The following is a 142,356-nucleotide window of genomic DNA, read 5'->3' as shown; positions in this document are numbered from 1 at the left end:
ACAGAATACTTAACTCACATTACGATTATATTTGACCGTACAAAGAGTTTTAAAATACACGGTGAATGTAGGCTACTCATTTACAAACAAACTACAGGTACACCAGCAGTAAACACGGATCTGGTGTAAATGAGCGTACAGCATTACTGAGTGCAGGGTGTGAACGTATGTGTAAGAAAGTGTTGAGGCAGGGCGAGGGCACAAGTTGGGATTTTTAACGGTCTAAATTTAAACTCTCTGGTCTCCAGTTTCTGCAGCTGTCGCCAAGTTTAAGTTCAGCACCTTGAACCTTTCTCAGTCATGCTCCTGGGTCACAGTTATAAACCTGCCAAACTGTGAGACAGAGAGAGTGAAGCAGAGACCCTCGTCTGCCCTTCATGGGATCTCATGGAGCTCAGAAAGTCCAAAAAGTCCCAGTGTCATTGAACTGAAATACCTGCACAATTATCAGCTCATCCTCATGTTACACACCGCCTCTCCTCAGAATACACTTCTACTACACTGCACCTCTTCTGAAATGGTTAACAGACTCTTATTGTTAAACATTTTCTGTGAGGGCAAGCAGCGGAAATTATCTGTTTTGGTTTGCTCCTATTTCCCCCTGCTTCCTAATCATTTATCATAGAATCAAATTAGTATTTTAATAGAATAAGAATGTGTGAGTTCCCCTAAAGGTTTAACAGGGGCATGCATTTATTTGTGTTTTGTCAAAACTGGTTATGACAAGTAGAACAAAATACTGGATACACCTGAAATCATCATATTTATTCCAACAATACATGTTAGTTAAAACTTCACTGGGACATTTATCCTTTAGATATTAAATAGATAAAGACAGAGGAATCTCATTTGTCATAATTTGGGACAGATCATTGTGGAAATACACTTAATTTAAGGTGGTTTCTAAATACTAGTGTTCTATCCTCCATGTGTCATGCAATGTTATGCAAAACACTGAACCATCTTTTATGCTGTTTGTATTTTTCTTTTTGTGTGTGCATGTTGTGTGTCTACATGATCTTGTCTTTGTTTGTCCTTTTTTCCCTATTCTTTTTATGAGTATTTGTAAAAGTGTGTATGGTGTTTTTGACAGTGGTGATAATTGTGCTAACTGTAATGTTTTGCACTTGAAATATTTGTTTGATATTTGAAAAGCAACACAAAAGTAATTCACTGAGAAATTGAGCTACATTTGACAATTTCACACAGTTTTGAGAATGATGATTTCCATTTGACATTTAAACCAAAGCAACTAGAAAAAAACATTTAAATTGAACCTAAACTGATTGAAATGTGGCTTTTTGAAAATGTTTTTCACTACTATTCCACATTATTTATTAATTCAACATGACATTGCTTAATCACGATTGTTTGCTTTCTTTCTAATCTTCAAAATATCTATGAGTGATTGTTTGAAATCTTCTTTGTGTGTGTTACTTAGAAAATCACATACTTAAAATGAAGTATAACAAAGGTATTCATTGGATGTAACTTTTAAAACGTCTACTCTAAGTATCTCACTAACTGATTTTCTTCTTCTCTCCAGGTTGCTCTAAAAAACAAGTCTGCATGCAGCAGCAGGAGGATGATGAGAAGGCTTCTTCATCTCTGCTGCGTCTTTGATGGGTGAGTGAATTTACATAAATGTTTTTCCAAAGTGCAGCCTTAATAAAGACGACTCAGTCATTGTGGTGGAGTGAGATGACAGCTCTGTTGTGCGTAATTATAGCTGCCACATATGATAAACATGTTTCCCACATGACAACAAATATCCTACTAATTTAGCACTCCAGCCCGTACTGCATAAACAATCATCACCTCTGCAGAAACACAAGACAGATGGATGCATAGATGCAGTAGGTAGATGTATACAGAGACTGACTCTGCTGCATTGAGCCTACTGTCCAGTGGCAGCTCTGGGCCTAATAACAGAGCTTAGCTGGCATACCAGAGCCGGTGGCACATTGGTGTAGCGGTAACTCAGAGAGAGCCTGGTAATTACCACCGGCCGCTGACACCATGCTGCAAATGCACCAGCCAGCACTGAGGGGACCAGCATTTCCTCCCCCCCTCCCTGCCACCCTCACGCTGCCAGGGTGCCCCACTGACCAACCATGGCACAAGACTTATTAGTGGGAATAAAGTGCTTGCCAAACAGCAGACAGACAAAGAAGTATTCTCTCTTTCTGCTCCATTAATACCAATCTGGAGCAGTTAGAATTTGTTATTTTACCCCGGTCTTTCTCTCTGTTTTTGTCTTGGACACACTCGACTTGGCCATGAGTGCTGAATGAGCCGCCCTGGAGGATTCCTCTCAGGAGAGGCCCGCTGGAAAACATACTGCAGTGCCGGAATGGGAAGTTTATTTTGCTTGGTGCATGAATATCTGTGGGATGTGGGGCTCTGAGCACAGAGGGCTGCACGAGCAATCCAGTTTCATCACTGCAGCAGCCTCCTGCTCTTTCACTGTCTGAGGAAATAACTTCAGTACATCCCCCACTGCATCTCAAATGATTCATAATTTCATGTCTTAATTGCATGCCTTCTCTTCTCCACGTTCCCTCCCTGTTCTTCTATCATCTGCAGGCTAAAATGGGCCCAGCAGCAGCTTTTCTCTGGGCCTTTTGTCCCTGCTCAGGGAGACGTTTGGCACTCAGAGGATCGTGTTACAACTTTCATTTCCTGAATATTTTTCTTTCCTTTTTTTTTTTTCTGCGTGGAAACCTAGAAGGGTATTTTATCCTCCTGCTCTGCAGCCTGGAGATGAAGGTCGAGGGGAGCGAGATGGCAGCTCAGATTCGGGCTGCTGTCACTCCAACGTCGGCAAACAAATAAAGTACAAACTGCTCATAGCTGCAGGGTCCTGGCGGAGGGGAGCTGTGGTGTAGTTTTGGCACAGCGGGGTGTGGATCATGTCTGTGAAGTAGGTGGCTTGGTTACTTGAGCTATTTGTGAGCCCCAGGATAGGTGAGGTGATGCCCTTTGGGAGTGTGAGGTGTATTTCATTATCCCATATCCCATACCACTTCCTCTTGTTGTGTCTGCCACCCCAGCCCCTCCCAAAATGCCCTTGAGCCTGATCACTGCTGTGTCTGTGTTTAGACTCGTGGGTCTTTCTTGGCTGAATATCGAAGCAGAACATCAAGCCGTATCGTGCTAACAGTCTGCAGAAGTATCAATTATTAATCTTGTTGCAAAAAAGAATGCCCATGATATGATACCAAACCCGGTCATTATGGCTCTAGTTATGTCTGGCTCCTTAAAAGACTCCATCACGGCTGTTTTATGTTCGGTTCATACCGCCTGTGCATAACAAATCTCTGGATACAGTAGAAGAGATGTTCAAGGCAGAAAGAGAAACTTTTAACAAATTCCTCTTTTTTTTTTTGGGATATCACATGTTTATTCAAAGTACATTTCCTTGTAGTGTTAAGGCGGTTTTCATCTACATTTCTTTCCTAATAAAAGACAATTTCCCCCTTTGTAATTGTGAGGCTCAAGGATGTATTTTAATAGTTTATTGTCAATTACGCTATATGGCATGTATATGTACGGTATATGGTTCTGAGTACACCGTGAAATTCATCCTTAGATCAAACAACACACCTCTCTAAATCAGCTATCTGTTTTCTGAGTTGAGTTCAAATAAACAAAAGTTTTTAAACCTATGCTTTTAAAACAAAATATTTTAAATAAACTATCAATACTTCAATTTATGTAGGACATAGCACTCTGTTTCGGCCTCCTGCTACACTTTTCTGTCACCAAAAATACTCACTAATCAACAAATGTGTATTAATCCACATAATACAAGTCCTTGTAAATGCACTATTTATTCTTCTTTTGGTAGCTTTTGCTAAGAACTACAATGACTTTCTGTTTAGGGAAATGAAAGTGCCTGAAGGAATAAACAACACATTGTTGGTTTTGTTCTTATCATTGTATTTTTTTTAACAATAACAACTGTATAGACTAACACCAGCTTTAATGATTAAAGACAGGATCATTTGAGGACAATTGAAAAAAGTTGTACTTGTATGTTTTACTTACATATTTGCATTTTTGATACACATATGAGAGTAAACTAACGATAATCTATTAAATCATTACATACGGCTCCTGCCCCGAGTGTCTACCTCTAAATACGTCTTTTTTTGCCTCATTTATTGGCCACTTTCATATCTCTTTATAATTTGGCTTTGAAAACTGCAACTCACTGAGAAAATCTGTTTAGTCCTCACAAAAGTATCCCTAAAAAACTTCCCAGACTGAAGTCACTTTCCTGATCAAGCCTAGCAGACTAATGCCACTATCGTCTTTCTCTCCGAGCTCCAAAAATATACATATCTGATTCTCAGCAACCAGAGCCGGGTTTTGTCTCTGGAAGAGTTTGTTATGTGAGCTGAGCCTTCTGGCAATTTCTTTTTTCTTTCGTAGACATTACACACACGTCTTATCTTGTCCTTTTGTCTTTTCCTCCTGTAACATATTAAAAAACTCCCCCCTTTCATCAGGTAATATATGATGCTGTCCTTCATTTGACATACAACATGCTACTTAACACCCTAATAGTTAGGAATCCTCCTCCTCCTCCTCCTCCTCCTCCTCCTCCTCCTCCTCCTCCTCCTCCTCCTCCTCCTCCTCCTCCTCCTCCTCCTCCTCCTCCTCCTCCTCCTCCTCCTCCTCCTCCTCCTCCTCCTCCTCGTGTCTGAACCCAGGGTCATGCATCACTCATCCCACTGGAAGAAAGAGATAAATATTTCTTTCAGCTCTGTCACATAAGAGCTTCCTGTTGGACGAAAGGCTTCCTACTTTTTGGCTCGCAGCTCCCACATCAGCATAATTAACATTTCTTAGTGCGGAGTAGCATAATCTCTCTGATCTCTGTACACTTATGTCATAGAAACATAGCAGTGCCATCCAGATAATGTTTTACTTTAATCAGTTATATATTCTAAGACACACACACACACACACACACACACACACACACACACACACACACACACACACACACACACACACACACACACACACACACACACACACACACACACACACACACACACACACACACACACACACACACACACACACACACACACACACACACACACACACACACACACACACACACACACACACACACACACACACACACACACACACACTCTGCCTCTGGCTACGTCCAGGCAGGAACATTGTCAGATCCATGCATCATTGGTAAGAAAATCTCTCTACCCCACCGCCACCCCCGCCCCTCTGAGGCAGACCTGAAAAGATCCTTTTGTCCCTCATCACCCGCCTGCCCCCCGCTCCCTTCTCTCCCTCGTCTCCCCCCTTCTCTGACACACACCCCTCATACAGCCTGTGGTTATGGATACCTGGCTCACACCCTCCTCCCATGTGGGGCAACGCTACCTGCATGCATCAGACCATGAAAGGCAACTCGAGCAAAAGTTCCTCATCTTCTGATGTTGTCCTTAGACAAGATGCACACTCACTCTGATGCCAGAGAAAACATGAAGTCAGCTGAGGCTCATGCAGGCTACTCTCCATGTTTATTTGCACACGTCAGGGCCCTTCCTGCTGTTGATTTAGAGCCACTGCCACTTTACGACTGTGAGAAATGAAATGCCCTTTTGATGACTCGGACTCTGTTTGCCATCAGCAGCTGTTGTTGCTGGCCTGCTTTTTATACTGACGTTACCTCCAGCTTTTGTCATGTAGTCTTTAGGCCGCAGCACACCTACCACATCTCTGAGAGGCTGATGCAGCAGACAGTTTGTGGCTGCAGACGCTGTCCCTCCGGATTCGGAAGCAAGGGATTCAAACGTGATTAAAGGCAATGTCAGAGTTTCCGTGTTGGATTGATTTGAGTCTCTTGCACATCCTGAAGGTGACTCTATAGCCTCCCTCTGTCGTGTGGCACAGAGCCGGTTTAATCCTCGCTGTGTGTGTACCCTGCCGGACATGTTGTCATTAGATTAACAGGTATGAGGAGTCGCTCCGGTGGCTTTGTGATCACCTGTTTGTTAATTTGTGAATATTTAGCCACACAGTGTGCCAGGGACATGTGCTGTGATTGGTCAGAATGATATCTCATCTGCGGGACATTTTGCTCTCTGCTGACCTCTGCTCTATGGGTATTACTGAAAGCTTTTATAATACACATTTATATCTTAATATACTACAACAAAGACCATTAGTGTTTTGAATTAATCCACTTTTCTGTGACTGCTTTTAAAGTAAAGTTGAATATAAATTGTTATTTTTATCTATATAGTTTGTTTTATTATCTTTTCTTTACCCAGGAATCATTTTGTAAGAACACACATCACATTGAAGTTGACATTTTAAAATTAAATTCTAGATATTGTCAGTGAAGTTTAAATATAATCGAATGAAGTAACTACGCACATCTCTTAGTAGCAAACCTAAAAGCCCTAAAAACACCAGCTTCGCACTGTGAGTGATGATGAGAAAACTATTTGTTGCTTTAGTTGAATTTTTTTGTTCTCATGACTCAGGATTTTTTTAGTTTTTGTCTCAAGGTTTGAAGTGGCTGGGATTGTGTGGAAAAAAAAGGATCTCACATATTTCTTTTTCCAATCAAGATTCAGCAACATTTAGTTGTTTACTTCGGTTTGCAGGTCTCTGTCATTCACATCTGATCAAACCACACGTTCCTGGTGATGCAAATAAGGAGCTTTTGAGTTTGAAATGCTTTATAAATAATACCAACTGAAATGTTCGTAACTTTAATTTATTTTGGTAAGACACATATTTGTGACTTTCCATACATTTAAAAAAAATAACTGCTTTAAAAACACATTTTCAGGGGCTTCCAGTGAAATGTTCAGATTATGGTGTTTTTTTTGTTGTTTTAGTATTTTCATTTTACACTTGCGCTACAGTTTTGAGGGAAATCTGACCATACTGCACTACATAGCCTACATCTTACTCTTTTCAGACCATAATTAAAGGATTGCTCAATATGAACATAAATAAGCTTACATTTGCTTTAATTTACCTTAATGGTCCACTAGCATGATAATAAATAAAGACAGATTTTCTGTGTAATACTGTAAATGTATTTGGCTGAGAATACATCTGTACTATTTTAAGGTAAAATGTTGAAGGCAGAACTTTTTCTTATTGACAAGAATATGTGGCATTTCTAATTGTACTCAAGTAAATTAACTCCATGCTTTTCTCATCACATATTAGAATACAAATGTAAAAAGGAGAAACACTGACCAAAGAGCCTGATGATGGAAGGTCTGCTGAGGACATTCAGACAGACACATCGCTCAAGCACAACCATATGGATCTCTGTAGGTGATATATGGGGAGCACAGCCCCGGTGTTGTTAGTAGACCTGAGGGGATCAGAGGGGGAGAGACAGGCAGAGGGAGGGAGGCCTCCGGGATGCAGAATACCTCAAGGTCCCTCCATGAAGCCGGGCGTTGCAGCCCTGCAGCCCTGCAATCTTCGCAATCAGGCAGTAATGCTAGCAGCGACTGTTTCAGATTATGCTCAGGAAATCCTCTGTGCTCTCTGCTCAAAACAATTTACCCTGACATGAGCCCAAAGAGGAGTGGGGGGTGGGGGGGGGGGGGGGTGACAGGAGAGCTGCCCTCACCAGTCCAGACCTCTCAGGCCAACATATTCTCATATTGCTACAAATATAGTCCCTTTTATTTATTATTATGAGTAGAACATTGTTGTTGTTTATTATGGAAATTATTATTATGACCCCTATATGAGTGGGAGTGTCTGCTAATAGTCTTATTTTATTTAAGAAATTAAATGTCTCTTATTTGAGCCACTAATATTTGTTTTTGTTTGTAGGGTATCTATATTGATTTCATCAGGCAATTACGTTTTTCATATAGGATGTTTGAATATCCAGAGTTTGTATAAGAGGTTGAGTGGTGGCTCTTTCCCATGGCCCGGAACCGACAGAGCAAACTCTCGTAGAGTGTAAAGAAAACACGGCAACAAAAAGCCAATGATCCGCAGCACTCGGGCTAGAAATGACGAAAAAGGAAAAAAAAAAAAATCCTTTCTCCTTCAGTCATCATATTACAGAGCAGACAATCAAAGGGACCAACGCTGGTTCCTGCGCACAACAGCCTCCTGACAGCCGCTCATGTTGACTCACGTTTGTATAATTACATTTCCCTTTATGACTCTGTGTTTGAAATATATGATTTGAATTAGCATTATTATTGTTAAAAGCCCAAAGAACCCGTGGAGCAGGTTTTAATATTTGACACAAAATTACTCACATTATGTTTGATATCTCTCCAGCGTATTATATATTGTTGATTGTTTGTCATTTTCCATGTATTTACTCATTCTAAGCAGCAGGCATAAATAAAGTCTAATTTTACAGGTTAACAACAATTGTGAAACAAATATTTAACCTGATTTTCACCACTTCCCAAATAGTAACAATAAAGATAGTCCAGATTAATTAGTTTTGCATATGCTGAAACATTATAATATAGAATTAAATTAATGTCTATTTTTTCTCTAAATACACAAATAACACAGAGACAATTGTATTACTTTTGTTTTATTGGAAACTAATTACCACGACTAATGAAAACGTTACCTCTTAGTTTCCATCGCAGGATGTTGCTATAATCCTTTTATATCAACAAAATATCATAAATTAAGCAAATGGGCAGTCCAGTTAAGTGTCTCGTCGAGTTAAGAGTTTCAGACAGGTCCTGTTTGTATGTTTTCGTGTGCAGGAGACGAAAATGCTCCTGTCAGTGGGGATATACAGTTTAAGCGCATAAAAGGAATTTTGTCCTAACCAAATTGAACGACAGACAAGTCAGTCTATATTATAAGGTAGCTACTATAGTGTTATTTCATACATCAATCTGATACACTTATCAGTCCTCTTTCTTTCTGTTGTTGTAAAATAAAATAATCTGGCAGCCTCTTTAAGAGCCCAAATCCACAAGGCTGGAGGTTAGAGGTCCCAACAAGGAGTCCTGCAGTTGGTGCGGGTGTCCGTGCATGCTGTGCACCGGCTGTGGGGGCCCCAGGCCGGACATGGGGTACGCGGAGGCCCCGGGGTGGTTCATGTTGCCCTGAAGCATAAGCGCTGAGTTCGGGTCGGGGCTCTGGGGTGGAGAAAACTCGTCCTCCGAACTGGACATGAGAGACTTTCCTCCGTCCAGCGGGGACAGCTGGTTCTGTTTGTTGCCGCCTGCGTTGCTGTTTTCACTGTTCTCCCTGAATATGACAACAAGGAGAAATTAGAAAAAAATAGCATTAAATCCGTTGATGACAACAAAACAAAAAAATATTTATAATTGTTGTTGTATTCACACCAAAACATAGTAGGCGTAACCATTGCAGTTCAACTAATAAAGGAGGAAGTTTAGTTATTGAACTTCTCTGTAAATGTGTTTTGAACATGTTTATTTCTCTTCCTGTTGATGTTCCCGGCAACTTTAAATCACGTGTTGTGTGCCTTAATTTACTCCACTGTAACCTAGTTTAACCTTTCAAACGTGAAAAGTTCACAAAATGTCACGTAGCTTTTTGTATTTTTCAAACATTACCACACACAATGTTATCCCCTTTCCTAATGTTTTAAAAGGTTTATGTTATAATTCAGACTGAAATCAGGAGAAAGCCAAACATTTGTCAACAACAAGCTTCTGTTTACTCACAATTATTGTCATCAGGAAAAATCAAATTTAAGCAATATATAGGCGTAACAACCACATTTAAAAAAAGTTAAAAGATGTTATTATCAGAAATACAATCGTTTGCCTTTCTTGCGTCAGAAATATGAACACTGCGATTCCTGCACTTTCTGAACCTTTTGCTGCTTTAAGCCACATTTTGTAAATATTTAATTCCAACTCAAACATTATTTTTTGTCTTAAAACATGCAAACATTGATAATATATGTGTCTATTTATTCCATGCAGCACGGAGGCTGTATCACGTACCTCTCCTTCGCCTCTGCGGCTCTGTCTCGCTGCCGTCTGTTTTTGAACCAGTTGCTGACCTGCGTGGTGGTCAGTCCTGTGGCCTCGGCCAGCTCTCTCTTTTCCCGCGGGGAAGGGTAGGGGTTGTGCGTGTACCACTCTCTCAGGACTCCCCGGGACTTCTCTTTAAAGCAGTAGCTGGTCTCCTCGCCGTCCCATATCGTGCGGGGAAGCGGGAATTTCCTCCGCACCCGGTACTTCCCTACAGCTCCGAGCGGCCGTCCGCGCAGCTTCTCCGCCTCCACGTAGTGCGCCTTGAGCCAGAGCTGCTGCAGCTTTGGGTGGTTGTGCGGAGAAAACTGGTGGCTTTCTAGGAGCTTGTAAAGCTCTCTGAAGTTCCCCCGATGAAAAGCCACCACTGCCTTGGCTTTGAGGACGCTTTCGTTCTTGTGGAGGTGATCACAAGCCGGCAGGGACCACAGGAAGCGGCCGAGCCTCTCCAGGTTCCCTCCCTGCTGCAACACCTCGCAAACGCACGCCACTTGCTCCTGCGTAAACCCGAATGACGGCAATATAGACATGATGTCCGAGCTTGCGCCTCCGCCCAAAACGTTGGTATCCAACACGATAGCTGACGTTTATTTCTCAGTGTTTATAGTTTCTGGTCGCGATGCAATCCAGCGCGATCCGTCCGCGCAGCTCAGGCCTATAGGCGATCCTCTCCACTACAGCCCCTGATGCGCGCAGCAGATTGGGATGTTGATTGTTGGGACAATTTGTTCCTGTTGGAGATATGTCAGGCTTAAAGGGAGCTTGTGCGTTTCGGTGATTGGCTCTCCCTCTGCCCTGCACCGTGTACAGCAGAGCAGGACTGAGTTTGCAGCTCCGTTTCCTCCCCAGAGGCAGTGCGTCAGGGGCTGAAATAGGAGCGCTCCCACCTCCCGCCCCCACAGTCCCTCTGCCGCTGCAGCTCAGGGAGCACAGCACCTAAACACTAATCAATTATTACAGACCTCTCAAAAAGCCTTATTAACATGTTCTGAATATACATCCTCTGTAATGCTGGCAACTATATAGGCTTCCAGATTTCCCTGGTGGTTCAAAACCACACACTGCATCTCCAAACGTTATCAGTAATCACAGCCAGTGGAGGGTGAAGCCACAACAACACAACGCTTTTTATCTGTAAAGGAAAGTGTATCCAGTTTATGGGCTGAAACACTTACAATCAATTACATAATCAATCAATGATTGTTGTCTGCAGAATTCTTTAATTTCAACATAACAAAAATATAAATCTTGATTTATTTTTTCTTCTTTAAACTGGAGGTTTATTTACCGTCACAGCTGATCAGGGTTGACGCCCCCCACCTTAATTACATGCACATTGAACACTTTTGTTGTATCCTCACCTTTCATACTGTATTAATTACCGAGGCCGTTTATTTTATGAGGTGATATAATCTAATAAGTGCCCATGTTTGTTGGGTCCATTTGTGCCATTACGCACGCCTTTTTATACGAGAAAATCTAAACTACCTGCCAAACGTGCTACGGGACATATAGACCACCAGTAGGAAACGGAAATCAGCACTTAAAGTGTGTGTGCTTGTGTGCGCGTGTGAGTGCGTGCTTTTGTGTGTTTAAGATTGTAAATAACAGACAAGCATGCACATATTCAGCACCATTCACACTCGTTTTAATGCGTAAAATAAAAAAAATTGAGATATGTCAAGCTGGAATTTAATAAGTGAGAGTTTTGATTTTATACAGACACTTTTCTTTATTTTTGTTTGTAGATTTTTAAATGAATATTAAATACTGGACATATTTCACAGACCTCCCTCCTTCTTTAATTTGTTGTTGTGGTTTATTATTAGTATTTTATTATTTTATTATGTCACGTGTTTTTGAAGATCTCCTTCCAGCCTGTAGTCAACATTTATATTTCAGGGATTAGACGGGCACCGCACTGGCTCCAGTGTTTTCTGTGGGGTGAAACACTAAACCAATCCATTAGTAAATGAGTTCTCTGCCACACTGGTTCTTGGTGGTGCAGTTGTTGGTTCGAGCCGTATAGATCACATTTCTTTATCTGCAGCGTCTGAAACTAGACTCCCTTAGTTTATGGAACACGATTTGACCTAGAAAATATGATTTAACTTAAACAAACTCACTTAAAACGTTTTGAGAAGATGACCTCCTTTTCAAATGTTTTTTTATTATAATGCCAAAATGCTTTGAACTTGTTTTTGTGGCGACAGACAGCTGAAATAACAGAGATCAGTTGTAAACAGCTCCACTCTGGAAAACCTTTTATTCCCTACATTGTCTTGCGAAAAAACAGGAATGGTTTCCCAAGTAGGCTATAACATAATCACAACATATTATCCCATATTAGAGAATGTTGGCATATGTTACTGAAAAATAAGGTTTAATTAATAATGACTGAATCAGGTTGGGTCAGGCCGTTGAGTATGCTTATTTTTGTAAGTGTAAATTAAAACAACACTGCAGTTTAACGTTATCACCACCATCATTTTTTGCATGGTTTATTTGAGTATTTATCAGATAGACTGCAAGCTATTTTTCACCTCAATTAATGCACTGTTTGTCTGGAGGAAATATCACATTATTGGATCCATCACACTTAAAGCTATAGTTGCATCCTACAATGCCTGAAGTTTTAGAGTTATTTTAATGATTTTCAGCAATATCTTTAACAGTGTCATCAGCCTGCAATAAACGCAATAAATAGATTTTTTTTGTATAATACTGAATACAAATATAATTTATGTTTGATGAAAAAAATATATAATTTAAAATGAATGAAAGTAGATTTGAAAACAGCTAATTCTCATGTTATTGTGCGGCAAGGCCATCGTGCCATATTGCCTAAACATGACGAATCGGCTGTGATTGACTGCTGGACTGTCTTCAGTGGACACACAGGCTCTCAGGCCACTTGAGGCCGGGGTCCAGCAGCACTCGGCTGTGTGTAAAACCTCAGAGCTTCAGTAAATGAGCTGTCTGATGAGCGGCTCTCGGGTTTCTCTAATATCTCTACCACATTGCGCCGCGCCTCCTCCTTTAACCCGAGCAGCCCGGGGGGCGAGATTATTTCAAGATGTGGACTCTCCGCCTCTTACACGGCCAGGGCTGCATGGGCTCCTCAAACCCCGAGAAGTAATGCAATACTTAGGTAGGCTATCACTCGTTCCTCCTCTCATAGTGGGCCAGGGAGTCTTTATTCTCGTTATTTTCTTTACGTGAAACTCGTCTTTTACCCTATAAAACGCATTGAATCTGCCTGCCTCTCCTGGACGCTCGGGGCTGTTAAATATCACGGATGGATGCTCCAAGTTTTAGTCAATGCCTTTCCGGAAAACCAAAATGAGTCACGCTGTATTCACCAGGAGAAAATAAACTTTTTGCCATTTCTCAATAAACTGATTTAATCGAGGTAGCCTCAGAGAAATGTGGCCCTCTGCTTGTTAAGTTATCCTACCTCATGATGATAGCAGTTTTGAGGTGAAAACGTTTTATTGATTACTGATTTATGGAAATAGCTGTATTATAGGAATTTGTTACACCCTGGGAAAACGAATGAAAAGTCACGGTGACTCCGGTCCTGTGGGACAAAACGAGAGAAAAGAAAAGTCCCAACTCAAAAACACCAGAAAACACTTCATAAAAATGTCATCATCAGAAAAGCCAGTGTTTCCTATTGGAGAGAGTTTATTTTTTTGAGAAGTGAACCGACCACTGGCTCAATGAACAGATGGTTTTCACTCTATCTAAATCCAAAGTGCTATTTCAGCTGTATCGACTGGAACAAAGCTGATACTGTTTAAATTAAGTGAAAAATGTCTGATTTGGTGCACAGGGTTTTTTTCCGGGAGGGATTTTGGTGACATCTTAAGGGTGTCCTCTTACTGCACTGAAACAACATAGCCTACAGTGAACATTTATTTATTTATCCAATCAACAAAATGAACAACGCAGCGTCTTCCTTTAAGTCAAGATTGTTTAAAGCATTCGTACACAAGAGGTACATTTATTTTATTTTTGTTTCCTTATAGACATAGCCTAATTAAATCACAAAAATAATAATTGGACTAACTGCACATTTATTGACAGATTGTAAAATCGTATCAATAGTAAACGATTGGTGTTAGGTTTCTGGTTATTCCAAGATGTCCTAAATGTGTGCATTTAATTAAGAACTAAAGCGCTTTATTCTGTGAGGTGAAAGGCAGTGAGAAGAAAAGCAGCTCCTTCTCTCAAAACAAAACACAACTGTTGACATGAGTGAGTTAAATGAAATTGGAGCTGCAATTATCAGCTTAACAGAGTTTCCTGTCATGTTGGAAAATTAGACCTGGTACAAGTGCACTGGGGTTAGCCCCCCATCAAAATCATTACGCATTTCCTCAGAGGACCACCTTCACAAATATGCAATTACGGCCTCGGCTTTTACAGTGCTCTGCTCGGTAAACACGCCCCGGGCATACAGATGATTAGGACAATTCTCTCTTTTTTTAAGCTGCAGGGCTGTAGTAAGTAAACAAATAAGGCGGTAAAACAAACACATAAACAAACAAAAGGAAGGATTACAATGGGATGTGTCGCGACTCGCTATACCATGTGAGCCTTCTGGCAGGGAGGGGGCGCCATGACAGTGCTATCATACAAGGATGTTACTCCTCGGAGGTGCATGTGTTTTAGCAAATGACAAAGTTATAGCAGGCCGTTGAGCAGCAGGTGTGTGTGCGTGATCTCCACTGATCATGGCAGGCCTCATCTGCTGCTGCTCCTGTTACAAAGTGCTGTTTTTCTCTTTGGGAAATGCTGTGGTGTGGACCTGATGCTGCCCCAGCTGCTGCCTCTGTGTGAGTGTCACATTCACCAATGCACTCTCAAAACTGACTTGTGCTTTCTTTCCTTGCAGTCCTGAAGAAACCAGTGAATCATGCTGGTTGCATCTTTCCCACACCGGGTGATGAAGTGCACATACCTTTTACCCTGCCAAGCAACAACCCAATTATTTTAAGTGGAGGTAAGAGAAAAAGCAACAAGGCTTGAGGACATGTATTCCTACTAGTTCATAAACACCACCTACTTTCCACAACCCAACAAGAGCCAGGGGCAGATTTAGTTTCTGCCAGGAGGGAGAAGTCCTCTCATGCCTTGGCCAGTAGTGGTGGGTCTTTGCAGCAGGCTGGTACCCGCTGACCCCTGCCCTCTCATTAGTGGGACGTGGAGCAGTGGAGTACCGTGCTCCCCAGGTCATGTTACATATGGCTTGCAGTCTGCTGCGCCGCATTAAATGTCAGCTTTGAAACCATATGAAAGATCATAGGTCAGTGTTTTTAATAAGGCCAGAGTTCTGGGGGAGTTCCCCCATTTTTTTACTGCACACCCAAGTAAGTTTTACATTGCATATTTGAAATTGTGGACAAAATGATCCACTACTATTTAGATACGGGGATCCTGATATTCCCACATGAAGGGGAGCAGTTAAAATGTAAAATTCAACAACCAGCAGTCCTCATGAAAAATGCACAACACATCTTCTGTGAGGGAACAATTGCGCTCCTTTCCTATCTAATTTATAGGCACAATACAAAAGGTGGAATTTTGAGTTTTCTGTGGCCCCCTCCCCGTGAGACCCACGGACCATGCTGCGAATGGGATATTGTTCTGGGCTCCAACAAAGCTGTTTTCACCCTCTTCAATATTACAGGAGGAGTTACCTGATACCTAACAATCAGCTAATCCACTGCCCATGGCGACGAGGTCACCTGTGCACAGGTAACTTTATCCCGGGTAGCTACCTCTCCCTCCCTTTCCCGCTAGACTCTCCCATTTTTCTTCTCTCTCTCTGTGCCTCAACAGTGAGCACAGACAAACAGCCTCTGTTTATTTAGGTCATCACTTAGATCATATATAACTTCTCCAGCCAGGATCCGCTGAGAGGACAACTCCTATAATCCACCACAGACACGCTGTGAATAAAATAAAATCCCCTGCTGTTCAGCCATTTGTCAAACCATGTCTCCATCTTATCTCTCGTTGCTGGTTTGGTCGGGTGCCCACTGAGTGAACAAGCATAGGGTTGAAAATTCATGAATTTAGGGAGAATCCCCTCAAGCCTTGAGAGGAGTTCAGGCTCTTTTTTTTTTGGATAGAGGCTCAGTGTCTGTGAGTGACAGCTACTTAGATTAATTCTTCCACATGTTGAAGTTGTGGGGGGGTTGTTCGGCCTTCGCTCGGGGAAAAGGCCATTGGACTGAGCTGTGGGGAGCTGCAGACCCCCCACCCAAAAGGAGCTTTACCTCTGGAAATCTCATTGCTGTTTATTTGAATTACAGGGGCTGAGATGAGAAAAGGAGGGCTAATGAACTCCAGGTTGCCAGGCATGTGCAAACGATCACCGCAGGTTTGCAGAGAGCAGCACCAGGCCCGCTGGATTACTGCATGCCACTTCCCCCCCCCCCCCCCCCCCCCCCCCCCCCCCGATCCGCAGTTTGGCTGCATAGGACTCCTAAACGTTGGGAGGACATATGCTTTCTGTCTGGCGTGAACTTACATTTATTACAGACATATTGTGAGCCTAAAATATTCAAAACTCTCAGAGATTATTCCTTAATTTTAACATCTTGAAGATACATCTGTAAAAAAAAAAATCTGTTTTACGTTTTTATAAATATAAACTTTTATTGCAGTATGTAGATTTAGAAAAATACATTCACATAATTTCAGATAACAAACATATAATTCAAACTAGGATTAAAAAAAACAAATGACCATCAGTTGAACTATTTGCCCACAACTCATTTTTGGTATATGACATTAAAGCACTGAGGATACTTTCATTGAAAAGTCCATTCAAATTGATGGGATTGTGTCATAGATCTTGACGGAGAAAAGGTATTTCTAGTCCACTTGTATAAAGATGTGTGACGCACTGATAGATGTGCATGGTGTGAGTTGGCTATGAGGCTGACATGTGCTGTTATGGTCACGTATGACAGCGAGGAATTAGGCCCCTGTTGTGAAAAGCACTGGACACACTTGACAAATGGGCTCCACATTCTCTTGTCTTTCCCGAGACTGACACCCAACAAATGTGCCAGTGACAGCGGCGGCGGTGGTAAATCTCTGAGGCTGCAATGTCACTGCCGGCACGCCAACGCAAGAGCTACGACCGAGCTCACTTTCAGTGTTTTTCAGGAAACAAAAGTAAAAGGCACTAGTGTCCAAAACATTATGACGCCATGCAAAGAGAGATTATTACAATCCCTTTATAGAAAAATATCATTAATGATTACTGACATTTGGAGAGACACATCAAATGAAACAGGATATAGTATAGCATCATCACATCTAGTTAACATACAATGAGTTGCAGCATTATAAACATACGATGAACAACCTCAAGATCATAATTCACGTCATGGTCTCACAGGTTGATGACGAGGCTTGACATATGAGTCATTACTGAAATAGTGTGCATTTGTTGAGGTGTTCAAACCCTCCAACATGAAGGCTGTTTGAAACGTGTTACATTGTAATGCCATCATGGTAGTGCAAATGCCAAAACAGACCTATGCCATTGTTTATATTTAAGTAGCAGAAAGGCACATGTGTTTTAACTCCAAGACTCCTAGTTCATTTGGTATGGTATGAAGCACAAAAACAAGGTTTTGAAGGGGACATAAGAGGCATTAAGAGAAGTGATAATTGAAGGACACTTTTTTCCTTAATCAGTAGCTTTATGTGTTTATTGACCTATTCTCTGTATGTGTGCAGTCCTTAAGTGAAGCTGTTTGACTGAGCGTTTTCACAGAGGCTCTCTCCCTCTTCCCCCTACTGAATGACCTTTTTGGTTTGACCCATATGACGCATTTAGTTTGGAGGAGCATCCCGGTCACATGACTCGAGGCATTCCAGCACCTGCTTCTGCAGATCAAATCCACTCAACAGGAAGTAGCAGGTGTTGTCTATAAAAAATGAACATTTAAACACGGCTCCAAAACATACAACCACTTCTTCTTCTGTTAGCACGTAACAGTCGTTTCATCTTATGAACGGGGCTTTTAATGTCCTAGACTTTTTTTTAATTTTAATGATCAACTCAAAAAGCCCACCCACAGGGATAAGCTCTCACTAGAGTGCATTGTAAAAGTTCAATGAACACAAATAATTTAACATTTAAAGGAAATGAATGGTAAAAAAAAATAAAAGGAACTCACACACTCACTCGCACACAAAAGTAAAAAGTTTCACCATATCACTGTTTGGGCAGAGTGCTCCTGCGAGAGGTCAAAGGTCAGCCATGTCCTCCTCCATCTGCACTGTCTGTAGTTTGGCTAGCTCCTTCCCTTCCACAGCCTCCATCTCCCCACACATCGCCCGCACCATCTCACTCACACCTCCCGAGCCCACCTTGTTATCGGAAAGGTTCATGTAGTTGTTGTTCATGCCGGAGCCCATCAGGTGGCCCCGGATCTCGTGGCCCCCGAGGTACTCTGAGGGGTGGAGGTGGTGGCTGCTGTGGTCCGTTTGGTGGGCCATCAGCGGCGTGCTGACGGTGAGGGTGGTGTAGACCTCTGGCTCAGGGCTGGACGAGCTGACTGCGGAGACGTTGGTGCTGGAGGCGGGACCTCGGCTGGACGGAACCTCCTCTGAATTTGGGGTGGTGTAGCTGAGCTGACCGCTGGCGTCCAGGTGGAGGCCGTGGTGATAGGAGGAGTATACGCCTCCCTCCAGAGGCTCCTTCTTGATGGACGTCTGGCCGGCGTTGCCCATGCTGTAGAGGACTGTGCTGTGGTGCAGGGACGTCATAGCCAGCTTGTCCTGCTGCTGGAAGGAGTCGTTACTGGGGGAACGCACCGCTACATTGTTCAGAGACATGGTACCTGTGGAAATACAACACTGTATCAATACATGCAGTTCCTCCGTTTGGATCCCATTCCCAATCCCCTCCCCATTCCTCACAGAATTATACGTTTCATTTACAGCAGGCCTTGGCCCCAAAATTGCTGTTGTGTGTCTCACACACTTTGTGCTCCTTAAGCTCGACCCCGCGGTGCCCCAGGGAACGAGTGCAAAAGCCTGCCAGGGCTCAACAGCAAGCTGCAATTTTCCTTATTATTCATCCTGCTGTAGATTCTCTGCTTTTTGTCAAACTAAGTGCTGTAATGGCATATTCCCTGTTAGCGCGTTTCATGGCCTCTGATTGTGTGAAACATATTTCCCCTCCTCCCTGCTCTGCAGATCAAGAGTGCAATGATGATGAGTGATGGCGACTTCAGAGCTTGTTTTTATTCATCTCTTGGGTTTTCAAAGGACCACCTTCTTCTATGTGTGTGTGTGTGTGTGTGTGTGTGTGTGTGTGTGTGTGTGGCCCTGCCCTGTTTCTTCTGCTCTGTGTTATGTGTAGTATCGGCCCTTCGGGCTACAGTCCAAAAACAGACAAGCCAAGAATAAAACAGCTCAGATATATTGGGTGGACGTAGTGGAAACCTGTTGACAAACTACCAGGGACGTACAGCATGCACTGGAACATTTAAGGAGGTCAAATCGCCCCACATATCGGCTATCAAGCTGCAAAATATAAGTGTATAACATCTACTGTATATTTGATATAATAGTTAAGGAGACTATGGATGGATTTTGGTTTTATAGATCTCAATTCTGTCTTTTCCTGGTGCTCAACACTTCTACATACCGGCATTACATTATAGCAAAGAATGAATTAACTTAACTTAAAAAAGGGGAAACACAATGAAAGCCTCTGATTCATTAAATGGTAAGACTCCATTTCAGACCATAAAATGATTTCCAATTGAATGCCATTTCAGTTCAGAACCCACCTTGTGTGATTGCTGAGGAAGATGAGCCGGAAGAGAGCTGCAGTGGAGGAAGACCTATGTCGCTGTTGAGTAATGAGCTGCCATCGCTGTCAGAGACTCCACTTGGTACCTGGATCAGGCTGTAGCCCCCCAGCTGGAGCGCCCCTGACGAGGAGCTGTACGTAAGCACGGAGGAGCCCCCGTTCTGAGCAGCCATGGTGTGGACCCCCTCCAGCTTCACCTCTGATCCGTTCACACAGCCCGAGTAGGAGGCGTACTGCAGGGCCGAGTCCTCCGCAGAGCTGCCCAGTCCCTTCTCCTGCCCAGTCTGCATCTGCATGTCCATACCCGAGCCTCCCAGCAGCACCCCCCCAGATGACCTCAGAGGGTTGAAGGCCAGCGGCTGGATGCCCAGATTGAGCCCGTTGAAGAGGATGTTTCCAGGCGTGTGAAGGTAAGACGAGCCACCGTTGTGAAACACGCCGTTGTTACTGGTGACCAGACTTCCGTTGTAGAGACTGCCACCGTTTGATCCAGCAGGCAGCTTGATGTCCCCGATCTGTTGGATGACCACCCCACTGTCCATAGGCCCTGATTGAATGGGCAGGGTCCCATGGGTGATTACCCCATCTGAGGAGTTAGAGAGGGGCCGGGGAGACAACTCATCCTGGCCTTTGCTTGACTCATCCTCTGTGCTGTGGTTTCCATCGGATTCACTGGAAACAAAAGGACAAATGGAGTGTCAGAAAACAAAGGAAACAAATAAGGAATGGTGGTACACTATTGGTATAATGTGACTTTATGATGACATTTTCAGAATACCTTTTTTCATCAGATTGGAAAATATACATGTTCATAAAATTAATATAAATAGTTTTTCTCCGATGTGTGCATTTAGTTTTTAAGCAAAGAGTTCACATTCTTAAGAACTTAATTTAATAAGATGTAAAGGCATATTGGGATTTATTTCCATCCCACCCAGTCACATTTGTTGCCGTGTTACAGCTTTGAAGACCAGGCTGTGTTTGTGAATATGTAGTCCTCTCTTACCTCATGGAGAGCTGCACTGACAACAACCCACCAACGTCAACAACTGTGCAACCATTTGGCACAATAAATTCTGGCGTGACAAACTGCCAGCACTGGTGACGTGACAAAACAAATGGCATGGAGGATTTATTTCAATTTCTTTCCCAATCTAAAAAATGGTGCTCTGATTGACCATCCATATTATTGCTGTTTCCATGAAGTCTTAAACTATACAGAAGGAGTTGGTAACACTTGTTATTGAAGGACTGTTTAAAAAAGAAAAAAAGAAAGAAGATTGATTCAAACAGCTGCACCCCTACCATCACACACACACACACACACACACACACACACACACACACACACACACACACACACACACACACACACACACACACACACACACACACACACACACACACACACACACACACACACACACACACACACACACACACACACACACACACACACACACACACACACACACACACACACACTCCTTTCATGGAAAGATAATATCTAAATATCCACAGGTTGTTAATTTATAGAATAATAAAATGTTGTTTGTATTTTAGTAGCTACTAAAAAGGAATCTATAATAGTGTAGTTGTGTGTGTGTCGTGCGTGTGCGTGTGCACGAGAGAGGGGTCACCTCCACCAGGTGTGCGTCAGCTTTGTTCACAGAGAAAGAGAAACATGAAAGAACTACGTATCTGCCTGTTTGTGTGAAGGATTATAAAATGAAACGCAGGAGCTGAGGAAGGCTCTGAGATCTGCTTTGGTCTGAGAGGGAAACAAGTGAAAAATTATTTATGTGCTGGGACGTGTACGTACTGTGTTTGTGTGTATTAATCTCTGACACACACAAATACTAAAAATACATTAAAACAAATTATAAAAGTAACTTGTTAATTGTTTCCTCCAAGTCAGCAGCTGCGTCTCGTGTCTGTCCATGTCAGTGTGGAGGTTACTATGCTATTTAGTCGCTTATGGTTTCCATGCCCCTTAGCACCAACACACTGGAAACCGGATCTGAATGGCAACCGCTTCATATTTCAAAACACTAAAAGCGTGCTCCAAAACCTTTTACGCACATTTTGTGGTTTATTATCCATTATTATTTGTGGTAATGTCTCACATTTTCAAGTCCTTGAAATATGTGCGACGCGAAATTATTAAATACTATGGTCAGTCAATGTATGTGAAGAGTGGTGGTACACTGGGCGCCATTCCCCCCAAAAGATTTCCTATAATTATTAAAATACTGTTGAAATTAAACTTGTATTAATGCGTACTTTACGCACACTCGGAACCCATTTTAATAATTTCCTTTCTGTAAAGTTTGGGAATGAAATGTGTTCCTTTTGTTTCCTCACCTTTTTGACTGTGCCTCGGACGGGTTTCTGTCTCTCTGTCTCCTGTTTTTGAACCAGTTGCTGACCTGGGTCAAGGAGAGTCCTGTAATCTTGGCGAGATTTCTTTTCTCGGCGGGCGAGGGGTACCTATTCTGGGTATACAGATCCTTCAGCGCGTTCCGGGACCTCTCCTTGAAACAATACACAGTCTCCTCGCCGTCCCAGATAGTCCTGGGGAGAGGGTATTTTCTCCGGATCCTGTACTTGTCCACGGCACCCAGGGGTCTCCCCCTCGCCTTCTCCGCCTCGGTGTACCGGGCTTTGTACCACAGATCTTGCAGAAAGGTGTGGTTGGACGGACTGAAACTGTGGTTCTCCAGAATACTGTACAGCTCCTGGTACCGAGCCTGGTGGTACGCAACGAGGGCTTGGGCTTTCAGGATGCTTTCGTTGCCGCGGAGCAGGTCACTTTGCGGCAGGGACCACAAGAACCTGGCCAGCCGGTCCACATTGCCTCCCTGCTGCAGAGCCTCGCAGACACACGCCACTTGCTCCGGGGAGAAAGCCAGAGAGGAAGCCGCGCTCACCAACAGCTCCGTGCGCACGGCGTCCGTGTTGCGCTCCATGGACAAATCCGCCGCGTCCAGCGCCACAAGCTTGATGCACTCCCGCTTCTCCGACTCCTTCACATTTTCCCTCTTGATGTCATTAGCTGTTGTGACTTCTCCAGCAGAAGAAGAAGACATTTTTTTTGTTCAAGCCTTCCCTGGTAAAGTCACTCCTCCCAGCTCGATCAGGTTACCTCCTCGCCATGCGAATGCGATCGGATATCTGACAGCAGCTGTAAGTAGATATCTCTCTCCCCTTTTCCTTCCAACGTGACTTTTACTCTGCGGGGACTGGAGCTGGAAAGAGACGCACTCGGATCTATCTGCAGGAGAGCTACGCTATTGGCCGTCGAGGGCCTCATAGGGGAGGAGCGAGCGGGATTCAGGCACGAATGTTAGGTTTCTAGCTGTCAGTCATATAATGCAGCGTATTCCCGTGGCTCACCTGTGCAAGGTGAGTGCTATTGGGATCGTGGGAACGGGATATCCTTGTTGTCTCTTTTGTCAGGAGCTGACTTGGCTGAATGCGGACACATCAACACATGTGTATTCTCATATATCGAGGAAATCAAAGGGAAAGAAATCCCGGGACTATTGTTAGTCATTGTATCACACTAAAATGATTTTGACAATTTAAAATGACTCACAATAACATAAAACAGACTTTGACACTGGGGCTGGATTTGTTGGATATCAATAGTTGAAGGTGCTGATTGTAAATGAGATAAAGTGTATACTGCCAGTTTGTCTGTCAGAAGCCCCTCAAACATCATCATAATGATTTTAATAGAAAAGTCCTGTGAAATTACATGAACATAGAATAACCCTAACCCTAACCCTAACCCTAAACCAACATCTCTGCAATAATGCAAATTAAGAGCATTTTCTGAATTACCCATTTTGTTGTTTACCCCAAATACAAGTTTGAATCACAGTTATTTGAACACCAAAGAAAACCTCACTAACTTCCATGAATGTAATTTGAAATAAAAGGATTTTAATTTCTCCTTTTTCTTTAATTAGAGGTGTTTTTTTTTTTAAATCTCACTTTCAGTTTACTGTAATAATAAGACTTTTATCACTTGGCTAATGCCTGAATCACGATTCTGCTATCTTTTATGTCGATAGAGACTCAACAGAAATGTATTCAAAAATAATTACATTAATTCGAAAGCTGGAATATTGGCAATTTATGTATTCTACAAATTATAAACTCCAGTCTTGTATGGCACTGGAGCCTAATTTGGTGATCAATAACTGACATTTAGACATAGGCAATAAATCAATATAGCACATGGCTTTTAATGATTGTAATATAATATAAGTGTTCAGAGCTATAACCTTTGAAAAAACCGCCTGTTAGTGTTACTCTTTTATCACTATAATTTGAATTTTGCAGTCTCCATCATGCATTGTTTATTTAAGATAATAAATCATGGTAGGCTATAGTTATCCACCATTCTTGTTGACTTATTTCCCCAAACCGTTACACATACACCCAGAAACGACATGATGTCAGAAGCCCTGGGGAGCAACATCTGGAGAGATTTTTGGTTTTAATTATGTGTCAATCAAGGCTTACATTAGATCATGGAATATATGGGAGTGTAGGAAACTGCACAGAGAAGGCGGTGAGACCTTTAATCAAAACATCCACTTTTTTTTACACTTTCTCTCTCTAAATACAAGTGAAAATAAACCACTCAGCTTTTTACCTCAGAACCCCTGTGAGTCCTTAGGGACCCCTGGGTGGGCCGGCACCACAGTGTGACCACTGCTGATGTAGAGGTTATCATTAAAGAGGAACTTCTCTTCTTAATGGCGTTTCTCGTCGGACCGCATTCTGTGTAACACAGCGGTTCGCCGCCGAGAAACTGACAGGAGATATTCTAATTGTAGACACTTTTTGCTCAATCTTTTTATCTACATTTGTGTTGAAGTAACAGAAATGGACGACCAGGGGTGTCCGAGATGCAAAACAACCAAGTACAGGAACCCGTCGCTGAAGCTGATGGTGAATGTCTGCGGCCACACGCTGTGAGTATTTACATCTGACAGCTAGAGGAAGGCACAGAGTGAAGCTAAAACCCCCAGTGTTTGCCTCAAACTGTGCGAAAACACATGCACTAACACAAGAAAGTTCTAAAGCAAGCGGTAAAGTCTTATTTATTCAAACTATTCAAGCTTTATAACCTCTCTTAAATCTTAATGGTTGGCTGTTAACTTGCAAAATACTTTGAGCTAACAGCTAACGCTTTGTTTTGCTCTTTTATAATTGGACTGATTAAGATGGGGGGGGGGGGGGGGAAGAAGTGTTGAAGAAGTACTCATATCCTTTACCCAAGTAAAAGTACAATCATTATTTTCTTAAAATACTCTATTACAAGTAAAAGCCCTGATTTCAAAAATGTTACTTAAGTAAAAGTACAAAAGTATTGGCATCAAAATATATTTAGAATACAGAAAGTAAAAGTACTCATTCTGCACAATGACCCATTTCAGAATATTATAAAGAAGTATTATCAGCCAAATGTATGTTAAGTATCAAAATCAAAAGTACACGTTATGCAGAATGGATCTTTTCAAAGTATTATATTATTATTATAGTTATTATTTCATCCTGTTTTTAAACATGCAAAAGCATTGTTGTATTGTAGTTGGTCAATGTGGTCACAATGTAGTTACTAGAAAAACTGTGTAGATTACTTGTACATCACTGCATTATATCCTCTTTTATAATTGGACTGATTAAGGTGGGACGAAGGAGTTAACTCAGATACTTAACTTCAGTAAAAGTACAATTATTATTGTCTTAAAATACTCCATTACAAGTAAAAGTCCTAATTTCAAAATGTTACTTAAAAGTACAAAAGTTTTAGCATCAACATATAGAGTATATAAAGTAAAAGTACTCATTCTGCACATTGACCCATTTCAGAATATTCTAAAATAAGTATTATCAGCTTAAGTATCAAAAGCAAAAGCACACGTTATGCAGAATGGATCTTTTCAAAGTATTATATTATTATGGTTTTTATTTTCAACCTATTTTTAAACAGGCAAAAACATTTCAGTTACTTGAAATACTGTGTAGATTAGTACAGTACTGCATTATGCCAGATCAGCATATCATGTGTTTATATGTGTACAGAGTAACTGTAAGCATCAAATAAATGTAGTGGAGTAGAAGTATAAAGTACAAATACCAGCTTTAAAAGGCAAGATGACACAGTGTAGATGTTGGATTGTGACCTCTTCCATACTCCATAGTGCTGCATGACAACTGTCAATCTAGTTAGTCATCAGTAGGCTAATACACCTATAACACTGTATTGGTACATGTTTACACCTGTCCTGCACTGCTTATTCCAACCCCTCAGAGGTCTTCAAAAAGATACTGGTGATTGAATCATACATGTTGAGTTTCACTTGAAAGAGATGTCAGTCCTTTGAAATATCCCCTTTTATAGAAAGTACACTGAGCTCAAGATGGCAGAGAGAAGAGTAGAGGATGAGTTTTAATCCACATACGGAGCACACAATTATACAGAGGTCTATCTTAAAGGGACAAACACAATCTCATTATCTGCACTAGTACTGAACCGCACAATCATATTGTGACTCATTTTAGTTTTGTGCTAAACTGATTACTCATCTTAGATGTTTAGGCTGGTTCTAATGGATCCTATCATCGTCACAAGCAGAGACACAAGTCAGTCCAAGAGCATACTCTGATGCCCAAGCCATTCAAATGCAACGTAAACATAATCGTTTCAACCTCCATACATAAACTTAAACGTAACCAAAAGAAATGCCCATCAAAAGTTTCCAGAGGCCAACATTTTAAACTTGTATTGATTGTCTTCTTCTTTTTTAATCTGATTTACAAAACTTAAAAGACACCCTCCTCTCAGTACTCTGTTAACTTGTCTGCTGTGCATTTTCCAATATTTAAGCTTGTCATCTGTTTCTAAACCTGGTCATTAAAACGAAGGGGACATGTTCTCTATGAGCCCCATGCAGCCAGTGACGCTGGTTTCCTGATGAGAGCATCTTTTTGACCCTGTCTGTTTATTGACCGTAAATCAGGAAGTGGTCGTGCTTTGTCATCAGGTCAGCGAGCTCATAGCTCAGCCCTCTGTCTAGATGCGGGGCTATACACAGAAAATTAAAAATGATTCTGCAATGAAGCAATTTGGAGAGATGTCCTCCTAGCCCGGGTCACCTTGGATTTGTTCCTCAGAGCCGGTGCAACGGTGAATTAATGCACTGCTTGGAAACTGCTGTTCTCTCAAACTGTATCAATATTTCCATCACTGATGTCATTTGGCGGGTTTCTTGAGAGGTTGATAGAATGGGAACCTGTACTGTAGCTTGAGCGCTGCGTTTCAATTTCACAGTTACTGATTTCCAATTTTTGGTTTCATCAACAATTCTATCAGAAAAAAGTAAATAAGAAAGAAAGGGAAGCCGGCAAATCTGAGATTATGAAGGGAAATATATAGATGCACATACATCACAGTACCAACTGCAGGGCTTGGTTTCTGACTAACTAGTGTGAGTTTCTATTTCCAATGTAATACTATTTCATATTTACAGTTGTTTATTAGGCAGACAGATCTCATACATTATGTCCCTATAGATTCTTCTCACTACATATTATTACCATCTCTTGAGTACATATAAAGACACACATCTTTAATGGTTGAGGATGTGAATGCCAGCCATCCTTTCTATTCACTTTGAGGTTGTTGGTTAATGTCGAACTTTGTGCTGAAGCGACACCATTTTTTACAATGTAATCAAAAATGCCCACATCGGATCCGTCCTAAATGTTGTTGTATTATAATCATAACATTTGTATTCCTTTACGTTTCTGGCTGGCTTTGACAGAACAATACATTTGTCACCTTGGGCTCTGGTAAACTGAGATGGGAATTATTCTCTATATCCTCTAAAATAATAAACTAACCCTTAATTAGATTTATTAATAATGCCATTAATTAGAAATCAATAGAATAATGAAAGCTGAATGTAATCGTTAGCTCCCCAACTCACTCTACCTTGGCCTGGTTGAGCGGCTGTTGCGATGCAGTGTTGAGCTTCTCCACCTTTAGCATGCATCTATATTTAAACCCCACCACAGCACATTTTGTATCGCTGTCACTGGGGGCATTTGATGTGTGTTATTTATTACTTTTGCACAATGACACCATATCCATGTCCTTTGGCATTTGACACTGAGCTCGGGCACAGACGATAGTAGCTTGGTCATCCAGTGGGGGTTTAGAGGGGTCCACCATCTGCAGAGAGGATAGACACACCTCATTAAGTAGAAGCTGGTTCCTGTAGCCTGGTTCATGTTTATTGTAAAATGATCAAACGTTATACAGGTTTTTCTTATATTTCTCCATAGTTACTTTTAAGACACAGAAGGGCATAGGATGGCTGGGTAAACAGCATACACAGCTGTGTACTTGAAACATTTATAAAAATGAATAACAAATTGGGAAATAACCTTCGATTGGTTTTTCAATGCTGAGATCTAAATGAGAAGGAGGATACCACCTTAGCTAAAGCCAGGCTAGTTAGCATAGAGACTGGAAGAAGGCGTATACGGCTAGTCTGGCTTTAGCTAAAGGTCTAACCTTCTGCCTATCAGCACCTCTAACTCTCTGTAACTCACTGCTTGTTTGTTTTCAATTTGGTTTGCTACACAAATAAAAAAGGTATACAATATATAAATTAATGAACTTTAGGGCTGCTATGAGGCACACTTCTTTACCCATTTGACAGAACAGGCTAGCTGTTTCCAGTTTTTTTTGCTAAACTGGCTGTAGCTTTATATCTTAAAGACAGACACCAGAAAGTGGTATTGATCTTCTCTTCTTAGTCTGGGAAAAAAAATGCTTATGTACAGCTTTTTATTTGAGAGAGAAGTCAAGTACAAGTTCTTTGGGGCATTGCTGTAAAAGACATCCAAATATCGCGCTTTACATCGTGTTGCAATGGCTGCCTACAAAGCTTCACATCGTCCCCACCTCAGCTTCTGGTCTACTAACTTGTGGTTCCTATTAGGCAGTTTTGGTCCCTGGTTACATTTTTCAGACCCATATTTTTTCTGCGAGACATTGTAAATGATTATTTTATCTACGAAGCTGTTTAATTCAAATTGACTCAGGGAAAAACGTTCTGAAACATGGGTCCCTGCCCACTATGCTTTCTCTATAAAGTACTCCAAATCTAAGCTTTATTTGTACAAGATCACACAGGCCTTTGCTAGCTTCCTGTGTAAGCAATCAGACTCCTGGGCCTCAGCATTTTCTGACTGTGCTGCTGCAGGTACTGTAGGTCACAGGGCAGGACGGAGTGTCGGAGCAGGTTTGAATTTGACACAAAGCTAGCTCTGTCCAGCCGTTTCTCTGCGAAGATCATAAGGCTTCGTGGTGAATCCAGATCCTTTTTGTTCATAGTCCTGCATTGCTTTTGCTCTGCCTTGCATAAGAAGGAGGCAGAGATGCAGGCAGCGTCACCAAGGGGCAGTGGGGGTGGTGGTGGTTGAGAGGTCTATTTGCTGAGCCAGGGCCCTGTTCACCCTCCTCTAACTACCCCCCTTCTTTGACCTGCTGACAGCTGCAGATGGGAAAGATATAGGAGCCTGGAGCTGTGAGCAGGACAGGTGAGAGAGGGAGGAGTCAGGAGCACTCAGTCAGCGACTACAGCCCTGGGACACAGAAAAGGCAAGCTGCTGGAGATCTGTCGGCTCACTTAAACGCCTGTTCAGTTTGCCCAGCGAGCAGCGTAGCCTTGGCAATAAATGTTCTTTTTAAAATACAAATTGCAACAGGCAAAAAAATCCAGAAGCTGTCACTAAGAGAAGGCACATTTCAGAAGAAAGATGGCAAATTGACTCTTAAATCTCCTCCCTCCCTCTTAGCTGTTCACCTCTTTGCTCTATAGTTACACAGGATTTCCCCTTTGGAGAGCTCTGTTGTGTGGTCCATTTATGGGGCAGGGGGCAAGCTACGCCCCACTCCTCGCCCCGTGTTGATGAATGGGTTCTTTGTGGGCCTGTGGAAACAAGCTGAACCCCTCCATCCACCTCCATATGGCCAGGCCTATAGATCTCTTGTAGCCCGGGGCCCCAGCGAACATCTGCCTCTTCCAGGGTGCACTTGAGCTCCTCATGCTCCGAAACACCAACTGGACAACGCAGATGTTTCTGTCTGTCGTCCAGCTTTCATTTTCATTTTGAGGCTTGATCTGGAGCCAAGCTACACTGGCAATGCTTGTAAGAAAGTCCCCTGCGATGCACGTTTGATCTGTTTGTTGCTTGGCTGTGAAAGCATGGTGTCACACTTGGCAGGTTGGGCTTGTTTGACCCATATCTGAGATGCTAGATGTAAACAACCAAACTCCATGGCTCTGCAGTTTCTCTTCAACTGCTTTTGCCTTGTATGATGAGTCGGTCATGATTGTTCTAATAGGCTTCACCCCCAGAGAGTTTTTCACTAGGCACCAGTTTCTCCTTGACTTTGGAAAGAAATGACTCGACCATACCATCAATGACGTATGGTGAGAAATCTGACTTTTCCCATCAACTTTTATATACTTTAATATGAAAACTATCTGCGCCTAAAAGCAGATAGTGACATTGGGAAACCAGATGTTGTCCATTTTCCCGAAGGTGGTCACTAGCAGGAAGGTACATTCCTGGGGTTATAAAGCTCCGCAGAGACTTAATTAAGAGAGCGCACTGTGCAAACGTTTATCCAGGCCCTCCACCCATCAGAGGAGACTTAGGAACATTCCCATTGTCTTCAGTGTCCACTCCTCACTTGAGTGTGACTGATAGGTAAACGCCTACCTGCATAAAGGTGTGATTGACGGCTCAGCTCAGTTGTGCCCTTAGCTAGCTCTGACAGCTGCCATGGAGCGCATGAAGTAAACCTTCCTGTTTGAACCTGGGCTTCACTTCTCATCTGAAAAGTGTTTCTGTTTTTTAGCTCAGAATTGGTCACAGGTGAAGATACTTGCTCTTTACTGAATAGATTTAAATGAGGAAACGAAGCCTGCCTGAGAAACTCATCATGACCGCGCTGTGCAGCTACATAGTTTGTCTTGAAAAGTAATTGTATCCATTAAAACGATTTAAAGTATATGCTGTAATCAATAACTGTCTATATTTCCACAGTATTTAATAATGTGGCTTAAAGCTTTCCATTATACAGCTTCCTTTCATTCAGGCATTGTCAGGATTAATAAGGACATTTTATGGCAGAAAGGTTGGAATTGCATGATAAAATACTGATCTTCCATTTAGATATTAAAGTAAAATTTTTAAATAAATGAAAGCCTTAAGCATATATGACAATTACAACACTATAAGTTACCAAAGAAGTAAGGAACACACAAAACACTGCAATTGTCCAGCTGGACTTTTCTGCCCAAAATGATGTATTCCATTCTTATAATGATAGACTACACTGAGAGCTGGGTTTGATCATATTATGCAACGTGGCATGACTGAGGTCTGTTGAAATAACAATAAAGCAAATGTGTTTTCCAGTGCAGACAGACACGCCACTGATGGGTGTCAGACTAATTTCCTCTTGTCTGAGAGTAGGAGGCAGCCTAATCGACATTCCAATAATAATCCCGGCCATCTTTGAGCACTCAGAGGAAATATTCATATGCCCCATTATCACCCTACCGCCTGATCATTTACAGACATGAAAAAAACAACACAATTTAGCTTTTCTGTGAGGAAAATGGTACTTCAGCAGCCACACACGCTTACAACTGTAACTCTGGGAGAGTCACCTCTGGAAACGTTAAACCCAGGCTGGTTTTATTTTCTGTTTTGCTGTCCCCTCCCCCCCCCCCCCCCACCCCCCAGATGCGAGAACTGCGTGGAGATGCTGTTTGTCCGCGGCTCGGGTAACTGCGTCCAGTGCGACACGCCCCTGAGGAAGAGCAACTTCCGCGTGCAGCTCTTCGAAGACCCGGCTGTCGATAAAGAGGTGGAGATTCGCAAGAAGGTGCTGAAGATGTGAGTGGGGGGGAACCAGGAGGGTGTGGCCCTGCGTGTTTATGTGTCACCTCGTGCCTCCACCCACTTCTTAAGCCACCTTTGTCTTTCTCATTACACTGTTTGTTTTGTAGACAATGAGTCTCCCCTGGGGGACTCCAACGAGAAGGCTCTTTCCCTGCCAGGTTTTTACTTCTCAGCCCCTCCCCGCCTCCCTCTCTCCCTCATCTGCTCTTTAATAGCCCCTTAATTGACATCTAATGTGTGTCTATTAGGCAGTATGCAGACATGGTATTTTACAATGGTTGATTTAATGGAGGCTATTAATGTCGAAGCATATTTGCTTTCATCAGGTTTTACTATTTGTCTCATCAGTTCTGTTCTTTGTCTGCAGATACAACAAGAGAGATTTTGACTTCCCCGGCCTGAGAGAATATAATGACTTCCTGGAGCAAGTGGAAGACATAGGTAGGCTCTCTCCTGCTGAAACAGAGATTTAAGGGGATGCCTAATAGTAACTTGACTGTTAACCTAACATGGGCTATGCATCTGGGAAACAGGGGATTACTGAAACAAATGGGGATGACCGTGCACATTTCAAGACAGTTTGTCCTGAAAGAAGTTGCACTAGATTTTTACATGAAAAGTGAGCTGAGAGAAAAAGTTTAAATCTTGTCTCCTTTCTCACCTGCACACAGCTGGCCGATGTGAATGTCCGATAGTCATTTTTACCGTATGTTACAGAAAATTAGGGACATACCCGCCCTGATCCGATGTTAAAAAAAATGTAGGGCTCTGAAGCAGTGACACACTGACAAGCACTTCTATATATATTCAAATGTTTTTATTGGGTTTTACACATTTTACAGTATGCCAACATCTGCATCACACCCACCACTGTCCAACAAACCCAGAGTGAAAACAACTTTTTAAATAATACTACTTAAAAATATAATACAAATAAAGTAAGAAAAAACCCCTCATGCTAAATTAATAACATTAACTCAAATGAATCTACGGTGACTGTAGGATGTTATCACTGACAGCTCTTGTAGTGGAGACATTATTATATATTTCCAGTAAGGGTTGACATACGTTTTGGCTAGCTAAAATACCTTCTTATCAACAAGCACTTCTGATAGATTACACCTTCCCCTGAAATCAGTTTTTTGTTCCCTCGGTGCAGTGTTTAACCTGACAAACAACATAGATGTGGAGAACACTAAGCTGCGGATGGAGCAGTACCAGAAGGAGAACAGAGACCTCATTCAGAGGAATAAAGTGAAACTGGTAAGTATTTTAACTCACATTATTTTTTCCTTGCTCCCCACCTCGGAGAAGTCAGATTGTCGGATCAAGTTCAAATTGGCATGGTGAGAATTCAGCCTTTTGGTAAAAGATGTTTTTTTGCATCATCCCTGTTGTCCTCAGTCGCGAGAGCACGAGGATCTGGAGGAGCTGCTGTTACAGGAGCAGCAGGGCAACGAGCAGCGGCGCCTGGACCTGCTGCAGGAGGAGCAGAGGCAGCTGCAGGCCAAGAGGAAGAACAAGCAGGCTCTGCTGGATGAACTGGTGAGAAACACACACGACGCACATTCATGCAGCCGCTGCAGTCAGGTGGAGCGAAAAGCAGTCGCATCATGATGGATGTTTCATATCTGACTCTCACACATAAGTACACACACACCTCAGCCCCAGGGTTCCTGACAGTGAGATCATTAAGAGATTATTACCAGTCATTGTGCCGCGGGCTGCATTGTTCTCATTCTGTGATTCCGAAGCCTCCTGGCTCCATTGTGTTGAGCGGCCGGCTTTGGAAGTGATTGTTCCTGCAGAGCGGCTGCTGAAGGACCATCGCAGATAGCAGGCTAAGCTGTGTGTTTGTTTGTTTAAGGCACGGGGCCTGTTGACTGTAGGCAGATGAGATCAGCTCCGACCCCCCCCAGGGGGAACCATCCTGAGCTTTGACATCTGTACATCCCTGTGGTCTGAGAGCTCACAGTTCTCCCACATACACTAACATTGAGATTCTTCCTTACTGTTTGGGAAGCTGTGGTTCACTTATCAATATTACACATCTCTGTGAGCTTCTTACTCATCCTTGAATCTTCTTTTCTAATGCAAATAAGGCTGTGCCAATCTGATCCTCACTACGCCATTATCACGGCCAAAGTATTCATGATCACGCCGTTATCACATTATCTAAAAGAAAATGGTTCTAACTAAATCTATATTGTTATTACTCAAATTAGTTTGTGTGTTTCTCTCTTTAGACAAAATTATACCACTTATTTGTGTTTTTTTATTTATTTACACAATATCATTATATGTGTATTATTAATGATAACAATATTTCAATATATATTAAAGTCACAGTTAATGTCAATACCCATATGTAGCAACAACTTGACCTTGATTTTACATCATTTGACTTATTATTTCCTGGAGTGCATTATCTTTTTTTTCTTAAAATGATTGCGAAATAGGCAACTTCTTAACCAGTCAGACCAGGACTGATAACAGTTTGAAGACACTTGGTTTACCGTTTAATGCTAAGACACCTCCAGACTGTCCTACCGTTGCTGTCCATCCCATCAAAAAGATGTCCTACGTCTTCAGTGAACAAAGTGTCCAGGCTTGTGTCCTCAGACCTCTGTGCTTGGCAACACTCCACTGGAGAAATTGAAATGTCCGACCTTGCATTTAATGGAGGTGAAGGCGGCGCAGTGCACTTGAGGCAGCGTCCTCTGCACTGTCACAGTTTGCTTGATATGGCTTGCATCAATATTGTGGCCTGAAAGGACCCTATGCTGCTGATAGGGGAGGGGGCTGCTGTTTATTTATCTCTTCTCAACATGCAACAGTTACAAACGGAGCTGTCCTCAACATTTATAAGTGTCAGCTGCATGAGCAGTTCCTCATTAAGCACTTTGCTAAACATCCTCATACATCTTTAATCCCATCTGTTTCTGCAGGAGAAGTCTCAACTTCCTGCCACCATCTTGCTCGCTCAACACAAAGTCCGTGCTGCCAAGCTGGAGACGCAGATCGAGCAGCAGAAACTGGCCGTCAAACCGACAAACCTATTTTCAACTGGAATTCATATGGTGAGTGTGACACTTTAGACTCATTATCTCTTTAACCCCATTTCATACGTGCAAACTCAAAGTGACAGACGCTTGCCTGCACTCAAAACCTGTGTGTGTGTGTGTGTGTGTGTGTGTGTGTGTGTGTGTGTGTGTGTGTGTGTGTGTGTGTGTGTGTGTGTGTGTGTGTGTATATAAATTACCTTCCAGCATGTGTTTGAAGGCTTATCAGATGCACAATAACGAGGAAGTATTTCACCACTCTTTGAAGTTATCAAGACATAAATCTTTTTTTCACTTTGTTAATAAAGAGGTTAACAGTCGAAATACAGATGTAACTCTACAAAGACATACTTCAACACCTTGTCATGAACACCGGGTCTATGGATCCAAAATAATCTCTTGCCATGATGATTTATAAATGTTCACTGTCCTTTCTCTGGAATAATCTAAACCAAATCTCTCAAGAATGTGCAGGTTTGATTGTCTTTTGTAGAATCTCTCTGCACTGGGACCCCATCAGCAGAGAGGGGCCTCAGTTAAATGAATGAGGGGGCTACATGTTTTCACGCAGGGGTAATGTCGGTCTGAACACGACCTTGCATGCATTTGTCAGAGTGGGCTTTGCTGCTTCAGGTGAAAGCAGGGTGAGCACGGTGAAACATGAGAGCTTGGAGAATCTATATGTAGCATAAATAACAAATGGCCACTATATTTACAATGCGCCCATGCAGGTTAAGGTCGCATGGTTGTATACTTCGCTCCGTCTGTGGGTCTGCACAGTTAAATGCTCAGCGTGACTTTAGTTCAGTGCTAATTTAAACTTCACGTGGACTGCTTGTTGACAATACAGCGGTGATAAGAGCTCAGACCTTCAAAGGGAGGATGTTCCTTGGTGTCTGGGGCTTCTTCCTATTGAACGGGGCCCTTCAGTCCTGTCATCACATTCCTGTGGGCGATCAGCGGGACACACAGAGAGAGAGAGAGAGAGCATGGGGGCTCACAGCTCTGTGCTCGCCATGTCAGGAGAGACATTATATTTGGCCCTCGTTCAAGTTTTCAGTCGTTTATTTTCATTTTACTGTGATGAGATAGGCTGTGTCATCAACCCCACCTCTTCCCAAACAACCCTCATGAGGCATGGTTGTCTTCCCACAGTTCACTGATGCGTGGGAGAAATATCTGCTTAGTACTCACCGTAGGCTCAAACTGGAGCACGGTTTTTGGTTTACTCTGATATAACCCAAATATCTCCTTTCCCCTTCTTTGTTTGCCAATCCTGCCTATGTGTTTTCCACTGGTTTGGCTCTTTCGAAGGTCTTGGTTAAATAATATGATGCAATAATAAAGTCAGACTTTACAAAAACATTAATTTAATCATTACACCCCAAAGGAGCAGCTGGCTCATCCAGCACAAGTGGAAAAGCATTGAATCGGTCCAAAAGGAGGATTTGGTACTCTGACTCTCACCCCTGATATACAGCATGAAGTTAAACTTGCTGATGGAGAGAAAAACAGCACGATTGTGTTGCTCTTGGCTTCCTCTGCGGCTGTTTTTCCTCGCTTCTTTCTTCCCATTTCTCTTCATCCTCCCGTCCCAGAGCTCCTGTTGGTGTAGCAGAGCTCCCACCATGCATCTGCTGCGTTGGACCCAGAGACTAGAGTCGGGGGAACGTGTGGGTTTTGGATTTCCCTTCACTTCAGAGTCCATAAGAATGACTCCTGTTTGACTTGGTAGGGTTTCAGCACAGAGCGGCGGATTCCTGCAGCTCGCTGGAATTCATTTATCTGCTAACTTGCGGTCCCTAGTTCCAAGCTAGGTTTCGGTTTTTCCTCAGCAGAAATTAAAGGAGGCAAATGTAAAAGCACATTTCTAAGGCAGGGCCACATTTCCATGATGTGCCTCTTTTAACATTTCAGATGAATTGTGCTCCTCGCTTCACTTACAGGAATATCAATTAGTGCTGACATTGGTCGATTCATTATTTAGACATTTATTGCTTTTGATAATCAGTCATTTAGTTTAGTAAAAATGCCAAAAAGTCACTGGTAAAGTTGATCAAGTGTGAGGTGTGGCCTTTTTCTCCGTTTCGCAGCCTTTGCATCAACAATAACTTTGGCAGACGCATTATGTTTTTAGGTTAAAATAGGATGCAATTATATTGTGAGGATATACGAGGCGAGGCGGTCATTTTAGTTTGGCATATCAAAGTGATTTCTGATTTTACATTGCGTCATAACGGCTCTCGGAAGTTGTGATGTACAGTTTTAATGAACAAATAATAGATTCATTTTAAAACGAGAATATAATAAGTTATATTGACAATACAAATGCTCTCTACTAGAAGCTACTATCCATACTTTGTTGTGACGCACATTCTCAAAGCAGGACCGGCGGTGACAGTGATGAATGGTCAGAGGGCTGATGCGTGACCTCTTGTTTTTTCATCTGGATGTTTTTGGTGATGTTCAAGTTCTCCCAGTCAGGGCAAGCAGACATTCATGGTGCCCCTAATAACCCCTCACCCCCCACCAGCTGCCCTGACAGCACTTCAGCCAGCTGCCTCAGCCCGGGCCAAGGTGAGCCGTCACCGGTGGAATGACATATCTGCCTCTTTGAGCCGTACGATCCCTGGAACGTGAGGGTGCCAATTCTTCCTCAGCTTCCCCAGGCTTCATTTGAAGTGTGATCCACCGTTGCCTCTAGTTGTGTCATGTTGTTTACTGCGAACATGCAAGGGGACATCTCGGCTATTCTGGCACGACTCTCCTCCTGGGTGATATTCCAGGGGAGGGTGAAGGGGACCCTGATTCTTCAGTTTGCCTGTAGGGATGGTTAAAGGCAGTTAGCCGATCCTGAGGGAAAGTAGTCTCGGTCCAGGTGTGATGTGAGGTGGGATGGGCCTGGTCTTGCCTCAGGAATGGTCTTGAATCCCTCACTAATCCCTCACTTTGTAGGTACTCTATTGAACCGAGACACGCACACACATACCCTTGTGCGGGTGAACACACACACATAAATGCACACCCCCCTCACCCAGTCTGAGTATACATCCTTTGAAGAATAAAGTGTCTTTTTAAAATAGACGTCCGCTGATATCAAAAGAGACTGTGTGTGTGGGAGGGAGGCAACTCTCCGCTGTTTAAACAGGTTGCTTGGTGTTGTCTGACACATAAGACCAGCCCCAGTGCCAGGCACGAGGACAAGAGTCCTGCTGACGTGAAGAGTCATCACATTTGGCACCTTCTTAAAGGTTTGTTATTCTATAAATGTGTTTGATTTAAGCCTCCAATGAGTAATTGTGTTTTATTTAGTATTTAAGCATGCTGGCTTTGTTTGTGCCAGTAATTGTACTGTGTTTCCTAGTTAAGTGAGGTTGGGGATGTTCTCAGCTGCTACAGTGTCCCATTCCTGAGAGCGGTGACCGATGGGGAATCTCTCCACCTTGGGGCAGCTTTCAGCGCCATCTTAGATGAAAGGTCCCAGGTTCCTGCACTGCATGGCCCCAATCCACTCCTCACAAGCGGCAGAGCAGCTGACATACCTGACGAGGCCGGCATGGGCACCTAATGAAAGCATAAAACGCACACACATAAACAAAGAGCAGCTTGCGCACACAGTCAGCCAAATGTGGGTGGAAAGTTTATCCCTAAACATAGATGTGTGGCCAACTGAAATAACCCCGGGTTCTCTCTGGCTTTAATCCATTCTACACTTAGGCCGGTGGTATTTGACTACCATAGGAAATACAAACACAAGTGCACACTCTTACACTCACGCTCATGCTGTGAGTTTGTTTGCTAAGTCCTGAATTACTTGGTTAACTTGTCCTCTACAGTGACCTCTGCTTTAATGTTCTCTAGCAGACTTGCCTAACCTGTTTTACCTGTGAGGTTTACGCTACATACTCCCCCCCCCCAACCCCCACTCACTCCTTTACTATCTTCAGTGTTATCTATTTTTCATTTCCTGTATTCACACTCTTATGCAAATAGTACCAGACATATTTTTGTTATTTATTTAAAATTGTTGTATAAAACATGCACAAACCAATGGTTGTAGGTGGGAAAGGCCATAACCCTTTAACCTTTCACTTTTGATTGGATTGCCGGTATGTAGGTTGATAGCTGCAGAGGCTTGGTGAGAGGGGGTCAGCTCGGGGGGTAAAGTGAACCCTGATTGGCACCAGCACGTGTGGGCATTCACACTTCTGCCCCTAGCTTGGCCCTGTTGGGTTGGCCTCAGCAACCCTCGCCCGGGCCTAGCCCAGCCCGGCGGAAAAAGGAGTTGTCGGCTTTAGGGGCTTTGCGCTGGGGCAGCTGCCACTGGACAGGCAGTTATATTTAAACTTGTGAGCCGAGGGGAGGCCCAGTGTGGGCAGCAGCGTTTACACTTGCTACTTGCTGCTCACCGGGCCAGTGGGAAGCCCAAAGCCCTTTATCCAGACAGAAGCACGGGCAGTGCCAGGGCAGAAGATGGAAGTGAGGGCTGAGGATGGGATGGCCCCTAACTACCCTTATTAAATGTAACCCCCAATACAATGCTGACCACTGTTCTCATTATCACTTTGTATATTAGTGACGAGGGCCCTGCTGCCTCTGGAGCTCTGCTGGAGGCCCCCGAACCCTCAGGAACCACTACAAAAGTGTGTGTGGTTATGTGTGTATGTGGTCTGGAGGTGCTGATGGAGGGGTTAGTCTCTATGCGACCTTGATGTGTCCTGCTGAGCTGCAAATTCAGAGGAGAGTTGGGGGGCCTGGAGAGTGCTGATGGTCGTGTGTGTGTGTGTGTGTGTGTGTGTGTGTGTGTGTGTGTGTGTGTGTGTGTGTGTGTGTGTGTGTGTGTGTGTGTGTGTGTGTGTGTGTGTGTGTGTGTGTGTGTGTGTGTGTGTGTGTGTGTGTGTGTGTGTGTGTGTGTGTGTGTGTGTGTGTGTGTGTGTGTGTGTGTGTGTGTGTGTGTGTGTGTGTGTGTGTGTGTGTGTGTGTGTGTGTGTGTGTGTGTGTGTGTGTGTGTTTTTCCAGCACGTGTCTTAGTGCTGACTCATGATTTGAGCTGTTGACCAATGAGAATTTAGACAACATTAGCATCGTGAACATTGAATAATACCTCCTTCATTACAGTGTCATGTTCCGTCATAAACAAAGTTAGTCCACATGGAGAAAGCGTTAAAGGAGAAGTTTTACTTCAGAACATTGGGAATCGTTGACGGGTAACAAAATAAACAATATGGCTTAAAAAATACTACTTTAAAAGTGAATTTTTACGACTGATCGAGGAAATCTACTTTATTTAAAAAATTAGCAGCACCTTTGACCACAAGACTTGTTTTAATTAAGACTTGGGTACATTGGGCATTCCTCAGGCACAGACCTGTCACACTTTTTTAAGTAATGTGGCTTTTATGAGACCCCTGTCCCGTAAAAGTCACATGCATGTCTGCCATATCACTCTGTCCGATGTGTTAACCCTCTTGCTTTCCCAGAAGGGATTCTGAAGAAGGACAGCGGAGTTGAGAAAGAGTAATGTGACAGCACAGCACGAGTCAAATTAACCCCCCCGCCAAAGATGCATAGAGCGCTAAACAGTTTTCCAAGCCAGCACACCATGTCCCCTACGCGAGGACAGGCGACAATGACGGCTTCTCTTGACCTTTTCAAACGAGTCCACTCCTAGAAATTGAAGCTGGTATTGCCCCATCACTATAACTCAACCTGCAAGTTAGATGTAGGAGGATCACAACCCCAGAAGAAGCAGGACGACGACTCCCTCTGGCACGATGGTGATTTCCTCAAATCATCCTCCCCTGCTGTTTTTATTAAGATTGATGACCTCCAGATTTTCATTTTAGAGTCACAGGGGTACCATGAGACTCTGAAATATCAGTTATACACAAACTTGAAAGCATTTTGAGGGCACACATGATCTTGTATAGGTAATAAGGCGGGCCTCTGAGATGTGAAAAGCAGATGTTTGTGTTGGCTCTTCAGCGGTGTTGTTCCAGCGGCCCCTCGTCCCTTTCTGCTTTGCCTTTCTCTCCCCCTCTGTTGCCTTCTTTCACCGGGGCATTTCCAAAACAACATTCACATGCTGCAATTCACACAAGCTTTTAATAGGACATGATGAGTTACTGATTGAAAGTTTCAGCAGAGGAGATGGAGTGGAGACAGGCAGCTCTGTTACACGGACAGCATGACTTGCGTCGGAGCAGCTAAGATGTACTACAAACTTTACATTTGCCATTTTTGGTCAATATATTCAGAGGAGCAGAGCCTGTCCATGTGTATGCATGTCTGTGTTTGTTCCTGATGAAGTGTCTCTGCCAGTTTTCAAGGTGCCCTTACAGAGGAATGCGACAGAAATCTCCCAGACTCCCTGGCTCTGTTCTGTCTGTCGCTCAAAAATCTGATTTGCTGCCCTTTAGCTATCTGCAACTCCTAATTTGCCTCTCTTTCACTACCGCTCCAACATTGTACACTTTTCTTCTCCCTCCACCCCTTCGTCCCAGCGCGTCTCTTTGATTGGCGCAGCAGGGGAGTTAACCAGTGCTGAAAGTCTAAAAGAAGATGGATGGAGAGACTGAAGGAGTGTGAAAGTGAGGGAGAGTGACTGAGTTTGAGTTGGTTTGTCTGGGTTTCATTAGTCTGTGGTGGGGCTCCCCTGTGTTGGATGAATGGATAGGACAGGATTGGGGATCTCTGGCACCCTGGGGTTAAAGGTTGAATGAAAAAAACAGAGACGCCTGTGTCTAGCATTTGTGTTTTTAAAGGAAGAAATGAACAATGTAAAGCTTTTAAAATACTATTTTAAAAATACGGGCGATATGTATCTGTTCTTGGTCCATTATTTGATTGGCTTTTGTGGGTAGTTCTTATTATTTTGTACACCGTAAGGGAACCATCATGGATACATGTTAAATGATCCATTGAAGCCAAGAAGCAAGAGTTTGATGTTGCTTACGTGAGTTAATTTATAATATGAAAAAATAATGAAAAATAATGATTTATTATAGCAACTTGTGGTTTCATAAGCATAAGGTTTTGATGCCAAAAGACATGTTGTGTTTTGAGCAGATGTTCCCTCACTATTTCTTTGTTAAAGAAACCCACTCTTCTACTGTAAATGTAACTGTCGCTACCCCCGCTGCTCCCCCTCCTGCATGTTTAAACCGCTGAACGCAACAGGTTGAGGCTCGTTCTGCTAAAATACTTTAAAGCCATTCTGCGAAGTGGGATTAGAGGGTATGGGTAAAATCTTAAATCAGAGTGAATGTCATTTTATCTTGATATAGTACATATTCATAAATATCAAAGTGTTAATGTCTTACATATGTAGACAGGCGTGTCTTTTGTTTAGCTCGTATAATAAGTTAATTACCAGATATATGGATGTACTTTGGTATGATGTTGTTAACATTGTCTAAAAATGCAATCCTGCTGTAAAATAGTCGTGGTCATTGATTTGCACCATCGCATACAATGACTTAATACAAAACTAACTTTAAAATAATAACAAGCTAAGCTATTACTGACTTAAATAAACGATGATTATGTTCTCGGTGCTACATACTCTTTGAAAGTATGCACATTTATTTTGTATAAGAATGATGTCATGTCGCACAAAAGGCACTTGGAAGAAAAGTGTAGAAAAAGAAATACCACAGAATCCTGGATTGCTTTAACACTACATATTGATCTTGTATAACTTTGTAATGATATAGTATGAGATTTCTGCCTTGTCGGTAATTGTTTGGTTCACTATCCGACTCGCTGGCCTGGTTTGAACAATTACCACGGTGTTGTGTTTGGCTCAGAAACTCTGCATCCACTGCTGTCTCACTGTTCATCCCTCAGTGCTTTTGTAACTTCCAGCTCAGCTTTGGTTGCTTTATTTCCCCGTGTGTGTGCTCGCAGGGCGGGCAGTTTGAGGCCGCTGGGCACATGTTACTCGTTTAGTTTGGTTTTCATCAGCTCCCCTCTGTGTTGTGTTGTTCTTACTCCCCCACTTCTCTTTTCTTTTCTTTTTTTCTTATCTTTGTATCTCTCCTTTGTCTCCAAGTTCCTTTGCTCTCCTCTAAAATAGTTGCTGTTTGTTTAGACATCATCATCTTAATTCCAGGTTTGTTTCATGATCCTGGCTTGTCTTCCGAGTCTCTTTTACTTTAATGCTGGAGAAAACAAAGTGGTCTTACGCGGTGTGGAAATTCCCCTTTTAATGGCAGAGCCCCAAATCGAACAATTCTACACTGTCCTTAAGAAGTATCGTGTTTCTCACTCAATCTCCATGGTCAAGAGCATTAGGAACTGGAGTACCCAGACTGAAATCTCAACCTTGACTACTTATGGATCGAGTTTTTTATAAAACAGGCTACATTTTCTGTGCTTGCCAGTATTTGCTTAACTTCAGTAACACCTGATTTACCCTAATTGTATCAACCACATTTTTTTTTATCTCTGAAAACACAATGCAAATAGCAAGCAATCTCAGCTAAACCCACACAAATGTACTTCCTGCACAGTGAGCCTACCATGCCAATTTTAAGTTAATATATTACCTTTCTATTCTTAAAAGTTGATTTGTCTTTTTTTGATTTCATGTAAAAAAGAAATTTTTGATCCAAAGTACACTTTCTGTTATCAGGATTTATGTTTCCTCATCAGCTCCTTCAGTTCTCCTGCGTGATGTTTTGTTAGTTTCTTCTAAATCAGAATCAGATTCCTATCAGGAATAGCTGTTGAGTTGCCAGCGGTGTGTTAACCACTAAAAACATGCTCAGGGATTCTCATAGTGTGGTCTGTCCACTAAACAAGAGTGCCTGGGGAAAGTTTAAATGTTGTCAGACAAAACTCCTATTGTCAAACCAGTCCGTCAAGAACTGGTTGTTGTTAATGCTGCGGTTGGATTGACATTCAGCCTTTTCCGAATAGTTTTTTCCTGTTTCCTTCATTGTGATTGTGCCATAACCGTAGTTTCCAGTGTTGCTGCACACAATGAAGATTATTGTTCTTTGTTGATTGTGGATTTTCTGTTTTTTTATTTTCAGCGACAGACAGTGTCTCTTCAGCCTGTTCCCAAAATAGAGGAAGTTCTGTACCAGTACAAGGCCCTTCACGTTGAAACCTACGGACCCCTAGTGCCTGAACTGGAGCAGCTGGGCAGACTCGGGTACAAACTTATTGACACACTCACACATCTGCCGCACCCATTAACTATGAGTTTTCACCTTTGTAGATGAGCAGAGTTGTCATGTTGAATGATAGAAGATAAACCAATAACAAGTCCATCATGTCCTCATTAATTATTTGGAAGTCTCCTTGAAAGAACTATGTCATTTTGCTGCCAAGTAGGCTTTAGAATAATAGAGACATGCGTTTGAGACTGTTCACATTCATTAGTAGGGTCGGATTTCTAAGCAGCTGTATAGTGACATTTCCTTGAAAGAATTGGTCCATTAAGTCGCAAGTAATTGTAATTAATTAAGAAGCTCTCAAATTTCCTTGAAATTGATACCAAATTAAAAAGATATTTCCAGGGACCTACCTAGGAAATTAAAGTTATTTTCTAGGAAGTTACAGGACTAGTAAAATAAATAAAAAGGTTTTATCAAATAAACTTCAATTGTGGAGTTTTGTATTTCTCCACATAGTGTTTGTATTATAAAGGTTTTGGTTTTTGGGCTAGAGAGCTGCTGGGAAAGCCTGGCTCATCTCACTTGACTCTCCTCTGATTAACTGGGAGGGTGAGAGCAAATGAGGGGGAGGAGGGCTGGGAGAGAGAGAGGGAGTAACAACCATCGCCCTGCCACAAGCCGCCACAGTGCCTCTGTAGGAGTGTCCATTAACACACACAGGAAGTGCTTTCCCCGACGGCCCCATTGGGCCAATCAATCCAAGACGCCATTGGTCCAGTCCTTGCCGAATGTAAGCTATCCATCAGACAGCCCAGCGCCCCGCCATCTGCACTGCAACCGGCTGGCACTGAGGCCTGCCCACACACTGAGAGCGCTCCACTTTTATTGGGTGACAGGAGCAACACGGGGTCATATTCTTAATTCTTTTTGGACGAGCGCATAGACTCTCAGCGCTGCTTCACCCTGACCGTAACCTTCATTTGGCAGAGATGTGCGGATTTGTACATAATGTCAGCATGTTTGAGATGAGGGTTTTATTCTTCTTTATTCTCCAGATAAAAGTAGCTATTGACTTTTGTTGTACAGCCACATTTACCTAATTACCTTGAACATCACCTACTTAAGGTGAAACGTTTTCCTTAAAGGATTGCGGTGGAGTTTAAGCAGAATAACTGGTACTTATTTACATTATGTATTCAGTGAAGTGCTGAGGTCCTACTTCTTTTGGCCAGGCTGATCAATATGCAGATGAAACGCATCTCACAAATGTTGCCGCATGCTGGAGCTCCGAGGGGGGGGAGAAGAGGAGGGGGTGGGCGGTGTCAGCAGTTCAGGAGTCCAGGAGGACCGATGCTGGAGAGGAAGGGCTCTGCCACTGAGATAAATGAGGTTCAGTGAGGAGCTTGTCCCATTGGTGCAGGCAGCGACACAGACAGGTCCGTTCAGACAAACCACAACTCCCAAGATGCAATGTGCTGTTAAGTAAAACCAAAGAATAATGCTGACACTCTCGCGCTGTAGGCAGTTTGTGAATCAGCTAAGTTTGAGGTTTTCTGCATGCAAGCGCAGATATACATGGATGATCAAGCTTCCACATACTGTACAAGTGCATACCAACACTGTCCCTTAAACCTGCTGTACATTTAGTGTCATACACACTCACACTCACCCCTGTTATTGCAATCCCAGCATTTTGGTCACAATGGAAGTTGTGTGATGTGGTAGGTATTCACGAGTGTGTGTGTGTGTGTGTGTGCAGTGGAAAGAGAATGCAAACATCATTCAGAGGGTAAAAAGTGAGTCCCCTGTGTAGAGCGTTGCACTACAGCTCGGGCCCTATGACCTGTGAAGGGCATATACCTGTACGTGTGAGGAGATGTGCATGTGCCGGAGCGTGGATGAGGTGAAAGGGGCTGTGAGGGGACAGGTACTTATTTTAAAACATGCCTGTTTGTCTTGGTCAAGTCCCACAGTGACAGCAGCACCACCGGTGATTTGTCTTGCACCCAGCCATCAGGAGAGACTGGAGAGCCGAGCTCACACACCCCCTCTCTAGTGGCCCCGGGGCCTCTGGGGCCGGTCTCTTGCACAGGAAGTCCAGTCAACACAGGACTGACTGGAGCTGTGCTTTTTCAATTTAAACCCTTTCTTTTCTGCTACACCGCTCTCATTCTCGCTCTCTCTCAGTGTCTTTTTCGCCTTGTCCCTTTGCCCCCCAAAAACCGCAGGAGTACTGCAAAGGCTGCCAGGAAAAAGAAGGGCCACGCCTCTTTCACTGTCTCCCCCTCTCTGTCAGCTGTACCTGAATAAATATGGACTGAGCTGAGCTCCTCTATTAAAGACAGCTGCCTCAATACTGGAGTGGAGTAAAGCCTGCATGCTCAGGCAACAAGGGCCTTTCAAAAGTGCCCATTCAGCTTCTACCTCAATGTCTACCTCCTCTTCATGCACACAAATATAACCAAATGCTCCTCCCCTGATGTGCATAGGTGCATGTGATTTGCCTGAGGATAGGACCCCTGCTCTGTGAGGTTATAGGGCTGTCGATCTCATCGAGATACCCAGAACCATGCGTGAGCGGTGAGAATTATGAGGCAGCTATGAATTCAACATCACTGCCTGTAATCCAAATGTCCTGCCATGGCTCCTTGCTTTTATGTTGAACAGTAAAAACCTCTAATAAACAAAATCAAAGTAGAAGTAAATACTGCGCTCGGGACGCAAACTAAAACATGTGATGTTTACGTGGACATGGCTGTGATATGAATCCCAACACACAGCAGCCAGGGAATGAAGCGGTAGCTGTTTTAACTCCTGTCTGCTGATGGACATTACCCGAATGGAAGCACTACATCAAAATGTACAGCACCATTGAAGTCACGCATGCATTATAATTAAAATATATCTTGTTTTTCGTACATGTGCTCAGTAAACACACGCTCATGACCTTAAAGTTGTATTTAGTTCCAATTTTATGTGTGTGTTTGTAGATGAGCATCTGGGTTTGAGTTTGTTCCCTACAAGAAAAAAGCTCTAGCTGCGTAGGCGATGAAAGACTTACTGGGATCTTGGACAAGGACAAATCATATGTGGGGGAAAAAATTGGGGAAAGAGAAATTGGCTTCAGAGCGTTGAACATTTTGACTTAAACCTCAAGTGCTGACAATGAAAGCTAGCCAGAACAGTTGTTTGTGTTGGCACCGGTCGCCCTGAAATTAGCCCATCTCTTTCTGACAGAGGTTGCTCAATGCGCTTCACAAAATGCCAGTGTGTTTATAATATTATAAAGTTCTGCCTCCTCCCCACTCCGCATTGCTTTCTATAATTGGTGGAAAAAGTGAGTTTTTTTTGTTGGGAGCGCTTGTCAAGCATCAGTCTCTTGTCGGCAGGGGGAAGGAGGGCAGCTGAATGAGCAGAGTGTTTAGTCTGGAGATGGTCTCCTGGGGATACACTTCTGTGCACGAGGAAGTAGTCCTCAGAGCACTTTCTCTCCCAGACTTGTGACTGGCGGAGGGGTTAAATAGCGATGGATAGTTTTCTATCTCCTTCATTCATAAACACAGAGGACAACCAATTGTATTCATCCCCTGGAAACTCCCCCCCAAGTCTTCTTTAAAGTGACTCGATCTTTTTATGCACATACACATGGACACACAGAAGTACATAAATCACTTGTGCACACACAAACATGGGCTGGCTATGTTTAACGTGTACTTAAAGGTAGCCTGCTCACTGTTCTGGTTGAGAGCCAAGGGTTAATGGGTCTCTGAGTGATGCTCTCCTTCTGACTGTGTTCTCTCGCTTTCCAAGCATCCCTCGGCGTCTGCGTGTTTATGCTAATGGTGTGTGTATCTGTTTGTTTGTTTGTTTGTGTGTTGGCTTATACTGCATGTTAAGTGCTTTGGAGGAAGGGAGATATCCAGAATAGTCGTTGGTGCTGTCACAGCCTTCACTTCCTGGCAGCAGGCTTTGTTAGCCTCTCCCTGCCTGGTTGGCCTGACTCCAGGTCTGAGCTCTCCATCTTTCCAGCTCTGGCCTAGCTGTCCAAAAGCACTGCCAGTGACCCTGGATTTGGCTCATAGACTCAGCAGGACCACTAAACATGGTCCATAGAGAACTCATGAATCCATTTCTGCCATCACTAAATTGGTGTATATGAGGTTTAAATTGCATACAAATCATTCTTTCCTTCCCCCGCGTTCCCCTCTGACTCTGTGATGAAAGTGGAAGTCAACCATGATATTCTTCTTTTTCACTCGATAGAGAACAGCAACTCCAGAGGAATTTCTAGAGACGGCCATGAGTAGTTTTTTCCATGCATCCCAGGTTCTCTGATCCCTGCGGGGCGCATCTCCATCTGACGAGCTGGGGGGTGCGGGGTCAGAGGTCACTGACCACGGGGGAGCTGAGGTGCAGCACCGGGATGTCAGAGTGCCCAGACTGACGGGAGCAGAGTGATGGCACCTTGGAGAGACGGGACTCCTATTCTTGGCCTCAAGTAGTCCTCCACTCTCACACTCTGTCTCGCACAAACATAGCTTTGATGCTAAGTTATGAGCTGAAGAACGAGGCGCCGGTTAACATGACCTCGGATGAACTCACTCAAGAGCAGCATGCTTTGATCTACTTTTACTACGATTAGATAATGTCTCAAGGCACATATTCTGCTCTGAATCAACCAATTAAAATATTCAATGAAATTGCCAAACAGGGCCTTTTATAGGAAACGTTTTTGTTTGGCTTTTGTATAACAATGGAACATTTCCTGAAAAACCTTGAGGTTTCTCCCAAAACCAAGACCTCTTTTGTTCCACTGTACACACTCATTGCGCATGTCACTGTATATCTTAGTAGATCCAGCATTGCCAGAAGCTATAGGAGTCAACGTAGTGCTTCTATGGCCATTGAAGTGCTTCCATAGCAGCTCAACGTCTCTCAGATGTATTATTTGCATAACCAAAAGAGAGTGCAGGCACAATACAAGTGTGGAGGTTTAAGCTCAGCTATTTGACTTGCAAACCTGTCTGTGTCAACACAATGCCCCATCTTCCACGCTGCTTTGATACTGAGCTTCTTGTACAGTAGGCGCTCGTCTGTCTTCGTTTCTAACTAGATCAGAAACGGAGTGGAGCGTGGCCACGGTCCGACTCTCCACCAGCCCCCACCCAGGCCATTATCCCGTCTGCCTCAGTAAACAGACCATTAACAGACAGAGCTGGTGGAGGCCAGATCACTATTGTTTCCCATCCCGTAGATCTGTGCAAATATTGATCCTCTCTTGAAGTACGAGTCAAAATAAGCATGCGCTGTAGTCGACTGGAGGCTTTTTTCTTATGTGAGTCATTCCTGACCCAGAGAGCATTACAAAATGTCAGAGCGGGAGAAACATTTGTCTTGTGTGTATTCTGGTCATCTGTAAGAGGTCTGCTTTTAGTGTTATTGTTTTCCCTCTGCGGGCTGTGTGCCAGACAGACAAGCAGTCTCCTCCCAGGACGAACGCAGGCCAAACCAGGCCAATGCCAGCGAAGGAGACACCAGCGAACAGGGAACTCTGACTATAACAGCGCCTCTTGCCTGCAGGTTTATTTGTGTCGCAGCCCAGATGCGATAGGGTCAACACCCAGCAGAGGGTGAGGTGATGTCTCCTGACTATTTTAACACACACTGATCTGTGTAGAGGTTTTGCAAAGCGGCCGCACGCTTTCTAAGCATGATGCGGCTCATAACTCTCTTCACACACCCTCGAGTTGTATGTGGTTTTTCCACACAAACACCAACAGACGTGAACTTTGCCTTTCTCTTTCTCTTTCACCCCCGGGGCAAAGAGCCTAGTAATGTACAGGGGGATTAGCTGGCTCATTTTCCCTCTTAAGAGCTGAAGAAAGAAAACAAACTCCCGTCATGTGGGGGTTTTGACTGTGGGGACTTGCCACGCACAGTGGTAGGATTTACTTCTCCACTATGACGTATGAGTTATCACCCTCCCCCTGCTGCTGTATCTTTCCCTGTTTACTCTTTTCCCATCTTTCTTCCTAATTGAAATACTCTTTGCCTCGCCACGGTGCTTGAGGTGCTTCAGTAACTGATACCTGTGGAGGCGACTCGCCCCCCTCGGGAAAACTCTATTCTTCCTCTCTGTATCGCTGCTCTATTCCCAGGATGTTGCATCTAACTGTCATGGCTCCTTTGCTGTGCATGTATGGGTGCGCCTTGTGCTAGCAGCCATTCACTGCACAGCATATGTCCTTCCATTGTTTATGGCCCCATTTGGTTAATGATGACACTGATGTCATGTCATTATCCTCCCTCTCCAGTCTGCTTTGCCTCCCTCCTCCTTCCTCTAAACTCTCCAGGGGGCAAAGTTATCAAGTGGCAGCTCAGGAGACGAAAGAAAGATGCTCTCTGTATTAAGTGGCCAGCGGGATGTGTGATGCCTCTCAAAGCCCCTTGGCTGCTGCGGTTAGGTGCAGTCAGTCGGCCTCTACTGCCCCCATCAGGCCACACAGAGGAGGTGCAGGCCGACACACATGAGAGCCCTGGATGAGTAGTGACAGGTGACGCTGGGACCAGGAAGTGGAATTTGGGCACAATAGGCCTTTATCGTGGGCACCTCCACAATGCTGTCTTTCATAGACACAAAACAAGTGTACCTCTTAGTCTTTATCACTGATACAACGAGCTGCCTTCCTGACATCTTACAGATTGTCAGTCCCCTAAATGAGAGTGTATTCCTATAAGTGTTTAAGTCAAGTGTCACCCAAAGCTTCTGTTAACACTCTAAACAAGTGTTAGCTACACCCATGTCCCGCTCCTCCTTGCTTTCTGGATGCAGAGTCCGTCGGTGGTAATGATAAGAAGCACGATAATGGATAAGGGGTCTGTAGGCTCGTGAGGACATGATGTAACCGCACCAAGCTCCCCTCAGACGCACTCACAACTTGAGATAATCTGGTGGACAGTGGGTAGGCTGATGGCTGAGGATCTGTCTCACACACTCGCACGTCCCAGAGGAAGCTGCACTCAATGGAAAGGAGTGTGACCTCTGACCTGTGGTGATGAAAGACCGCTGTTGACAGATATAGTATACCTGTGAGAGTCCTCTGTGTTTGGCTTGTCTGCAGGGGGTTTTGTTTCTGGACTGCAGCCTGGACCAATTCACACGTCCCGTGCTGGTACAATTCTGCGCCGTCGGTTTCACCATCAGTATCGATACAAACAGCTTTGCCCTTACAAAAACATGTATTCACACACTTGGAATTGTGTAGACACACATGGGGGGGCATAAGCACACATCGCACATCCACACAATGTGCTCAGTGTGCTGTGTCTCTCACAGGGGTACATTTTCTCTCAGGGCAGAGTGTAGGAAGGAGGGGCAGCAGTGCTGTGAGTGTAACCGGATCTGCCTTAGGAATGCAGGGGGTGTTTTTGGAGGACTGCAGTGGAGTTTGGGGGGTAAAGGGGGGCTGACTTAAGGGGTAGGATGGGTGATTAGGGGGTGACAGCTGAGTGCTGACCCCTCTATAATGACAAATCATCTGGCAGGTGTGTGGCTCTGCCTTCCCCCCCCTTCAGCCCCCATCATTTCCAGGCCAGGAATCCTCAACCGCTGCTGGAGCAGAGCGTTAAAGGAAGACTTCCGGACATTCACGCTGCCATCCAGCAGCCTCATGACTGGCCTCACAGAAGCATGGGGCGGCTCTGCTCAGATATAGCCTGCCCTGCGCTTGTCAGCTGTCCTCGTTTGTGCACTCAACACTACAGTCTGAGCTCCTTCGCTTTAATAAACATAGCTAATGAGGCTTCAGTCCTTGGAGCGCTCTCAGGTAGGTTTGGATTTATTGATTTATCTTTCCAGTGTTGATTGAACTGAATCCAGAGTTCATCTCAACAACTGCCTGGAAGTCATCTTATACTGTGCGGGTCATGAATCATGCTGACGACAAGCTGAATCAAAACAGCCTCTCATCTTATGTGAAGTAAAACAAATGCTGACCCTGGATCAGTAAGGGTTGCAAGAGTGGACAGGTGCCAAGCTTAGGCCCAGTCTCAGGTCAGGGTTTTGAAGGAAAACGTGAGAGCAGCATGGGGCTTATAAATTCCACTCATTCAAATAGTAATGTTTCTGTTGAAGCAGCCAGTTTAGCATCTTTGAGCTAAGTCTTTAAGTATGAAAGCAGCCAAACCACATCCAGTTATTCTACAGTTAGCGTTGTTTAGGACTGATTCAGATTGCTCCATTGTCCCGTGCGCCTGCTCTGTGGTTTGCATGTTGATTAAGTGTCTGCTTGCTGCAATAGACTTGTAGAATTACAGGCCTCTTTTCTTTTCCATCAAGCCTGCGCTTCTACAGCTCTTCTTAATCCAATTCCAGCCAACACATGGAGTCTAGACAAGAGGCCCAACAGAGCCTGCACCTCCCTCTGATATCGGCCGTTTTCCCTCCAGAGTCCCAACCTCACAGCTATTTCCCTGAAGAGCCCAAACACCCGCCGTTCCGCAGCAGCATCGTCGATCCAAACACAGAGGAGCCACACATTCTCAGCTGGAAATCACGCAGAACCCCCGCTGGAACATTTCGCCACTTATCTTTTCACTTTGAATTAGGGATGCGGCTGCGCTGCGTTTTCCAGGCAGCTGGAGTGGGGAATACTCCTGGGGTCCAGTCAGGGAAATCTCTGACCGTTATTAGCATTAGCAGGAGACATTGCGCAGGTATTCAGAGCTCGAGACACAAGTGGAAAAATGCTGCTGGCTCTGAAAAATGTTGATCCACATGACTTTTTTTTTTTTTTTAAAGACAGCGTTAACAGCAGATTGTATGAGTAGAAGTTGAAGAATAAGTACTTTATCATCTATTATGCGTTTGTGAATATCTAAATTTGAGATTTATGCTGAGATGTTCATGTGAGAAAAAAATCTGGCAAAACATATATCACTCCTTTTGGGTGTGTCTACTCATGGAAAACCCCTGTCATATTCCCTTGTGGCAACTGCAGTCTGACACGCACACTGTCATACTGTGTCATTCAGTTGTCTTCATCACCTGCACTCGTCTTTTCCCACTCCCCCCCCCAAGCGACATAATGGGCCAGTCCAAAGTGACCCATATTTACCCAATAATACGAGGCTTTGAAAAGACCCATATCGAGTTGCAGCTAATGCTCTGGTGGGGCCCGGAGAGTGAAAGATGTTACCGGCCGACACGGCTTGGGTTTCAGGGCCCTGCGAACAAAAGGCAGTCCAGTCCTTTGAGAGAAAGGGAGAGAGGGGGTGGGTGATTGGGGGGGGGGGGGGGTTGGAGGGTGTGGAGACGGGGAGTGCACACTGAAACAGTAGCCTCAGAGGGTCTCGAAGCATTTCAGGGGGGTTTCATGTGTGTTGCATCTCGTTTTATGATTGAAGGCAGTGTCAAGTGACTTCGTGTTTCAGCAGACTAGTGTGCTCCAAATGTAAACGCAGTTCATGCTGTTGCACGTCTAGTGTGTTGTCAGTCCACTCTTAATGTTTGTCAAGTACAGTCATGTGAAAGGAGTCAAGTTTATCTTTCCGCTTCCTCTACAGCCGGTCCTGTGCTTGTACATGTACGCGGCCGGCCCTTACAGGAAGATGCGGATATGACCGCTGAGTTAATGGAGCAGAACTGAACTAACCTCGGGTGTTAGGGGTGAGCAGAGGGCAGACAGGGTTGGTTTAAGAGAAGAGGGTTTGTGATGATGATACCCAAAGGTGATTTCACCTCATATCCTCCCTCCTTTCCACTTCCCACTCCCCTCCACCCCTCCCCCTCCTCCCCCCTCTCCTTCATGTTCTCTTTTTTGCTCCCTCTCTCTGGCTCCTTAGGGGCAGGCAGGTATAAAGTTACACAGAGCTCTCAGCTTTCTTGGAAGGAATGACCACATGAGTAGCTTGGGGATTAGATTAGCAGGAAGAGCAGACTTAGCCGGGCTGTAAATAGCCCACTTTTTTCACCATTAAAAAGGCCCAGTACAATATAATCAATAGATAGCACTCATCTGATGCAGGAAGCCATATGAGAAGACCTCCCTCAAGTGCTCTGAAGGACAGGCTACAGCAGCTTGGGCCTAATGAAGTTATTATTAATCACTGGGCCTCCTGTTTTGAACTTGTGTCGTTTCTCTAGTGGGTGATGAGTGGCCTGATTGACATCTTGTGCTGCTCTTCCTCTCACTTTCACTGTCTGTTGTAAGACAAGACAAGGTCATCGTTCTGATACTCGCAAACGTTCGACTTTATGTCACAGTCATGCCAGTGAATATGTTTAACTTTTATTTCAGTGAAGGCTTTATTGTGTAGCAAAGCACCTCGTAGAATCATAAAACACCCAAGCAAAATATGATCTATTCAGCATGTAGTCTCCCTGACACCTTTTTTTCTCCCTGTCCATCTCTCATTCACACACACACATGCCTCAACCCTCTCCATCTCTCTCTGCCTCCCCACAGGTGTTGGGTTACTCTGTAAAGCAGAATGGGCACAGAAATCACAGAGGGCTGTCTGTGCTCTTGATTCTCGTTTTACTTTGAAGTTTCTCCGGCTCACAGGAACAGGGGCCACAAATCCAGACTCGTGTGAGGGCTTTAGTCCTTTCTGCCAGGACTCTGATTTCTGCAGGGTGGTGTGGGGGGGTCGGGTGGTCGGCAGTATTGACCGGCAAGGCTACGTGTTGTCTCCGTTGTTAGAGGACTTTGTCGTTTTAGCTTTGTAGTCAAGATGCTGGAGAACAGAACATGTGTGCGGGTTTCTCTGCCAATGCCCACTTTTTGACGGCACAACAGTAGAGGAAGGATTAGAGTGGGTGGGGGGGACAGGTCAACCCCCCCTTAACACAGCGAAGGAGTAGAGGGGCATCTATCAATGTGAGGACTAAATTAACAGCTCGACTGTTTTTCTGTCTGTGCACGAATGTGAAAATAAACAGTGGCTTTGCTTAAGAACCTGAAAAGGGGCTTTGGCAGGATACATCTGTAAGCACTTAAAAAATAAAAGACACCCATAATACTTTAATAGAGCAATGTTGGAGAGGCTTTTAGGCACAAGGTGTTCCAGTATTTGTGTATGGGTACGTCTGTCTTCGTTGATTTCATCAAAAGGGCCAAAGGGTCGCGGAAAGCCAGAAAAAATAACTTCAAGTGTGGATTTAATGAAGAAAAAACGTATGCTCGGGTTACACTCACAGGAACTACTTTTTGAAAACTGCTCTCAGGCTGCCAGTCAGTCACATTATTGACAACATACCTCACTGCTGTTACTGACCAGAGCTCTGTGTGTGTTCTCAGGTATCTGAACCACGTGCGGGCTGCCATGCCTCAGGACACAGCTGGAGGATACACCTCAGCTTTGGCCTGTCACCGAGCTGTTCAGGACGCTTTCAGTGGGATGTTCGTCTTTAAACGCTGAGAACATCCAGAGCCCGAAGATAAATGTGACCAAAAGGACAATAAAAGCCTCTCGCTGCCACCCTAAAGAGGCCAGCGCTGCTGAGCTGAATGCTGCTCTGACTGATTTTTGTTTAATGACCTTTTTTTACATTTTCTTTTTATCTTTTATTTAAATCAGTCAACAACTGTCAATTTTGTGAATTTTATTTCAAAGTGAAACAACTCCTGACATATGGTCAAGCTTTGAATAATAATAGCTCCAATACATTAAAGTAGAAACAAAATATGATGTATTGAAGTACAGATTGGACATGATTTCCTATGACAACATGCAACAATCTGTTATTAAGCATCAGTTAAACTCCGATTAAAAACAAAGAAAAGTCAAATGTCTCAACTAGAAAGTTGTTTTTTATTCTTAATATTGGCAGGTCGATCATCACGTTGAATCCGTGGCTTCTTCACACTTCTGTCTCTTTGGAGCAGGTTCTTCTGAAGGATCTGTAGATAAACAAAATCAGTTTATAGTCCCACATAATATTCTTTGACCCATATGCAGCACATATAAGATACATACATGCTCTTCAATGAGAGCTGCAAATAAAAGATGAATTTCATCATTGATTTATCGTAAATCAGAACCAGAAACGGGTTTCAATTTTGAGTTGAAAAAAGGAAATTGCTCACATTTGACAAGCTGGAAACATAATTTCCGGCATTTTTGCTAGAGAAATGTGTCGAACCATAAACCGATTATCAAATGAGTTGCCATTTGATGTTGTTTATTGAGTAACTGACATTGTTTCAGCTTTTCTTTGGGAGTATTTATATCATATGATATACAGATTAAGCGAACAGACAATCCAATGGAAAATGTTATTGGCTTTTTATGGAGCGAACCTAAGAAATACGTCATCCTTGCATCTATCACCACATTGTTCTCTCTCATTCTATGTTTATATGTTTGAATAGTATTCTTGTTCATGTTTGAATATGTTTTTTCCCCTGAAGTGATCAAACAATTTGTCATTACTTCCTCATCGTTGAATGAATGAACTCACCTGTCTTTTCTTGATCACCGCTGAAGAGGACTTCTTTAGGGATGGTGAAACTCACGCAGAGCATATCTTTGTTGGGTGCTACATTGCGCACAAAATGCACAGAACACTTGTCCTTCAGGGGGAACCCGAGGCTACAGGAGGCCCTCTTCACCACATCCGTATCAGGGTTGTCTTCTTTAGAGAAGCCGTAGCAATGCACTGTGGGAAGGTTCTCGTCGCAGGAAAGCTCCTGGGGCAACAAACCTCTGAAAGCATCCAGGAAGTCCAGAGCCAGCGCAGGCAGGTTCATCACTATGTGCACCTTGGCCTTTCCCTTCAGCAGCACAGGCAGCTCCTGCTTCACGGGCCCCTGGATGAAGGCTCTGCCGTCCAGGTTAAAGGTGCGGACTTTCTTCTCCACCTTGTTGAGCTTGCAGTTGTGCTGCAGCCACTTGTGGGATTCTGGGTTCAGATCGTTGGCCAAAACATTGGCTCCGGAGCGGGCAGCAGGGACGGCGAAAGGTCCGACGCCGGCGAACACATCGAACACAGTGTCCCCGCGTTTCACGAGCTGCACCACGCGCTGGTGCTCTGTGCTCAGCCGGGAATTCCAGTAGACACTTGAAAAATCAAACTCGTATGTCACCCCGTTTTCTTTTATCTGCAGCAGAGACAACGATGTATCAACTGTCAGTCAATGGTCTCATATCAGAGCATTATTGTGCAAATGGATAGTATTTTTCTTATTTACAAATACACCATTAACGTGGAATATGCACATTTATGATTGAACCTACTTTGGCAACCATGTTCTCCTCCCCAGCCATCACCTCCATCTTGAAGTAGCGGTAAGTGGTATCGATCATGTTTGTTTTATTGACCACACAAGTAACACCAGGGTTTTTGTCGATGATGACTTGACCTACAATGGAAGCAGACACAAAGTTAGAAATAAATAATTAAAATGTGCCACTAACTTTAAATCTCCCAAATTCTTTGACACCATCATCAAAACACTGAATATTGTTTTAAAGAATTAGTTTCATCACATTATTACATTTCCAGAGACTTGTGCATCTTTGACAATGCACAAAATACCTTGTTCTCTTGCAACACCTTCCTCTCACCTATAAGGTTCTTGTATGGGAGCTGGTGGTCCCGCAGGTTAAAGTGTGCGATGTGTCCCACCCGGCTGAACCCAGAGGGGACGTCCTGACCCGGGGGGAGCACTGCCTCCAGCACCTCATCACTCTTCAGGTTGTGGTAGGTGAGCTGCAGCTCATAGTGCCGGAGCTCCTGAACCACACTGAAAGACCTCAGAGCCTCGGCTTCACCTTCACTGAAGGAGCTTAACGAGGAGATTCTGTGGGGGTCCAACAGGACTAAACGAAAGTCACTACTCCCTTCTTCATCTTGCACTACTCTGGGCACCCCTGGGCGCTGGATGGTTGCCTTTTTCAGGCTCTTAACTACTTTGTTTAAGACCCCATTGGGCACCCGTAGAGCCGGGACAGTGATGGTCTGTGTAAAGGCCTCTTTGTTGAGAGAGGTCATACCCCGGACCTCTTGAGGGGGCTTGTAAAGCTTAGTCTCCATGGTGGGTTTCAAATAAAAATCAGAACAAACGGAGGCTGCAGACCAGAGGCTACGAAGCACAACAGATTTGAGGTTTCTTTCAGCTTGAACATAGGAAAAGACTCTGGAGAGAGACCTACAATTACATAAAACGTGGCGGTTAGGCAGCAGGAAAGTTATAAAACACAGAATAAGAGTGAATTGTGTGGTTGGTTTAACAAAACAGAGCCGCGTCGGCTAAAATACTCTAATTATGCTTCGATTTTCAAGAAATGTAACATTGAGAGCTCACCTCAACATCCTCCGCTCTCAGGCGTGCTTGGAATGCGTCATCACTGGTCGACCAGTGCCGGCTGGTGATTGGTCAAACTAACGGAGAGTCGCTCTCTGATTGGGCGGTCTCTTTCCTGACGTGGCAAATGCGACGGAAGAGAGGCAGCTGACGTAAGTTATAAACAACAACAGTCAGCAGCTGGGAAGTTGATAGGAAGAAGTTTGGTCGTGAATAAGAAGTCTTGCAGTTTGTGCCCTGAGTTTCTGAGAGAAGAAAATGAGCATCAATAAAGATTCAGCTCCAGGCTTATATCGGGAATGCGTCACCAGCGATAGAATCATCGAAGGAGACGAAAAGACACCTTTAATAACAAATGTGAGTAAGAAAACACTCTTTATAGGTTAAAAAAACAGTGAGCACGTGAACTTTATAAAACGAGTAAATGAGGATCAGTACAGGAAGTTCTCTGTATGTTTATGACTACATCACGCGCCTTTTCTGTAAACTTCTCAGTTTCCACTTTCTGCTTCTGTCAGTAAATAGGCTTCAGTGAAAGTCCACCTTAAAACACAAACTGCTCCATGGTGTTTCATTCATTGTTTTCCACTGAGGAAATATCTAACTTGTGCAAATAATTGCTATTTAATATTTAATATAAAGAGGATTTCATCAATTTAGACACAATACAGTGTGTTTGTTAAGTGTATTTGCACTATACACATTTAAGAAATGTTTAGGAGGACAGGTTAGAAATAAAAAAAATTCTAAAAAGATACACCAACTGTTAATTATCAATAGTCATACTTTAAAAAAGGGATACAAAGATAAGCAAAGAGCTTGCATCAAACTTTCAAGATTAGCGAGTTGCACGAAATTAAAATAAATGTACAATTTACCCAGGAGTTTATGAATGCAAGTTCAAATATATAAATCAAAACATTGTTATACTTCTCTGCTAGTTACTGTCCTTTTCAGATGTGTTTTTGATAACGATAATGTAGTATTATAGTGATGGACACTCATCATGATTAGTACCATAGAGCTTTTAAAACAATTATTTAATATGTTTACTTGGCTCTACTGGGAGATCTCCAAAGTCCTTGTGATAAGTCTCTTCATAATTTAGATTTAACTTTAACTAGTTTTTCCTAAAACAGTTGCGTTTAAATAAATGATGTATGAAGACCAGCCTTAAAATGCACACTTTTAAGTTTCCTGCATTATAGTTCAACTACTATTCAGGGTGTAAAGGAATTCTAAATTCCCCCAAATCAATCCAGATAGCAGAGCACAGGGGATCTGTGGTACACCCTAATCAATACAGGTATTGATCATCACTGACTGTTTTTGCATTTGGACCATTAACACTACTCTACTCATTGATTAAGTAGCTCAAAGAAGATTAAAATCCATCTCTGTGATGTTGAACAAAGGATTGAATGGTTCAGATTTACAAAGCAATGTTTGGTTTAAAAGTATAGGAACAAGTAATGAGTCACCTGACCTATTATAAGACGCTAACACGAATCAATCAGTGTGGTTTATTTACTGTTTTCATGTGGCCAGAAACCATGCTCAAAAGTGAGAGCAGAAACACCGTGCACTTAATCTAATGACACATTGTAAAGTTGATGAATTGCCCCTCATGATAAAACATGTTTATAATTACTTTACCATTTAGCCTATCACTATTTTGAAACCAAGCTCAATAAATACAATGTAAAAGGAACTAGGTGAGATAAGAACGGTCTTTACATTAATTTATTTCATATCACAATACCTTACCAGTGCATATTTATTTTAAATAAGTATCTGTGTCATTGAAAGTACCATCTTATCTTATCTCTTATCCTATTTGATTTGGTGCATTATTTGTTATCATTGCGACCCTGCATTTTTATCAGGTGTCATAGCTTACTTCCTGTCTTTCGGTACTGTAACCCAGGGTGGATCTGATCAGCAGCTCGCAGGTCAATCCCCGCTTGTTGTGACACGGACACCAGAGTTGCCACTCGTTCTCTCCAGGATATCCCCTATTAGAGAGGTCAAGCAGTTTGGGCAGCTCCCCTTAGCCTGAGCTCAGGCAGCTGTCCCACTGCTAGCTGCTCAAATCCCACCACATCCATTTCCATTCCCTGATCCTACATGCCTCTGCCGTGTTGTTTCATGACGTCCATCATCGGGGCCAGCCAGTTGTTCTGAAATCTGTCAGGAGCAATTCTTTTAAAGCTCCTAGAAAAATAATACGATTTATTTGGCTCCATGCTTTGTCTTCACATGAATTGTTTTAACTCTTTATCATTTTTTCACATGTTATCTCCACTGTGTGCAGGGATCGGTGCAGCCCAGAGCCAAAGGAGCCTCTTTCGCCTCCTCTGTGTTCAACCTGATGAATGCCATCATGGGCAGTGGCATTCTGGGTCTTTCTTATGCCATGGCTAACACTGGAATAGTTGGTTTTTCGTAAGACTGCTTTTATTACACCTTTTACCACAGTGTTGATTAAATATCTGACACCTTTTTGAACAAATCGGACCTAAATACAGCTACATGTGCACTCATTTGTACTGAATGTATCTTTCCTTTCCAGTCTCCTGTTAGTAATAGTGTCCAGCCTGGCAGCGTACTCTATACATCTCCTTCTAAAGCTGTGTGGCCAAACAGGTGAGAAACTAACAATGGATACACTATGTAACTTTAGATTGTCATTTCCTCGTAGGTTTATCCAGGGGGGTTATCCAGATTTGTTTAACCACACCCTGAACTATTTCCCCTGCATACCTCATCACAATGCTATTCAGGGAAATAGCTGATGTGTTGGCATCTCTTTGTCTCTTTATTGACTTCCTTGTTATAAGTTAATCAGGTGGTATGTAAAATATGTTTTTAAAAGGGTCAAATGGGACATGATGAGATAATATATGGGATGTTATCAATTATCACACAGATACTGTGAGAGTTTCCTGAGGGGGGGGCGCTATATCCTGATTGTTTTATCATCTTCTACGTTGGTCTTATCTAATGTCTGATAAATTGACATAAAGTTGTTTGGGTCTAAAGTCAACAAGTTTGAAAATGCATACATTTCTGGTGGTATTGGGTCAGGCAGAAGTGACTTTCGGCTTATCACGATAACTACCATTATTGGTTGATATATTTTCTCAAAAATAATTGTGATAAGCAACATTAGTGTCATGGAAACAACATGTTCAGACACTGATGTAATAACAGTATGATAGCATAACAAATGGAAGTACCCCGTTTCAAACGGCAGTGAACTTCAACATTTTAAGAATATTCAGACATTGGAATTAGATGTAAAAAAAACAGAATATTAAAATACCGGAAAAATATAAAACTATAAGCAAAATTGACTCTCTTGTTCTGTTTACAATTTTTTTTATGATTGTAGGGAAAACCGTGCTGTTTTATGTAGCATTATGTTAGCTTAAATATCGATGGCATTCATAAGTAAACAAACACACATTTAAGCACAACAGGAAATATGTTAAGCAAAAATTACCTAGGTCATGTCCATATTGTATGACAAGACAATTTTGTCATCGTGCAAGGCCTATAAATTCAAAAGCCGCTACTAGCATAACACACCTGTCGGCAGTTGATTTGCATTGTGGGTAATGTAGGCATCAGATTTGGAAAAGTAGGAAGAATGCCTGGACTGTGTCTTCTCTCTGGCTGTGCTACACTAATGTTGATACTTTCCATTTTAAACTCATCATATATTTGGCAATGCTGGATGATGTGTACTCTCTTAGGTAGTTGAGTAGTCCTGATTGTTTATGATTTGACTCTCATAGGTATCAATTCATATGAAGGTCTTGGAGAGAGAGCCTTGCAAAAACCAGGAAAAGTAAGTGTTGTCTTTGGTTTGAGTTTTTTTTCCTGTCAAAGAAAATGTATTCACTTAAATATTCAACATGACAAGAAGACATGTTCACATTAACCACCTTTTCACATTTCTTTTCAGATTCTGGTTGGAATTTCCATTATAATACAAAATATTGGAAGTAAGTCAGCTCCTGTTTAATTCATTTGACATGTTGGAAATAAACCGATGTTGTGGTTTTTGAGAATGTGTTGAAGAGCTGCACACTGCTCTGTGTCAGATTGTGGCCGGTGTATTTTGGGGGCAGATAGTGCCTCCTACTGGTGATCGGAGGCATCTGAGCTCAGACTCACTCCTTCCTTACTGTGAGGCTATTATCCGGACTCCCTGATAACCTTTGGCCCTCTAGCCGCTGTCCTCTCGGCCCCCTCCCCTGGGCCTGAAACCTGACTTCTCGTCTAATTGATCACTGATGGTAAACCCACCCAGTGTTGAGTAACCTAATGGGACCCCTCCCTTTTATTTCCCCCACCCCTCCCATACTTCTTTTCTCTCTCCTACTGCCATCTCCGCCCGTCCCTCAGCCACAAACTGCTCCTCTCAGACGGTGGGAGCTGAGGTGACCGCTCCTCCGCACTCATTAGAGCACGGCTGAGTGGATTATTGCCGTGCCCTCTGGTATGTTTGTGGTTTTCCCAGCATGGGGCAGTATGTGTGAGAGTGTGAGAGCCAGCACTCCAGCATGCATCTGTCTACACCCCCGGCCCCTTTTATAAGAGTGCAATTAGCCTCACTCTGAGTAAACATTCATCTGTACTGCCAAAGGCTGAGGGGCCAATTGACCTTAATTACTGACCAGCCCTGGGCTCTCACAGCCTGCCTGTCCCCTCGCTCTTAATGAAATGAAAGTGGCGCTGTCTTAATGTTGAACACACTCTCCCACTGTTTGCTGGCCACACACACAGAATGTTTACGTCCATTTTCCTTGACTTGTTACTTATTATAAGACTGTTTTCTTACCACATGGCCAATAACAAGCCTTTTCCTTCACTCAAGGGCCCTTTTTGTTTAGAGATGTAAGTATTAAGTGTTGTTGTGCTTACAGTAACCTTCTGCCTGAAATTAAACCATTGCATCATGCTTGCTGTGTGATCCCCGTCTTTATGAGCTTGTGTGGTTAAAATATTTTCATTTTTATTTTTGCGGTTCGTATAAACTGAGCCTTTTTTGGGGGGAAAGTTTTTGGCTAAAACACTAAAGCAACTGCTGCCTCGGAATAACTTTATTGACAGATTTGAGTGCTCATAAATGCCATTAGTTATTCACATAGTGAGGGTCCTTGTCTCTGTGTGGGCTGGAGGGTTATTGGAGGAATTTTCTTTTATAAACAAATACAGGATCTTAGGGATTAAGGTCTAGGCTTATTTAACGGCGAGTGCAAGACCTGCCTCGGGCCCAGCTAACTCTGGCTCTGCCTGGCTGCACACATTTAAATCCCTCAACATTATCTCCCTTTATGACAGAAACCTTCTGCCCACCTTGTGCAGTCTCCATCTCCCCTTTCCCTTTCTTCCTCCTGGTGTTTCTGGGGGCTGGTATGACCCTGAGGAAGTGACCCTGATCCCCTCTGTGATTGGCCGTCCTTGGGAAGGATGTTGGAGCCAGTCGGAGGCTGATAATATCCTGTTTCCTAGTGAGGTGGAGCAGTGGGAGAAATACCTGGATTAGCGTCAGAGATCATTATTGTTAGCATTCCTCCCCCCTCCTCGCACTTCTCCATCCTGGCTGCTGCTCCACTCTCCAGCCGTTGGAAGACCTGCGTAGCGTCTGCTCCTCCGCACCCAGGGCTTTGCTGGTGATCCCCTTGAGCTGCTTGCCCCACCCATCTGCATTAATTCAGAGCCTCAGTACCCCCTCCACCCTGACTTCCATTTCCTTTTGCTGGAAACACATACCACCCTCACACAGAAATGTCAAATTGCTTTTGGCGACATGCAGTCTTTTGATATGATTGTGCTTTTTTTGTTTAACTTATATTCAAATAATACCTTTCCTGAACCCTTTTCCCTCTCTTCACTCAGGCATGTCATCGTATTTGTTCATCCTGAAGTCGGAGCTTCCTGCAGCCATCGACAGCCTCCTGAGTCCAGAGAGAACAGTGTGGGTATCTTCAGATATGAGCTCCATCCGGGCCAATGAGGACATTTGGTTCAAAATGTGTCACAGCTGCGGCTCAGACCAAGCCATTCTTTTAGATTAACAGTACTGAGATAAAGAACGAGTCATACTGTTCCCGTGATGTTGTAGATTACACCTTAGGCCTTCAAATAACTCAAACTTGACATTGCTGCACCACAAAGCTACACAAACTGGTATTAGTCGGGCAATGAGAAATGTATGACTGATGCGGTAGTAGACAAACCACAGTACTAATACTTTGTCTGAGAGTGACTCCTGCTCGTTGCTGTACAGCATAAAGCGAGCCCAGAGGAAATGTATTTATGATGGAGCCGTACATCACCCATCATGAGCAGCCTGCGTCTTTCATTGGCCTACGTGGACTCACAGGCGAGTCCCAGGCCAAGAATGTAACTTCTATCACTTTATTATTGGCCACACTGGTTTAAGCGAGAGTTGTAACTGCTCACAGCCCAATCCGTCAACATCTGAATCTTCCACGCACAGCTGCTTTGTATTAGTGCTCTCCTTTCACCCCCAAATCTCTCGCACATGTTCCCCGGAATCAGACTGATACAAGGGGATATCAGTTTTGCCATTCTAATTACAGCTCACTGCTGAGGGAAGCAAAACATTTCTGTTAATGAGTGGCCTTTGGATGTTAACGGACACATACTCGGCCTCATCAGAGCCTACATGAAATGAAAGTTGTTTTTTATTTTAATGTGTTTCTTTTTTTCTGGCTCATGTAGCATAATACAGTGGTATAGAGTTTTTGCTAGTGGACCGCGTGTCCTGTTTGAGTTTCTCTCTGCGTGTTTCAGTTTGATAACGAGGCCAAAGACGTGCACAGCTGTGGATTTGGGTTTGTGCTGCGTCACTATGTGGAGATTGACTTATTGGCAGTCATACTACCACCTTAACTGAGAGCTATCGTGCATCTTGTCATAGCGTGAAATGTTCCACATTTCATGGGTCTTCTAGGTAACCTGCGCCTTTACAGTAAGCCCCCCGAGCCTCCTGAGAATGGATCCTAGTAGTGTATGGGATTTTATACATCCCCGTGTGTGCATAATGTTCTGTAAAAAGTGCAGGAGGGAGTTAGCTAAGCTGCGGTTGAGTGGTTCAGTTAAACTTAGGCTGGAGTAGAAGTGATTGGACAAGAGAGCGTCGGGGTCGGAGCAGAGGTCTCCCTGACATCCAGTTACAGGGCAGGACTGGCCTAGACGCAGAGACAAATCCTTCAGCGCCTATGGTAGCGCCACAGCTGTGAAACTGCCAAACGGGGGTCAGTGGGTGTTGATGTGGTCGGAGCAGGTGCTGCTGACTGTGGGAGCCCATAAAGAGTGGTGGAGCCAGTCCCCCGTGACCCCGCGCTGCATTGCAACATACAGCAGCGGCAGGCAGCACCCTTCTCCACCGACCCCGACCCCAGCGGAGCCGGCATGCCTTCCACATGTGTCACCTCCAACACTCCTCCCCCCCCCCCCCCCTCCTCCTACTTCTCCTCCTTCAGCTCCCCAATTCTCAAACAAAACCGCCAAGGCTATCCCTCAGCAAAGGAAAATATTATTCCCCCTCTGAAAAACCCTGCAAGTGAAATGCGGTCTCATCTGACGGAGAGACACAAAGTTTGCATGTGTATTACATAATTGTTATGGTTTGCGAGGACTAAAGCCCTTAATTCGTACCACATGAGGAATCTGTCGCTCTGTATTTGAGCACGAAATGGAGACAAATTGACAGAGTTGGTGCATTTTAAAAGCCCTGAAGATTGAGCTTTGTAGCCCCTCACATTGGAGGTTCTAGTAGATCATGATGGGAAATGTGCCTCGATTCGTCCTTTAATAATGAATGTCCTCTTTTCTTTTTTTCAGACATGCCTGGTATGAGCATGGCGGATTGCTTCTGATCATAGTCACACTGTGTGTTATTGTACCTCTGGCAATGCTGCCTAAAATTGGTAAGTGTGTTAATCAAGTGGATTTGCTGACCTTGAGTGAATTGTTGTTCTTCACCTGAGCTTTCTCTCACCCTCACAGGCTTCCTGGGATACACCAGCAGCATCGCCTTTTTATTTATGCTGTATTTTGTAGTTGTGGTGAGTTTACATATACCCAGTATTCAGTATTGGTCATATACTGGCCAAAATAATTAGATTGTATATCAAGGAGGAAAAAAGTGTTTTTTAAAAAAAGAAAGAAGCAGCAGTAGTGCATGTCTGTTTCATTTGTGGCTCTTCAGGATAGTAGAATATTTGTTTCATAGTTTAAGTATGCGTTTTTAGATTGCTGGATTAAGCAAAGTGCTTCCTTACAAATATATGTTTCCTTTGTTGACATGTTGTCTCCTCTACAGGTTGTGGTCAAGAAATGGTCCATCCCCTGTCCTCTGCCTCACAATATGACGCTACTTTCAGGTGCATTCCAGGTAACAACAACCCCAGTTTCCTTGTATTTATGTGCACACAGACACACATACATAAGATATACCGCAGGCCTGAGGCGTGCAGTCTGGCCGACGGTCACGGCCACAGGATTAGGAGGAGGGGTTTACTGATTATGTCGGCTCTGGCTGATGAGGACCAGAGAGCTCTGTGTGGTGAATGGTGCCAGTCCTGAGGGGAAGGAAGTCTGGGTGACCTTGCATCAGTCTGGAAATGACCTGTGGCCTCTTGAAATGATACAAACCAAAGTATGGCTTCAGACTGGCATGGTTGTTTTCCCTTTTATACCTCTAAAGCCGGGCAATGAAATCTAGATGTGTTTCTCCCATTTGCAGCAGCACTGCAGAATTCCTCTCAGTAATCACACGCTCGCTCTTCTCTCCTTGTTTCTGCAGATATCAAATTCCTCTGACTCAGATTGTACACCCAAACTCTTTATCATCTCCAGTAAGGTACGTGTATGAAAGCAGACTTTTTCTCTCTTCCTGTGAGGGGGCAGAGGGAAGTTGTTGAAAGTAGATCTGCTGCACTTCTTGGACTCTGGTGACAGGTCGCACTCTTTTCTATAGGTTGGGTTGTATATGTAAGGAACTCCGGTGCACTATGCAGCTGCCACTCATATTTATTTTACATATTTTACATGTAATGTACTTGCAGAAATACAAAAGGCACATGTGTGGTACAGATGTTTAAACATAACTGGACAATGTTTTGTGAGAAGATCTTAAAAAGCTGTGGTGGAATGCACCACTCTAATTGAATCAAGTATTGTTCTTTAGTAGAAAATGTACTAGCTACTATAGAAGTGTTTTAATTTAACTTCATACTTCTACTCCTCAACATCTCAGAGATAATACAGATTACAACCTTTCATACCCTTCCTGTCTCTTGTGATTTTAATAAATGAATAGTTAAAAATGTTCCCACTTATCCAAGCTTTTTCTAAACCTCTCGGATCAGCTTAGAAGTGCGTCTTCACAAAGCTGAGAAGGTGCTGTTTTTCTGTGCTCATGAAAAGTTGACCTTGTCACACTCATGCAGCCCAGACGGTAATTACTGCTACACAAACCATACCTTGACCCCCTGCCCCCCGCTCCTGTGCAGCAGTGTAAGCTGATAATTTGTTAATGACCGCTGTGCTCTGATGTGTGTTGCAGAGCGGCTTCGCCATTCCCACCATGGCCTTTTCCTTCCTGTGCCACACCACTGTGCTTCCAATCTACTGCGAACTGGACCGGTCAGCACTGCAGCCTTTACTGTTTTTATTCAAGTGATCAAATATGTTCACCATCCGCGTAAACACTAAATGTTCTCATTGAATTATGTGTTTGTGTGTTTCAGACCTAGTAAGGCCAGGATGCAGAACATCACAAATGTCAGTATTAGCCTCAGCTTCACCATTTACCTCATTTCTGCGCTCTTTGGATACCTCAGCTTCTACGGTAAGCATGCACACTTTACTGCAACTACTTACTATAATTACTTCTCAACATATGTATTTTTACTACACATTTACACACATTCAATATTAAACTACACACAAGTTTGTTGTATCTGAATATTTTCTTGCAGTCTTTTTTTCTCAGTTAAACATAGCCTTTCATTTTAGACCGATTAATCAGAATCAGGTTTTTACACAGAGCTATAGCAGCAAGGCCACCATCTTTTTACTTTTGTATATATTATTTCATTTCATTTCCATTGGTTTTTCATACAAAATTAATGTATCTGTCCTTTGGGAGAAAATAAAGTGTCTATAAAATTTAAATATTAGTTGTATAACTGGTTGTTTTATTCTATAATCTCTGAAGTTAATTTTTTATTTCTCTTTTCATAGCATCCAAGTTATTTTCCTCCCGGTTTCAATGCTTCTTTTCAAGCCCTTTCATGTCTGCACCCTCACTCTGTCCTTGTCTCCGGCTCACAGCTCATGTGGACTCTGAGCTGTTGATCAGTTACGACGCGTTTATGCCTCGGGACATCATGGTGATGGTGGTTCGCCTGGCCATCCTGCTCTCTGTGCTGCTGACTGTACCCCTGATTCACTTTCCTGTGAGTACAGCAACCTCATTATATTCTTTAAACAAACTAAACATTTCCCATTTCCTCATTTATTCTTTTGGGTTCTTTACTCAAGTCTATGAAATCATCTGAAAACAGGAAATAGTTAAAGTTGCTGCACTTTTTCACAAGCCTCTGATGTCAAATGTCTTATTTGATTATTTATTAGTTTCAGGAGTCCTTTATTTGTATGTTCATAGTTCTAGTTATTTAGGTAATTATTCAACGTTTTAAACTGATGATTGAGCAATAGAGGTAGATTTATTCATATTTTTTATAAAATTGTGTTGTGTATGTATTTATAATGCTGAATTTCATATGTATTGGGTGTCTGTACATTTGCTGATTTGCTGCTTCCAATTGATACAAAAAGATCTAACGCTTTAACTCTCTCTTGCCAGACGTTTGGTCAGCTTGTTAATACAGTACATCTTCTCTGCGTACGTTTGGTTGGATTCATCTTTGTTTGTGTGTACAGGCCCGCAAGGCTGTGGTGTTGATGCTGTTTGGAAGTCGGCCCTTCTCCTGGCTGATCCACATCATTACAACTCTCACCATCCTGAGTGTGGGGCTGCTGTTGGCCCTATTTGTGCCTGACATCAGAAATGTGTTTGGAGTAGTGGGTATGTATCATTTAAAAATAATGTCTCTTTATTCTGGTCTTTATAAATCCTATGATTATTATATCTTGTTATTTTACAGACAATCATTTAGCTTGACCTTTAAACATTCAGATCTGTTTTCAACTGCAGCAGACATTAAAGCAGCCAAGCTCTCAGCCAAGATGTCAATATTCCACAGTTATTGATCGTGTTGGCTAAATTCACAGTATCTGCTTATACATAATTAATGGTGCAGTCCTGCTCAAACAGTTTATGATGCTGCTATTGTCAGACATATACACTGTGTTGTCTTTGCATTTAAAGTAACTATCCTGCTTCTTTCTCCAGGATCGACAACTTCCACCTGCCTGTTGTTTGTTTACCCCGGCATTTTCTACCTCAAGATCCACCCAGGACCCCTCAGATCCTTTGACTCCATTGGGGTAAATAATCACAGATATAATCTATATAAAGATGTACTGTATATTAAATACTCAAGCAACAAAAACAGTTTGAGCCCATTTTCCTTACATTTGTATTATTCCATTATTTTTGAACATATCATTTTTGTTAACTATGTTGTTTATGCTCTTTGTGTCTCTAGGCTGTACTTCTGGTGGTCTCTGGTTTCATTATGGGCATCATCAGCTTCTCCGTCATTGTCAACACATGGATAAATGACTCCTAACCCCGTCGGGCCCCCTTTACCCAAATTAAGCGAAGCAAAGAAAGGAGAATGCGTGCCAAAGATAGTGAGTAGTGGATAAAGGAAGGGAACGGACAGATGCTGATCAGCATTACCTCAGGCAGATTATTTATACGTTAACGTTGTTCTCAATACCAGGCTCGTCAAACATAGACCAAACTCTGCACATATAAGCCCGAACAAATAAAGGATTTTAAATGTTATACGTATTTTTACATGCTTGCTTTTAGATTATACGCCAATGATGGGAAAATCTTAATTTTTTGTAATCAGCCTTGAAAAAAAGATAGGCGTTTATTGTGTCAAACCGATTGTTTTTTTGTATGTACTTCTTTCTCTGGGGTGATTACGCACCGAATGTAAACCAATCTGCTACTACTTTTAAAACGCTGTTGACCAAGTCGTAGCCTTAATGAATGTCCCTTTTTCAAGTTTTGTTTATGGAACATATTCACAGTTTTTTTTCTACACACACAATCACAAATGATCATTCCAAAATGTATTTAAATGCTTTTTTCCACACTTGGTTCCCCCTTTTTAAACTTGTTTTATATCATTTAATGATTGTTTGATTTTCCAAGCCTCAGGTATGATTATTTCTGCTGCTACTTTTATTCTTTACCTTTTTTGATGTATATGACAAAAAAACCTCTAAATTCCAATGTACTGTATGAGGTTATTATGCACATTTGAAAAATATAACTCTTCAGGTTACTGGCATTCAATAAAAGGGAAATTGTTTATGAACTGACATGTGCGTCCGCTCATTTAACCACAAACCTGTCTTTATTAGTGTTTATTAGTGGGAAGCTCATCAGTCCAACATGTCACGTCCATGGCTGTGTTTGACTGGCAGGCTCAGTGTGGAGACTGAGACCGGCTCCTCAGCGATGTGGGTTCAGCCTGCAGTTAATCAAAGCCACATGCTCGGTACGTTTCTAATCATGATGCTGTTTAGATTGTCTTCATGCTGCCTCTGGAACATACAGCCATCTGACTGCTGCTTTTAATCTGAGGAATTAGGGCCCCGCCGGCCCTGCACTAAGCAGTGGCTGCCCGCCCTTCACGCCCCCTTAAAGAGGTTCCCCAGTCCAGGACATATCCCATCCTCCACTTTGAAGGACACTACCATGAAGAAAGCACACACAAACCACTATCAAGCCTGAAAATATATTTTTTGGTGCAAGAAATATTCAGACCCTTTACTTAGCTCCAAGTGCAAATCAAACACAAATAATATCACAAGCCCTGCATTAAAACTCTGCCTCATGTGAAAGTACACTTTCTGCAACAAAGGCCTTTGTGTCTGCTGTATTTATTATATATGGGATTAATAGATTTTTGTTGCAAACCTATTACTGTGTAAATAGCACATCCCTCTTGATGGTGTTTAAAGTGCTATTGAGTAGTTCAATAGTTCTTAACTTCGAGTTTGTTTCCCCTAACATAACAATAGACACCTGGAATTGGCACGAGTTTACAAGCCAAAAAGTGAAAAACCACTGGTTTAATCTTTAACATTTAAATGTTAATATTTTAAAAGCGTATCAAATGGAATGCATGTAAAACCATGATCTGAAAACAAAACAGCTGTGACATAATGTAGTTGAGTTAAACAATATGACCCTCAGAAATGCTGTACAGTGGAAGTGTGTTTCCTCAGCACTTTCAGGGACCATCACCAGACGTCTGTCAACATACTTGTGGAAACCTAAGCTCTTTCAGAAATAAAAAACAAACTCTGACTCCTACACATATGCTCCTATGGGAACAACATACCTAAACCCATTTGCAAAACAAGAATACTACCTAGTGTCAGACTGTTCACAGCAGTCCAGCTCTTCGTCTGTCATTGACATTCCTCTCTTGGTTTATGAATGCCTAATTAGGAATAGATAACCAGATGCTCCAGTTTTATCATGTGTTGGAAACATGCATGTTAACACAGACCAGAGTGTTTTTATGGAGGTCCGTCTGACTGGGGCATGAGTCCTCGTCACAGGGTGGGAGTGTTTTTGTTTAGTTAAACTCACTCACACCCTGGGCCCGTGTCCAGCAGTATGACAACACCATCTCCCAGGGTTAAAGGATGGAAGGAGGCGGAGGAGCGATGGTGGGCTGAAATCAATCCCCTGTTGGCAGCCTCGGCTCTTGTATTGTTTTAAGAGGAGTCGACTGTGTTCTTTGAAAATTATTTTCTGTTGTTGGAAATCGGGATTTTTGGGCAACAGCTGGGTCTGATCCCAATGTCACCACTATGACCTTTAAAACAGTTGGACATCTTATGGTTTGATAGAAGTGCCTTCATAGATTAAATTAGTGCATTCCAACTTTTCTGTACCTAATTAACGATATATAATATAGTTCAATGTCTTTCCATAAATAGTAGGCTTTTACAAATTGGAGTGATGATTAGCCCTGAGAGAGTATAAAAACGACTCTGCAAGAAAATAGAATAAACAGTTGAAAATGTTAGATAAAAGTAACTGATTTATGATGTTAAAATTGTTGACTAAAAGTAGAGGATAAACTGTAAAAAAAAAACGATGGCTAAAAGTAATGAAACAACAGTTGAAAAATGTGACTAAAGGTTATGAATAAAGGGGACACATGGTTAGCTGAACAGAGGCTGATATCTTTTGAAATAGTTAGTCAAAACAAGTGGACGTGGTACTTGAGATTATCTGACGGGACCTTTTGTGTACATCTGACAGAAATAAATTGATTCAATCTGCAGGCATCACTCGACAGCCTATGTTTCAGTTAGTCTTTGTGGTGAGGTGGTTGCAGCCCTCTTCAAATTAGCGGGCAGAAAGCAGAGCCAATGCTAAAATCCACTTCCTCTTCCTGTTTGTGTTTCAACAACAACATCTGATCAGGCCTTCACAGGTAGTGGATGTCAGAAAGTGCAGCAGAGCTGAGAACATGCACATCTGCTTTCTGTTTACCCGTATAATCTTGTTCAACAGGCATTCCTGGCTGAAAGGTGCTTCAAGGGTCTTTTCACATGAGCTCTTTAATGCTGGTTGGCATGATGAGTGCTTTTCCTTGTTAGTCATGGTGGCGGACTGCAACTCAGCAAATGCCATCGATATGCAAGTGTCATCACTGATGAAGTGCTCTCCATCTTATATTTTCTCTTCCCTTTCATTCTCTTCATCGACCACCACTACATGCTGCTTTTCTGCTTTTAATCAATTTCCATGCTCTATCAGTAAACATGCTCTTTGGGTCACAGTAAGAGCATTCCTCGCTCCGAGGACTCTTTTTCAGACAGCACATGCTCTGGCAATAGTGGAATGTATTCCTTTTACACTCAAGTTTCTTCATGCTTTTTGTGAAGTCACATCAAGGCCAATAAATAAGTAAAGTATATTTCTTATTAGGACACTATGACCTAACAAGGCTCCAGGCAAATGAAGTGCAACCCTATTCATCAAAAGCTTTATGTATAACATTGGAAGTCTTTACATTCATGATGCACGTGTGAGAAGAGTGTTGGTCCTTCACCTTATCTTCCATTGTGGATTGGAGAGCACCACGTGCTGCGCAAAGCTGTCAGTCACCAAAAGCACTTAAAACTGTGCTTTACCATTGTGTGCAACAAACATGTTGCTGTCTCGAACAGAGCGTCTTCAAACATTGTTCGCAAAATAATTGCCTGACACACTCAGTCCACAAACAGGGCCAACATAATGGCAGCAACACAAAGACAGAATAGACCAAAGATTGCTGTCACCTATAGTCACCACATAATCATCCTCGGAGATAGAGTAACAGATTTGATATTTTCAGCACAGAAATCAGGGTCAAGGGTGTGATAAGACTTTGGTAAATAAAAAAGGGGGATTTTACAATCCTGTGCTTGGTTATTTTGGCAGATGATGAGCAGGGGCTGAGAGGTATAGGACGAGTACTGATGGAGGCCCAGTGGTCAGCAGCACAGCATGGGGTTCAGACTGTGTTTTTGGGGGGGGGTGTAGGGGTCAGTTAGTCTCTCTGCGATCCCATCAGCAGTGAGCTGAGCTCTTAATGCGGCCCTGACGCCTCGCTGGCGCAGGGGCCACGCTGCCTCACATCTGGAGCCAATTACCCTGGAGGGGCTGTGACAGAGCTTCCCCCCCCCCCCCTACTCCGCTGTCCAACACAGCTCCGACCACTCTCACAGTTACATTCCTCCATTTTTCACAACACCACTCTTTATTTTTGTCGGTCCCCCTTTCCTCTTCTCCTGCCCTGCCGTAACAAAAAAAACACATCCTCTACTGATCAAGGATTTCTTCTTAATTTATCAGCTGATTAGAGAAGAGTATCAGGTGACCTAAAGATATAGTAATCATTTAAAAATATATATATAATAATAACATGAACTTACACACATATCCCCTCATTTCCTTACAGCAGCTCTAAAGACTGAACACTAAATACTCATGGCCTTCTCATTGTGGTAGAATTGTATGCACAATAGTACGCTTTAAGTCATGTTTTCCTGCGGTGGAGCACTGGCAGTAAACACCACTTGTGAATATAGCACATTTAGCACCAAATCTGATTTTACAGGTGTGATTTATGGAGTGCCCCTGCTTCCACGCTGGCAGCCCCAGGGATGTGTGTGTGTGTGTGTGTGTGTGTGTGTGTGTGTGTGTGTGTGTGTGTGTGTGTGTGTGTGTGTGTGTGTGTGTGTGTGTGTGTGTGTGTGTGTGTGTGTGTGTGTGTGTGTGTGTGTGTGTGTGTGTGTGTGTGTGTGTGTGTGTGTGTGTGTGTGTGTGTGTGTGTGTGTGTGTGTGGCTTCTATACCTGAGGAGAGGCTGGGGTCTTGTGACTGTGGGATGGGGGTTAGTTCCACTGCACAGTGACTGATGGATGTAATTGAGTTTGTGGTGGTGCAGGGGGTGCGGTGGGGTGTATACTAGCCCCGCAGGATTTCTCTCACCGGGGTCAAAAGAGTTGGGAATGGGCTTCGCCAAATTCTGGGCCATGCTCTCCTCTCCCCGCTGCCCTGTTTGGCACTAATGCTATGGTTCATTAGCTGCAGCTATAGGGTGTACCTGGGCAGGGAGCCAGAGGATTGAGCTGTCCTGGGTTACACGGACATAAATCGGTGAATGTGGAAACTCTACAGGTGGCTGAAATTAAGTCATATACACAGATTCGGCCTGAAATATGGCAGGCTTCTGGTAGCTGGTTCTGTGCTTGTGTGCAATGAAATGTTGAGGAGATACATCAGAAGTGTATTCATTCATGTGTGTCACACGTGTCTGTGTGTGTACATACACATGAATCCCACAAGTCTGTCTTCTCAGATCTGTGTGAGTCATGTGAAGTTGCAGACTTCTCCCATGGGTGCATAATTCAAGATTTGGCAACCACTTACAGAGAGGAGGTTAGACTGGAATGAGGAGGAAGGGATGCAGGGCCACAGAGCTGACAGTCAGAGGGAGAAAGAGAGGGAGACTGCAGGTAGAACAAAGAAACAAAACAAATCATCCAAGACCATTAAAGTGCCAGCTCTGGCTCCAGGGTAAGACAAGGGAGAGAGGAAGTGAAATAAAGTTGCTTCATCATAATAGAGACGCGAGGAGGAGGAGGAGGAGGAGGAGGAGGAGGAGGAGGAGGAGGAGGAGGAGGAGGAGGAGGAGGGGGGTGGGAAAAAGTATGTAACAGTCTTATCATGCCATCTGCTGGACAATGTGACAACTGTTTATGCACTTATCAATTTAGTTTGTGACACATTTTGCTAATTTTGCACATATTTAAGAATGCTTGTAAAAAGAAAAAAAATATATATCAACTAGAATATTCTGAAGCGTTTCACTCTGTGATTTAAAGCTTTTAAAATGATATTCATTAAAACATTGCAAAAATAGATTTTTTTAAGGCTGTTTTCTATGGAGTCAGTCTATACAAACCGGACTCTCGTATATCAACCACATGAATATGCATCTTTGTTCTTTGCTCTATGTTCAGATGTATGTCCTGGGTGTTTATGCTAATTAGTTTGTGTATACATTTCAGTATTTTGTAAAATGGGAAAATGCATTGTTATTAAGAAAACTTGTAAACATAACCATGGAATCAGGTTATGCGGTGCTACGTATGAGTTATATATATTTTTTTCCGGTAGGGTCTCTTCATAAAATATTTTCTTACATGGAGCTTCAGTGAACAGGTACTCTCACCACTCACAATGTATAACCTCTTATTGTCCAGGCTCACAAATACCATTAAAAGACCTTGACTCTAAGGTTAGCGTGAAAGTATTCGCATGTTTACGCTTGCTGGTTGAGGTGATCTGCAGCACCAATTCCAGGTGCTAAATGTTAGGTCCATCAGAAAATATCAAGCCTTTGCTGCTGATGGCTTTGAGTGCATTCACACTCCTTCACCGAGGCAATCCGCTATCTGCGTGCTTTATCATTACGACCTTCTCTGCTCAGTAAGGTCATGTCTGAGATGTTGTTTACAAGACAGTCTGTATCCCAGGGATGTGTAAGATCTGGGACCCAGGTCCTTTATTTATAACAGCTGGAGCAGAGCAGAGAGATGGGGAGCGCTGACATTTGGCAGAGTGGGGTCAGAGGTCAAGTCTAACACCAATAAAGTGGAGACTTTGATCCTGGCATTTATGGATGGAGCAGGCAGAGCACTTTCAGAGAGAGGAAGAGAGAAAGAGCGCAAAGGAGAGAGAATTGCATTTAAAGAAGATAAGAAAAAGGGATAATACTGATAAGAGTAGACACTAGAGAAAACAGAAAAAGCAGCAAATATCGCATTTGAAAAGCTGGACTTAATTATGTTCAGTATTTTGGACTTTTTTTCCCTAGTCCTAACTCTGACTTTTATATCCTGATGATTGACTTTTAAGTAGAAAAATCACATCATCACAAATGTAAACCATCACAGGTTGTTCTACAGTTGTGATGTCAGTGTGTCACAGCATTTCATTTGACCTAAATGCATGAGTAGAAGTGTGTCGAGTCTTCAAGCTGAGCCATATCCTCCTTTTTCCATCTCAAGCTACTCACCGTAAAACCATTTGTTGTCTCTCTTTTCTTTTAGTCCACCAACATTATGATTAATTTCCCTTTTAATTTCCAACATGAATGAGGAGTCCCGACTTTTGGCTTCTGGGAGAAAAACACGAAATGCATTTATTTATTATTAATATTTACAAATACATTCAGCCCTAAAATTACAGCCCATAGGAAATGGTGTTTTTCTGGCAAGGTTTACGGTGGCCCTGAAGTGCAAGACACCACAGCATTTCACAAAACACAACAGCATTTCAGAAAACGCCACAGCATTTCACATTGGACGGAAAGGGTATTCCTTTAGGGAGAACACTTCTTGTTAGTTTTAGTACATTTACACAAATAAATTGTTCTACGCTAAAGATCAAAAGCAATACGTTGAAGTGCAAAATAAACAAATCTTAAACACAAAAAGAGCAAAGACAACATTTGAAAACATAGGTATAAAATGTAAGATTAAAGGTTACAGTGCAGAATTGGATAACTAAGAAAGAACGGAAGGCAGAAAGCCCCGTTCTGTCATTTGCAATACTGTCCGCTAGACGGCGCCATTTCTCCACTCAGCACAGGACAGGTGAGCCTTCACAACACCTTCAGTGGTGCATCGTGGTGAACGTAGTTCCAGTCTCCTCTTTATAAACTAAGAACTACAAATACAACCATGTGACATACCAATCCAACAGTGACAAGTTGTATGGGTCGTGTTTGTGTGTTTTCCGTGACTTTGTTACGCGGAACTGGCGCCTCCTCTGCATGTATGTGCTGTGGCTTCCTCCTTACTGAAACTTATTGCAAACAGGTTCACACCGAGACAGAGGAGCGTTGTGTGTCAGAAACATATCCGTGCTGAGAGTCGCCTGGATCAGGTACACATCAGAATGAATGCAACAAAGAGCAGACATCAAGTTGGAGCGTAAACTATGAACCCATCTTTCATTGGTCAGTGTTGATATGAAGTGCGCATGAATGTTCTTTAATTTATTTGTTCCGCATTTTGAGTGTTTTTTTCGCCTGTGGCTGAAGTAGCTGTGTGATCATGAAGTTTAATGGCTATCTGAAACTCCGGATCGGTGAGGCGGTGGGCCTGAAGCCCACCACCTTCTCCCTGCGCCACTCGGTCATCTTCAACAAAGCCCCCCCCGGCCTGGACCCCTACATTGTGGTGAAGGTTGACGACACGAAAATTGGACAAACTCTCACCAAACAGAAAACCAACACACCGACGTTCAACGAGGAGTTCTGCCTCAACGTGAGCGACGGGAAACAAATCGAGTTGGCAGTCTTTCACGATACTCCCATCGGATATGATGACTTTGTGGCCAACTGCATCATCCAGTTTGAGGACCTCATCCAAACCTCCAACACAGAAGAGACCTTCGATGGATGGGTGAGTGCGAAGTAAACACTGCCTACTAGTAAGAGCATTTATTGTAAACATGGTTTCAGATCCTAATGACCCTAATCCGGGCCGGATTCATTTATTAGGATGCTATGGGGAAGGGGAACACATGTATCCTTGCCCCCCCCCCCTGACACATCCCCACCCCAATATCCTTCGACTAAATTATTTCCATTATCGATTATCTGCCTTTTATTCCCTCCATTGATTGTTTTTAGAAAGTTCTTTCCCATTTCCCTAAATCCAAAGTGATATTGACTGCAGTTTGTAGTCATAAGCCCAAATATATTTAGTTTCATTTGATATAAAACTGAACACAATCAGGATGTCTCCATATTGGAGGGCACACCACCACTTTTTCTGGCATATGCATCAAAAAATAATATTAACAATCCTTTTTAATGGTGATTATTTTTCTTATTGATTTGTCAACACAACACAATAACTGATCCCAGGTTTAATGTGTTTCAATGATGGTTATCACATCATGACAATGAGAAGAACAAACACACCCATGGCTGTGATATCGGCCTACTGACACAATCATTAGGGTTTAAGGAGGCAGGGGGCACTTAAACCCCCACCAATCCAATCTCATATTTTGGTACAGGAACCTATAGTCTCAAATTTCAACCATGAATATTCTCATAGTATTTCTCAATTTACTTTAGTAAAATGTAGTTCCTGTAGGTAGATTCAAAATGAAAAGTCAACTGATAGGTCAAAAGTTATGTAGACTCCTTATGGGACATTATAGTAACTGTGTAAATATTTTTAATTTATCCTAAACAGTGTTTGAGAGCAGGTTTGGGAAACAAACATGCTAATTTGTTCACAACACATCTCCCCGTCACTGTGAGTAACGTTGGCTTTTGTTCTTGCTGAAAACATCCCCACTACCTTGTATTCACAGTGTTCACACCCTCACATATTCACATCTTCATGTCTCAGTTTGGGCAGTATGTAGCGGACATGGACCTCTCATGTCTTGCACTCATTGGCTTAGAAGCTTCTACTTAGATCATTGGCCAATGTGGTCTGAAACTACATTTGCCACCTCTGTGGAAAGGTGCTAATTCTGCTTATAAAGACTTGTTATTGTTCCATGCAGAGTGCACAATCTGACTTGCCTGCACAACATTTGACCTACATGTGCAAATAAATGTGTGGTGATAAGACTCCCACACTTCCTAATGCACAGTTCAGGATCAAAAAGGCACCACATCAAAGCTCAGATTAAATGCTTTACGTAGAGTATCGTATTAGTCTCACTGTCTTCCAGACATACACAAAAAACTGATCACATGGAGTTTCCCTGGTCTTGCTTATTTGCATCCTTCTAGGATTATTAGCCAGTGCAGGTGCTGGTGAATGTAACATGAGCCTGTCTCGGCCCGCTGGTATCACTACCTACTGCTTTCTCTCTTCTACTGACATTTGGCTACCGACAATACAGTTTTTGGAATTATGCAGCAAAAAGTAGTTTTGGGGGCAAATGCTTAAATACCACAAGTTTAAATGTAAAAAAAAATCATAATTAAAATGTAAATTCTGTCCACCTTACCTCACTGACCATCTGTCCACTTCTGTATTTGATCACCTCACACCAGACATTTACTATGACCTTGCAATGCACTGTCGAAAAGTTGCGGCGATATGGAGTTTGACAAATGTGGCACTTACACACATTTTCACTATAATTATAGAATTTTCAATATAGCTTGACAAGTATTTCAACAATCGAGTATGGTTCCCTTAAGAACGTCCATGACAAGACGCTATATTTACCACTTGCTTTGACAAAGCAAAACAAACACATACAAAAGAGATAAAAAAGTATAGAAAACATTTACAAATAAACAAATAAAGAGTGTACATAAACTATTATATCAGTAAATATTCAAGGCAAACAAGTTTCTCTTCCTCCAGCATTACATTAATTATATAGTAAAAACGATGATAAATACAAATCCTTATGTGAAAAATGTACATGTTTATGTATATTTTAAGCAGTACATTGACAAAGAAGTTAGAAATTAAATTCAAAAAATCGTTAGAGAAAGCTATGCCCACACCTATACCAAGACCCTCAAAAGTTAAGGGGAGGTGGTGTGAAAGTGGAGCGTGCCTTGCAGTTTCAGAACATGTGATTAACTTTCTCACGAAAAGACCCTTGCTTGAAGTTGTTATCCGCTAAATCCAAACTGTGAAAGGGTTTTTTTTGCACAAGAAGTGCTGGGCTGGTTTGTTTCAAGTGTGAGGCAGCAGAGACTGAGGCTCAAGCCTGCACACGCCTACGCTGCTGCTTATCGCAGCGTTCCCATCACCTGAATACTGCTTGAGGGCTCACTATGAAAATACTCACTGTCAGTGCTCCATATATCTCTTTTCACCCCCGTCTGTACACCGAGTCCAGTTTGATGAACTTAAACCCCAAAAACACTTGATCTCTAGTCATTCAACTCCTTCTTTTATCTTGAAATCATTGTCAGCGCTGACATCATCAGTCTGAGACATTCACCATATGACATTTAGACACATGAGGCCAGTTTCCTTTGCCTGTTGACACTACATGTCACATGTTGTGACATGTTTGACTCGTTTCACTGAGCTCTTTAATTTCACAATATGTAGGTTTCTTTAAGCAATCAAGTCCTTCTGAGGAGCGTTGAAATTGAAAGTAGGTTGAAGAAAGCCCCTCACATTTTCCAGCAAAGAGTACTGCTTGCTCGACTGAAACGGGACCCATGTCCTGTTTAAAAAAAGAAAGGAACTTCCTCCTTTGTGATGCAGCATTAAGTGTTCTGCTTTTTACCTACATCGTTATGCTGCTTTCACACACTTCTATTCTAGAGTTGAAAGAGTTACCCGTCCATTTCTAAAGTATTTCAAATGTGAGTGACGGGGGACAAAATTCACAGTCTTCAGTGAATTAGGTCAGGGGTCTGCAACCTTTTTGACCAAAAGAGCCATTTTGCTCCTTTTTCCAAAACATTTTTTTGTCTGGAGCTGCAAAACATATTTCATAGTTTTTTATTGTTATATCAGACAAAAACTACAGTTTTTTTGCATTTATTAGGCTATTTATTACACGATATAAAACTGTTAACCTCTAATAAGAAACAAAGAACTCTTATAAGGAGAATTAAAAATAATACACAGGCCTACTTTAAAATAAATTAAACACAGCACTTGGGGAGTCCTCTGCACATTTGAAGGAAAAAAAATATTATTAAAATGGGCCCACTTTTAAATAAATAAAACATATAGCTGCACCCTGCACCCTAAAAAGAGTTAAAGGTAGGGTAGGTAATAATGGAGAAACCAGCTAGAGTGCGCTAGAATTTGAAAATACACAACCGGAAAAAATATGCCTCTTCCTTCAGACTTTCTTACAGAGCCCCTCCTCCAACACACACGAACGCGCACATGACCAATGAGGGCACGAGATAAATTTGTGCACAGATGGAAGGCTGACAGGCAGGTAGGCCATCCAGTTACTTTAGCCGGGCCGGCTCAGATGATTGGTCGTGCTTTTTACAGCGCTACGGCTTCCAGAGATTAATTTTTGTATGTATTTATTGTCAAAGCATTTAATATATTCATTGCTATCGGGACGTTAAGAGCATTCCATGGAATATAACAAAAAGTGTTAAATGAAATAAATTACATACCCCATTGAATTATGACTGAAGGTCGTCAGCTGTCTTCCTCTCCCTTGTTGTTCCTCGATAGGTAAAGGCTGCACCACCGTTGACAACTTCTCTCTACATATCAAACATACCGGTAAACCAGCATCGTTTGCTGTGAAAGCATACAACTCTGTCCACACAGAAGTAAATCCTGTGTTCCTCCGGTACTTTTCTTTGATTTATCCATAGTTCGCTCATCGAGCCGGGGGTCAGGTTATTCGCCTCCAAGAAAAGGCGCTCGCGCGGGACCGTAGCAGGATGTGACGCATATTTTAGTTGACCTTATTAAAACCGTTTTGTTTTTTATTTATGTGTCACAGTATCACCTCAAAATACAAGATACGAAACATTTTCAACCATGCAACAAAATATAAATAGTCCTACAAATACTTTTATTTTATTTCCTTCTTATTTTTGTCTAAGCTCAAGGGAGCCAGAGCAGAGGGCTTGAAGGGCCGCATGCGGCCCGTGGGCCGCGGGTTGCCGACCCCTGAATTAGGTGATTAAACCAGATCAAGGTTCAAGGCTTTTATTGGTCATGCATAGTTAGCTACAGTGTAGTTATGACGATGAAACTCTTAGGCCACAGCAGTCCAACAGTGCAACACAATAACAAATAAAAACAGAAAAAATAGTGCAAGTAAATACAACAAGAATAAATATGTTACTACGAAATAGTGGAATAGCGCAATAAGAGTCTATATGCACAGGGCCGCCCCTCCCTACAGGCCAATCACGCAGGCTGCATGGGGCCCCGCCTTGCGCAGGGGGCCCCGCCCAGAGGGCCTCAGCTGCTGTGCGCAGTTCTCCGCTCAGTTCTCCGCGCACCCCCCGCGAGAGTGAGAGGTGAGAAGGGGAGCACGTCTGTAACTCGACACCGTTGCAATGAATTGACATCTGACCAATCACGGCTTTGACACGGCCACTAGTGCAGGTGAAGAGATGTCGGTGAAAAGACAGTTTCAGTCCGGCACAAGCAAGAGGGGAAAAAAACAAAACATGAAGAAACTAGAGCATCACCCGAAGGTGGGTTATTGTATGAGTCAAATGTACAACTTGCGAATGTTGTATAAGTCAAATTGCCAATTGCCATATTAAAACATCAGCTACAATTCACGACATGAAGAAGGCAGTCTCTGCATAGCATATAGGCTAATGGAGATGCAGTTATATCCAGCATTCTTTATTTAACATTCATTCAAGTATGTGATGCCTTTTATCTGCTAATGTACAAGAGGAAGAGTGATACACTGTCTGTCTAGTTGGCTTACATAACAGTTAAAGTTTACAGCTTAAAAAACATGGAGCATTTTTCCCCTTTTATTCATTTTTATGTCAATTTGCACATTTCATGGTGATGCTCAGCCTCTCCCCTTAACTCCTAACAGTCATCATCATGTCAACCACAACACAGAGAAATACTGATAGAAATGTGTGTGTAGTTGTTGATACATCATCTCACAATGTCGCTTGGGGCCCCAAGTTGGCCAGGGGTGGCCCTGTATATGCAAGTGATTGAATATGATATATTAGGCAAGGCAAGGCAATTTTATTTATGTAGCACCTTTCAGCACACGACAATTCAAAGTGCTTTACAAAATAAAAACAAAAGACATTTAAGAATAAATATAGCAGAAACACATTATTAAATGGCATTTAAAAACAGGCATAAAAAGCAAAGATAATGAAATAAATAAATAAACACAGCAGGTACAGAATACATGAATAAAAGGCATACTGCAGTGTGAGTATGAACAGCTCAATTAAAAGCAGCGGCAAAGAGATATGTTTTTAGTCTGGATTTGAAAATAGGAAGTGTTTCAGCAGACGTGCACGATTCGGGAAGTTTGTTCCAGATTGTCGGGGCATAATAGCTAAACGCTGCTTTTCCATGTTTAGTTCTTATCCTTGGAACAGAGAGCAGACCCGACCCAGAGGACCTGAGACTCCTGGATGGTTCATAGTTATGCATGCAGGAGATCGTTTATATACCTCGGTCCTAAGCCATTTAGTGATTTAAAAACTAGCAATAGTATTTTAAAATCAATTCTTTGGTCAACGGGAAGCCAGTGTAAAGACTTCAGAACCGGACTGATGTTAGATAAATAATTTCTAAATTGCAGCCAGATTAATGTCGTGGATGTTGTTTCAAAAGTTCAGATGTTTAACAGTCTTATGGCCTGTGGGTTGAAACTTTCTCTGAGTCTGGTGGTGTTAGTCCTTTTTAAATAAGTCATTCAGCATGAAAAACTACAAAACAACTAAATATATCTTGCTTCACTTAGATCAAATTGACGGGAAAGTGGAACGCCTTCATAGTTCTGTGATAAAATTCTTCTTAAGTCAAGCCTCTAACCAATATGTATGGTTTTGACAACAGATTTGACAACAGCTATTTCACTAGAAAGAGACATTTCTGAAATGCTTTGCAGCTCTTTAGTTTCTGTAGACCATGGCTAGAGTTAGCAAAGGTGAAAACACCAGAGACAGGTAGTCAAACGTTGTGTATAGACTGTCGATCCAGAGGATATGACGAGGTTACAAAACAATTATAGATAAAGTGATTGAACCCTGTCATGAAATGCTTTGTGGCTAACCATTCTTTTCCAGGTGGGTGTGTGTGTAGCATAAATAGCTCCTTACAGTGACCTAAGTTTCCACTCAGTGGTTTCTACAGGAAGTATCTCCTGTTCTGTGTATCCATCTCTAAAAAGACCCTTTTCTGTATGAAGTGCTTTAAATGCATATTCAGACATTTGTAATTCACTCTCAGCTGAGCGTCAAATCACAACAAACTCTGCCACGAGCCCGACCTGCCAGACCTGCTTTGTTTTCTGTCTGCCGCGGTGTCCACATTTCTCCGACATTCCGTACACACTGAAGAATGATCTCATCTCATACGCCTGTTTTAACCCAGTTACTGTCATTAAAGCACTAATGCGGAATAACTAAACGCATAGTTATATAATGCCATATTTCTGTTCTACTTTTGTCCGATATATATGTAATGTATTATACAAATGTTGATTTGGTGTCGTATAATCGTCGAGTATACAAATATCTGTTCCATACTGTCTCCGTTTGGCTATTTGACTATGCAAAATGTAATTGCCCTCTCTGTTTGTGTGTCTGCAGATGGACTTGGAGCCAGAGGGCAAGGTTTACGTTCATATTGCACTCACTGGATCCTTCATTGATGGTAAGGCTGCTACTGTGGATCTAAAGGCAGATTCATGTTTCCTCCCATGCAGAAACAGCACTCAAACACTTTTCCGTTTTGTTTCTTTTTCACATCCACTTTAATAGCACCAACGATTATACCACCTCATTTAGGAACTGTCTTTTCCAGTCTGACACACTGACACCTGTTTTTAGATAATAATCAGTTGTCAGCAATGAAATACATAGTCCAACTGTGTAGTAATAATACGATTGACAAAAGGTGTGAATGCATGTTTGTGTCTGACTCGGGAGGTTAGTATGTATCTGGTATGCGAGGTATTTCTATGATGAAAGGAAAGCTTTCTTTAGACGTCCGAAGACTTCAACACTGAGGACATCTTTAGCAGAGATATCTACGTCATGGTTTCACAATGAGTTGAAGAAATGAAATAACATGAGAGGGAAGTGACCTTGCAGGACTTTTGAAGCAGAAGTCTTATTATCTAGTGGCTACTCTGCCTCTGATGATTCATCTTTCTAATCTGCTGCCAGCATGCCTCACTGCCTGCCAAACCTCACAAAACACTAACATTTTATTTAATCATAAAGAAATAAATGAGAAAGGCCTCTAACACTAGAGATGTTCAGCCTTTCTTTTTAAAATATTTTTCAATAGCATTATCTAAACTTTAAATAGCTTGATTAAAAATAAGATTATTCTATGATATTATATATAATATTATACGTGTGCAAAATGAGTAATAAGTCTTCAAAAATGGTTGGATGCAATGAACGGCTTTATTTCTATTTGTTACATCAGGAAAACTATTTGCTCATAAGAGAAACAAAAGCTCAAATGACGTTTGTGCACATTAAAATATCCTCAGGGTCATTCATTTGGAAAACCACACAGTATGTTCCCCTTATCATGCGAATTACACTTAATTAATAATACGTAATAATGTCCATGCCTTAGACATTGATATGCCCTTTAAACTCTATTCCATGCAAATATTTAGAGAAAACAAAAAAAGCAACACTTTTCCGATCCTTTGGTAAAACGAATGGGTTTATTATTGTACAATTGACCTTTACAGAGAAAAACTAAGCGGTTGAGCATATGATAAAAGGTTTGTAGAGTAAAAGCGCGCTGTTCAAAAAACATTCACACTTCTACCACAAATATATGCTGTTTACAGGGGGAAGGCGGCGGCTCAGCGGTGATGTTTCCGTAATGTATGTGTGGTTTCTCATCATCTCACTCTACAACACTTAGCTTATACTTTAGTCAAGCTACAACATAAAGAGCCACAACAGAAAGCTGCACAAAGGTAGACGTAGAAGACGCAAATGTACACACTGCTATGTGACATTTTAATTATATCTGTCTTACATTCTTGTCCTGTATGTTAGCTGACCTTTGTCACACAACAGCTAGGGTCGGAAAATACATCGATTGCATTCTTCTTATTCCGATATTTGTTTGCGTTTAAAAACCTTTTTGAGAACTTCATGTCAAAGAGGGAGTATTGGCATTGGCAAATATTTCAAAAATATTTTGGAAGATTGGCTTGCACTGAAACAATTAGTTGATTAATGATTATTCCATCATGAAAAGAAAATTACCTTTTTATTAATTTACTTCATATTGTTATCAAGCAAGAAGGCCAAAAGAAATTCTGCTTCCAGCTTCTGAAATGCAAAGACTGTCTATTCTTCAGTGTTTAGGTGATTCTATATCGAGCCAATCTTACATTTATATCCCTTTACATTCATCTGGTGACAAATAATAATGTAAACACCCATGTCACTTTCTGTAAAGATCACAAAAAACAAAACAAAAACATCTGGAATACTTTTAGTTGAAATTGAACTTTGTAGCCAACAACAATCTAACAATAATCACACTGTCATTGAGCGCTCTGCACCATGCCTGTGGAAACTATGGCCCTATAGATGCAGAGCGCTACACCGCGTTAACCAGCCAGTTGCTAAATGTGTCCGTCTACTGTTTGCTGCAGAGCAGGTGGAGTACAGCGGCTGATCTGTGGGGGCTTTTCAGCCTTGAACAGCAGCCTGTCGTGGCTGAAAATGACGCCATTAGAGCAAAACCAAATATAGTTCATCGTGGGTGTCTGCTATCACGTATAGTTGTAGTAATGTGATCCATTTGTCAAATAGAGGTATTGATTATATCTGCTTTAAATAAATCCCACAACATTATGGCGGTTATTGATTCTGGCGGTTGCTGAAATAATAGCAATAATTAAATACAATATAATGAATACATTTAATGTATTATCAATATTCACACAGAGAGGTAGGTTTTTTCTAGAAAAGTCCTTTTGTCGCTCTCTTTTTGTTCGTCTCTTTTGCTCTTAACAAACTTTCATTGTCATTGTTTTCTGTCAGACGACGCCATAGTGAAAGAGAAGAAGAAGCAGTTCACGAGGAAGCGACAGGGGGCCGTGAGACGGAGGATCCACCAGGTCAACGGACACAAGTTCATGTCTACCTTCCTCCGTCAACCCACCTTCTGTTTCCACTGCAGAGAGTTCATCTGGTGAGAGTCCCTGCTGTGTGCACGTACAGTATCTGTGTGTGGACTGTAAACTGGATCTCACTGTGTCTCTTTCTGCTCATAGGGGTGTGTTTGGAAAGCAGGGCTATCAGTGCCAAGGTGAGCAGACATTATGTTCTCTTACTGACACAGTTAAAGCATACATCTATCCCAGAAGCACAATTTGTATAACATAGAAAAAGTGGAGAATATTTCAAATGAATAGAAGGAAATGGGGAAAACATTTACCAACAGCTAAACAATATCCAATCATCAGTTTACAAACTTTCATAAGACCCCTGCATTTGATCCCAAGTCTGATCTTTAAATAGTCAGATATTCCTCTAAACGCTTGTGTTTAGACAGTACTGAGTATACTTCTGGTTAAAATAAGACTTGGATTAAACTGCAAGAGTTGTGCTAGAGTCTGTAACGTGATGTAATGAATCAATTGCAGGACCAAATGTATTTAAATCCTCCAAACTATTCTCAGATTCAAAGTAACAGAAGGTCATTCATTGACAAACAAATGAGCATTTATCATTGAAGATATCCTTAAAACATGAGTTGAGAGTTTGACATTGAGTGGTTGTTTTCTCCAGTGTGTACCTGTGTGGTTCACAAAAGATGCCACCAGCTGATCGTCACCATGTGTCCACGCATGAAGAAAGAAATCAAAGAGCAGGTAAGAACCATTTAACACAACACTGTCTGTACACAGTTACACTAGGCTCTTATAGCAGCAGGATCTCGACTCAATACAGATCATTTGGTCAATAACAAAGTAATGAGTGTGTCAGAAGGTTTCAGGGACACAAGCGTGTTATAGCTGTTGTTTTTCACCTCAAGTAATTTGTGTGTAATACAGGATACACACACACACACACACACACACACACACCCCTAATTTACAGCTGCAGCAATCAGCAGACCGTACAGGTTCCTGTTTCTGTGCTGAGCTGATCACTGAACCAGAACACTATATTTTTCCACCCATGCTTTTTTTTTATACGTTTCTATAAATACATCTGATCTTGTTTTAGAATTTTAAACGTGTCACTTTTGCTCCGTCTTACTATTTTCTGCTGAGCGTGACAAGTTTCTCTTCCTTTGGGAAATTCAGAGAGAAGCAAATGCAGCAATAAAGTGACAGGGGGTCTGAGTGTGACACAAATAGGAACTATCATTCCCCTCAATGCACTCTGTGTGACCATTTGAATGTGAACATGTGTAGGTAAACATACTGTTACCACCCCCAGTGGTTAGTGTACTGTATGTCTTCTCTCCGCAGCCTGTAGCCCAGGGCTTCAGCATCAACATCCCTCACATGTTCAACATCCACAACTACAAGTCGCCCACTTTCTGTGACCACTGTGGCTCCCTGCTGTGGGGAATAGTGAAGCAGGGGCTGCACTGTAAAAGTAAGACCCTTATCAACATCTGTCCCTCTAAATCTAGATCTTAAGTGTCTTTATTGAGTGCTTTTGTCTGCGTTTTCTCTCTGCAGTCTGTAAAATGAATGTTCACATCCGCTGCAGAGGCAACGTCGCTCCAAACTGTGGGGTCAACAGCGTGGAGCTGGCCAATAAGCTCGCAGAGATGGGTCTGCAGGCCGGAGGACTCTCGAAACGCAACTCATTGGTACAAAGGCTGAGTTTTACCGAATGAGTCTATTCAGTTTTTATTTTATTTAGATGTGGCTTCAATAGGGCTAATCTAAGTGGTGTTTCTTTATCTACTTTCTGACAGGCCAGAAGTGCCAGTCACATAGGGGGGCCCACTGAGAGGAGGGAGAGTACAAACAATCAGGCGGAGACCCCTCGACTGGGCATCTCAGACTTCACGTTCCTTCAAGTTCTCGGAAAAGGCAGTTTTGGCAAGGTGGGAATGATCAGAAGATATTGAAGAACATATCCTCATCTTTCTGATAGGACTTGTATCAAGTGGAAGCAATATTTTGAGAAAACAATGTGTATCCTACTATGTTGTATCTGCAGGTGATGCTGGCGAGACTAAACGGCAGAGACCGAGTGTTTGCGGTCAAGGTTTTGAAGAAGGACATCATTCTGCAGGACGATGATGTGGAGTGCACCATGACTGAAAAGAGGGTGCTGTCCCTGGCCGGCTGTCACCCCTACCTCACACAGCTGTACTGCTGCTTCCAGACGCCGGTCAGTACGGGTCCACCACACATGCATTTATAGAGCAGTTTAGTAAGCTTTTATTGTTGGTGAAATCAGTTCCTTCATTTTTTTTTTCCATCTCCCTTGCTTTCCTGAAGAAATGCTTTGAGATGAAACGGTGGGATGAATAAGTGTTTTCACTTGATAAGAACACCATGCTAACAAAGGCTGTCGTATCTCTCTAAACTCTTTATACTGTATTGCAAAAATTCCAAGCCTGAATTGCTAAAGAATGAGCTGCATATTTTCCACATAATAAAGTATTGGTTTAGTCTCTTAGGTATATTTATTGTAGTTCATTTGCACAGAAATAAATCATATCCCACTTTAAATGTCTTATATGCCAATGTATAATATGTTGCTTTCATTATACCAGTTTTCTGTTGTATAACCCTTGTGTAATAATTCTAAATTAAATTAATGTTTTTGTAAAAGTCCTGCACTCTAGCTCTAGGTCTTAATATTAACATATTCCTTTAAGCAACACAGTGCTTTGGTAGTCATCATTTGGCACAGTTTCCATTCTTATATCATAATATAGGTGGTTTCTGCATATCTTATCATTGTGTATTGCCACCACACTGTCCACAGGTTCATTAACTGAACCTACACATATCGCTTGAGATGTATACTAACCACACCAATGGTCACTTAAACACAGTAGAGGATACAGTCAGACTCAGCATGCAGTGTGGGATTGGTACAAAGCATTGTAATATGTACATTTGTCAGCAGGGGGCAGTAGTTTATAAGTGTTGTGTGTGCATGTGTGAGGAGTGAGTGACGCCTCACAGACCGGACACTTCTAATCTGCTTCAGTTGTTCAAACCTTTACTGACCTACTTCTTCTGGGATTGAAATAGAGCTGCACAAAGTGAAGAATTGAATTTATGACACTGCTCCCTACCCAGTTACACCCACACAAAAAACCATAGAAAAGGCTTTGAGGAAGGAAAGCCTCACCTTGCATGGCCATACATCAAGTTGACCAAGGTCTGAAAAGTGTCTTGCAATATAAATGAGTATAAGAAATCCCAGAGGCAGCCTCACCTTGCATGGCCACACATAGCTGTGGATCGAAACTGAACACCACAGGAAGTTACTTTAATGTTCAAGAAAGCTATTGAATTTAATTGAACCTCCTGAAACATGTCAAAGTACTTTCAAGTTTGCCTGCATTACTTGGGAGCACATTATTATGAAACATGAAATACTAAACTACCCTTAACCACAGAGCAGTAAAATGTAGTCAGCTGTGACTGAATGTCCTGAGGGCTCCAGGAAGCTTTACGATCAAATCATGTTCTCCTGCTTTTCATTTTCTAGATCACAAATCAACTATAGCCTTTACTGAGAGAAAAAGATATATGGGTTTCGATCAATATTTATTTTGCCCCGCCGACATTCTAGCTGCACAGGAATATATTAAATAGACATGTGAAATTTATGAGAAGCAGGCGTGCGTCATCCTTGAGGAAATCTCAGCATGGCCATGATCACGGATTTGTAGGTCCCCTGTGAGGCTACTGTGGTTTGTGTTGCATTTGTATAAATCTCATCTCCTTTTGCAGGAACGCCTCTTCTTTGTGATGGAGTTTGTGAATGGTGGCGATCTTATGTTCCACATCCAGAAGTCCAGGAAGTTTGAAGAGCCTCGAGCGCGTTTCTACACAGCAGAGATCACCTCCGCGCTCATGTTCCTGCACGACAAAGGCATCCTCTACAGGTCTGAGTCACAGAACATTCATAACTGTAATGGCTTTGCTGGGCCTGATAGATTATAACATGTGTGTCCAAAGAAAGGTCCTCAAAGTGTGCTATAGGTTACTGTAGGTCACCATCTGAACCAGGTATTTTATCTATTCATGAGTCTCTAAAAGGTATTTTCAGGAATGTTATATATTATTGAGATTTCTAAATGTTTACGCCTTGTTTCACTATTATTTAGTTTTTTGATGGTCATTCTGGTCATTATTCAGAGGAGACCCTCAAGTGTTTAAAACAAAGACATGCATCTCTTTAGAAAAGTCCAGAAATGGCCTCAATTCTTTCTAATCCTCTTTTGCAAATCGTCCAACTTTATTAGAGGAAAATACAAAATCGCAGTAAACTTGTTTTAAGATGGATGTGCGTTTATTCAGCCATTATTTTCTCTCTCCCCATTTCAGTTGAAAGATCAGAGCACTTTCTGAAGCCATCAATCATCTACTCCCCAGCCTTTTCTCAAACCATTAGCCCTTAATGAAGTTTCCCATTAAAATGCTCCAGCGTGTTTTGCAACCAGAAACTTGGGCTGTTTACCAAATGTTTAGTTTAAGCTCATTATCTCATACCATAGAAACAGCAAGCACACAACAGATGTAAACAGACCTACAACTTTAATAATATCATTTTGTGTTCTTTTTTCATATGGTAACCATTTTACTGCTCGTATTCCAGCATCACATATTTCAGTGTTTTTTTTAAACCCTTGGGTGCCTGCCGGTGCATGATGATAAGGAAGTGAGCATCATGTGAGCTAAATCCTTGGTTATATTTAGAGGCCCAAGTGTTCAGTGTGGCCTGCACCACATAGCATGACAATTAGCTTAAGAGGCCACACGCAGTTTGCATGCTACAAGCCAAAGAGCAGCTTGCGCATCAGGCCAGTGTAATAACAGTAGAGCGCCTTAAAAATAAGCCAGCGACCTCAAGTCACTGTAATGTGTTATAACTTATAAGTACGTGTTCTCGTGACTCAAACAGATATATCGCTGTTAGCCATATCGCTTCCAGCCATAGCTAGAGTGGTGCTTTGGACCTTCTGAGTTGTTATTTCAGCAGATGTCCAATTATTATCCTCCTAGGTTTGAAGCTGTGGAAATGCTGTGGTTCATTCATGATATAAAAAACATCACATTTTGTTGATTACTATATTTCAAATGGTCTGAACCCAGACTGGCTGGTTTGCACCACTTGTCTCGTGAGGAGAGTCTGCAGGAGGTAAACACAGTATCATGAACAGCTGATAGTTTCAGTTTCTTTTATTAAGTTTCATTGAGTACAAGTTTGGCAAGGCAGAGTACAGCTGCTTCAAAACAGTTAGGTGTGTACAGTAGGTAATTTTAGAGAGTTTAAAACGTTTAATAAAACTGTTCAAGACAACTCAGACAATGTAACAGCATGAGGAATACAAAGGTGCAACATTAATAGTTGATCAAACATTTTAGAGTATGAGGAACAACAAATGTCTATTTGTAAAGATGTTAGAAGGCCGTGGTGGTTTGTCCGGATGTCTCTTACCCTTGCCACTACAATATCTGCGCCAGTGTTTGTCAGCACTTCCTTCTCTTTTCTGGAAATGTTCATAGTAGTGCAACTTTATCTCTGACCCAGTTAGTGTTTCAGTGGGTATAGTGGGTTTTTTGCAAAGTGATGTGTAATGAAAACTGGGTTTAAAACCGTCAGGATAAAGGGCTCATATCTCAGACGACACATTCATAACCAAATATAGAAACAAATACTACTGGAAAGTGTTTTGAGGTATGAAAATGTTTGGCCATAATAGACACCCACTTAACCATTAATCAATTGGCTGGCATCTACAGTTTGGACTTTCCTGTTGTGTAATGTACGGCAGAGTGGTCAGAGTTGCTCTCTTTTGGCTTAGATGTGAGGCTGACTGCGACAGAAAGTCCCCATGAACCTCTGAGTCACTGTTACACAATCTGATTATGTAAAGCAAACCAGATTAATACAAACAGGCCAGTGTGGTTTGAACGGCAGGCTCTGTCCATTTTTCATTGAGAATTTCTGCGTTTGTCAACCTGTTTGAGGAGATCAATAAGAGTCCTTGTCTACTGGAAGGACAGGAAATACAAAATATTTTCCTTTTTAGCGTTGTATGCTTTTCCCACATGTTGTCATTTATATTCAGCATCAGCCAGTACTATTACAAAGTATCTTCCATACAGCTTCCTCTCCATAACATGACCTTGGTCTAAAGTTTGATCAGATTAGAGCTCAACTCCAGATCGCACACTCCGAAGGTTTAATCTCCCTGTCAGATGACAAAGCACCAGCTGACAGGGGAGATCTTTGCCATCCTTTCACATGCACCGATATCACTGGGGAAGATACTTATTTATTCAATTACTATAAATGCATGTTGTTATTGCTTTCTTCGCTGACTGAGGAGCTGTATATATATATTTCTTTTTATGCTCACATGGTGATTCATTAGTTCCACAACACAGAGCACTTCTTATTGTTCGTATAACCATTCTTATAACTACCATCTAATGACAAATCTTATAACCTTAGTAATAAAGATAAGTTTTATAATGTGTAGCAAGGATGTCGCTTGAACTAACTCTTCTATAGGTCTTTTAATAATATAACTTTTATTATATTTTTACTCCAGGTTTGGAAATATGGATTAATTTCAGTTTTTTAATACTTTTTATGTATTGCTTTATTTCATTACCGGTTGCCCCTTCCTCAGAAAATATAAACTCATAATTTTACAGGGTACAGGAAAATCACAACAAAGAAACAAGAAAAAAATCTCATTGATATTATTTATATTTTGTAAGAATTTGCTTTAGAGGAAACCAACAATGATTTATAACTCAACATTTTTCCCCCCCAATTTGCATGATTGAACATTCAAATAATGTATCACTTTAATTACCTCCAGTACATGTCAGATTAACTAAGCTGTACGAATGTGTTCCAGGAGCTCTCGTTTTGCCTCTCCTGAATTCAGTCTAAATATTGACATTAAAGCACTTATCCTTGGTGCCAGCCTAAGTGGTCATCTGATTCTTCATGGCAGCAATTTAACACTCGGGCAGTCTGTCAGCGTCTCCCTCTGCTACAGGAGCTTCACTGTCCTCAGGAGACCTTCTCTTTTTGTCTCACCACAAATGTCCACCTCCATGGGATATAATTAGAAACAACACCGACAGGGTGTGACTGCAGTCTGAACACAAACTTGACATTTCTGCAGCTGTTGGCGTAAATTACATGTTTTCATGGGTGATGATTAGTGAGTAACATTTTTATAGAGCAAGGTCACAAATCCAAGAGTAACATTGTTAGAAATAACCATATAAAGCATTTAATAGAACCAACCAATACAACGTGAGTAACAACAGACTTTATAAACACACAAAGTTGCCAACACCAGACAACATGAGGGCCATTTGAATAATAGCTTCCAGCTTTACTCTGTACTATTAATAATCGTGGCTAACAATGTCCCAAAACAGATATTTTATTCTCTGGTTCTTTCCATGTTTGTCTTGCCTTTCAGGGATCTAAAACTGGACAATGTTCTTCTTGACCAAGACGGTCACTGTAAGCTGGCGGACTTTGGCATGTGCAAAGAGGGCATGTTTGAAGGCGCGGCCACGGGAACCTTCTGTGGGACTCCGGATTACATTGCGCCTGAGGTTAGTCTCTGCTCTTGTGCTTAAAAAACTCACTGTAACTTTACCCTTAACTACCTATAATGACAGACATCTGGACCCTTTATTCAACTCACCTGCGTTGCAGCACATTCTCATATATTTTTGTTCTGTTTTATATCAGTTTAACAGATTGCAACAAGAGAAACATAGAACACATGTTGCTTCCTGTAACCGAGGTCTTCTGAGTTCATTTGACGCAGTTCCCAGTGCCTTCCTCTCTCCATCACACCACCCCACTATAAACCAACACTGCGCTCAGTGCCTGTCACTCAAACTCTCTCCTGACTTACTGGAAGTCAAATTGTGAAAGGCTCTATAGACAAGACAAGCCTTGATTATTACAAATGTGCTTGGTTTTCATATTGAGGGATTAAGATGCTCGGTGTCCTCATGTTTGAGAGACTTTTCTGTGAGTCTGGATTTATGAAAGGCTTCTTTAACAGTCAACACTTGCTCCTCAGTGTAGCCTCACTGGCAAGTTGCAACACACTAACCCAACAGTCTATTAATCCAACCGTTGCTTTCAATGCTGTCTGTGCTGTGGTGGTTAACTTTAATGCTGCGACATGTTTCCACAGATCCTGCAGGAGCTGCTATACGGGCCCTCTGTTGATTGGTGGGCTCTCGGTGTGCTGCTGTATGAGATGCTGTCAGGACACGCTCCATTTGAGGCTGAAAATGAAGATGACCTCTTTGAATCCATCCTCAATGAAGAGATTGTTTATGCATCTTGGCTCAGTGATGAGGCAGTGACTATACTCAAATCTGTGAGTCCAGGTTCATTTTCATCAACTTGCTTAATATGGCTGCATCCAATGATTATTTAGATGTCATTATTGAAAAAGCTATGTATTGTTATTCAATTTTAATTTAATATGAATCATTGTATCATCTGGTTTTATAATGTAAGAAAACCATTCAATGTCCAAATCCAAGGTAATATCTTGTTCTGTGAGTTCAACTCCAAGGATTTCAGTTTAATATGATATTAAGCAGTGGTTAGAGTATAGGTGAGGTCCTGATAATTTATTCCGGTAAATTACTCTGACCTACTAATTGACCTGACCGAAGTTATTGAGTCTATGTAAGTTTACTGCTTGTCTCAGATCCACCAACGTCAGCAAGATCTCACCTCTATTAACTCCCCGAAGAACCAGGTTCAATTAACTGCTGTTTCTATTCAGACAACTCTTTTTAATCTGTTTAAGCGATCCCGAAGGATTTTGGTATCAGTAAATGGGGTGTGTTCCTACCTAAACGTGTGTGTGGCAGTGTGCAATCTTACCTTTGAAGCAGGAGAGGAGAGCACAGATGTCCTTTAAGTTGTCCCAGTCCAAAAGGTGGGATCAGTTTATTTGAAGAAAAATAGGTCCAAACTAATACAGGGTTTTTACCTTCTCTCTTTACAACATTATAATCATACTAAAAAAAATGATGCTGTGATCATGTTCAAATATGAAACTTTAATTCACAGTCTTACATTTATTAGCAAAATGTTTCACTTCAACTGCCCAATTCAGTTGTGACATTTAAAATCTCCCGATAGAATTTAGAGGCATTTCCTCATAAAAAGACCGGTGATAATAAAAAGCACATTCAACTTTTCATTCACGAAATCAATTCACATCGATTCCATACCTTTTTATTTTCCGTCACAGATGGCGGGGACTAACATTCAAAAACCCATACCTATCCCACAGTTTTCTGAGGCAGTTCCTCACGGAGGCAGGTACTAATACTCACAAACGCTTCTTCCATCAAATCATTCCATTCAGCATTCAAAGAAATTCCCTCATTCAAAGAAATTCACTCAGCATTCCAACCAAGAAATTCAAGAGATATTTACCAAGTTTGAGAGAACCTTATCGAGAGCTATTAACCCAGCTCTGAAGCCCTCACTCTCTCAACCCCTGTCTTTATGCACAAAAACCGGATAGAAAACCCTAAAACACCTCCTCCACACCCAATTTTGTGTAAAACTGGGCATGGCCTCCGATGTACAGGGTTGGCCATAACCAGACATCTTCTATAGCTTATGGCATAAGACACACCTTCTCAGGTTTGTGTAAAAAGGACATGACCCCTGTAGGATTTGAAAAATATTATTCTCGGCTATGACATAACCACCTTTTTGAGGCCTCAATGTATTTCTCCTTAAGTCAGGAGCCCCCCTCCCTGCTGTGAGAGGAGAGAGAAGAAACTGCCTACTCTCTTATCAGTGACACCCATAAATCATTATAAGTCTTACACTCAATTCAACAAACCACTTGGTTTATACTGTAAATATAGAAAAACATAACATATGAAACATTTTCTTTAGAGTTATATAAGAATATAATTGATTATATTTACGTTTTAAGTATTCAACCTGTTATGGAGATCTCAACAGCAGAGAAAAGCAGAACATCTCCAGAGTTAAGGGTTAGAGTTAAGAGGCTGAATCTACCGCTATTTTTGCAGTTAGTTTTAATTGATTATCAAAATAGTTGGCGAACATTTTCGTGTTGATCCAATAATCAATAAGGTGAATAATCATTGCAGCCCTATTGACGGATAAAGCTGGATGTAGTAGCTGCTGTTATTTATTTTTTTGCCAGACATTTTCCATCCCCAGATTGCCTCCGTCTGACATTTTACACTATATATAATTGCAAGAAATGTCATAGAAACTTTTTTTTAAACTGAACTAATGATAGAGGAAATCAATGTATCACATGACTGGTAACCAGCATGTTAGAGAAAAACCAATAAGTTGTGAACATTTTCTAAAAGACTAATTCACAGCATTGTTGGACAGAGTAAATGTCAAAGGTTGGACGGCTTCAATCTGCATTTCTATGATCAGGGTTAGTTATTTGTTGTCCTTCAGAGTGAATGACAGCCCTGTGGAGCTCTGCCAGCCAGCTGTTTGGCCAGGGTCTCTTACATACTGCAACTATATTAAGGCATGGTCCACTGCCCAGCCACAGCACACAGGCTATAAATACGACACGCCTCCTCCCCCCCCCCTGTTCTCCTCCTTTTATCCTTGTTGTTACTCCAACATGCTTGAGGAAGCACAGGACCCATGTCCCCTGGTGATTAGTGTCACTGCTGCCAGAGTCACATGTTGCGTAAAGATGCTTGTTGGTGTGATGGGATTTGAACGCTGCTGCACTATTTATACTGCAAGTTGATCTTTGCGAGGTGCTCCTCGTGCATGCAGGCCAGTTCAGTTGGAGTTCAGTTGAGTTCATTCTGAGTAATAAAACAATACATTTTGATAATTGATAAATCCTCTTTTCTATGCAACATCAGAAAAAAGTATAAAATGCCCATCACAATATCTGTGAGCCAAAAGCTGATGCCCTCAATGTCCTTTCCTCTACTGTCAGCCATCTTTTCAAAACGCAAAGATGTTTGATTTACATTTGTGTTAGACTCCTCCACATTACATAACCTGGAAGCATAACAAATTATATATCTGATTAATAGAAAATCAAAAACATATATATTAAAATGCCCTAGTCATTTCTGATGACCTTGTATGTTTCTGCTAGTGTGGTGGAGAATGGCTTCTTAATTCAGCAATGCTGACGTGTCAGGTCTGGTGCTGAGGATGGAAAGATGGCGTCAGTGTTATAGTTTCCTTAAGTGTTGTGGTCTGTAAGCTCCTGAACCGATTAACCCCTGCTGGTCTGTGGTATTTACACTTCAAGGCCATACTGGTGCCCTGCTGTGGTTTTTAAATAAATTTGAACTCAATAACTGCAAATCACGTCATCACAGTCATGCTTACAGCTGCAAATCCCCACACGCAACTGCATAAGCATTAAACTATAATGTTTCGTCCCTAATGAAGAATGTCTAAAAAAAAATGTGTTTAATTTACACTTCAACACTAACATTGTACAATAGTACTGAAGCAAGCAAACATCAACATCACCTGCCAGCACAACATCAACAACAACCTGAGAGAAGGATGTTATACAACAACACATAAGCAGAGGGAGATTTACAGTAAAGTGCCTAACAATTAATGATTCATTTCCTTGGTAACCAAGGTTTTTAAATCTACACACATACTGCAGGGCTGCTCAGCGATAGTCTGTTATATAATCAGATATGCAGTGATTAAATAGATTCTTCAACTGGAAGGAAGATGTCCTGTTGTGTCGATGCAAGATTCAAGTCTCTGCAAGTTGATTTTTATGGTGTGGCATGTGGCTTGTCTGATTGTGAGTTACAGGACTAAACTATGCAAAACCAACATTAGGGTGTTTTATATTCACCATTTCCTCTTTATCTTTTCCTCTCAACTTAAGTGCCATTCTATTTCTTTGACGTCTCTCTAATCAGCTTTCTCTTTCTTTGTGAACTTAGTTTTGCAGCGGTATGTGGGGTTGTTAAGGCCGCTGGTAGTTAATAGTGTTTTGAGCTGAAAGCTGTATCGATCTTTCCAATGTCTTTGGGTTAGTCTGCTCACTGTGTGTGCAGACAGAGGTTTGTTGTGGCTTTGTCTGAATGCCCAGACAGAGCTGTTCAAAACACTTCAATATTGTTTTCTTTTGGGGTTTTTTCAGTTTCCTCCCAGAGGCAAGTTAAAACAAAGTTTTCCAATTTTGAGTTTGTTTTGTTTGGACCCATCCCTATATATTTCTGGCAGAGGCACAGTTGTAGGTGATTAACTATTCTATTGTTTTATGGTTTGTGAAACCAGGAAGTTGAGACACCTCAGTTGCACTGTATTGAACTAAGCTGAACTCTCTTTAGATAAAGCATTGTAGGTGGCGCCAGTGACAACACACCCCTTTCACACCAGCGCCTTTTCATAAAATGGGAGGGAGGGATTGACTGGACGTCACGCTGGCTCAAGTCGAGTTTGGCACTTCTCCAAAAACAATCTGATCTAGTTGAATAACACGAGTCATATTTCCTCACTATGTAGAGATGCAACAAAGTATAATCTGCTGCTAAACTGTTTTCAAACAGTTTAATCCTACTTGGTTGTTGCTGCTGTTATGTGTCATATTGTGTTGACAATTGACATGATTTTAACATTTATTATTTAGTCTTAAAAGTACAGTTCATTCCAAAATCCTCTTTCCTGGAGTGCTATTTATGAATCTAGATTGTTTTGGTGCAATTTCCCTAGTGTTTCAGATAGAGGCCATAAAGATCTAAACTCAACAACAATTTTTGTTTCCCACAAAGTACAAACTAAATAATACCTTTGTGAAACTGCTCACTCGGTCTGTTGACTATCTTGACTAACAGGGTCAGTATTTCTGAAATAGGATAATAATTGCTTTTGAGTTCTTGATGTATATTTATTTTGTTAAGTTAAGCACCACAAGCCAAATGCCCTCTGGTTAAACAATATTTCATGAAAGGCAGACACCTCTACATTAGGTATATCCAACAAGTGACTATAGAATACTGTTCCTTTTAAGTTTCTTATGTAAGGTCATGAATCTTTTGGTTTCCCCAGTTCTTGACCAAAAACCCGGCCCGGCGTCTGGGCTGTGTGGCCTCAGAGGGCGGAGAGAGCGCCGTGACCAGCCACGCCTTCTTCACTGGCATCGATTGGGAGAAGCTGAATCGTAGAGAAATAGAGCCGCCCTTCAGGCCAAGGATCGTAAGTCACATTAATAACTTTATGGATAGCTTGATAGTGTGTGTATAAATGATGAGCAAGACACTCAGCAGACATTACGTAATGATTGACCTTGTCTTAGCCGGTGACTGCAACCATTGTTTTTGCTAAAATGTTGCAGCTAATGAATCATTTTGTATTTTCCCCTTCAGAAAACACCTGAAGACGTCAACAACTTTGACCCAGATTTCACGCAGGAAGAGGCCACCCTCACGCCCATCGATGACCCTATGATCCCTTCCATCAACCAGGAGGAGTTTCGTAACTTCTCCTTCACCTCACCTGAACTGCAGGAGAGCTAAGAGTTTCCTCATTGATCCACAATTCTTCCTGCACTCTCACTCTTCCCAGTATCCGTGAATCGCCTGAGACTCTTCCCCGCGGTATGTGCAGTATGTTGCTGTCAAATTCCCCAGAGACATGAGGGTGCAAATTGCCGAGGAGTCAGACACACACATGCCTGACGGGAACTGGTTTGGCATGAACCCTTAAGCACTCCTGTATTTCTCGAAAATGTGCCATGTGATCATCTTTTGAAATACCATTAAGTCTTGACGTCTCACTTGGGACACATTCCTGCAAGTGTCATTGTGTAAATGGTGTATTTGATATGTGTTTGATAAAGTGTACAACCACTGATTTTACTCTGGATGAGTTCGCGTCCAGTTACTTAAAATGAAAAAGCCCTTTGCGAAGCATAAAGGCGTGCTTTGTGTTTCATTTTTTGCTTCAGAATTTTCTAGAGAAAGGAAAAATGTGTCCAGTTGGAACCATCCTGCCAGAAATTCCCAGAAAACTTAAGCTGCCAGTTTAAATCCTGGAAAAACTGAGTGGGCAGATGAGATCGTTTTTCAATGACGTCACCCTACTCTGTAAGAAACCGTATTCACACAGACACACTTACTGGCAAATAGACATTTGAACAATTTACACAGATGATTTGTCTATGTAGCCCCTGTCAGTTCCAGATAATACAGTAGATAATGTCTTCATCAATCATACCCTGTAAAAGATTTTGGCAACGATTAGCCATGTAATTTGATCAGGCATGTTGAGAATGATGCAACACTTCACCAGAGGTGAAAACTCTGTGGTGATTCAGGCTTACTGTGAAACAACCAGAACTTTTGATATTACCACACAGTTGTCCGAGGATAGGGAGAATGCTAGGATGGTGTTTGGTAACTGTCAGCTTCAATTGAGTCTTTGTGCGTCTCAAGAGTAAAAGTAATCACTTTGTGAGTCTGCTGCTCTCTGCTTACACACACACACACACACACACACACACACACACACACACACACACACACACACACACACACACACACACACACACACACACACACACACACACACACACACACACACACACACACACACACACACACACACACACACACACACACTTTCTCTCTCAGCAAACTCAGTCTTAGAAAGCGTTCAGGTCCGTAGGTAGGCTGCCTGGGTAAACAAATGAGCATTTTCAAATCTGCAGATATTAAAAAGGCTCCCAACCACCGTCGCTGTGAGAATATAAAATGAGGAGGCAGACAGAGAGAAAGAGAGTGAGAACTTGAAACTTTAACCCTGCAGCCGGATAAGATTGGCCAATCATCATCGAGGGGGCTTTAGTAGATCATTCCGTCATTGCAAACCAGTAGAGGATAAACAGGAAACCACACAACGTCATGACTGTCGCTTTTTGATAGAAACAGGAAGACACAAGAAGACAAGAATTATGCTATTGGGACACTTTAAGAAGCATGCATTCAGTACAGTATAAGTATAAGAAACCGTTCAAATAAAACAACAACAAAGGGAAAAGTTACTTGTATTGTTAGGAATCTTGTGCTCCCTCTTCTCTACCTGCAGACACACAAACAGCTTCGACCTTACAGAACAGAGATGGTCTCTTCCTGTTGGTTACAGGGAGGAAGGCTTCAGGCACCACATCTGTTTATATCCTCAGCCCCCTATCCTGTGGAAGAATGTGCGACTGAATACTGTAAATGGGTGGCATCCGATAAAGAAAAGGCCTGTGTGTGTATAATCTGAAACTGAAAACAGTATCTCAAAAGTAGCTACTGCAAAGTTCTGTTAACTTACGAATAATACATTTGAACAAGTATGAGATCCTAAGCTCTACTTATTGTGAGTCAATCCCAGTTAAACATCATTAACCAAGACTTAGAAGTGCATTGATCTCAGGGACTTAACAACCATCGAATCCACTTCAAGCATGCTCAAAGAAAGATGAGCTGTGTGTGCTATACAAGGAACGGGACATTGGATTAAATTACTTTACTTTTTGTTTACCCATTAATGTGGCCCTGTTTGGCAGCTTTCCTCCGGTAATGTCTGAATGAGACGCAAGATTTAGGAGCCTTGTCTCCGCTTTCATTACTGAGACTTACTGATGGCTGCCAGCAGTGTCTCTGCACCGCTCGATTGAATTTGTGTTCGACCCTGCTGTCCTGGCTGTATGATGGATTGCCCCGAATGTGGCAACAAATAAGGACAAAAGAGATGCTTTACATACTAGACATCACTGGGACTTTTTGTGCATCAACACGGAATCAGTTCTGTGATTAAACGCACACACTCAGCACCCCAGCCTATAGTGGTTGCATTAGATTATGGTTCTTACCCTGAGTAGGAATCGACTTAAAAAGCAGAATCAAATCAACCAGTGGTTGCTATTACAACAACAATGCAATCTTTCCCACACATTAAAACATTTGTCTTTGAAAGCATTGTGTTAATGGTGTTGTTGCACAGCAGAGAGTGCTCTTACAGATATAACTGGAAGAGCATGTGTTCACCTTTATGAAATGACTAAAAGAGAAGAAAAAAGGTGTGGCTAGCACCTTAGACTTCTTCCAGACAATCATATAGTTTATCAGAATGACTAAATAAATAAACAAACATTAGTTGCTGCAATTGTGTAATCTTTATTGCAATGACCTGTTACACACAATTTGTAATACATTGTCAGTCCTCTGGTAAAGCTCAGCTACTAGCATAGTGTAAGAACCCTGTAAATCCACATAATATGCTTTTCAACAGTTTTCTCACCCACACCTGTTTATAGGCCAACCAAAGAAATTCACAAGGTATTGCCTAGCTATTCCAGGCCTTCCTATGTATTTGTTGGTCCGTAATTCAAAGTCTGAGTCTCAGATACACTGACGTGCCAACAGTTCTGAGAAGTGACCAAAGCATTGCACAAATGTCTCATAGCCAGATGTTAAAACCAACCGTGGGATAAGTAAGAGGATGAATAACTGTACGGCAAAAATATAAAAGAGAACATTTTATGAGCTGTAAAGGTGGCTGGAAAATGATTTTACAAACATCTTGTCTTCCAAATCCAGAGCTGAATGCCAGGCAATTTGAATAATTTCCAAACCGTGCAGGAGAGAAGGAGCCTGCCTGACTGGACAGAAATCTCTAAAGCATTTTAGGCAAATAACCAAAACAATCTCTAAGCCAGTGAATGTTAAGTAGAATCTATTTAATCCAAAGCACACACAAGCAATAATGTTGTGCTTGTCACTGAAGTTAATATATCTCAAATGTAGAAATACCTACTTTCTAATAACAATTATATGATAATTATCTTTTTACATTACCATGAAGAATACCACTCTGCTATAACATTGTGAAAATATTGGGAGTCTGGTAAAGTGAGGTGAAGAGATATCAACACAGAAAATCCCTTTCTCCTTATATATGTAGTTTGCACATAAACACTGATTAAATTCAACATCGTTTAATATTATATCACGTAATTTTTTCAGTTTAAAATAACATATTTGTAGGAACTGGAGGGGGGCAGGGCAGGGTGAGGTAAGGACAACATGAATCTTATTCAAGTCATGTCAAGTATTTTTGATCAAAATAAAATAAACTGTTTAGGTTTGACATTTGAACAGGATTTATTTTCAGCCAAAGCAAAAGCACAGCCATGGTTGTCCTCTACCCCTATGTGCGTCCTGTAAACATGACCTAAATCAGCAAAACGCAGCTCCTGGAAATCCAGAAATGTAACATATAGTATGTCTTTGTACACAGTACAGAATACTAACATGATGGGAGTAAGACTTTTCAGAAAACCCAAAACAGATATAAAAAGCACAATTTATTTTATACTTTTACTTGAGTTCAATTTTGAATGAAGGATGTGTTACCTGTATCTGAGTATTTAATTATTTCTAGTAGTGCTTTACTTAAGTAAATCGTCTGAGTGCTTTTTCCACCTCTGGTCATAGATCACAGTGAATGAGAAAGTGTTATGGTATGTGGCTCTACACGGGTTCCCTATGCGCGTCCTCGGTGGAGAAAGCATGTGACTGCGCGTCCTCGGTGGAGAAGGCATGTGACTGCGCGCCACCGCGGCGGCAGGGGGAGGAGCCTCCCAGCCGCTCTCAGAGCAACTGTCTGTCTCCGCGAGTAACCTCTCTCTCCAGCGTGGCACCATTTCCACAGTAGATAAGAGTAGAGGAGTATGCTTTTTTAGCGGATGAAAGCTTGATTGCTTTGACAAAATATACACAGTGAAAACTCGTATGCAAAGCGCCTGAGGATTTACGGATCTATATCTGTTATTAAACGCGGTATTTTGGTTCATTTCTCGACGGCCCGGATACGGATAGAGAGATTCAACTCGGGTCCTTTCGTCCTGACATGGACACAGGAACTGTACCAGAAAAGAAAAGGTAACGCCGATGCGAGCTAGTGCTACACAGCAGGCTATGCTGTTGTTTGAGAGCTGACTTAACAACTTTTGTCTTCAAATACCATTTGTTTTCTTCTCTTGGTGTGGCCTAATGTGATTTATTTCAAGGTTAACTGTTAGTTGAGCCCCGTGTTTTGTCGACAAAATGCGCGTGTTGGCGACGCTATTATGGTTAGCTTGATGCTAATAAAGCTGGCTAGCTGTCATATAGCTGTTGACGTTTGTTTACATCTAACGGTATACCTAAGGCCTGTACTACGAATCCAGTTCAACATACCCTGGCTATGTTTGAGTTATCTGGGTTAACTAACCATAACAAACGCGATCTCGCTAAACGGTCCTACGACGCTGGTTATTAACTCGGTAAATCAACCCAGAGTTTCTCCGTCCACTGGCGTCCACCGTCCAGCTGAGAGGGCGTTCACGTGGAAGGCATGGATGGATACATTTTCATGTATGTAATTGTTTTTCCTGCACAGTGTAGAGTCTTGTTTTGATGAGAGGGATATACAGGTATTTCATAAAAAAACTTGCTCGCTGGAGAATAGCTACAGAATTGATCACAATTTAATCGGAGCTGATCACAACTTCTCATCTTCGTCATCTCGAAGCTGCTTTCGGGCTGTGCATAAACAACTTGTGTTTTACTTTTAGGCTGTCTGAAGGTATGGACAGCTATCAAAGCTACTATACATCACAGAACGATGTACAAATGAAAGTCGGACACAAATATATAATTTAAATGATTTATTAAGTTTGCAATGTTTTGAACAGGCACCTACTTTTTAATTTCCGATATCGCGTCACGATATCTGCTTTAAAGTTAATTTGGCTTTGCATGCTATTGTTTGTACGTGTTGTATCTGTGTTGAGACTTCCCAGGTGTAACATTGACTCTATTTACATTTGTTGTAATTCTGACACATACCTTGGCTTAATGTATCCAATTAACAGTACAATACTTGTGGTATACTGTTTGTGATAGTGGAAAGCTGCCAGCCTCACGTGAGCAGCGCTTGGAGAGAGGTGTGTGGTTTCTGATGAAATATTTAAGGTTGCTTGTTGTTGTCCTTGGTTTGAATTTCTCTATTTTTTCCCGGTTTGGTTAGGGTTTGTGGCTAAGTTTAATTAGATACGTAATCAAATATAGTTTTCAAATTGTCATAGAAAGTTATAATTTAGGAATAGTTGCATTTAAAACAACCTTGATTGTCACTGAACTTGTTTAGTTACTTTAATCATTTGAAAAGGGCCAAAATATTGTATTAGTTGCCACTAATTATCTCTGGGCCCGTCCACACAGCAGCGTTAAAAAAATCTTTCAACGCTTCTTCCCATTGACTTTGAATGGGGTGACGTCACTTTGCCTCGCTTTTCGCCGAACTGCATTGTGGGGAAGTAAAGTGAAGATTTTCAGGATTCAAAAGTTGAGCAATGTTCAACTTTTGAAGCTGAGGTGGAAGCGTCAGCCAATCAAATCCCGTTTATGCAAATCTGACAGTACAAGCGCTAGCCAATCAAACCGCGTGCAAGCTGGGAGAGCCAGACCGCAGGTCATTTTCTATATTCCTGAAAATGAAGGAGAATAGTTATTGCGGTAGAAAATCACTCGGTTCTTTATGACCAGTCGCTAATAACTTACCGGGATACAAACCGGAGGAACCAGGTATGGAGGGAGGTGGCAGAGACAGTGGGTGAAACTGGTAGGTTTTCGCCTGTTTGGGGATTTTATACCCAGTTTACTTCGTTTTAACATTGCTATCGCTTTGTATGTCGGGGGCGGGAGATTCATGTGATTGGTTGTTGGTCACGTTGCTCGCAAAAAATCCCCAAGCTTTCAGACCACCTCCAAGATTTTTTTAACGCTGCTGTGTGGACAGGCCGTGGCCGGAAATGCAATTTGGTAAAACAGCATCATTCTTTAGTTTATACATCTAAGTGGTGTGTCACACACTTACTACAGTTATAGTCATATAGTTAGTTTAATTAGACCCTCCAGAAAAACGCGATTCTGCGATCGCAGAAATTACCGCATAATCAGCAAAATGGCGCATATTTTTAAAAAGCCGCATATTTATCAAAAGGCCGCATAATCCCCGCATTTTTCCACACAAAGTTTAAAAAAAAAAGTTAACTCTTCTTGACGTGAAGTGATGATGATGCGCGACGTCATCAGCTCGCGCATCACAGAAGGTAAACAACACCGTAGAGTGAACGTGTGGAGCTCACACGAGAGAGAAAACACCAAGATGAAAAAATCGAATCCATCTCATTTACCGACGAACATTTCTGCGTGTGTGTGTGTGTGTGTGTGTGTGTGTAAAATAGCCCAATTGCTTTTACAATAAATAAACATTGAATGTGTTTAATTGAATAGTAAAGGGGTTTAACGTTAGTGGCAGGTTGTGTGTGAGAGAGAATACATAAATAAGACAGCCAAATATTTATTTTTTCCGCATATGTCGCAACTCCCCGCAATTTCACCGCATAAAATCACATAAAACCCCGCATGTTTGATCGCATAATCAAGGATTTTAGCCCGCATAATCAAGGATTTTAGCCCGCGTTTTTATGGAGGGTCTATTTAATGAATCATCAGAGATCAAATGGATGCTTTTGTCAGAATGATTGATTGTATTGACTAGTTATCATTCAGTAGAACTATTACTCCAGCTGGGCTGAGTTGAGTCATGGTACGTCCACACGGCAGCGGCGTGTTTCAACGGAGACGCTTCCCATTCACTTTGAATGGGGTGACGTCACTTTTCACCGAACTGCATTGTGGTTCCGTCGCGTTGCTATGCCTCCGTTGCTCGTTTCGAAAGTTGAGAAAAGTTCAACTTTTCAAGCGTCGACGGAAGCGCCAGCCAATCAAACAATATGCCAGTACAAGCTCTAGCCAATCAAACCGCGTGCTTCTGTGTCCGGGCCGGGAGATTAATGTGATTGGTTGTTGGTTGCACGTCAGACACGCCCACGGGCAAGCTTCAACGCGACGCTGCCTTGTGGACGTACCGTTACGGCCCGTCCACACAGTGGCGTGCGTTGAAGCTTGCTGGCGGGCGTGTCTGAAACTCGACCAACAACCAATCACATGAATCTCCCGCCCCTGACACACAAGCAGCGGTTTGATTGGCTAGAGCTTGTACTGGCATATGATTGGCTGACGCTTCTGCCGAGGCTTCAAAAGTGCAACATTGCTGAACTTTTGCAGCGAGCCACGCCAGCAAAGCTCCGCGTCGCTTCCCGCAATGCAATTCGGTAAAAAGTGACGTCACCCCATTCAAAGTGAAGTGAAGCTTTCAACGCACGCCGCTGTGTGGACGCGCCGTTACCCCTACATTCCACCGGGTCTGCCTGCGCCGCATTTTTGGTCCGACCTCCTCCAGCGTCATAACCCACCGGGAGCGTTTCAGAAGCGGAGCGTCTTGCGTGCCGGTTCGCAGTTTTTGTTGATTTGGGCATATTTCCTGGAAAGGCTACTTTGTTCAGACAAAGTTAATAATAATTGTAATATTTCAGTTATAAACGACATGATTCAAAGATGCCTGTAAACCGGAGGAGAACGCTGGCATTTCTCCTCCTACTTGAAAGACTACGAAGAGATAGGGTCTGCAAAATTAGTTTATTTTGGGGATTGACTGGATGCTCTGACCGGTCCACTTCATGCACGGCGCTATGCAACGCCTCACATCACGTAGAAAATAGACTTGCATCCTATTTTTAGCGGAGCCCAGCGCCGAGACGCTTCTGGGACGCATCTAGCCTTAACGCGGCGCGTCTGGTGGAATGGCACCCATTGACTAGAGTGGCTGCGATTGCTGTGACCGCCGCGGCGCAGACGGACCCTGTGGAATCTAGGGGTTAAGTTGACCTCTTGGTGTACATTGACCTACTTCAGTGAAAACATTCACAAGCTTCACTCTGTAACTAGGGGTGTAACGGTATCCGTATTCGTCCCGTACCGTCACGGTTCGGACGTCACTGTTCGGCACATGCAGTCACACGACGAATACGCCTTTTTTTTACGAGTGGGAAAAAAGTCTGTCATTCAGGGCAGTATCCACTACACTATATATAATCCAGGGGGCGGTATTGCGCCTAAAAGCTGTTTGCCAGCTGCCCTTAAACAACAAATGAAGAACAAGAAGAAACAACAACAAAACGAACAAAATACAAGAAGAAGAAAAGTTAGTATGGCGATTTCAGATAACACACAGGAGCTAGAACCCACCTGCTTCTTTTAAATCAGCTGTGTGGGAACATTTCGGGTTCCCTGTGGACTACAATAACGATGAAGCGTGCGAGTGGTGGATCGGAAGAAGACGGTGTGTCGGCGTTGTTCGATAGCGGTGCGGTATGCTAATGGTAACACACGCCAAACATGCTAAATCATATCAGAAGGCATCACCCAGATTTGCCAATCACCGGAGCCCTGCAAAAGACAACAGCAGTTCAACAGCTGATCCCCGCTGTTTTTAAGAAGCCAAGAGACATGAAAGCCGTGAAACCAAAATAAATAACGGAAGCTTTTGGCATATGTTTTTCAACGACTTTGCGCTCTGGAAACACTTTCTTATTATTTATGATGTAATATTTTCAAGACATTCTTTTTAGTTTTACAGCTTGATGAAACCTTTTAGTTTGACATCAGCCATTATAGATAATATGGCCATCTGAGTGTGTGGTGCTGTTTGTGGTTTGTTTTTAACTGTTTAATACAGTTAATTATTCAAAATGTCAGAGTTCCTTATTTTGAAACTGAAACTTGCACTACTGTTCAAAAATAAATAACAACAAACCTGGAATGACGCATTTGGGACTTTTTTTTGCTTTTTCTTGTTGTACCGAATAGGGGTGCAACAACTAATCGATTAAAATCGATTACCAAATTAGTTGCCAACTAATTCAGTCGCCGATTCGTTGGTGACGTCATCACGTGCGTTTTACGCGCCGTTAAGCTACAACGTTATTAGTACTGGAGACATTTAAAAAATATATGTCATGTATTATTGATACAAAAACATTATATCGCAGTCTTAGTGTGGCCTGCTCGTTTATAATATGTAAAAAGACAAACAAATACGTCTATGATGTATTTTCGATCAGACGAGATCTCTCCCTGGTCTGTGTGGGAGGGGGCGGGGCAGTTTACACACACGCGGCTGCTACATGCAGCAACACACTGCGGAGATGGCGGAGAGAACGCGCTCCGAGGTGTGGTTAAACTTTACCCGTCTCGATGCTCGTTGCCAAAAGTGCAATAAGAGTTTAGCATGTGAGGGCGGTAACACGAGCAATTTGTCTAAACATTTAGCAAAAGTGCTCCACATTCAGACGGAGGAATGCACCGGGTTCCACTGTCTTTCTAGCTGCTCTGTAGCCCCGTCCACGAGTAACGTTTTCACGTCAGGTGTTATGTATGCTAGCAGCAACACACGGAGTTAACTACATTATACAAACATGGGTTTATGATTAGAGGTAACTGAGTTAGTTTGTTAAAGTTTCAGCTATTCTGTTTAAAGTTCTGTCATCAGATTATTTACTATTTGCTAAAACACTGTTGTTTCTTTTGATGTGAAATATTATTTATTTAATTTAAATAAAAAGCAATGTTCATTTTGTAAACAATTTGTTTAGTTAATTTAATAATATGTATTTTTTAATCAAGTATTCATCTTTATTGTCTTCATTGTTAGTTTCCACATGCCTAAAACAACCTCAATCTAAAAGTTGATAGCTAAATAAGAGCGTTTGAGAAATTGTGCAAGGCGTAATAGGCCGAACAGTCGATTAATCGTTTCATTAATCGATAGATTAATCGACTATCAAATTAGTTGTTTGTTGCTGCCCTAGTACCGAACCGTACCGAACCGTGACCCCCAAACCGAGGTACGAACCGAACCGTGACTTCTGTGAACCGTTACACCCCTATCTGTAACACAAGTCAATTACATCGTAATGTAAAAGAGTAGGGTCGCTTTCATGTGAAATATTTACATGGTGTAATCAATAAACTGATTGCCTGGAAAACATAAAATAACATGCAATTAAAAGTCCCCCCATTTTAATAGTTGACTGTAGCTATCGTCCTTTCAGTTTGAAGTAAATGCTGGTGAGAATGTGTGAGAATATGATCTATTGTATTTATCTATTACTTGTTCTATAAGCCAATTAAAAAAATTCCACTTTATATCATTTTCAAAGTTGAACATCCTGTGTAGTTTCAATAAATATTTGCTAGGTTTCATCCATGCAGTGATTTTCGAGATGCGGTCTGGTTTGATGCAGTTTAATCCGGTGTCTCTGAGGTATTATTTCTGTCTCATCTCTTAATCACTAGGGTTTGACGTCAATTAGGGCTGGGCGATTTTTTCGGTTTTAATGATTAATTTGCATTTTTACTTTCCTACGGTTTGTGAAATGGCTGAACCGAAAAATCGCGATTTAAAAACATTTCTAGACTCCGCAGATTTGTTTTGCTTTAAGGGACTCCGTAGTAGCTTACTCTCTCACTTTCCAGAACCCGCACAAAACTCAGCCACATTGCCTGTGACTACTCGATCTGCAGCTCTGCCCGATCTGCTGTGCGCATGTGCAGAGCTGCAGATCGGGTAGTCACATAGCCTACTACAATCACATTCACCGCACCACCGACATAAAAATGTCCACGAACACAGATGAAGAAGAGCTCATTCCTAAAAAAGGTGCTACTTCAGTTGTATAGAAGTGGTTCGGGTACAAGCGGTCAGACATAGAACAAACAACTGTTCTGTGTAAGGTCTGTAGAAAGACGATCGCTGCAAAACATGGGAACACAACCAACTTATTCCAGCACCTGCGACAGAGACATGCAGTGGAATGGCAGGAGTGTGTAACACTAAGAGATGCAGATGCTAGCTCAAGCAACAAAGCGCCTACATAAAAGCAGGTAACCTTGGCAGCAGCATTTTCAACAGTCATTCCTTATGACAAGAAAGGATGCGGTGACATATTACATCGCAAAAGATATGGTCCCCATCTATATCGTAGAAAAAACGGGTTCATTAAGATGCTGCAAACGATAGACCCGAAATATCAACTGCCCAGCCGCAAGCATTTCACCACAGTTGCATTGCCCAATTTATATAACGCAACAAGAGCTAGAGTCGCAGAGCATCTGCAAAACATAGTTTATTATTCCACCACTACCGACCTGTAGTGGCCAATTGTCCAAATAAATCCATGTTCAAAGGCCACTTAGTCTAGGAGGCGAGCTCGAGTATTGACTCGCGTATATTCAAAAGATACCTTGCTCGTTCCATTCTGGTGCTTTATTGAGAGGTTCAATAGATCAGCTGGCGGCCCACTGCTGACGTGTAACATTTGCACGGTATTTAAACAAATAAACAAACAAGATCCATTGGTCATACGGATGTGTGCGGTCAAAAACGTTGTCCAACTGCCTCTCTAGACTTCCTGCTGTGTCATGCTGGCAGCGTCATTTATACCTGAGCACGCCCCTACTATTGCTTTGTATAAATAATAACAACACATAAACTAGAGCTGTCCATAAGCAAGATGACACGTTACAAAAACAGTATAATAATAATTCATAGTTAATCAGCTCATTTAAGTTGAATTAAAGAATATTCAATTGGCTCACAAAACCATAATTAATTACCAAAATAAATGTGCCTAAATGGCTCTTACACGACCTATGGTCCAGCCGAACCACACACCCATATTTGAGTCTGACCGTGCATTTTATTGACGGAGAATGGGCCCTGCGAGGCATGTGCCTGCAGACATCGTACTTCCCGGACGACAACACTGGCGAAGTAATAGCCAAAGGGTTACAAGACTCGCTGGCCTCCTGGAAGCTTCGAGAAGACCGTCTTGTTTGCATGACTATGGACAGCGGTTCCAACATGATTAAAGCCTTGAGACTGACTGAGTGGCCCAACCTCCAATGCTTTGGACCCAGACTTCACAATGCCATCAGTAAGTGGCTACACAATGCATAAGAAAGTGCTACATGTATGTATAGAAACGAATTGAATGGATTGATCCAGTTGCATATTAGGTTCAGTGATGGCTTTAGTGTGGGGGAGGGGAAATGCGAGACAACCTATCTATTCAGTAAAAAAGTCTGGTGTGTGTGTGTGACGTGTGCGGGCTACGCATTAATTAAATTATACCTACAGTGTGAACATTTTTCTTTTCTTTGTCAAACAGAATTAAGCTTAATTAAGAAGTGTTAGACTATCATGATGTGTAAGATAATATGCGTGTATGCATAAAATAATTTAACACTAACCCTCCCTCCTCCCACTGGTTTGTGCTACAGCCATGTCCTTGTATTGTCATACAGTTTTTTCTTGTGTTTGTCTGTCATGGATAATGTATAATAATATTTAAATCATACAAAAAAAGACTATCACAATGTGTGAATGCTGTCCTTGTCACATTGATTAAATGGTGCCATTCTAACATGTTCCTTTTTGGTTTCTTCTAGGGATGCACGATATTTTTGAAACCGATACCGATAACTTCCTGCTTCTCAAGACCGATACCGATAATAAAAAAAATGTTAAGCCACTAATTATTTTAACGCATGTGTATTTTTTTTCCTTGGCCGCCCCGTAGTTTCAGAGCGCATCGAGTTTAAAATACCATCGACAAGCTGATGCTGACAGCCCCGCTCCTGCCGCCCGCTTGTGGCAGACCACACTTCCACGCTCACCGGCAGGCACCGACTGGCCATCTGGAGGACCGGGAGGGTGTGTGTATGTGTGGCCCGAGCGAGAGAGAGACCTTACGTGCATTGTTGTTGTTAGCATCTGGTGCTAGCTAGCTGCGCTAACGGATATAAGGAGCTGTTTAAATGAAAACAGAGGAGCGACGTTTCGCCACAACTGCGCCGAGCACTTGACTTTATGCAGGAAGCCAGACAGTGGGACATTGTACGAAAAGCCAGTACACTCAGCACGGATAGTGTGCAACATGATTGCAGCGTCCAGGCAGCTCCGGTTCGAGCATATGCCTTGAGTTGCACATAGCTCCAACACGCGCACACACACACACACATACTTTGTATTGTATTATTGTCTTCGTACGCATTTAACACACCATCGTAGCGCTGACGATGTTTCAGGTGACTGATCAGGTTCGAAGTATTAGGGAGCGCTGGATTTGTGAAGAACTCCCCTCTTCCTAAACCACTAATACCACAGTACTGGCAAAACGGGAGGAGCCGAGTGAAAAACAAGCGCCCCTCATCCCAATCCACCCACACCGCAGTATTTTTTTCTTTTTTTTTACCCAAAAAATATATTTTATATTATCGGGGCTATTAATACTGGTATCGGGTTTATCGGGATGACGTCATAAATAATTCCTAATATCGGACCGATAATTATCGTGCATCCCTAGTTTCTTCCCTTTTTCTTTCCTTTTTACAGTGAATGGTATGAAAGATCCACGGATTGACCGTGCCATCGGGGTTTGCAAAAAGGTTGTGTCTTTTCCTTAAGTTGGAAGAAGAGAAGAGATATGGAAGTGGTACAGGCTGAGCTCGGTCTACCATCTCACAACCTCGTCACCGAGTCCCTAACCAGGTGGGGTTCGAGACAACTGATGGTAGAACGACTGTTGGAACAGGAGTAGACAACTTCCTAGAAAGTTAAAGGAATGTTATTTTGTTTGAGGGTATTTTTTTATTATTCATTTCATTATAATTATTTATTATTTGTTGTATTTCATTTTACAGGTTTTTTCAGGGATGGCCTACACGAGATTTTCTTTCAGTTTGATTAAAAAAAATCTTTGCACATTAATGAAAGCCAAGTGGTGCTGTTTTTATTTTATTTTTTTTATTCTTGAACAACTGATTTGTTCACATAGGCCTAGACTACTTGGTAATCTCATTTATTTTTATTGTGTTAATAAAGAAAATATGTATTTATTTAAATGTTGCCTTGGTCTGGTTTGTTTAGAAAAAAACTGAAAAAAATCGAGGTTTAAATCGGAAATTGTCCATTGGTTAGAAGAAAAAAATTGAGATTTTATTTTTAGCCCAAATCGCCCAGCCCTAACGTCAATAGGAGTGGCCACATGTGTGTAGCGATGCCTGGCAATCTGGAGGTTGTCCTGTTTGAAGTTTTGTGAGCACAAGTCAGAACTTGTACCTCTGGGAATTGGTTTTGATTGTTTGCAGACTTTTTTGAGATAAGTTTTGTAGCTGAAGACAGAGATGTACGGAGCCCTGGAGGGTTCATTGAGAGAAAAATAAATAAAATGTGGCCACGTTTTACTTTCTCGTTCGCACGAGTTAATAAAGCGTGGGCACGAGTTAATAAAGCATGGCCTCGTTTTATTTAAATTGAGGGATTCCTGTCCGTGACTCACAGAATCTGCTGCCCACAGCTGTTTTATAGAAGGAAAACATCCTTCACTTTATGAAATCTCTGTGGCACCAGTGGCCTGTACTACGAAGCAGGATTTGATATTTACACTATTCATTCATGAAGTATGACGCTGCGCTGTCAGCACGCGTCTCCATGTTTGTGATTGGTCAAATGTTGGTAACCCCGTCCCTTTCACGTGAACGCACTCTCAACCGGACAGAAACCCTGGTTGATTTGCTGAGTTGATAACCAGCTTCGTAGGACCGCTTAGCGACATCGCGTTTGTTAAACCGGGTAAATCAAACATATCCAGGTGTGTGTGTGTGTGTGTGTGTGTGTGTGTGTGTGTGTGTGTGTGTGTGTGTGTGTGTGTGTGTGTGTGTGTGTGTGTGTGTGTGTGTGTGTGTGGTGTGTGTGTGTGTGTGTGTGTGTGTGTGTGTGTGTGTGTGTGTGTGTGTGTGTCCGACACCCCCGGCATTTGTTTTCAAATTACCACGAACAGTAATTTACACAAATCTGGTTCTCCATAGTTATATGTGTATTCCCAAGTGAAAGAAATTCGTTTAATCTTAATCTCGATGTGCTATAGTCCTGCCGGAGTGCACCGGAACGAACGATACTATCATAAACAAATGCCCACACACACACAAAACGAGGCCACGCTTTATTAACTCGTGCGCACGCTTTAGTAACTCGTGCGCACGCTGAGTTACTAAAGCGTGTTCCTAAAGCGTGGCCACGTTTTATTTATTTTTCTCTATGAACCCTCCAGGGCTCCGTAGAGATGTGCTCTTAAGGCATTATTTTCACCCTACTTAAACCGTGCTGTCTGGTTTTTCCCTATAACTCTATACGTTTGCATGTTACTGTGAAAAATAAATATAGAGAAGGTTTTGCCAGCCAGGTATATAATGGGAAAAAAAGCTGATTAAACTTCCTAAGCTTTAATTGTCAGGACTGATTGATTGCGCTGAGAAGTTGCTCTTCACTGGAGGATAACGTTTCAAGAGGACACACGTCGGAAAATGCTTTTACGGGTTTTGTTGTGCAGTAAGATTTCAAATCTTATCTTTGTACTGATACATCTTTAACACCATATCTCCATACATCATGTTTGCAATATGCACGCAAATGTTTCCTGTTGAATGCATTTGCCAGTGCCCTTAGTTCAGTGTTCAAAATGTACCCAAATTGAATAATTCAGTGTTTAATCTTTCCTTTTTGCCATGGACTTATTGTCCATACTTAAATTGGATTTATGTTATATTAATTTTAAGGTTTGGGGCTTATGCAGGATGCCATTGTTTGTCAACAAATAATGATAACTATGAATTATGATAACTTTAAAACTACTGTGTGATACCAAATTGCAACAAATAAATGTTAAAGTCATGCTCAAAGTAAGCCATTTTTAAATTAAATGTTTGTTTTGTGAAACAGGCCAACGATCAGTAGCACAGATGACTAAAGTGCACAATCTGATATTGTTGAATGGTCTCACTGAGCCCTATATTTCCCTTACCAATTTAGGGGTAAAAAAACTTACATTTATTTTTAAATTGAAGTAAAACACTTGATCCGATGCAGGCGGATTTGTTAAAGCTGTTGGCTGAGTCTGACTCGCCGACCCTCAAAGGAGAGGCTGTTTTTGTGAAGAATGGAGGGTGTACTGTGGACTTGCTGGTTGCTCATAGGCCCAATGTTATCAGTTGTAGTAGTATTTGAGTTATGTTAGCTTAGTGAATGATTTACAATAGTGGTCATTTATAGTGTGTTATCCAGGACCAAACCTCCCAGTGGATATGGACAAGAGTTCCTTTTGAAAGTAGTACATTATTTGTGTGTACTGTGAACTTAAACATGTAAGCCTTCAAGCTACCACTGATGAACTGTGAAAATATCAAATGCAACAGCGGATATATTTAGTATGGGGATAAACAAAAACCTGATTTGCTTAGCATTTAAACCGGTAATCTGTTGTAACGTAAAATTGGACAAAGGCCAGTTACTCCCAAAACTGCAGTAATAGTGACTCAACAAGTGTTTTTTGTGGATAATTGTTACTACCCCATATGCTATTGCTCCTTACTGTTCTTCTCACATGACAAAATAATGGCAACCCTAGGTGCACTTACTAGCGCTTCTCTTGGTAGATGATTTATTGAGTAGCTAAACACAAGGAAATATCTTACAACAGCACTTACTGTTGCTCTTTTATCCCACTTCTAAAATAGGGAAACCTATTGATTTTATTCCACTAAAATATTCAAAGCATGTTTGTGATGCCTTGATGATATTATACTCTGCTGCTTTTAAGACTGTCCATTCATGTATTAAATGTATACCCATGGTTTATTTGTCTGTAAAATGGTTTTATTTTCAGCGATACTCTAGTCTACATGTATTCCCATATAAGGATAGTTGTGGTGTTACCTTGAACTGCATTAGATAAGATGGTGTTTACTATCACAACTGAGCAGGACTGACAGGAGAACATGAATAGTCAGCCCCTAGTAATAAAACACTGGTAGTATTGTCTAGGCCACTTTCATTTACACGGTTTGTTTTAAATGTGTGACACCAATCCACTTCTTCAAATCTGTTTTACAACTCAAAATGTACACTTTGTTTTAGTGTTGTCACAATACCAATATTTTGGTACTGATACCAAGTCAAGATTGCGATTCCGATTCTTTTTCGATACTTTTCTTTAAAAAAAGGGAAACAGTCATAAATGTAATTATTGTGCTTTATTTCACACCAGAAACCATAACCATAACACAAACTTTTAAACAATGAGAACAATAATAAATAAATGACAAGAATTCGTATTAAATACAAATAAGCATCATCTCAAACTACTTTTTTGTCAAAATAGATTTGTATATTAAACAACATAAATGACATTCAACACAATGAGGTCTCCGACAAAAAATAGAACATAACCTCACTGTCAGAGATATAGCTAAAATACTTCCGAATTTAGCTTCTGGCGTGTTTTTTGTCAACAAGCCGAGGTGCAGCGGCAGTTACACTCCCACTTGCAGCCATGCTTCTCGTTTTCTCACATGCTCTGTCAGCTAGCGCGTGCACGAGAGAGGGGAGGCATAGAGAGTATGGGCATAGATATGTCTCATAATTTGTGTGAACATAAAAATAATTTGTGTGTAAATATGTGATATGTAAAGGGTAAACACCATCCACAAATGCATTTAAAAGATTTGCAAACTCACAAATAAATGTGCAAGTGTAAAACGGATCTGCAAATAGGCTAAATATTTTCACAAATAAAAAAAAGATCTGTGAATATCTCTTTAACATTTACAACTTTCGATCAGGCATTTGTGAATCCATTTTGTATTTGTCGACCAAAAATGTGCTTGCGGATCTCAAATCTCTGCTCGTGGATCTCACATTTCTGCTTGTGGATCGTCTTTGTACACTCGGTTATTTTCGGAAACCACGTGATTGGCCTGCTGATGCTTTCTCACAGGAGTACTTTTCCCCGGTCATTCTTAAAGTAGCCGATACTAATGAAACGGAGGAATCGTAACGTTTTTAACGGCAGGGTATCGCGGTACCTTTCAAGTATCGGTACACCGTGCAACACTACTTTGTTTACATAACTACTAGGGATCGACCGATCCCAGCGAAAAGCTGGTGGCTTTTTCAAGGCCGATACCGATACCAATTATTAGTAATCAAGGAGACCGATAACCGATATTTGGAACCGATATACATTTGCAGTAAAATCAGAAAATCTTGGCGTCAAAATGTAGAATAACACAACTTCTTTGAAATGCCTTTTTATGTTTAATGAACTTTTCAACATCTTAAAACTGGTTTCCTCTCTGTGAGCCTGAGTAAAGTAAATGTAGTAAAAATAAAATAAAAACTACTAAAACTTGTTCTGAACTTCTGATATTTGAGTCTCACTCATTTAGTAGTCCCAGAGCCGTATAATAGAATATATATAATATATATAATATATATAATTCTCTCTATATGGCGCCGAGTAGTCCCAATTTCAGCAGCACCAGATTGTGGTGCAGAAAAGCAGAGTTGCTGCAAGGCTCCACTAGCAGCCGTCACAGTCGTCCCAGCGCGTCACAGTTTCTCCGCTGCGAGATGCTACCCGCCAAGAGATGGCAAAAGTACACACGTCCTTTGCTCAAGTAGAAGTACAATACTCGTGTTTAAAAAAGACTGGTAAAAGTAGAAGTACTGACTTTTAGACTAAACTTACTAAAAGTAAAGAAGTATGGGCTTCGAAATGTACGTAAAAAGTACCCATAACTACCAAGAGTAACTGACCTCACTTTATATTAATAGAACAATAATATCATTGTCAGCTAATGAATGTTTCGATGCTGAACAACGGCAAAATGACAGTTTTCATTTGTCCTTCTTGTTAAGAGAAGACCAGGAAATGATGGATACACTGATCGTGTTCAAATCAATAGGCACACCATGACTCTAAATAATAATGATCAAGCCACCAAACACAGATTCAAACTAAAGTAACCAGCCTGTTTTGAAAATGTAAGAAGTAGAAAGTACAGGTATATTGTGTTAAAAATGTAAGAAGTAAAAGTAAAAAGTCATCAGAAAAATAAGTAGTAGTAAAGTACTGATACCAGAAAAATGTAAAAAGTATTTGTACTCCACTACTTACCACCTCTGGTCAGCGCAAGGGCATCATTTGGACCTTACAGCCTGATTATTGCATAACTATTTGTGGGTTTATTGTGACCTTCTGTCACGGGGCTTCGTTTGATACATTTGATACGGTTAAGGGGTTTGTGCTTCTATCTACATTCTGCATTATTTTATGATCTGTACGTTTGCATAGGTTTCCTTCCCCTCTGAATTGTTGGTATTGCAGTAATAACACACAGGGACTCAGACACTTTACTGTTTGAATGTAGGCTTAGTTTATGTCTCTCCTCTGTCCCTGTCAGCAGAGGAATATTAAAGATTAATTCATTTGCATAGGATTTGCATGAATGCATGTGACACAATGGCTTGCAGACACTACAACGGAAAATAACAGCCTATTACAATGTGTGAAGTTAGTCTGACATTAGATCAGAAGCTTAGCCACTAGCTATAGCAAGAGGACTTTTAGTGTCCCTGTCTGCCGTGGCTTGTTAATCATTTGTGATACATTTCCCTCTGATGACACATTAACTTCTTTACTTGAATGTAGGTTGGAGGTGATATTGTTAAAGTAAGTGCCAAAGTCAGATTTGAAAGAAAGGAAATGTATCGATCCCGAGGTGTTTGCATTACTCTGCGATCACCTTTCAAAGTGACTCGTCCCCTGGGATTGACAGGAGATATTGCAAATATCTGTGTGTGGTTTTGGCAAACATGCAAACATGAGGATGAATGTATACACGTATGGCTGTAATTGCAGACTTGGTTGAAACTTGTTTATTTCACAGTAAACATTAACATGTTTTAGAGGAGGGGGAGGATTGTATGTATATGCACAACCAAGAACCGGTCATATATTTTTCCGTGGGCCTTTGTTCGTCAAACGGGGATTAGATGGACAAGGAAAGCGGTCTATTGTGGTTGGGCAAAGATCCAACATGGGTTAAGTGGTTACATCTAGGGATGCTCCGATCGCCAATTTCGGGGACGATCGCCGGAATCAGTATCGGCCGATACCGATCCGATCAAGTGGGCGGGGCCTAAATGGAAGATTTAAACATCACTTTAAATCTTCCATTTAAAGTGATGGAAGTGTCAGCCAATCAAATCATATGCCAGTACAAGCTCTAGCCAAACAAACCGCTGCTTGTGTGTCAGGGGCGGGAGATTCATGTGATTGGTTGTTGGTCGAGCTTCCTACACGCCCAGCTCCAAGCTTTTTTTGAAGCTGTAGTGTGGACGGGCCATAAGTGTGTTTTGCTCCGCTTACCGGTCCGTCTCAGCGGGCGGAGCTGCAGGATTTCTGCTTCACACACGTTGCATTCCTCTATTTTACTGTCTTTTTCGGACACCTTGAAATACTGCCAGACCGGTGAAGCCATTTTGGCGAGCTTGTTTTTGCCGCACACAGAGAAAAGTGTCATGTATTTTACGTCATGCGATCGGCTCTCGCGTTCGGCTCTCGCGTTCGGCATGTTTAGAGAGCGGTAGAGAGTGAGTATCGGCCGATCTCGATCGGTGACTGATCGATCGGAGCATCCCTAGTTCCATCTTTGTTTGTTTGTTTTTTGGTTTGAATTCTTAAGGTTGAAAGTGATCGATTTCATTCTGCACTGTTTGTACACTCAGCTTATCGCTTATTTTACCTCCTTCAAGGATGTTTTGTTTCTTGGTTTGGTTTGTTAACAAGCATGGTTACGGAAGAACTAGTGGCCTGACTTCTGAGGTGCTGCATGGGCCTAGGAGGAAGCCATGCATTTTGGAGAAGATTTGAATCCATTGACCGGCATTTTTATTTGATCTGAAATCTCTATTGGATGTAAAGTTTTGGCACATAACCAAACACTCCCTATTCTCTACCCTATGAAAGACCCGTCTGTTACCCTGCCAGACAATTTGATATTCAGGAGGCTACATTGTTAGAGAGCCTTAAAGAACAGCATGGCCTTGGCCGTTGCTGTAAGTACACAACAGATCAATTTCAATTAGGTGTACATTTCAAAGCCAAGGACTTTTGAACTGCCATCCATTTTGATGCTGCTCCATTGTCCAAATGCATTTGAGGTAATGAGGTCGTGGTTGTGAGAGAGGGAGATAATGGCACCAGCACTCATGTTGACTATTATGTTGCAGATTTAGCCAGTCTATTTCTGTTGGCGTAGCTTCACACATGCCCACTTTTACGAATAAAACTCAATTAGTTCCTGGTTTGAAAGTCACGGTTTTCCATATCGAGAAATCCATCAAATAACATAAGCATTTGTATAGTAACTTGAACAATTCAATGTGTCCTTTTAAGTCTGCCTCTTTTTTCATTTTTAAAACACTGCCAGGACTTAGGTTCTTGTTTACAGTGTGTTGAGAGTCCATTAGCCAGACCTTGGATAAATGCCTGGACGAATGCTTCATCTAATATGGAACCTGAGCTAGTAGATGGCAGTTCTGAGGGATTCTTATTAGGGCTGCAGAAGATGTTTACCGTGATCGCAATGACAACGTGCGTAACAACCTCTACGCATAAAGATCATGATAGTTCACTCTGTGATTTTTTTCGAGTTAGATAAAAGAGAGATGGGTAGATATTGCTCTTCGAAACATTATTGGTGCCTTTTGTATTCTGTTTTAATGTTGGATATGTTCAGCAAATGAATGTTGTAAACACTTTCAAATGTGTTGTAATGTTTTGCTGTCTACTGAAAGCAGTAGAAGGGCTGAACTTGGTACTCTTCAATATCAGTTCATTTATTGGCAATTCATTTGTTATCGCGATATTCAGGTCAAATGAGTTTGTCCGGGTGTGTGAAGTCGTCACAGAGTCTGTGTTTGTGTGTGTTTCTCTGTGTTAGCATTATCATTCTCCTCCCTGTGGATTCTTTCGCCCAGACTCATAAATGTCAGGATGATTGGTGTTGCACTGTAGCTCGACTGTGCACCAAGAGAGAGACAGAGGAGTCCATGCCCGGCCCCCAGCCAATCACTCTGAGTGGGCGGCAGCCAATAAGACAGTTGCAGATAGCCTTGTATGTAAATGAGTCTGACTGGGGTCCAGACAGAGCTCTGCTTGGCTGAGAGCTTGCTTGTTGCGGACTCCATCTGCTGCTGCCTCCTCTGTGACAGCAGAGCAGACCCCGCACACACACACACACACACACACACACACACACACACACACACACACACACACACACACACACACACACACACACACACACACACACACACACACACACACACAACACACACACACACACACACACACACACACACACACACACACACACACACACAACACACACACACACACACACACACACACACACACACAGGATGTCAGCTCTTGCAGTGTGCATAGTGGGATCAGAAGCAGTGTGTGGCCATGCTGTGGCTGACCTACCTCCTGTCCCCCGCAGGGTGAGCTCGGACCGGAGGAAGGAGAAGTCCAGGGATGCAGCGCGGAGCCGGCGTGGGAAGGAGTCGGAGGTTTTCTACGAGCTGGCCCAGGAGCTGCCCCTGCCCCACAGCGTCAGCTCCAGCCTGGACAAGGCCTCCATCATGAGGCTCATCATCAGCTACCTGCGCATGAGGAAACTGCTGAGCACTGGTCAGTAGCTGTTGTACCTGTCAGGACACAAACTTGGGGCACATACGATTTAAAAAAAACAAAACAAAAAAGAAGATCATTCTGGACTTCATTGATAATTAAATTCTGTAACCATTGTAATTATTATCCTAGAGGCATCCTGAGAATTGACTATTTGGATAAAGGTGCCAGATACTACATTAACAAATGTTTTCAACCCACTGGGATAAGCCACAATTAAAACAGTGTCATGGGAGGAAAGAAAAACCCTGAATCAGCTGTTCTTCTCAGAGACACATACGCTCAACATAGATCTCTTTGCAGATATACCTGTGGGTAGTGTGTTTTTCTGTGTGTCGCAGTGTCCTGCCTTGCAAACATGTTCTTTTGACAATAAAGGCTTTTCATGTGACTTATCTCTTGGTTTTTGTTTTTTCCCCTATCCCTCCCCTCTCTGTTATCTCCTCCAGAAGAGCCAATGGCAGAGGAGGAAACAGATCTCGATGCCCAGCTCAACGGCTCCTACCTAAAGGCTTTGGAGGGCTTTCTCATGGTGCTGTCGGAAGATGGAGATATGATCTATCTCACCGAGAATGTCAACAAGTGCCTGGGGCTGGCACAGGTTGGTCCGATTTGACCTGCTGTGTCTCAACAATAAAGAGACCGCAGAGGAAAGAGTATAAGATCAATGGAAAATGGAGTCAGACGCAGAAAATAAAATATGGTTATTGTTAACGTTATGTAAGTTTTTACAGATTCTGTTCAATAAACAGAGAAATACACATTAGGCCTTTAATTGTTAACGTTTGAAAGTTGCCACACTGTACACCATTACTGAATCAGCTGCATGTACCAACATGGACTAACACTCTGCTCTCTCTCTCTCTCTCTCTCTCTGCAGTTTGACCTGACTGGATACAGTGTGTTTGACTTCATTCATCCCTGTGATCAGGAAGAGCTGAGGGAGATGCTGGTGCACAAAACAGGTGAGAGACAAAACGGGAAGAAATACAAATAACTCTCAGCTGGCAAACTCAGACCAGGAGGCTATCGGAACACGTTATTTCCCCCACTTCAGTCCAGAGGCCAACGTGATTAGAGTAGAGTAGGCTAGTTGTTGGACTTAAGTGACTCAGCTTCACTCAACATTACTGTAACAGAACACTACATCTCTGAAACAATTCCCTTTTTGCTCACACAACACACATTTACGTTGTTTTCTTTCAGTGATTTAGTTTGAGTATGTATTGTTTTCTTTCAGGGAGTTGAATTATGAGACCACATTTGCTTTCCTCCTGTGCCATTTAGCACGCTGGTATTATCTCTGATACAACAGCTGGGTACTTCACTTCCTTTTTTTTTTTACCTGGCTAAGCTTACCACATTGTTTCACAGCCTACTGTCTCCTGAGAATGCAAATGTGAACTGTGGGCAATTTGAAATAAAAGAACAGCAATTGATTCAGTCAGCATGTCTTCCTGTTTGTGTGATTTCAGGCTCTAAAAAGAACAAGGAACCAAACACAGCACGCAGCTTCTTCCTCCGAATGAAATGCACTCTCACAAGCAGGGGCCGCACTGTGAATGTCAAATCAGCTGCATGGAAGGTAAGCCCCTAGAGGAATCAGTGAGAACATGCTTTTAGAAATGTTAAAACAAGTATAGTTATACATATATTTGGTTAGAGGAATTCATTCCATTAACACTTTGCTCAGTCTACCATGTGCTAGTATGTTTATCAACACAAGGGATGTGAGTGAAGCTTATTAAACTTCATTCAACCACAGTCTGACTCAAAAGTGGTAAATATTATCTTTCTGATTATTTTATTTAACTTTTATCAATGACTTGAAAGGCTTCCTTCAGGGTTGTAGAGCATATCAAATCACGAGTCTGGATAATGACAGCTATTGTGTTAAAAGCCACTTCCCACTCGCAGCTTTTAAGATGGAAAGAGAGCAACTAAACACATACTAATATTTTCTTGTTGAAGAATTAAAAAAAAAAAAATGTTTAAATCTTGTGGGAGTTGTATTTGAATATTGCCTGTAGGGAAAGAGTTAGAATACTGAAGTTTAAATGCAGAAACTAGAGTAGCAGATGTTTAAATCAGCAGTAATCCAATAACCCTAATGTGCAAAGGAAATTAGAACATTATACTAGTACTAATACAAATGAAACCATTAGTGTCTCTGTTTGACATACACATATAGGAAAATGCATTCAACCCATATTTTAACCGGTAATTGACCTAATAGAAAAACTGTTGAGTAAGTATGAAAACTTACAACTCAAATGATTAACGACTCCACTTCGAGCAATAGAATTACTAACAAAGCACTTATATACTAATAAAGGACTGGCTTATCTAAAGCCAGTTGAGTAGCACTTGAAATGCGTTGGCTCTATGAAACCTGATGTACTGATATGATTCTGTTTTCTTCAAGTTTGTATCTTGTTGGTCGAACGCACTTATTGTAAGTCGTTTTGGATAAAAGCGTCAGCTAAATGCAATGTAATGTAATTAACCCACCATTTAAAAAGACTAATTTTCACTTATTCGCAAAGCCCTAACCACAAATGTATCTCAGAGTACTTCTTAAATGTCTTTTACAATTGCATTTCCCCCTACACAAATAAGTCCAGAAAAATTGAAAAGAAAAATCAATATGTGTAGGCAAAATACTAAGGCAACATAACTGAGGAGATTTCAAAGCACCCTGTATTTGAATGTATTTACTTATCCAGGAAAACTGTTAATGCTCAATGGGGTCTGGGAATGGTAATAGAAGTGTAAAGACCCTCCTGTTGTCGCCCTCCAGGTGCTCCACTGCTCCGGTCATGTCCGTGTGTATGACGGCTGCACTGAGGAGACTCCCAACGGGCACAAGGAGCCCCCAGTCCCCTACCTGGTTCTGATCTGCGACCCCATCCAACACCCCTCCAACATCGAGGTCCCTCTGGACACCAAGACATTTCTCAGCCGCCACACAATGGACATGAAGTTCACCTATTGTGACGAGAGGTGCGTTGGTGCCTAACGTAAATTGATTCAGCTGCTTCAACCACCCGTGTACTTTGGGTTTCATTGCCAAAGCTCTCACTAACATGGTCACACAGAGCCCCCTAGTGTTCAGTGGAGATACTGCAGAAGCCGAGTGTGAGTGAGTGGAGGAAATAATCTTTTGTTTGCTTGTCCAGGATCACTGAGCTGATGGGTTATGACCCGGAGGACCTGTTGAACCGGTCTGTGTATGATTACTATCACGCTATGGACTCAGACCATCTTACCAAGACTCACCACAACTGTAAGCATGAACAACATGAGTGTATGAATTCAATCTTGCTCATAAATCCACAACAAATATGTTATTTTTGCTAAACCTTCAGCCAAATGTCTGAATCGATCTTTTCTCATCCTCCCTTTTCTTTGCTTTTAGTGTTTGCAAAGGGCCAGGTAAGCACAGGCCAGTACCGGATGTTGGCTAAAAGAGGCGGCTTTGTGTGGGTGGAAACACAAGCCACTGTCATCTACAACAACAAGAACTCTCAGCCACAGTGCATCGTCTGCGTCAACTTTGTGCTTAGGTACTATAAAGGCTCTTTGTATTTCAGAAGAGATTGTAATGCAGTCAGGTTGTTGTGTTTAGTTTTAGGTGAAGTGAAATAGCTGGTTTGTACAAAAAAGACATACATACTACAATTTCTTTCTGTATATTTTCAGAGCCTTTGCACTCAGTGAACCTAATCCTAACATAACTCTGTTACAGTGACATCCAGGAGGAGAAACTGGTCTTGTCTCTGGAGCAGATGGAGGATGTGAAGCCAGTGGAGGAGGAGGAGGAGCAGCAGCAGCAGCAGGAGGAGGAGGAGGAGGAGCAGCAGCAGGAGGAGGAGGAGGAGGAGCAGCAGCAGCAGCAGCAGCAGCAGGAGGAGGAAGTGAAGGCTGTGGTGGAGATCAGAGAGTTGGTCATGTCACCGGCCCTGAAGGAGGTGGAGGAGAAAGGCCCAGAGCTGGATGTGATCAAACTGTTCACTCAGGCGGCAGAGGCCCAGCCGTTTGTGAGCCTCTACGACCAGCTGAAGGAGGAGCCGGAGGCCCTCACCCTGCTGGCCCCGGCTGCCGGAGACGCCATCATCTCCCTGGACTTCAGCTGCCCTGGTTCGTGGCCTCATTTACACACACTAACTCCTCGTCCACACCACAAACATATCACACATATTATTCACTCACACGTCTCACGCAGAAGACACATACGCAGGAATACGTGAGGTTGATGCCAAATTAAACAATATTACTTTTATTGAATTTATTGTTATTTATGCTATTTTTTTCCCCTTTTTTGCTGATTATTTATTAATTGTATTAAGTGTGGGTTCACTTCATTGGTTCAAAATGCTTCAAGTTTTTTTTGCACTGTAGGTCTGAATGACCAACATATGCATCCGTGTTGATGTAAAAACAGATCAGGACGTGGTTTGCGGCCTGCCAGTAAACCCAAAGCAGAAGAAGAAGAAGTGACGTCAGCGGCTTCATTTGCCTAATCCTCCCTCAGGGACTTATTCCGGTGTGAACGCGATCTGCTCTGATGGCGCCTTATGAGTTAAACTCCTCCCCAGCAGTTAATAAGGGTTAATACACTGGGTGATCGATTCTAACCTCCCTCTCTCTTCTGATACAGATTCAGAGATCCAGCTGCTGAAGGAGGTCCCTCTCTACAACGATGTAATGCTTCCCTCCACCAGTGACAAGCTGGCTCTGCCTCTCTCCCCTCTGCCGCCGTGCGAGCCCCTCCATGTCAGCACCATCAGCTCTGAGGCTGCCAAAGCTGAGAGCTTTCCGTCCAGCACCTTCACCAGCCTCAGATCAACAGAGGTCAGACACTCAATTATTGTCACACACTTTTTCTCCACTTACTGTTACTATGAACAGCTTGTAATATAAACAAAAAGAGTAGTAGATATAAACTCATTCTGTAAACGTTATATTTCGCAATTGCCATTATATTAACAATTAACGTATGATGTTCAAAGCCTTCAATGTGCTTGAATGTTACTGTTTGTAGTTGTATGAACCCTTCACTTACGAATATGTACTGAGAAGTGAATGACCTTTGACTTCTTTTCTCTTTAGGCTGGCAGTCTCATGGACTTTTGTTTCCCCATGGACTCGGAGATGAAATCAGATTCCAAACTAGACTTTGTGGAGAAGCTGTTTGCCATTGATACAGATCCCAAGAACCTCTTCACCACACAGGTAACAATGCCAGGAGATTTCTTTTAAATGAAACGCAGTAAAGGTTTCTGCCTTCTGATTCTATCCTCTTTTTTCTCCCATGAAGGCGATGGAAGACTTAGATCTGGAGATGTTGGCTCCCTACATCCCCATGGACGATGACTTCCAGCTGCGCAGCCTGACCCCAGAGGAGCCTCTCTCCTGTGGACCCGTCAAATCCCTGCAGAGCTCTCCAATCCACATCACACAGGACATCCACAGCTATCCCTTCTCCCCGGACAGTGCACCAAGCAGCCGCACAGCGTCCCCAGCACTTCTCAGGGCCCCTCAAACGGCCCCCATTATTGCTATGAGGTAAGTCCCCAAAATGCACAACATGTGTTGCTTTGTAATGCTTTTTTGTGTTTGCTAATAACCATTACTGTGCCGCAGGACCCCACAGCTGGACAAAGAAGTCTCGCTCAGGACCCTGGCAGCCCAGAATGCACAGCGCAAAAGAAAAATGGGTGACATAAAAGAGATTATTGGACAGGTAAGGCCCCAACATTCAAATGTGTTTTTCATAGAACCTACTTTATGTGTACAGATGGAGATTTTGAGTGTCTTTTTGTTGATGCTTTTCCTAGGGTACTTTGCCCCAGGAACAAGTGGAGCAGGGCAAAAAGCTGAAGGCCTCAGAGTCAGGAACAACCAGGACCATACTCCTGCTGCCTTCAGGTGATTCAACCAGATCGGAAATAAATACTTAAGTCTGTTTTTTTATATACAGACCAAGGGGCAACCTAGGGCTTTTAAACAGCATACAGTGTAAGCACTAATAGAATCATAACTCTTTAATATCTCGTTCTTCCTCAGACATGGCGAGCCGTCTGCTGGGCTGCACATCGGAGAACACCAGTTCCCTCTTCAGCCTGCCACATCTGACCCGCGACGACTGCGAGGTGAACGCCCCGCTGCAGGGCCGCCAGTGCCTGCTGCAGGGAGAGGAGCTGCTGTGCGCTCTGGACCATGTCAATGTCATCTAACGTCAATTGGAGTCTCTGCCCACTACAATTTCTCCCTCATGTTGTCACTCCCTCTGCGTGACCCTAAATGTCCCCCCCCTCCTTATTTATGTATCTGTATGAGTTTGACTATAGTCCGCTGTTCGTGCACCCATGTGATATCTGCAGCATTCCACCGTGACAGCATCTGGGTTTTGGTGCAAGGGGTTCAGGCATCACAAGATGTCCAAATGTCGTTTTTATTGTTTTTGTCTTTCCTCTCTTCCCGGGGAGTCTCTCAGCACACAACGCCTCGACAGATGACCCTTTTTCCAGTAGGTCACCACAGACCCTGGCACTACTGCCAGCAGTGTATTGTAAGCTTCAGTCGCACAATTTATATTTTCTTAAAGATAAAAATATTACCAGCAATATATATTATGCCTTTTTAAAGTCGTTTTAATGGGATTTGAACCATTTTATTTTTCCTCCCATACTTGTATGTTGTAGTACTCGTACTTAACAAGATGTCTTTAGTCCAGAAAGTATGAACATATGTTTTAAACCGTAGGTGGTTTGAATGTTATCTCCATTTAATAGCTATCAGTTTTTTAGGTAATTTCATTGTGTAGCAGTCTAGTACATGTCACTTTATTGTAAGTGTGCGTTACTGTACATTTACCAGGGAAAATTTTATTTACTCAGTTGGGCTTCACAGCTTCTTAGTCTCAAGGTGAAATATGAGTAAGCGCCTCACTTTGGTTTTTAATTGCTTTTTTTCTCTAACATTAAGTGAATTCATGTTTTTAGTTTTTACTGTGCGTGACAGACCATTTGACTTGTGTGATCACTATCATGTTAGCAATTGTGAGTTGTCAAACTTGTTGGCTCAGTTTAATGCCATATTATTGGGTCGCTCATGCTTCTTGTTGCCGTCAAATATTAAATGGCTTGTATGGGGTATATTGTTTCAGATTTCCTTTCTTCACAAACACTGTATTTTGGGCTCTGAAAACAATTCATTACATGACTAGTTTAGGCAAATTTCTAGCAGTAGAAAACATATTTATTGTACTCTGCGAAACCGGTGAATAAATACTAGACCGGCCATTAAAGTCTTTAGGTGCTGGCAGGTTACGACGATTCAAACTGTTTGATTCTAGAAATGACATCAAATCATTATTTAGTAAACAGCCTTGTAGAGAAAGACCGTTTCAGGCAATACATACTTTCATTTGAGGTATCAACAAAAGTCCTCAAATACTAGAGCTCAAATATTACAACATGTATTAATCATGTGACCCTCTGAAAGCATCACTCTGTGAACTCTGGACTAATTTGCAGTCGAAGCAACTTCTGTCCTCTCTGCACCACCATGGTGATTTCGTCGCTGCGGACAGCCTTGTAGATCTCCTCTGAGGTGTTCACCTTCACTCCATTAATCTCCAACACCACGTCTCCTGGTAGCATGCCAGCTCTGAAACAAGGGCCACAGTATTATGGGTTGGCAGCAACATATACATGCTAAATTCATTGCCTACTATAGAAAACATGGCAAAGCTCCACCTCCAGCCAGGGGTAACCAGCATATGTATACATCAAAATTCGATTTCTTCTCGGAAACGTTCAAGGTTTTTTATAATTCCATGACTTTTTCAGGTGTGGAATATACTTTTCCACACTCACGCTAGAGCAAGAATGGTACGTCATCTACATCCACAGTCTGCTTACCTGTCGGACGGGGAGCCCATGATTACTCTGTGAATCAAGATGCCGTGTGTCACGTCAGGGAAGGATGGGTCTCTCAACTTCAACTCTGCGATGATGCTGGAACAAATGGAAAAATAGAAACCAGCTCTGCTGTTACTCCTCTCTACTAGTTTTCTCTGCAGCCCGTCCTGCTTGTTAAGCATTTACCTCGGCCTCAGGGTCAGCATCATCACACCAATGTACCGCCGCTTCGTCTCTGACTCGCCAGACCAAGTATCTGTAAGAGGATGCACAAAAACCTTGTTTTGCTTTCTCAAGAGGAAACAGTTGAATGCTCCAGAGAACACTTTGGACAGTTTTGAGATTCTGATTCTTACTCTTCTTTTTTGATGCTTGATCCAGAAAGAGTTGCAGGCGATCAGATGGAATAGCAAAGGAGATTCCGGCTGTGACCTTCATCGTGTTTATACCAATGACTTCACCATCCTAATTACAGCAGAGATAACATTCAGATTGCATGTTATGGCTATCAAAGTCCAGTTAGGTTAAGAAACGTGTGCAGTGTCATTGAAAGGGATGTTTTTTCAAGTTGGTAGGAAGCAACTTGTATTAATTCAAACTATTTAAAGGTTATACTAATTACACATCATCCCCACACTCAGTTAACATATCCTGTAACAATAAAAAGGTACCCTAATGCAACGGGAAGGGAAACAAAGAGGGTTCTTTCATGGAGCATTAACAACTGTCACAATCACTAAAAGTCCAATCTAATGTGATGAACTGAATCTGTGACTCACCAAGTTAATCAGAGGACCTCCAGAATTTCCAAACTGCAGAACAGAACATCAAAGCATGACGTTAATATGAGAAATGTTGGACTCACAGAACTTCCTCTTAACGAGCATGACCCCATTGTTCATAACATTAAGTGTCAGCGTAATATACAGTCAAAGCAATGTGTTTTTGTGTACAAACTACATTTATATCCTTTTAGTATAATGACAGCAGGAAACTCACATCAATAGCTGCATCAGTCTGGATGTAGTCCATGTTGGAGTTGGACAGACCCAGCTCCTTGCTGCCTCTCTGCACTGAGCTGACGATGCCTGACGTGATTGTATTCCTTAAAGCAAACGGGCTCCCCATGGCAACCACAAACTCTCCTTGTCGAATGTCGGATGAGCGACCGAGGCTGAGCGTTGGTAAAGGATTCTGCATGTAGGGTAGGCGGAGAGATAGCGATTAATAAACACATCCACACTGCTTGTATGTCAGTCGTACGTCAAGGGGATAAAGCTTACCGTTTCTTATTAAAAAGCTCCTATCATGCAAGTGTCCTGCCTTATTATAAATATACCAGTAATGCTTTTGAAAGGGTCAAAACATAGTATTGCTATAGTGGTTTTTAAGTAGAGCTTGTAATTCTCAGGCAAAGATGCAGTCTCTCTTCAGAGTTGGTACACCATTGAGACTATTTAACTGAAGACAAAGAAAAAGCAATGATCTGACGTATCTTATGATCTTGACCATTAGACAGGCTGAAAGTGTGTCACAAATATGATCAAAATCATGTTAATACCAAGTGCAATTGCTGGATTGTTGTTGTCGTTTTCTTGTGTTCTTTCTCTTAACAGTTATTACTTCTAAATGATCTGATCCCGTGTGTTACAGTGATGTAAGCACTTCCAGCGAGGTAAACAAATAAACAACACACAGTTCTTTGAGCAGTTGTTTACCCTTGCAGTGATTTTAATGGTGGCAATATCTGCTGCTTGATCAACATCTTGCACAGTGGCATTGTACGTGTCCCCGTTGGTGAGCTTCACACGGACGCCTCTCTTGTTGGCCACAACATGAGCATTGGTGACGATGAGACCGTCACTGCTGATGATGAAACCAGAGCCATTTGACACAGGGACTTCTCTTCCTGAAAATGGGTGTCTGTAAAACAGTAACAGTAGTTTATGTATTCAGCCTGGAAAGGAAATGCATTAATAAGTTAATCTGCACAGAGAGAGGAATACAAAACATTATTTTAGCAATTATGAAACATGCAGCTTCTTCAAGATGTTGGTAAACGGGACCTACCTTAAGGTATTTATCAAGTCCTTTGATAGTGAGCTAACATATTCTAAAAGTACGTTATTGTTTAATAATTCTCATCAATACCCATGTTGTTTTTCCTTCCATTATTGTATTGTTGCAGCTTATTATCATTGTGGTTTTTTTTAAAACATGGTTGAACAACATGCATCACTGCATCTTTAACTCAACTCACCTGCCCACGATTTCAATGTACACTACAGCTGGATTAGACTTTTCCACCACATCTGCAATAAAGTTGTATTTATACCGGGGGGTGTCGGGTTTAAAGGGAGAGGCACAGTGAGCTGATGGCAGGATGAGTCCAAGAAACCGCCCGGATAAAGACACTCTTCCGTCCACTACTTGTTCATCTGTTCGACTGTCCAGAAGAGCCACAGCGCAGAGTCCCAGCCCCACAGAGAGTGACTGCAGCAGGGGAGAGCTGCTGCTGTCCTGACCGCTTCTCCTGTCCCGCTCCACACCGGGTCTCCTGTCAAGGTCCCCCTCTCTGCGGTTACATGTCATCACAGAGGACACCCGGCACACTGTCCTCTCGGCCAAAGAGTTTAATCCCCGGCTTTGACACCGAGTGTGTCTCCTTAGTGCGGAGAAGAGACACATACTGAGAGGAATTGCTGCCATGTTGCATCACTTGAGTCACACCGGCTCAGGAGTTTTCAAACAGCGAAACAACACTGTATATCCAAATATATTAAAAGTAATAACAGTCCGCTTTGTTTAAATTGTTAAAGTTGCACTGCTTGTATAAATTAAAACAATACAGGACATATTCTTCCTGTGAAGTCCACTGTTCTACTGGCGAGCCAACTGACTGACAACCAGCAGTGACAGCTGAAAAATAAACAAGCTCACCCGGAAGTGTGACTTGACCCGGAAATTGAAAAGTAAAAAAATAAAATGTTAATGAACAACAATCAATCTTAAACATAAAAAAGGGTAACATTGCATAATTAGTTACATTGATCAATGGAGAAGATAGATACATTGAACCAAGTCATATACAATAAAATAACACCAATGACTTTTCTCATATTTTTCGACCTACTATTACATTTTTCATTTTTGTTGACGTTGTAAGCTATGACTTTTTTTTCAACATACTTACTAAGACTTTGTTTTCAAATATTATGACTAATTTTCGAATGTCATGAAATAGTATGCTATTACTTTTGTAATATATTTTTCCACATATTAGACATTAGAATATCACATTTTTTTCAGCTGAGACGGTACAGCATCTTTGGTTTGGGAAGGTACATTAAAAATATCTCTTATTGTGAAAGGGTGGTCATGTGCGGAGGTGACGTCTTGTTTTGGCAGTACGTCACAGGTTCTAACCAACCGCGGCGGTGATGAGATATTTGAAATTTGCGACGAGCAAGCTAGCTGCTAGCATACGACTTGGATGATTGTTTTTTTTTCCTTCACCAAACCATGGCGTCGTATGAGCAAATATCAAAACACACAAATCCGAAGTTTGAATCCCCTGCCAGGGTGTTTGCTAAGCTAAAGTCTAAAGTGAGAGAAGAGAATCGGTCCGAGAATCAGTGGAATTTTCCAGGCAAGGAGCCGCTGTTTGGCATACGGGAGAAACACGGGGGAGTTTTTAAGTCGCCCAGGAAGAGATCAGAGAGCACTTGGATGACCGACCAATTTAAAGAGAATAAGAGGTCTAGTTCTTATCGTGATGAAGCGCAGGCATTAACTCTCTCTCCCATATCGAGTCCTCAGAAAGGTTTCGATTGCTGGTTTTCGGACATCAACCGCGAGCGTGTAGAGGAAGTGCCTCTTGGAGGACATGGGTGCACACCGAGAAAGAGAGCTTTCCTGGAGTCAACAGCTCTGTCGATCAGACCACCGATCCACACTGAACCAGCTCAGATCAGAGACTCGGCTGGTTTCCATGGGTTCAGTAGGACTTCAGTAAAAAGACAACCATTGGAACATGACTTTGTAAACAGTGTGTTTGGTGAGGGCCATCCTCCTGTTGACAAACGGATGCCTCCACCCGTTATGTTGTCACCCAGGAGAAATAGATTGAGGAAGAGAACATGGGAGCCGCAGGAGTTTGACAAAGTCAGTAGCTGTAGAAAGGTCAGCAATGAAGGCCATCCACAACCAGAAAGGAAAACTTCCAGTGCTTTGAGTGAGTATGTTGGTAATGTTAGAGGATTCTCTGCTGACCAATCAGAGATGGACCAATTCACTCATGAACCTGAGGTATCCAACCCACAAAGTGTAATAGCAATGAAACGTGAGACATACTTGTTTTGTTTTGTTCCAAGTCCAACTTCCCTACTAATCAAGGGAAAGGAGTGTAATGGTGTCTCTTTGTTGCTTGGAACAGAGTGCTTTGTTGCTGTGAAAAGATGTCCTCCAATGTCTCCAGCCAAGATGTTCGCTACCATGAAGAAGAGGGAATCTAAAATAGAGCAGCAGGAAGTTAATAAAGTCAGCAATTGCACCAGGGATCTCTTTTCTCAGGGTGTGTGATATTAATACTTAAATCCTACAATGCATAATGTTTTAGCCATCATGTATAGACATAGTTGATTTTTAAATTTGTTCGGTGTCTTGTTTTGACTAGTTTTCTTCTCCATTTAAAGCTCACAACATGGGTGAGATGGAGGACAATGTTCTCAGAGATTTTCCTGACAGCCAATCAGAAACCGATCCCTCCGAGAACGTCGCCAACCCTGTTCTGTCGCCACAACCTTTTCTGCATGAAGACCCCCTTGTGCTCAATTCACCACGGGTCTCAATACCGAAGAAAGAAGCCGTGTTCAAGCGAAATAATTGGAGGCAGCGTACACAATTCCCACGTGTAAGTAGAAGTATTTAAAATTAATATACAGTAAATTGTAATATATATATATATAATGTGATGAAAGGGGTGACATTTGTGAAAATAAAAGAATCTTCTGGCAAACTTCATAAACCAAGGTTAAAATGTGCAACCACATTTTAAGACAAATTCAATTAATTTAAAGTTTATTTCTTCTTTAGTTTTTTAATTTCTAATAAAGCTTGTGTTTTCTTCTTTGGCAGGAGAGTGTGATTCATCTTAAAAAGTGGTTCCTGAATAGAGATCGCAACGGTCTGTTTCTTGGTGGAACCCACAGGTAAATGTTGTTTAGTTTTTAATTGGAACACATTTTGTATAATTCTTACTAGCTACTGTACTTTGAGACAGCTATGTTCATGCTTTATATTTTGAATACATTTTTTGTGGTTTAATATAAACACTAGATTTGTTTTTACTTATGTTTTCCACCCAGGGACGCCAACGTGCTCTGGAACAGTAGCATCCTTGTGGAGCGGGTTTCTAACACGGCGGTGAAGTCGGCCTCCGGCAGCGTTTACATCCTGATCGGCAAAATGTACATGCACGCTGACACTGGTAAGACAGATTCTGTTCAGGTAGATCTTTTTTTAATAATATGCACATAACCATGTAACCATAACCGAACACAGTGTGGTATGATGCTATTTTTGTATGTATCTGCAGAGTTTCCCAAGTGGTTTTTGAAGAAGTTCGCTACGGGGTTTCCTCCAAACTGGGAGGCACTTTATGAGAAGCTACTATCAGAGTCAAGAGAGTAAGAATATGCACTTCTGTTTTGTTCATGCTATCACAGAAAATAGATGTTATTGTGATGTTGAATCCCTTAAAGGTGGGGTAGGTAAGTTTGAGAAACCGGCTCGAGATACACTTTTTGTTATATTCCATGGAATGCTCTTAACATCCTGAGAGCAATAAATATCTGAAGTGCTTTGACAAAAAATAATCTGTGGATTAGCCGGCCCGTCTAAAATAACTGGATGGCCTGTCAGCCTTCCATCTGTGCACAAACTCATCTCGTGCCCTCATTGCTCATGCGCGCGTTCGTGTGTTGGAGGAGGGGCTCTGTAAGGAAGTGGCAGATTTTTTCCGGCTGTGTATTTTCAAATTCTAGCGCACTCGAGCTGGTTTCTCCAAAATCACCTACCCCACCTTTAAGCATGCAGAATTAAACTGAAAATACTTCTTGTAACTCAGTTTTGTTTTGTTGCAGTGACCCCAGCCGTGGCACCGACAGGAACCGTGAGAGGAGAAGCGTCTTATCGAAGACTAATCCTGATGCATCGACTATCCGTTCTGTGAAGCGGCAAAAGCAAAAGTTCGTAAAGACACGTAAGTAGAAGATACATTCTTTGTTTAACATCATGGCAAATAAATGCAGATTTTTAGTCCCCAAAGTTTAGAAATCCTGAGCCATCGGTTGCGATAAATAAAATGGTCGTTGAACCTGCCTACAGATAAACATTGCCTTCTCTAGAGGCACTAGCATGGCAAATAAATGTTATCGTAGATTTGTATGTGTGGAAGTGCATTTTTATGCATGTGTCTGAATACTATAGACATTGTTCTTAAATACTTAAAAAAAACGTTGTATATGTTTCTCCTTTTCTCCAGCGGATTCCAGTCCTGCCCCCTTGACACAAGCTAAGGTGTCCCGAAGTGGCCGTGTGCTCAAAGCGCCTCTTGAGTATTGGAAAGGAGGGAGAGTTTTTATGGATGCACACATGAATGTTACCATCCATGCATGTTATGAAACCAGCATCTGCATGGTAAGCACCACAAATTGAACTCAAAGGTTACATAACAAGCCAGAATATTTGTACAAATAACTAATATTTCGGAATAATGTGACCATGTTTCATTTCTATATCTGACAGAATGATACAACAACAGTTTCTACGAAGACGTCACAGAAACCTGCCCGCAGTGAAGGTAAAGATGACTTGGAGTTTTAGTCTACTGAGATTATTTCTGAGTAGCTTGCTGACAATCTGACTTCCATGCTTCCAGGCAGAAAACAACGTGAACCAGTCAACAACAAAGAGGCATCAGTCCCACTGAGGAGGGTCAAAGCTCCTCCCCGCAGACACACCCGAGCCAAGGTTAAGCCTGATGAGAATCTCTCTGATTCCCTTGAACACCTGCGGACGCCTGACCCCACAAGCCCTTTACAGAAAGTCAGGGGATGCAAACGGATTGCCCCTAAATCCCTAAAATCATCAGCTTCAGCATCTTCACAGGATGAGGTCAATGGGAGAAAGAAGATGGGGACGGTGCAAAGGAAGAGCAGCAGGGGGGTTCCTAAAAAGTTACATACAAGCGATACAAGGAATTCATCCACGTCTTCTGAGGAGGATCTTGTGAGGAGAACCAGAGGAACACGTAAAAAACAGAAGCAGAGCACATGCACCAAGTCCCCATCACCTCCAAAGCCTTCGCCTAAATTGACAAAATCCCTCAAGAAAAAGCCCAAAGCAAAAGACGGCAAAGCGCCACATCTACCAGAGCAAGACGAAGACGAGTGGACAGAGGCCGAGCTTATGAAACTTCAAAAGTAAGTGTTGTAGTCCTACTGAAATGAGAAAGTCACATACTTCTGTGTCCTGATTTCACGCTCACTGGTGTGTGCTTTGTTGCATTTTCCAGGGCTGTGTCCTACTTTCCTAAGGACATGTCAGGGTACTGGGAAAAGGTGGCGAGAATGGTTGGGACACGTTCTGCAGAAGAGTGCTACTGCCAGCACACATGGCAGGGAACCTCCCAGACTCCTGAGAAGACAGCCAGGAAAAAGACGGAAGGAAAGAAGGAGAAGGCGAAAGTGAAAGCAACAGAAGATCCAGGTAGAGAACGTTCTAATGTTTGAATGGCAGCTTATCTTGCATCTTATTTCTTTTTGAAGAAGAGTTGGCATGCGGAAATGTGACAAACTATAATCTATGCCTAGTTACAGATCCTCCTTTGATATCTGCCGGATTGGGAACCTTTAAAAGGAAGCAGCAAGTGCGTGAGTTCCTGGAGGCCATGCCCAGAGAAGATGTTGAGGACGCCTTCAGCTCCGAGTACATGCAGAGGAAACGTTTTGAGGTTAGTTCCCCTTTGTTTTTGGTATTTTGCAAAATAATAGCATCACGATACAATACAGAATGAGTGATAACTGTTCCCCTCGTGACTATCTTGATCCGTAGGTTCCCTCCATGTGTCAGAGTGAAGAAGACTTCAATCTGTCAGAGATGGAGCCACTGAGCCCCACCTCCACAGTTTTCCCAGAAGTAAAGACTCCTCAAGGTCTGCATATCACTCCTGGCATGATAGGCTCTCTAAACAGGTGAGTGACGTTGAATTCTTCCTCAGAATTGAGGTGTGATTGAAGTGTCTAACCTGCCTTTTTCTTCATTTTTAAGGACCAATAACGAAAAGTACATCCATAAACTCCAGAAGAAGATGAAGATGAATCAGTTTCAGGTCTGTAAACAGGCTCCTTCCTCAAAGGTACTGCTTTCTTGTAGTTCATTTATGACGTTGTTAATATCTTTTAGCGCATGGATTTTAATATTTTATTACAAAAACATTTTCAATCTTTTTTCTTTCAGACCTTCACACCGACACCATCAGTTAAACAAGCAATGAGAAGATGTGCTAACACAGGTAGGACTCGTGAGACATGTGTAGGGTATAATCAAATGGCCCTTTAGCTAATTTGAAGTTTATAGTGCTGGTATTTAATAAATACAGGGAGAGCTGTTTAACTTGATGTTCATTATGACAGCTGTGAGACTTGTAAAAGTTAAGTAAACATATTTCCAAAGCTGTAAAACAATGTTGATGGTAGTTATTTTGACACATGTACACTTGTAACACACACTTGTTCTCTCTTTTTTCACTAGAAAATGACAGCTTTGTGGTTTGGGAGATGTTTCCTGAAAAAGATGCCGTGCTGTCTGAAAGCGGAGAGGAAGAGGATTTTTACTTCTCAGACAATGCCTGATTGCAACTGAAACTGCGCAAATCTGATCTAGTTTCTAGTACTTAAAATCAATCTAGTACATTGTCCCGTCTTACACATGTAAGAGTTGAATCATTATTGTTTTGTATTTAATTTAACCTTGAGATTTGGTGTTTAATGTGGAATAAACAACATGGGCAGTGTAACATATGTTTGTGTTGAGACAATTTGGCCATTTCTAAAGCTAAAAATGATACGGTTTTAATTTGCAACATCCTGTCAAAACCAGACTTGTGCTGCTGTACAGTATGTACCTGTACATATATGGTTTCTCCTAGCCTCCAGAATCAGATTTATTCTGCTAATAAACATTGATAAATTCTTAGTTGTGATTTATTTATTTCTTCATGGGAGATCTATTATCTATGGAAGTAATGCCCGACCTTTTTGGCAAATGAGAGCCATTGATTTAAAAACTAAACACATAATTTAATGTTACACACGACTGCAGTGCAACTTCAATTAACAACAAACATGATATACTTTCTATGTATTCATTTAATATCTTATTTTATTAAAGGAGTTTCTATGGATTGTATTGACCCAGGTCAGTGAAGCGTGTGTGTATCATATCATGCACATGATGGAGCTCCTGGTTTTCTCCCCGTCTGGCAGTCTGCTCTTGGCTTTCTGTGGCGTAAAGGAGAGATGACTTGCCTTCTTTCCATGCAACCGATCTCTGCTCTCTTACTCCAGACATAGTTTGTCGTTAAAAATTCACAACAAATGTGATGATGTGGTAAAAATATAAGATGTCATTAATATTTTAAGTGTAAAACTAGTGTTTTGTCCACCTTT

At 42.1% G+C, this 142,356-nt stretch overlaps 9 protein-coding genes across 13 annotated transcripts; 5 read left to right on the top strand and 4 right to left on the bottom strand.

The window, feature by feature from the left end:
* Window positions 1–8,567: 8,567 nt before the first annotated feature.
* On the bottom strand, window positions 8,568–10,863 carry LOC117467725 (homeobox protein six1b). The gene is made up of 2 exons (XM_034111558.2): window positions 9,987–10,863; window positions 8,568–9,258 (listed from the first exon to the last, which is right to left on the bottom strand). Exons 1-2 carry the CDS (start codon window positions 10,544–10,546, stop codon window positions 8,964–8,966), a joined length of 855 nt encoding a protein of 284 aa, XP_033967449.1. The 5' UTR covers window positions 10,547–10,863; the 3' UTR covers window positions 8,568–8,963.
* A 5,795-nt stretch (window positions 10,864–16,658) lies between these two features.
* Window positions 16,659–23,040, bottom strand: six4a (SIX homeobox 4a). Its single transcript, XM_034111132.1, has 3 exons — window positions 22,234–23,040; window positions 19,847–20,541; window positions 16,659–18,889 (listed from the first exon to the last, which is right to left on the bottom strand). The coding sequence occupies exons 1-3, from the start codon at window positions 22,956–22,958 to the stop codon at window positions 18,294–18,296; spliced, it is 2,016 nt and encodes a 671-aa protein (XP_033967023.1). The 5' UTR covers window positions 22,959–23,040; the 3' UTR covers window positions 16,659–18,293.
* A 138-nt stretch (window positions 23,041–23,178) lies between these two features.
* On the top strand, window positions 23,179–55,860 carry mnat1 (MNAT1 component of CDK activating kinase). 2 transcript variants are annotated; one of them, XM_034111135.2, is made up of 9 exons: window positions 23,179–23,274; window positions 24,761–24,857; window positions 31,720–31,872; window positions 32,246–32,319; window positions 33,038–33,141; window positions 33,283–33,423; window positions 34,827–34,958; window positions 43,979–44,100; window positions 55,366–55,860. In XM_034111135.2, the coding sequence occupies exons 2-9, from the start codon at window positions 24,769–24,771 to the stop codon at window positions 55,484–55,486; spliced, it is 936 nt and encodes a 311-aa protein (XP_033967026.1). In that variant the 5' UTR covers window positions 23,179–23,274; window positions 24,761–24,768; the 3' UTR covers window positions 55,487–55,860. The 2 variants fall into 2 exon arrangements, with proteins under 2 accessions (XP_033967026.1, XP_033967025.1); XM_034111134.2 differs by lacking the exon at window positions 23,179–23,274 and having other exon boundaries at window positions 24,645–24,857.
* Window positions 55,656–58,439, bottom strand: trmt5 (tRNA methyltransferase 5). The gene is made up of 5 exons (XM_034111133.1): window positions 58,375–58,439; window positions 57,635–58,218; window positions 57,305–57,429; window positions 56,529–57,168; window positions 55,656–55,968 (listed from the first exon to the last, which is right to left on the bottom strand). Exons 1-5 carry the CDS (start codon window positions 58,380–58,382, stop codon window positions 55,907–55,909), a joined length of 1,419 nt encoding a protein of 472 aa, XP_033967024.1. The 5' UTR covers window positions 58,383–58,439; the 3' UTR covers window positions 55,656–55,906.
* A 90-nt stretch (window positions 58,440–58,529) lies between these two features.
* On the top strand, window positions 58,530–70,943 carry slc38a6 (solute carrier family 38 member 6). The gene is made up of 16 exons (XM_034110781.2): window positions 58,530–58,731; window positions 60,689–60,819; window positions 60,947–61,020; window positions 62,175–62,227; window positions 62,345–62,384; window positions 64,285–64,363; window positions 66,259–66,344; window positions 66,424–66,482; window positions 66,740–66,811; window positions 67,223–67,279; window positions 67,985–68,064; window positions 68,169–68,269; window positions 68,755–68,879; window positions 69,367–69,511; window positions 69,839–69,933; window positions 70,095–70,943. The coding sequence occupies exons 1-16, from the start codon at window positions 58,633–58,635 to the stop codon at window positions 70,176–70,178; spliced, it is 1,380 nt and encodes a 459-aa protein (XP_033966672.1). The 5' UTR covers window positions 58,530–58,632; the 3' UTR covers window positions 70,179–70,943.
* Window positions 70,944–77,922: 6,979 nt separating this feature from the next.
* On the top strand, window positions 77,923–101,955 carry prkcha (protein kinase C, eta, a). The gene is made up of 14 exons (XM_034111324.2): window positions 77,923–78,614; window positions 85,454–85,517; window positions 87,893–88,043; window positions 88,126–88,160; window positions 88,643–88,725; window positions 89,332–89,461; window positions 89,548–89,681; window positions 89,790–89,921; window positions 90,038–90,211; window positions 91,795–91,949; window positions 95,520–95,658; window positions 96,255–96,443; window positions 101,147–101,293; window positions 101,464–101,955. Exons 1-14 carry the CDS (start codon window positions 78,264–78,266, stop codon window positions 101,611–101,613), a joined length of 2,034 nt encoding a protein of 677 aa, XP_033967215.1. The 5' UTR covers window positions 77,923–78,263; the 3' UTR covers window positions 101,614–101,955.
* A 3,779-nt stretch (window positions 101,956–105,734) lies between these two features.
* Window positions 105,735–131,857, top strand: hif1aa (hypoxia inducible factor 1 subunit alpha a). The gene is made up of 15 exons (XM_034111549.2): window positions 105,735–106,029; window positions 124,507–124,697; window positions 125,147–125,298; window positions 125,578–125,662; window positions 126,173–126,282; window positions 127,498–127,700; window positions 127,877–127,983; window positions 128,116–128,263; window positions 128,446–128,837; window positions 129,358–129,551; window positions 129,810–129,932; window positions 130,018–130,265; window positions 130,344–130,443; window positions 130,538–130,628; window positions 130,767–131,857. Exons 1-15 carry the CDS (start codon window positions 105,998–106,000, stop codon window positions 130,934–130,936), a joined length of 2,346 nt encoding a protein of 781 aa, XP_033967440.1. The 5' UTR covers window positions 105,735–105,997; the 3' UTR covers window positions 130,937–131,857.
* An 89-nt stretch (window positions 131,858–131,946) lies between these two features.
* Window positions 131,947–135,555, bottom strand: LOC117467719 (serine protease HTRA2, mitochondrial-like). Its single transcript, XM_034111550.2, has 8 exons — window positions 134,886–135,555; window positions 134,344–134,548; window positions 133,625–133,819; window positions 133,405–133,437; window positions 132,982–133,090; window positions 132,812–132,881; window positions 132,626–132,721; window positions 131,947–132,371 (listed from the first exon to the last, which is right to left on the bottom strand). Exons 1-8 carry the CDS (start codon window positions 135,332–135,334, stop codon window positions 132,209–132,211), a joined length of 1,320 nt encoding a protein of 439 aa, XP_033967441.1. The 5' UTR covers window positions 135,335–135,555; the 3' UTR covers window positions 131,947–132,208.
* Window positions 135,556–136,022: 467 nt separating this feature from the next.
* Window positions 136,023–141,883, top strand: mis18bp1 (MIS18 binding protein 1). 4 transcript variants are annotated; one of them, XM_034112206.1, is made up of 16 exons: window positions 136,023–136,967; window positions 137,061–137,198; window positions 137,320–137,537; window positions 137,762–137,835; window positions 137,992–138,113; window positions 138,222–138,312; window positions 138,769–138,887; window positions 139,170–139,324; window positions 139,433–139,487; window positions 139,566–140,109; window positions 140,202–140,395; window positions 140,500–140,639; window positions 140,741–140,880; window positions 140,957–141,017; window positions 141,146–141,200; window positions 141,440–141,883. In XM_034112206.1, the coding sequence occupies exons 1-16, from the start codon at window positions 136,148–136,150 to the stop codon at window positions 141,538–141,540; spliced, it is 3,027 nt and encodes a 1,008-aa protein (XP_033968097.1). In that variant the 5' UTR covers window positions 136,023–136,147; the 3' UTR covers window positions 141,541–141,883. The 4 variants fall into 4 exon arrangements, with proteins under 4 accessions (XP_033968097.1, XP_033968098.1, XP_033968096.1 ...); XM_034112207.1 differs by having other exon boundaries at window positions 136,024–136,859; window positions 140,957–141,044; XM_034112205.2 differs by having other exon boundaries at window positions 136,024–136,967; window positions 140,506–140,639; window positions 140,957–141,044.
* Window positions 141,884–142,356: the final 473 nt, after the last annotated feature.

This window comes from Pseudochaenichthys georgianus, chromosome 22 (genome assembly GCF_902827115.2).
Source record: "Pseudochaenichthys georgianus chromosome 22, fPseGeo1.2, whole genome shotgun sequence".
NCBI classification, from domain to species: Eukaryota; Metazoa; Chordata; class Actinopteri; order Perciformes; family Channichthyidae; genus Pseudochaenichthys; species Pseudochaenichthys georgianus.
The sequence above is the reverse complement of the archived record's forward strand: the minus strand, read 5'-3'. Positions and strand labels throughout refer to the sequence as shown.

Coding starts and splice junctions, on each gene's coding strand:
- LOC117467725 (XM_034111558.2), bottom strand. CDS start 10,546: ATGTCTATATTGCCGTCATTCGGGTTTACGCAGGAGCAAGTGGCGTGC. Junction 9,259..9,986: donor GCCGCAGAGGCGAAGGAGAG/GTACGTGATACA, acceptor TGTCATATTCAG/GGAGAACAGTGAAAACAGCA.
- six4a (XM_034111132.1), bottom strand. CDS start 22,958: ATGTCTTCTTCTTCTGCTGGAGAAGTCACAACAGCTAATGACATCAAG. Junction 20,542..22,233: donor TCCGAGGCACAGTCAAAAAG/GTGAGGAAACAA, acceptor TTTTGTTTCCAG/TGAATCCGATGGAAACCACA. Junction 18,890..19,846: donor TTCCTCAGCAATCACACAAG/GTGGGTTCTGAA, acceptor GTATTTCCACAG/GTACCATGTCTCTGAACAAT.
- LOC117467719 (XM_034111550.2), bottom strand. CDS start 135,334: ATGGCAGCAATTCCTCTCAGTATGTGTCTCTTCTCCGCACTAAGGAGA. Junction 132,882..132,981: donor TCAAGCATCAAAAAAGAAGA/GTAAGAATCAGA, acceptor ATCCTCTTACAG/ATACTTGGTCTGGCGAGTCA. Junction 132,722..132,811: donor ATGCTGACCCTGAGGCCGAG/GTAAATGCTTAA, acceptor CATTTGTTCCAG/CATCATCGCAGAGTTGAAGT.
- hif1aa (XM_034111549.2), top strand. CDS start 105,998: ATGGACACAGGAACTGTACCAGAAAAGAAAAG. Junction 125,299..125,577: donor AGTGCCTGGGGCTGGCACAG/GTTGGTCCGATT, acceptor CTCTCTCTGCAG/TTTGACCTGACTGGATACAG. Junction 129,552..129,809: donor CCAGCCTCAGATCAACAGAG/GTCAGACACTCA, acceptor TTTTCTCTTTAG/GCTGGCAGTCTCATGGACTT.
- mnat1 (XM_034111135.2), top strand. CDS start 24,769: ATGGACGACCAGGGGTGTCCGAGATGCAAAACAACCAAGTACAGGAAC. Junction 32,320..33,037: donor GGAGCAAGTGGAAGACATAG/GTAGGCTCTCTC, acceptor CCCTCGGTGCAG/TGTTTAACCTGACAAACAAC. Junction 44,101..55,365: donor GAGCAGCTGGGCAGACTCGG/GTACAAACTTAT, acceptor GTGTGTTCTCAG/GTATCTGAACCACGTGCGGG.
- mis18bp1 (XM_034112204.1), top strand. CDS start 136,148: ATGGCGTCGTATGAGCAAATATCAAAACACACAAATCCGAAGTTTGAA. Junction 138,114..138,221: donor GTACATGCACGCTGACACTG/GTAAGACAGATT, acceptor ATGTATCTGCAG/AGTTTCCCAAGTGGTTTTTG. Junction 139,488..139,565: donor GAAACCTGCCCGCAGTGAAG/GTAAAGATGACT, acceptor CCATGCTTCCAG/GCAGAAAACAACGTGAACCA.
- slc38a6 (XM_034110781.2), top strand. CDS start 58,633: ATGAGCATCAATAAAGATTCAGCTCCAGGCTTATATCGGGAATGCGTC. Junction 62,228..62,344: donor CCTTGCAAAAACCAGGAAAA/GTAAGTGTTGTC, acceptor ATTTCTTTTCAG/ATTCTGGTTGGAATTTCCAT. Junction 68,270..68,754: donor TGGATACCTCAGCTTCTACG/GTAAGCATGCAC, acceptor TCCGGCTCACAG/CTCATGTGGACTCTGAGCTG.
- prkcha (XM_034111324.2), top strand. CDS start 78,264: ATGAAGTTTAATGGCTATCTGAAACTCCGGATCGGTGAGGCGGTGGGC. Junction 90,212..91,794: donor ACTGCTGCTTCCAGACGCCG/GTCAGTACGGGT, acceptor CTCCTTTTGCAG/GAACGCCTCTTCTTTGTGAT. Junction 96,444..101,146: donor CAGTGACTATACTCAAATCT/GTGAGTCCAGGT, acceptor TGGTTTCCCCAG/TTCTTGACCAAAAACCCGGC.
- trmt5 (XM_034111133.1), bottom strand. Junction 57,430..57,634: donor CCCATACAAGAACCTTATAG/GTGAGAGGAAGG, acceptor CTTCCATTGTAG/GTCAAGTCATCATCGACAAA. Junction 57,169..57,304: donor AGGAGAACATGGTTGCCAAA/GTAGGTTCAATC, acceptor TCTCTGCTGCAG/ATAAAAGAAAACGGGGTGAC.